Raw genomic sequence first — 143,729 nt, forward strand, 5'->3', positions numbered from 1 at the left:
CGTTGTAGTCTTATCTGTTATTAGTTGTAGTCCATCTGTTGTGGTTATTAGTTGTAGTCTTATCTGTTATTAGTTGTGGTCCATCTGTTGTTGTTATTAGTTGTAGTCTTATCTGTTATTAGTTGTGGTCCATCTGTTGTTGTTATTAGTTGTGGTCCATCTGTTGTGGTTATTCGTTGTAGTCTTATCTGTTATTAGTTGTAGTCCATCTGTTGTTGTTATTAGTTGTAGTCCATCTGTTGTTGTTATTAGTTGTAGTCCATCTGTTGTGGTTATTAGTTGTAGTCCATCTGTTGTGGTTATTAGTTGTAGTCCATCTGTTGTTGTTATTAGTTGTAGTCCATCTGTTGTTGTTATTAGTTGTAGTCCATCTGTTGTGGTTATTAGTTGTAGTCCATCTGTTGTGGTTATTAGTTGTAGTCCATCTATTGTTGTTATTAGTTGTGGTCCATCTGTTGTTATTAGTTGTAGTCCATCTGTTGTTGTTATTAGTTGTAGTCCATCTGTTGTGGTTATTAGTTGTAGTCTTATCTGTTATTAGTTGTAGTCCATCTGTTGTTATTAGTTGTAGTCCATCTGTTGTTGTTATTAGTTGTAGTCCATCTGTTGTTGTTATTAGTTGTAGTCTTATCTGTTATTAGTTGTAGTCTTATCTGTTATAAGTTGTGGTCCATCTGTTGTTATTAGTTGTAGTCCATCTGTTGTTGTTATTAGTTGTAGTCCATCTGTTGTGGTTATTAGTTGTAGTCCATCTGTTGTTGTTATTAGTTGTAGTCCATCTGTTGTTGTTATTAGTTGTAGTCCATCTGTTGTGGTTATTAGTTGTAGTCCATCTGTTGTGGTTATTAGTTGTAGTCCATCTATTGTTGTTATTAGTTGTGGTCCATCTGTTGTTGTTATTAGTTGTAGTCCATCTGTTGTTGTTATTAGTTGTAGTCCATCTGTTGTGGTTATTAGTTGTAGTCCATCTGTTGTGGTTATTAGTTGTATTCCATCTGTTGTGGTTATTAGTTGTAGTCCATCTATTGTTGTTATTAGTTGTGGTCCATCTGTTGTTATTAGTTGTAGTCCATCTGTTGTTGTTATTAGTTGTAGTCCATCTGTTGTTGTTATTAGTTGTAGTCCATCTGTTGTTGTTATTAGTTGTAGTCTTATCTGTTATTAGTTGTAGTCCATCTGTTGTTGTTATCAGTTGTAGTCCATCTGTTGTTGTTATTAGTTGTAGTCCATCTTTTGTTGTTATTAGTTGTAGTCTATCTGTTGTTGTTATTAGTTGTAGTCCATCTGTTGTTGTTATTAGTTGTGGTCCATCTGTTGTTATTAGTTGTAGTCCATCTGTTGTTGTTATTAGTTGTAGTCCATCTGTTGTTGTTATTAGTTGTAGTCCATCTGTTGTTGTTATTAGTTGTAGTCTTATCTGTTATTAGTTGTAGTCCATCTGTTGTTGTTATCAGTTGTAGTCCATCTGTTGTTGTTATTAGTTGTAGTCCATCTTTTGTTGTTATTAGTTGTAGTCTATCTGTTGTTGTTATTAGTTGTAGTCTTATCTGTTATTAGTTGTAGTCTTATCTGTTATTAGTTGTAGTCCATCTGTTGTTATTAGTTGTAGTCCATCTGTTGTTGTTATTAGTTGTAGTCCATCTGTTGTTGTTATTAGTTGTAGTCTTATCTGTTATTAGTTGTGGTCCATCTGTTGTTATTAGTTGTGGTCCATCTGTTGTTATTAGTTGTAGTCCATCTGTTGTTGTTATTAGTTGTAGTCCATCTGTTGTTGTTATCAGTTGTAGTCCATCTGTTGTTGTTATTAGTTGTAGTCCATCTGTTGTTGTTATTAGTTGTAGTCTTATCTGTTATTAGTTGTGGTCCATCTGTTGTTGTTATTAGTTGTAGTCTTATCTGTTATTAGTTGTAGTCCATCTGTTGTTATTAGTTGTAGTCCATCTTTTGTTGTTATTAGTTGTAGTCTATCTGTTGTTGTTATTAGTTGTGGTCCATCTGTTGTGGTTATTAGTTGTAGTCCATCTGTTGTTGTTATTAGTTGTAGTCTTATCTGTTATTAGTTGTAGTCCATCTGTTGTTGTTATTAGTTGTAGTCCATCTGTTGTTGTTATTATTTTTAGATACAAAACCGAACGTAAAGTTCAGCAGGGCTAAACAGCAACTATGCAAAAACAAGATCCCACAATCTGAAGTGGGAAAAAGGGCTGCCTAAGTATGATCCCTAATCAGAGACCACGACAGCTGCCTCTGATTGGAAACCATACCTGGCCAACAAAGAAACAGAAAAACTAGAATGCCCACACAAATCACACCCGACCTAACCAAATAGAGAAATAAAAGGGCTCTCTAAGGTCAGGGTACAACACCCTGGCCTTTTATTTATTAATATATATTATGAAAACTGGTGTCACTCTCTTCAATTCACTTTTGTGCTCTTCCTTTTTTCAAAATCACAAACAACATAACATTGAATCGTAGAATCACATCCCGTTGCATATTTACTTACGAGGTAATGCTTGTTTGTCTGCTGAGCTCATACACTCTCATTTCTAAAACCTACTTCATTTTTGTCTGGCTTTTCAAGAAAACATCATATGGAGAGGCAAGGAAGATCACATTTGGAGGGGAATTTAACAGGCATCTTTTATTTCAAATGAACGGATCGCAATAAACAATCAGATGGGAGGATAAATTATATAAGACAACCAAATAATATCTCTATCTGTCGATTTCTAAGGATGGTACATTTTCCACATCACTACTACCCAGTGATAAAGACAAATTAAATCAATCTCCCCACAACACATTTCCTCCTCAGACAGGCACCACATAGTGGCCGTGATCAAAATGCATCTGTCTGTCCTTGTTTTCTTGAGGTAATCACAGGTCTAACATTGATTTGATAGCTGTAAGCATGTTAACCACCCTATTACTTGGGTAGGAAGGACGGGTGTGTTTCTGGAGTATTGGAACAGTACCATTGTTTGAATCATAGCCTTCATCAGCTTGTGTATTACCAAGCCAGTTTGGGAGGAGACTGCATCATCATCAGCTGAGGGAAAACAACGATGGAGGAGGAGCTAAAGCAGGAATTGATGGAGAGGCAATTGAGCTTCCCCGTCAATCAAAAAGGGCCAGGAATGAGATTGTGTAAAATAGATAGGGGTGAAATCAATGGAGATTCGGGACTTGGAATCCAGGGCTTATATACGGAGGAGCACTAATTACCTCCAACCCCTCACTCTGTCAGCAAGTGTGTGTGGCGGAAGAATCAGAATTAGCTCGGTAACATAGATAATTAAGATATCTTATCTGCATAACATACTTGTGTGATTGAACTGTTGAACTCTTGTTATTAGAATGTATCCCTTCAGACTCTGGTGTTGGCAGTTGCACTTCCTCCCTCACATGGGCCCCACTGGGGCCCAGAGAGGGGAGAAGTCAGGCTTGTCCATCACATGTCCCTTTTGCTATGCAGAATATCAGAAAGAGAAGAGGACAGGAGGGAACAATTATCTTCATATGTGAATGTGTCTTTACCTATTCTAAACCACGTGAAGGGATGGCGTGACTAATGGGGAACCAATTACTTGTCTCCACAATGTCTGTGCTCCAGTCACTCCCTCCTTCCACCTTGGGGGAGATAAGGTCTGAGACAGGATGTGTGGGGTAGTGTCTGGAACCATTGTACATCATCTCTGATGTTGCACCTATCCTGGGATAGTGCATGGCCCAGAGGTTCACTCCCCTCATTGAGCTCTGTGAGAGGCAAATCATGTATTTACCTGATTTGTTTAATAATAATAGTTAACAATTATATATACATAACAAACAGTAAAACATTACTAAGGCTGTTTTTTTGCAAAGGGATGGGTTCTACTCCAGCTCCCTGCAGCTAGTCTAGGTGTGTGGTCAAGCATATGGATTTTGCTTAAGATAGGGTTATCTGGAGCTGACAATTGATTTATGCAATAGAATGAGTTAGTGTTTCTGTACTGTGAGGTACCAGGGATGAGATGAGAGCCTTGTTTTAGGGGCCAAACTCTGTACAATAAGAGCAGTCTTCATAGCAAATGCTATCTGGCTGGGGGATACTCCTTTCTTATATATCAAGTCTCACTTTGTGACCCATTCCATACATCGGTTGTTTGTCATGTAGACTAAGGGGGTGTATCTTTGCTGTAAAATATCTTTGTATTCTTTGTGTTGAGGCTCTCAACCCAACAGTCAAGAGTGTTGAGTTGACCAGACTTGTTATTGCAGAGCACTCACATCATTCACTTGTGTGTGTGTATTGTGACCTGCTTTCCTTATTAATAAGTGAATAAAGATTTAGTTTAAGTATAACTCTGACTTGTGTGATAAGTCTGTCTCTCGTCATTTGATAATAAAGAAATAACCACCATATTTGGCGACGAGGATGGGATATGAATCTTCACTTGGTGACCGCTCCTGATGACCTGGGTAAGTAGTACATGAGGGATCCCTCAAACTTGGGATCTCAGGGAGACCACACTCCATGAACGAAGCAGATTGGACCCACCTGAGATCTGAGAGGAAGTGAGCCGAGTGGATACCACATCCCGCACATTAAAAATATATACACTACCATTCAAAAGTTTGAGGTCACTTAGAAATGTCCTTGTTTTTGAAAGAAAAGCACATTTTTTTGTCCATTAAAATAACACCAAATTGATCAGTGCCTTGCAAAAGTATTCATTCCCCTTGGTGTTTTTCATATTTTGTTGGATTTCAACCTGTAATTTAAATGGATTTTATTTGGACGTCGTGTAATGGACATACACAAAATAGTCCAAATTGGTGAAGTGAAATGGAAAATATTACTTGTTTAAAAAAGTTATAACACATAAAAAACAGAAATGTGGTGCGTACATATGTATTCACCCCCTTTGCTGTGAAACCCCTGAATAAGATCTGGTGCGACCAATTACCTTCAGAAGTCACATAATTAGTTAGGTTGCACACAGGTGGACTTTATTTAAGTCTCACATGATCTCAGAATATACACACCTGTTCTGAAAGGCCCCAGAGTCTGCAACACCACCAAGCAAGCGGCACCATGAAGACCAAGGAGCTCTCCAAACAGGTCAGGGACAAAGTTGTGGAGAAGTAATGATCAGAGTTGGGTTAGCCTAGTGGTTAGAGCATTGGACTAGTAACCGGAACGGTTGCAAGTTCAAACCCCCGAGCTGACAAGGTACAAATCTGTCGTTCTGCCCCTGAACAGGCAGTTAACCCTTTGTTCCTAGGCTGTCATTGAAAATAAGAATTTGTTCTTAACTGACTTGCCTAGTTAAATAAAGATAAATAAAAACATATCCCAATATATCCATTATTTAAACATGGAAAGAATATGGCACCACAACAAACCTGCCAAGAGAGGGCCGCCCACAAAAACTCACGGACCAGGCAAGGAGGGCATTAATCAGAGAGGAAACAAAGAGACCAAGGATAAACCTGAAGGAGCTGCAAAGCTCCACAGCGGAGATTGGAGTATCTGTCCATTGGACCACTTTAAGCCGTACTCTCCACAGAGCTGGGCTTTATGGAAGACTGGCCAGAACAAAATAAGCAAACACATTTGGTGTTCCCCAAAAGGCATGTGGGAGACTCCCCAAACATATGGTGAAGGTACTCTGGTCAGATGAGACTAAAATTTAGCTTTTTTGTCACGACTTCTGCCGGCGGTCGTCGTCACCGTCCTACTAGCCACCACCGATCCCTTTTTTGTTTGTCTGTTTTGTCTTATTAGTTTCACCTGTGTTTTTGTTGTTTGGTTTAATGAGCTTCCCTATATTTAGTAGGTAGACCCACCCTTGTTTTGTGCGGGATTGTCTTTATGTTACGTGTGTGCATTTTAGGTAGAGGTGGATTTATTTTCTTAACTTGGCACACTGTGTTTTTGGGTTGTCACGTTGTATGTCTGCGCCCTGTATTGTTGGGCTTGTCATTTTGTGTGCCGAAGTAAAGAGCACTTTTCCCCAGTGGAACTCTCTGCGTCTGATTCCTTCACCCACCTAGTCTCGCGTGAGAGAATCCCGTACCCCGTATGGAATCGTCAGGAGCAGCCGCACCTCCTCTCCCATCGATGGAGGAAAGGGTCCTCCATCATACCAGTATTCTCCACAGGATTGGTTCTGCAATGGATCAAATGATGGAGAGGATGGATCGATGGGAGAGGAGTGGCCTTCCCAACTCATCTCCAGCACACCCTCCTCCAGCACCTCCTGTTCCTGCTACCGCATCCGGCTATGGGGCTCTTCGGCTGGCACTCCCACGGGAGTATGATGGAACGGCGGCAGGGTGTCAGGGTTTCCTCCTACAACTGGAACTTTACCTGGCGACCGTTCGTCCTACTCCCTCCGGAGAGGAGAGCGTGAGCACCCTCGTCTCCTGTCTGACTGGATGAGCCCTGGAGTGGGCCAACGCAGTGTGGAATAGTCCAGACTCGGCAAGGGATCATTACCCCGAGTTCACCCGCCGATTCCGAGCTGTGTTTGACCATCCACCAGAGGGTCGTGCGGTGGGTGAACGGCTGTTCCACCTGCATCAGGAGACGAGGAGCGCACAGGACTTTGCCCTGGAGTTCAGGACCTTGGCCGCAGGAGCAGGGTGGAACTACAGGGCCTTGATAGACCATTTCTGATGCAGCCTCAGGGAGGACGTCCGCAGGAAGCTAGCGTGTCGGGACACCACCCTCATGCTGGATGAGCTCATCGAGATGGCCATCTGTCTCAACAACCTGCTGGCTGCCCGCGGGCGTTCGGAACAGGTCCTGTCGTTTTCACCTCCCAGCCCTCCTGCTCCTATCCCTATGGAGTTAGGAGGGGCGGCTTCGAGGGGGGACCGGAGGAGGAGTGTCCTCTTGCACCAGTTGTGGTCGGACACACGGCCGACCGGTGCTGGAGGAACTCGTCTGGGAGTCGGTAGGGCTGGCAGAGCACTACTCGATCACCCCAGGTGAGTCAGCACCAGACTCACCCAGAGCTTCCTGTCGGTCATATGTATGTGTTAACCTCTTTCCCTGGGTTTTCTCCCTCTCTACAGCATAAGGCGCTAGTCGATTCAGGCGCAGCTGGGAATTTCATGGATCGGGGGCTCGAGTTAAGGCTTGGGATTCCCCTTGTGTCGTTAGACCTACCTTTCCCCGTGCACTCCTTAGATAGCAGAATATTAGGGTCAGGAGTGGTCAGGGAGGCCACGGTGCCGCTGGACATAAGGAGTCAGATTAGTCTGTTCCTTATCGAATCACCTGCGTTTCCAGTGGTTTTGAGAATTCCCTGGCTAGCTCAGCACAACCCGGTGATTTCCTGGCGACAGGGGGCTCTTAATGGGTGGTTAGAGGAGTGTTCAGGCAGGTGTATAGGAGTTGCCGTTGGTGCGACTACGGTGGAGAGTCCATACCAGGTTTCCACCGTGCACATTCCCTCTGAATATGCCGATTTGGCTATCTCCGTCAGTAAAAAGAGGGCGACCCAATTACCACCTCATCGTCGAGGGGACTGCGCGATAGACCTCCTGGAGAACACTGCACTTCCTAGGATTCATGGTAGTAGTAGTGTACATTGATGACATCTTGATCTATTCTCTGGTGTGTAAGGTACTTGGGCGACTGCTGGAGCATGACCTGTATTGCAAGGCGGAGAAATGTGTGTTCTTCAAACAGGCCGTTTCCTTCCTGGGTTATTGTATTTCCACCTCCGGGGTGGTGATGGAGGATGACCGTGTTACAGCCGTGCGTAATTGGCCGACTCCGACCACAGTGAAAGAGGTGCCGCGGTTTTTAGGGTTTGCCAATTACTACTCAAGGTTTAGCCGGGGTTTTGGTCAGGTGGCTGCTCCCATTACCTCACTGCTGAAGGGAGGACCGGTGTGCATGCGTTGGTCAGCAGAGGCGGGCAGAGCTTTCAGTCGTCTGAAGGAGCTGTTCACCAATGCGTCCGTGTTGGTGCATCCGGACCCCTCTTTAGCGTTCATAGTGGAGGTGGGCGCGTCCGAGGCGGGGGTCGGGGCCTTGCTGTCCCAGCGCTCTGGCGTGCCACCCAAGCTCCGCCCTTGTGCCTTCTTTTCGAGGAAGCTCGGTCCGGCGGAGCGGAACTATGACGTGGGGGACCGGGAGTTGTTAGCTGTAGTCAAGGCTCTGAAGGTGTGGAGACATTGGCTTGAGGGGGAGAAACACCCTTTTCTCATCTGGACTGACCATCGTAATCTTGGGTTTATCCGGGCAGCAAGGAGACTAAATCTGCGTCAAGCTAGATGGGCCATGTTTTTCACCCGGTTTCGGTTCACCATCTTGTACCGGCCAGGCTCCCAAAACACCAAAGCTGATGCGCTGTCCCGCCTCTATGATACCGAGGAGCTGTCCGTTGAGCCAACTCCCATCATTCCACCTTCATGTCTCGTGGCACCGGTAGTATGGGAGGTGGAGGCGGAGGCGGAGATAGAGAGGGCCTCACGGTTAGAGCCGGCCTCCCCTAACTGTCCAGCGGGGGCTCAGTACGTTCCGAGGGGGGTCCGGGATAAGCTAATCGGTTGGGCTCATACTCTCCCCTCCTCGCGTCATCTTGGCATCGAGAGGACAGTGCGGAGTCTTAGAGGGAGATACTGGTGGCCCACGTTGGTTAAGGACGTGAAATTTTATGTCTCCTCCTCCTCGGTGTGCGCTCAGAGCAAGGCTCCTCGGCACTTGCCTAGAGGGAAGTTTACAGCCCCTCCCCGTTCCACAACAGCCGTGGACACACTTATCGGTGGACTTTCTTACCGATCTTCCCCCGTCCCAGGGAAGTACCACGATCCTGGTCGTTGTGGATCGGTTTTCTAAGTCCTGCCGTCTCATCCCGTTGCCCGGTCTCCCTAAGGCCCTGCAGACTGCGGAGGCCTTGTTTACCCATGTCTTCCGGCACTATGGGGTGCCTGCGGACATCGTTTCTGATCTGAGTTTGGAGGGCGTTTATGGAGAGACTGGGGGTCTCGGTCAGCTTGACCTCGGGTTTTCACCCCGAGATTAATGGGCAGGTGGAGCGTGTAAACCAGGATGTGGGCAGGTTTCTGCGGTCATATTGCCGGGACCGGCCTGTTGAGTGGGCGAGGTATGTTCCTTGGGCTGAGCTCGCTCAGAACACACTCCTCAACGAACATGTCCCCTTTTGAGTGTGCGTTGGGTTACAAGCCGGTCCTGGCCCCATGGCATCAGAGCCAGACAGAGGCTACTGCGGTAGAGGAATGGGTACAGCGCTCCAAGGACACCTGGAAAGCTGTCCAGGAATTGCTAAAGTTAGCGGGAGAAAGGCAGAAGAGGAGCGCTGACCAGCACCGCAGTAAGGCCCCCGTGTTTGCACCGGGGGACAGGGTCTGGCTCTCGACCCGAAACCTGTCCCTCCGCCTGCCCTGTCGGAAGCTGGGGCCGCAGTGTGTGGGGCCGTTCAAAGTCCTGAGGAGAATAAACGAGGTGTGTTACAGGTTACAACTTCCTAGGTATTACCGTATTAACCCCTCGTTTCATGTGTCTCTCCTCAGGCCGGTGGTGGCTGGTCCCCTGCAGGAAGGTGAGGTGCCTGAGGTCCCTCCGCCCCCTCTGGACATCGAGGGGTCTCCGGCGTACACAGTACGTGGCATTCTGAACTCGAGACGCCGAGTGAGGGGCCTACAGTACCTCGTGGACTGGGAGAGGTACGGTCCGGAGGAGAGATGCTGGGTTCCGGTGGGGGACATTCTGGATCCTTCTCACCAGGTCGTCCACGAGGCCGGTGGCAGCGCGCTGCAGCAGCCGCGCGTCAGGGGGTACTGTCACGACTTCCGCCAAAGTTGGCTCCCCTGCCTGTTCGGGCGGTGCTCGGCGGTCGTCGTCACTGTCCTACTAGCTGCCACCGATCCCTTTTTCGTTTGTCTGTTTGTTTTGTCTTATTAATTCACCTGTGTTTCTGTTGTTTGGTTTAATGAGCTTCCCAATATTTAGTAGGGAGACCTGCCCTTGTTTTATGCGGGATTGTCTTTATGTTACATGTGTGCATTTTAGGTAGAGGTGGATTTATTTTCTTAACTTGGTACCCTGTGTTTTTTGGGTTGTCACGTTGTTGTCCGCACCCTGTATTGTTGGGCTTATCATTTTGTGTGCCGAAGTAAAGAGCACTTTTCCCCAGTGGAACCCACCTAGTCTCGCGTGACATTTTTGGCCATTTTGGCCAAACGCTATGTCTGGCGCAAACCCAACACCTCTCATTACCTCGAACACCATCCCCACAGTGAAGGATGGTGGTGGCAGCATCATGCTGTGGGGATGTTTTTCATTGGCATGGATTGGAAAACTGGTCAGAATTGAAGGAATGATGGATGGTGCTAGAGATTTGAGACTGGGAAGGAGGTTCACCTTCCAGCAGGACAATGACCCTAAGTATACTGCTAAAGCAACACTCGAGTGCTTTAAAGGGAAACATTTAATGTTTTGAAATGGCCTAGTCAAAGCCGAGACCTCAATCCAATTGAGAATCTGTGGTATGACTTAAAGATTGCTGTACACCAGCGGAACCCATCCAACTTGATGGAGCTGGAGCAGTTTTGCCTTAACGAATGGGCAAAAATCCCTGGGGATATATGTGCCAAGCTTATAGAGCATTACCCCAAGGGACTTGTAGCTGTAATTGCTGCAAATTGTGACTCTGCAAAGTTTTGACATTGGGAGGGGGTTGAATAGTTATGCACCCTCAAGTTTTCATTTTTTTTTGTATTATTTCTTGTTTGTTTCACAATAAAAAAATATTTTGCATCATCAAAGTGGTAGGCATGTTGTGTAAATCAAATGATACATCCCCCCCAATAAAATCTGTTTTAATTCCAAGTTGTAAGGCAACAAAATTGGAAAAATGCTTTCCAAAAACTGGTGAATACTTTCACAAGCCACTGTACAGAGTAGACATTATTAATGTTGTAAATGACTAATGTAGCTGGAAACAGCAGATTGTTTTATGGAATATCTACATAGGCCTACAGAGGCCCATTATCAGCAACCATCACTCTTGTGTTCCAATGGCACGTTGTGTTAGCTAATCCAAATGTATCATTTTAAAAGGCTAATTGATCATTAGAAAACCCTTTTGCAATTAGTGCAGCTGAAAAATGTTGTCTGATTAAAGAAGCAATAAAACTGGCCTTTAAAATACTTGAGTATCTGGGGCATCAGCATTTGTGGGTTCGATTACAGTCTCAAAATGGCCAGAAACAAAGAACTTTCTTCTGAAACTAATCAGTCTATTCTTGTCCTGACAAATAAAGGCTATCCCATGCGAGAAATTGGCAAGAAACTGAAGATCCCGTACAACACTGTATACTACTCCCTTCACAGAACCACGCAAACTGGCTCTAAACAGAATAGAAATAGTGGGAGGCCCCGGTGCACAACTGAGCAAGTTGACAAGTACATTAGAGTGTCTAGTTTGAGAAACAGACACCTCACAAGTCTTCAACTGGCAGCTTCATTAAATACTACCCCCCCCCTAGCAGCAGTCGGGGGACAAACTCCTCTCTGGACTGGCCATGCTCGTGTTGGGGATGACGTCAACTCTCAGACCACAGAGGAAGGGTGCGGCTGGAGGAGCCAGACAAGCGGACAGAAAGAGTCACCCCCTATAGGAAGGGGGAGAGGAGGGCCTGCGTGGACACCCTCTGCTCAACAACAGCCATGTTTGCAGCCAACCAACCAATGGCCAGGGCCACCCAAACAGGGGGCCCCTCAGCAACAGTGTGGTCGACAAGGGGGCCCTCGAGGCCTGGCAGTCGGGGCCGCCTGCACAGATGACCCTATACAATCCAGGACAGGAACAGCAGAATTGACATGATGAGGGGACAGGGAAAGAACAGGGAGAATCAGAACCAGTAGAACAACCAGAGCCATACCCTTCCTCAAATTGAGCCAACTGTGGAGGCTTACGTCAATGGTGAGTTAATAATATTTCTTGTTGACACTGGGGCTGCTATGTCTGCCATTAATTGAAAGGCTATGAAAAAGCCTCCCATGTCTAGTGAAACAGTCAAAGCTATGCCTCTGCCTGTATACTTTTGTGAGGAAAAATGTCAACGCCAATTTCACTACTCCAATCACTGCCTGGTCAATCTAATGGGCAGGGACCACCTGTGCAAATTAGGCATTAATGTAATGTGTGTCCCCTCACGGCTCACTGTTATACATGAGGAGGAGAGGGAGCAATTGATGTTGATGTCTGAGTTTTGTGACTGGTATTATTCATGGGTGGTTGATAATGAGGTGCCCAGTGTTGCTCGTGTTTTCTTAATGGCTTAAACCCATTGGGGCCAGTTTCATGTCTGAAGCAGACTTACATTGCACCTACCATTTTTCACCATTGACAAGAGACCTGAGATATGATAACAAATGGCTTTTAGAAAGTGTAGCATCAGAATCAGTACAGAGTGAGCGTCTGTATTGTAGCAGTGATTTCTGTGCTCTAGGGGTTAATTTAACCCCCGCATAGCAATAGCTGTACATGTTTGAGGATAGCGCACCACACGTGTCCCTGGCAAAATCAGACAGATGAGTGGGCGGATACTGGGGTTTGGATGAAGGGACTGGTGAATGCTTGTGGTTACTGCTACAGACACCAGGCACCCCTCCAGAGCACAGTATCCAGTCAGTAAAGAAGCTATTGCTGGTATTACTCCGGTACATGCTTCATTGCTAGAGTACGGCACGTTAGTCCTGTGTCCAGAGTCACCTTGATACCCCTTTCTTGTCAGTAAGGAAAGCCACAGGGGATTTCCGTTTAGTTCAAGATTAAGGCCAGTTTAAGAATGCTGTCTTTGCCACTGTGGTTCCCAATCCAACTACGTGATCTGCAGTCCCAGCCACAGCTAATTGGTTTTCTGCTATTGATTTGGCTAATGCATTTTTTTCCCCCCGTTGCACCAGAGTCACAGTTCTGGTTTGCGTTCACGTTCCTCGGAAAGAAGTACACTGAGACCCCTGCAATCTTTTCAGCTGCATTGGCACAACATTTGCAGGCTCTGGTTAAGAGCGTCTGCTAAATGACTTAAATGTAAATGTAAATGTTTCGTACACATTGATATAGTACGTTGATGACTTGTTACTGTACTCTTCAGGCATGTGAAACTGACACTCAAGCACCTTTTGATCTTTCTGGTAGGGACCACAAAGTATGAATAAAAACAATTTAAGTATTTTAGGACATGATACCACACCAATGGCAGACAGCTGGGGTCCAGGGAGAGTACAGGCTATTATCTCTGTCCCAAAGCCGGTTACCAAACCACACATGATGTCACTGACTGGTATGATAGTGTACTGTAGGGCGTGGTTGGTTGCCTGACTAGGCCAAGGTTGTCCAGCCTCTCTCAGATCTCATTTACGGTCACAAGATGGATATGAATCATGAAATCAAATGAATGACTGACTGCCCTGACGAAACTGAAACAACTCATGACTGCTTCTCCACATCTCGTCTCATTCTAAACCCTTTCCATCTGTTTGTGTGTGAGAAGAAAACTTTTATGTCTCCTGTGTTGACTCAGGCTCAATCCAGCGACACCTCACGACTGCACACCTCTGATCGACACGGTATCAAAACCAAGGTCAGATTTCACCCTGTGGAAACAGCGTGGGTTTGCTGATAACCTTTTGAAAGCTATTCTTCTCCCTTCTAAAAATCGCTGTATGTAAATGTTTGGCTCATACTAACTCTCTTGCACCTGTCTCCAAGGGCAACACAGTGGCTGATTTGGCAGCAAAGCAGCAGATGTGTTACAGATGGTTTCACTTCCTGTTAACTTTTTCTCAACTACTTATATATCTGACTTACAATCCTCTGTAGGTCCAGCTGAATCAAGGAAGTGGAGACGACTTCGTACATACGATCAGGTGTAGAAACTCTGGCTGGGCCCTTCTGGGTTACCAGTCCTAACACGTTGTCACATGATAGAGACAGGAGACCCTCCCACCTTGGGTGAAGACTAGAGAGAAGAGGGCGATGCGGCCCATCTACTATCCCCATGACTAGAGAAGGAACTTGTTCTTCCAGATGTTGAATCAGACTGCACAGATAATTCTACAATCTGTTATGTCTGTGGGCATGTTCAGAGAGATGACTGTCCTATCTGTGGTGATGAGGCCTGTGTTTAGACACTGATTCTCCTGTAACTTAGGGAGCATTTCTTATTTCTGTATTTTCCTCAACAATGTATTATTCTGTATGATTAAACGTGTGTAAGTATGTCTTGAGGAATAAGGGTTGTAAACTCAGTTTCCCAACGGAGAAATCTTACATGGAAAGAAGGTACTCGACATTGAAGGGATTTGATTCTCTATTTTATTTTTTTATAATTCATATACTCTGCAACAAATGCTAGTAAGATATCATGTTACTGTTCTGATGTCTCCGGAAGGGACTCCGTCCCTTGAGAGGGGAATGTGGTGGAAGAATCAGAATTAGCTTGGTGACATAGATAATTAAGATGTCTTAAGATGTCTTATCTGCATAACATGCTTACATGATTGAACTGTTGAACTCTTTGTTATTAGAATGTATCCCTTCAGACTCTGGTGTTTGCAGTTGCACTTCCTCCCTCACATGGGGAGAAGTCAAGCTTGTCCATCACATTTCCCTGTTGCTATGCAGAATATCAGAAAGATAAGAGGTCAGGAGAGAGAACTTTGTCTTCATATGTGAATATGTGTCTTTACCTACTGTAAACCATGTGAAGGGATGGCGTGATTAACCAATTACTTGTATCCACAATGTCTGTGCCCAGTCACTCCCTCCTTCTGCCATGGGAAAGATAGGGTCTGAGACAGGATGTGTGGGGTAGTGTCTGGAACCTTTGTACGTCATCTAGAGAAGCTTAACCAAATTAAATTCTCTCCCCTTCCTCTTTCCCTCTCCTTCTCTCACTTGCTGACCTTCAACATAGGGGGTCCCACGCTGGTACGTACTTAGCCCTTACTCCATGTTCACCCATGACTGCATGGCCACGTGTTCTTAATGTTTTGTACACTGTGTATATACTGTATTCTAGTCATGGCTCATCCTATAGCATTTACTATATGATTTTTACACAACCAATAAACTTTGATTTGATTTGCAGGTAAAGAACTGCACTTGAGTCTCAGCTCTAAATGGTCTTTCTCTCTCTCCTTCTCTCCTTCCCTATCACTCTCTCTCTCCTTCTCTCTCCCTCCCTCTCTCTCTCCCTCCCTCTCTCTCTCCTTCTCTCCTTCCTTATCACTCTCTCTCTCTCCCTCCCTCTCTCTCACCCTTGCAGGTAAATAAATGCCCTTGAGTCTCAGATCTAAATGTTCTCGATCTCTCTTTCTCCCGCCCCTCTCTCCCCCTCTCACTCCCCCTCTCTCTCCCGCTCTCCCCCTCTCTCTCTCCTCTCTCTCTCGCTCTCTCCCCCTCTCTGCTCTCTCTCCTCTCTCCCCCTCTCTCATAATAATAATATATGCCATTTAGCTGACGCTTTTATCCAAAGCGACTTACAGTCATGTGTGCATACATTCTACGTATGGGTGGTCCCGGGAATCGAACCAACTACCCTGGCGTTACAAGCGCCATGCTCTACCAACTGAGCCACAGAAGGACCCTCTCTCTCCCCCTCTCTCTCCCCCTCTCTCTCTCTCAACGTGGCAGCATGTCGTCAAAGCTATACCACTTTTTGGGCAAACTAGTGCTCTCAAATCGTATCCTGATGTCAACAGCCGATGGGAGTTGTACTCATAACACTGCTAACTTAGCTAGTTAACATACATTTTGTGAAAAAAAAATGTATTATGTTGCTAGCTAGTGTTAGCAACGTTTGGTGGTGAATGAGACAGAGCTAGCCAACCAGCTGAGTTTGAAAACAATGCAACAAATAGTATCTTTTCAGATTAGAAAAATACTCCATGAACAGGCTTTGCATTTCAGAATTCACAGTAGCAAGTGCTCCTGGTACACTGTTAAATTATTTAGCCATTTAAACATACATTCTTTGAAGGAAAACGTTCCGTTTTTTTGCCATAGCTTTCATGTGATTTCAACGTGAGGTGTCTGAGGTGTCTGAGGTGTCTGGACTCGACGACATTTGCAATCCATTGGAGGGCTGCAATTGGTTGCCCAACATTCTGGACCTTAACGTAAGGTCAATTAAGTGGTTCATTTGCATATTCAAATGTTAGGCGAGTTTTTTTCTTCTTATTTCTTTCTGATACCACAACGACTGAGACGAAGTTAAGGGATCGTTTGCTGAGGCTCTGGACACTAACACTTGAAGATAATATAATAATAATATAATATATAATAATATATATGCCATTTAGCGGACGCTTTTATCCAAAGCGACTTACAGTCATGTGTGCATACATTCTACGTATGGGTGGTCCCGGGAATCGAACCCACTACCCTGGCGTTACAAGCGCCATGCTCTACCAACTGAGCTACAGAAGGACCAGAGGCGTTGACACCTCAGCGGTGAACGATATCAGCAGAATACATTAGCAGCTTTTTCTTATGTAACTGTCAGCTCACTGCTCGGCCGCTACCTTGTGTCCCTGGCTGTTTCCTGACATCTAGGCATTTTAGCAGCTCTTCAATAAGGATCTGTCCTTTTATTTTTATTTTTTTAAACAAGGCTGTTTATTTTTGAAGATGTGATAGAATGAGATGAGTGGTGGTGAGACGTGTTGTGATTCAAATGATGAATTAATTCAAGGAACATGTAAAAGGCAGTGAAGCCGAACGGATCCAAAACCAAATCTAAGACCATCGGAGTACTTTCCCCAATATTTATTTATGACGATTTTCACTGATCTTGTACCTTTGATTAAATTCAGACTAAGACGGTCTAGCAGCGATTGGATACACCATGGAGAGAGAGTTGGTAGGCGGAGTAGTGCTTCAGATCAAAGAACAGCTATGTGTCTAGTTCTCGACACAATTCTAAATCTCCCTCGGGCAGGTTTGTAATGCATGCGAACATCATGAGACAGCATAACACAAGACAATTAAGTTGTGTTCTAGATAATGAATTACACAGGATGCTATTAGGCCTAGGGAGGATGTAACAATGAAATACAAAGATTTGATTTGGCTATGAGACAAGCCAAGGAGTGCTTCTCTCTCCTAGTTTCCTGATCTGCAGGTTGATTTTCATAAGCATTATCTCATACCATTATCTGGTTGGTCTTATAGAGGTTAGAAATCAATGATAACTATTGAAATAGCTATTCCTTCTATCAATGTAAAAAGGTAAATAATCTATTTCATATACAGATCTTTTTCATATACCGTCAAGAGTGTTTGGTATAGGTGTCATTTTATCAAGCTGTACCTTCTGTCTAATAAATGTGAGAGTCTACTACTTAAGATAGCTCTCTCAAGGGGCAGTATAAAGCCGTCACTCTGCCATCTCCCTTCCTCTTAACCCGAATCCTTCCTCAGGGACGTTCTGCTGTCTTCCTCTGAGCTCTTAAGCATTTATCTAGCACCACACACACACACACACAGACATACATACATAAACACACACCTTTATCTAACACCACACACACTGACAAGCGTAAGGGTTCGCACAGACAAACACAACCGCACGGATATATATATACATATATATATATACTGTATATATACTGTATATATATATATGTATTCTCTCTCTCTCTGTGAGCAATTTTCCTTTGCCAAAATAATCCATCCATTTGACAGGTGTGGCATATCAAGAACAGGATTAAACAGCATGATCATTACACAGGTGCACCTTGTGCTAAAGACAATAAAAGACCACTCTAAAATGTGCAATTTTGTCACCATACAATGCCACAGATGTATCAAGTTTTGAGGGAGGGTGCAATTGAAATGCTGACTGCAGGAATGTCCACCAGAGCTGTTGCCAGAGAATTTAATGTTCATTTCTCTACCATAAGCGTTGTTTTAGAAAATTTGGCAGTACGTCTACCAGTCTCACAACCGCAGACCACATGCAACCACGCCAGTCCTGAGACCAGCCACCCAGATAGCTGATGAAACTGAGGAGTATTTCTTTGGCTGTGCCCATGGCTGTGCCCCTGCTGAGTCATGTGAATCCATAGATTAGGGCCTTAGGAATTTATTTCAATTAACTTATTTTCCTTCCATGAACTGTAACTCAGTAAAATCTTAGAAATTGTTTCATGTTGCGTTTATATTTTTGTTCAGTATATTTAGGATATTATGGGATATCAAGCACAACAGGGGGCAGAACTACTTGAGAGCCTGGAGGTAGTTTATCATATTTAACATCACAATTTGACAACACTACTCACACCATAAGCATTCCAATCCATCATAGTCCCAGGGAGCTTCAAGAAACATGAACTCAGTGCTCTTAATTTGTTTCAATCTGTCTAATGCTTACATTGTTTGTTGGTAGTCTTTTATCTGCTAAACTAAAGGGTCACTTTGGTTGTGCAGCGCTATATCGTATTATTGTATATTGCTTGGATTATAGTACTCAGATTACTGTTTAACAAGTGGGAAAACAGTGGGTTAAGTACAATAAGTTCATATATGGTTCATGGGTTAGTATAAACATGACACCTCAATACCTCATGAGAATGTAGTTGTGACATCATTAAATCAAATCAAAGAGGCTCTGCAAACCGAAACAAACGGATAAATACATGCACGGTCATAAATAACTACATAGTTAAAATGATGGTGCCTCTACACTTGAAGTTTATTTCCATGTGTCGTTTCTTTTGCTATTGTTCATTTGAATGGCGTGTTTTGAATGTAAAAAGACGCGTGTCAATTCATTAATACTGTCTAAAATGATTTTTTTTTAAAAATCATTATAATTAATTAATAATATTTTGATTAATGTCCACCGACACTGTCAAATATATACATAAACTAAGACCGGGATTCAATGCAAAGCGAGTTTTGCACGGTGCCCTATACAGCCGACAAGGCACTTTTTAAATGCATTTTCCCTGACGTACCATCACCATCATAGGAAACACTGGGCATGCTGGCGTAATAGAAAAGTACAGTGTGCTGTGCTAAACGTGCCTTGCATTACATCCTGGCCTAAATATACTTAATAAAGGGGAATTGCACTCAAAACCTACAGCATCTTTTGGTATTGTTTTTATTCGTGCAATGTTGATACAGTCCCAAAATGTCTAGAGACAATTTTCTCCTTAAAATTCCAATATCTTGACAACTTGGCTACTGACATGCAAAACATTTTGGGACTGTATCAACAGTGGACTAATTACACAAAATACCACAAAAGATAGTTTGAGAGCAATTCCCCTTCATAAGCCAAGGAAGAAAAGATTTGCCCATATCAAGTTCAAAAAGCAACCCAATTTGTTTTCAAAGTGTGCATAGATAATGAGAGTAAACATTACAGAATTTATGACAGTCAATATTAAAGACAACAAACATTCAAAAGATGAGTATAATAACAATTCATGATTGACATATTATTCTACAAATTAATAAATAGACAGTACATATGGTAATATGGAGGATACGGCATACTGAGAACAGAGGTGGACTTTGCAGAGCGTTCCTAAACAGTTCAATTTCCTCCTCACCCCCCAAACGTGAAAACAAAGACCCCATGGGGTGTCTTTAAAACCCCTAAGTTCCTACATTGAGTATATCCTCTGGAAAGGCCACATTGTGAAAGAGAGAGATAGAGTTTAAGACATCCGTATCAGTTGAACAGCAGATACAGTATGGGGTGATACGTTCTGAAATTATACTGATCGCTAACCCCAGCACAGTATAGGCAGTATAGACAGGTTGTGTTATAGACAGTATAGGCAGGTTGTGTGTAAGTATGGATCAGAAAGGCGTCTCTGTCTTGGTGTGCTCCCCAAGACATGTGCTGCTTCCCAGACTCTCCCTGCTGCCACCAGCCTTAGGGACGTAGCCCAGGGGATCTGAACGGATGATATACCTGTAAGATAGGATAGAGAACTTCTTAATCAATCTATTGTTGATGTGAAATGATGAACTCTCCTCTGCGACTCTAAATGGTTTGATATTTTCAATTCCTAACAAAGATACTGTGTGCACAAACAGGGTATGAAGTCACAAAAGAATATGTGAATGTATGTATGGAGTAGTACTGTGGAGTAGTAATGTGGAGTAATATGGAGTAGTAATGTATAATAGAAATGTGGAGTAGTAATGTGGAGTAATATGGAGTAGTAATGTGGAGTAGTAATGTGGAGTAATATGGAGTAGTAATGTGGAGTAGTAATGTGGAATAGTACTGTGGAGTAGTAATGTGGAGTAGTAATGTGGAGTAATATGGAGTAGTAATGTGGAGTAGTAATGTGGAGTAATATGGAGTAGTAATGTGGAGTAGTAATGTGGAATAGAAATGTGGAGTAATATGGAGTAGTACTACGGAGTAGTAATACAGACTAGTAATATGGAGTAATACGGGGTAGTAATATGGAGTAGTAATATAGAGTAATATGGACTAGTAATATGGAGTAGTAATGTGGAATAGAAATGTGAAGTAATATGGATTAGTAATATGGAGTAGTAATATGGAGTAGTAATGTGGAATAGAAATGTGAAGTAATATGGAGTAGTAATATGGAGTAGTAATATGGAGAAATATGGAGTAATATGGAGTAGTAATATGGAGTAATATGGAGTAGTAATATGGAGTAATATGGAGTAATATGGAGGAGTAATATGGACTAGTAATATGGACGAGTAATATGGAGTAGTAATATGGAGTAGTAATATGGAGTAATATGGAGTAGTAATATGGAGTAATATGGAGTTATATGGAGTAGTAATATGGAGTAATATGGAGTAGTAATATGGAGTAATATGGAGTAGTAATATGGAGTAATATGGAGTAATATGGACTAGTAATATGGAGTAATATGGAGGAGTAATATGGAGTAATATGGAGTAGTAATATGGACTAGTAATATGGAGTAGTAATATGGAGTAGTAATATGGACTAGTAAAATGGAGTAGAAATATGGAGTAGAAATATGGAGTAGTAATATGGAGTAGTAATATGGAGTAGTAATATGGAGTAGAAATATGGAGTAATATGGAGTAATATGGAGTAGTAATATGGACTAGTAATCTGGACTAGTAATATGGAGTAATATGGAGGAGTAATATGGAGTAGTAATATGGAGTAGTAATATGGAGTAATATGGAGTAGTAATATGGACTAGTAATCTGGACTAGTAATATGGAGTAATATGGAGGAGTAATATGGAGTAGTAATATGGAGTAGTAATATGGAGTAATATGGAGGAGTAATATGGAGTATTATGGAGTAGTATGGACTAGTAATATAGAGTAGTAATATGGACTAGTAATATGGAGGAGTAATATGGAGGAGTAATATGGAGTAGTAATATGGAGTAATATGGAGTAATATGGAGTAGTAATATGGAGAAATATGGAGTAGTAATATGGAGTAGTATTATGGAGTAATATGGACTAGTAATATGGAGTAATATGGAGGAGTAATATGGACTAGTAATATGGAGTAATATGGAGGAGTAATATGGAGAAATATGGAGTAGTAATATGTAGTAATATGGAGTAGTAATATGGAGTAATATGGAGTAGTAATACGTAGTAATATGGAGTAGTAATATGGAGTAATATGGAGTAGTAATATGGAGTAATATGGAGGAGTAATATGGAGTAATATGGAGGAGTAATATGGACTAGTAATATGGACTAGTAATATGGAGTAGTAATATGGAGTAATATGGAGTAGTAATATGGAGTAATATGGAGTAGTAATATGGAGTAATATGGTGTAATATGGACTAGTAATATGGAGGAGTAATATGGAGTAATATGGAGTAATATGGAGTAGTAATATGGAGTAGTAATATGGAGGAGTAATATGGAGTAGTAATATGGACTAGTAAAATGAAGTAGAAATATGGAGTAGTAATATGGAGTAGTAATATGGAGTAGAAATATGGAGTAATATGGAGTAGTAATATGGACTAGTAATCTGGACTAGTAATATGGAGTAATATGGAGTAGTAATATGGAGTAGTAATATGGAGTAATATGGAGTATTATGGAGTAGTATGGACTAGTAATATAGAGTAGTAATATGGAGTAGTAATATGGAGGAGTAATATGGAGAAATATGGAGTAATATGGAGTAGTAATATGGAGTAATATGGAGTAATATGGAGTAGTAATATGGAGTAATATGGAGTAGTAATATGGAGTAATATGGAGTAATATGGAGTAGTAATATGGAGTAATATGGAGTAGTAATATGGAGTAATATGGAGGAGTAATATGGAGTAGTAATATGGACTAGAAATATGGAGGAGTAATATGGGGAAATATGGAGTAATATGGAGTAGTAATATGGAGTAATATGGAGTAGTAATATGGAGTAGTAATATGGACTAGTAATATGGAGTAATATGGAGAAGTAATATGGACTAGTAATATGGAGTAATATGGAGGAGTAATATGGAGAAATATGGAGTAGTAATATGGACTAGTAATATGAAGTAATATGGAGTAGTAATATGGACTAGTAATATGGAGGAGTAATATGGAGTAGTATTATGGAGAAGTAATATGGAGTAGTAATATGGAGGAGTAATATGGAGTAATATGGAGTAGTAATATGTAGTAATATGGAGTAGTAATATGGAGTAATATGGACTAGTAATATGGACTAGTAATATGGAGGAGTAATATGGAGTAATAATATGAAGTAATATGGAGTAGTAATATGGACTAGTAATATGGAGGAGTAATATGGAGTAGTACTGTGGAGTAGTAATGTGGAATAGAAATGTGGAGTAATATGGGGTAGTACTGTGGAGTAGTAATGTGGAGTAGTACTGTGGAGTAGTAATGTGGAATAGAAATGTGGAGTAATATGGAGTAGTACTATGGAGTAGTAATGTGAATTAGAAATGTGGAGTAATATGGAGTAGTACTATGGAGTAATATGGAGTAGTAATATGGAGTAATATGGAGAAATATGGAGTAATATGGAGTAGTAATATGGAGTAATATGGAGTAGTAATATGGAGTAATATGGAGTAGTAATATGGAGGGGTAATATGGACTAGTAATATGGACTAGTAATATGGAGTAGTAATATGGAGTAATATGGAGTTATATGGAGTAGTAATCTGGACTAGTAATATGGAGTAATGTGGAAGAGTAATATGGAGGAGTATTATGGAGTAGTAATATGGAGTATTATGGAGTAGTATGGACTAGTAATATAGAGTAATAATATGGAGTAATAATATGGAGTAATAATATTGAGTAGTAATATGGAGTAGTAATATGGAGTAGTATTATGGAGTAATATGGACTAGTAATATAGAGTAATAACATGGAGTAGTAATATGGAGTAATATGGAGTAGAAATATGGAGTAATATGGAGTAGTAACATGGAGGAGTTATATGGAGGAGTATTATGGAGTAATATGGAGTAGTATTATGGAGTAATATTGAGTAGTAATATGGAGTAATATTGAGTAATATGGAGTTTGCAACTTTTTTGATTGCATCTCATCAACCGTTTCTTCAGGCCCCTACTTTTCTATGCGCTGCCATACTTACACTATGTCATTGAGCTCCAGCCTGGTGTCAGGAGGTGGGTTGATCAACACGTATGTGTGGGAGTGAGTAGTTTCTCACTCATGTCATCTGGAATTGGAACAATACAATCATATTGAAACGTCCAATGATTTAGGCTACGGCAATATAAAAGATTGTGTCAGAAAATGTCTGATTGAGCAAATGGTTTTTCAATGGAAGTTGTCTGTTGACAGATGATGGACATTAGAGATGATTGTCCGACAAAAGACATACTGCCTATTTGTCTATGCAACTGATCGGAAAATAGTTGACAAGAGATTGACGGACATAAATGGACACTGATGAATGCGTAGCTTCAGGCTTTGGCCACATGAATACGGATAAAATTGTATACATTCACCATTGTCCGTTTTGGTCTGTCAAAAGGCTGACATAGTAAATTACATGACAATCATCTCCGTTGTTAGTCTGTCTGTCCATCCATCCATAAAGACTAAGTGTCATGTTTCAAACACATAACGTATTTTGTTCCAGGCCTTGGAAATACAACTTACAATCCCCCCAAAAACATCCCTCCCCATGTGTGGGGTCTCTCACCGCAAGCCGTGGCCCAGAGTCCAAGGCTTTTCATCCTGTTGCTGACCAGCTTGTCCAGCTCCTGTCTCTCCGAGCGTCTGGCCCTCAGACCCTGCTGCCCCCCTCTGAGCCCCCCGCTGGTTCCCTCGAGTCCCCCTCCGGCTCAGCTTCCGCGCCCACTGCACGCTCTTCCTCCTCAGCAGGGGAGCCTTCCCATCCGATGGGTCGCTGGAGGTGGAGCTGCGGTGGAGCCCTCCGGCCACAGGGGGGAGCTCTCGGTCTCTCTGCTCCTTGGGGTCGTCTAAGTCCTCTAAGTCCCGAGTACGGTCAAAACATAATGCCATATACATGAATGAAGTCTATGGTGTGTCTATAGTCAAATAGGGTCAAATGAAACGACCCAGAACAAAGCAAATGATCAAGAGTGAGGCCAGAGAATAAATAGTATAAGTTGATTTGACAATGATTTCTTCCTGATATAACCACCAGTGGCAAGTCTCGACGTGGTTTATCAAGCACGATTTAACCAAGACACATTACAGAGGAAGAAAACCTACCTCATCTGCACAAAAAGTTGATTCAGTCTGACCAAATAAATCTATTGTTTTTCGCGAATCGTGGAATCACACAAATAGATGTCATGGAATCACACAAATAGGAGTCATGGAATCACACAAATAGGAATCATGGAATCACACAAATAGGAATCATGGAATCACACAAATAGGAATCATGGAATCACACAAATAGGAGTCATGGAATCACACAAATAGGAGTCATGGAATCACACAAATAGGAGTCATGGAATCACACAAATAGGAATCATGGAATCACACAAATAGGAATCATGGAATCACACAAATAGGAGTCATGGAATCACACAAATAGGAGTCATGGAATCACACAAATAGGAGTCATGGAATCACACAAATAGGAATCATGGAATCACACAAATAGGAATCATGGAATCACACAAATAGGAGTCATGGAATCACACAAATAGGAATCATGGAATCACACAAATAGGAATCATGGAATCACACAAATAGGAGTCATGGAATCACACAAATAGGAGTCATGGAATCACACAAATAGGAATCATGGAATCACACAAATAGGAATCATGGCATCACAAATAGGGCTGAACTTATTTGGGAGGATGGCTCGCATTGCTTATGATGGAGAATGAAAAGAAAATGGATGAATGACATTAATGTTGCTTACTGTGTTGTAACATGCTTAAATAACCATGAAAGCATACAGACTAAACATTTATATGTAACAAATGAGAAAAAAAGAAAAAAAAACACACACAGCAGAATGACAGCATAATCAATGCCGCTGTAATATGTCATTAACACAATAAAAAAGAAACTGGGATTTCACAGCCAAACAAATTAATGTCAACAATGTTAAAACAGCCTTGCGGTCTAGAGGGCACCTCCTCAGAGGAATCTGCTGTCTGGGACTCGGTCCTGTAGATGCCGATGGGAATGTCTCCGACGGTGGAACACAGTTTCTGATAGAGCCTTCCATACGACACCATTCTGTATACTTCTGGCCCTTCTTTGGACACTGTGTTAACAACCCTCCAGGCAAGCTTCAATGCCATACAACTCTCCTTCCGTGGCCTGCAACTGCTCTTAAATACAATTAAAACTAAATGCATGCTCTTCAACCGATCGCTACCTGCACCTATCCGCCTGTCCAACATCACTATTCTGGACGGCTCTGACTTAGAATACGTGGACAACTACAAATACTTAGGTGTCTGGTTAGACTGTAAACTCTCCTTCCAGACCCATATCAAACATCTCCAATCCAAAGTTAAATCTAGAATTGGCTTTCTATTTCGCAACAAAGCATCCTTCACTCATGCTGCCAAACATACCCTTGTAAAACTGACCATCCTACCAATCCTCGACTTTGGTGATGTCATTTACAAAATGGCCTCCAATACCCTACTCAACAAATGTAATGCAGTCTATCACAGTGCAATCCGTTTTGTCACCAAAGCCCCATATACTACCCACCATTGCGACCTGTACGCTCTTGTTGGCTGGCCCTCGCTTCATACTCGTCGCCAAACCACTGGCTCCATGTCATCTACAAGACCCTGCTAGGTAAAGTCCCCCCTTATCTCAGCTCGCTGGTCACCATAGCATCTCCCACCTGTAGCACGCGCTCCAGCAGGTATATCTCTCTAGTCACCCCCAAAACCAATTATTTCTTTGGCCTCCTCTCCTTCCAGTTCTCTGCTGCCAATGACTGGAACGAACTACAAAAATCTCTGAAACTGGAAACACTTATCTCCCTCACTAGCTTTAAGCACCAACTGTCAGAGCAGCTCACAGATTACTGCACCTGTACATAGCCCACCTATAATTTAGCCCAAACAACTACCTCTTTCCCAACTGTTATTTATTTATTTATTTTGCTCCTTTGCACCCCATTATTTTTATTTCTACTTTGCACATTCTTCCACTGCAAATCTACCATTCCAGTGTTTTACTTGCTATATTGTATTTACTTCGCCACCATGGCCTTTTTTGCCTTTACCTCCCTTCTCACCTCATTTGCTCACATCGTATATAGACTTGTTTATACTGTATTATTGACTGTATGTTTGTTTTACTCCATGTGTAACTCTGTGTCGTTGTATCTGTCGAACTGCTTTGCTTTATCTTGGCCAGGTCGCAATTGTAAACGAGAACTTGTTCTCAACTTGCCTACCTGGTTAAATAAAGGTGAAATATATATATATTTTTTTAAATGTCTGGATCCACAGGTCATCCTCAGAGATGTGCATTTAAAAGGTCATTTCAAAGTCCATTTCTCTACAGGAGGAACAACTGTACAGTGATTTTAAATGACCGTGGAGTCACTTTTACCTGTCAGTGTAAGGATTTGGACAGGCAAGTAAAGGCTGCTGTGCTGTCACACATAGGACTACTGTACAGTACAACGGGTGAATCTCAGTAGTCTAAAGACGCCTCCTCTGTTTGTCTTCTCTCTCCTTCTGTCTGAGACGTGGCGAGGAAACCACTTTTGACCATTGAGATGCACCCAGAGAGTAACTCACAGAGCAGAGGAATCCAGAGACCGGGGTGGTGTCCAGGCCCAGCAGCAGCCTGGTGATGGAGATAATATAGTCTTTGACAAACGACTGGGATGGCAGACAGGACAGGACAGGACATAGAAGGGTCATTCCTGGTCATCCAGAAATCAACACATTCCAATTCGACCAGCATTATATTATATGGACATTGGGATGCATGTGAACACATTGTGACAGAAAAAAGAATGTTACACGTTATAACATACAATATCTGGGAGGTACAAAATTGTGTAATAAATAACTATAATTACTACAGTACATGCCCTTAAGCAAAGTCAGTCTGTGCCACAGAGATAACCTTGTTTAAATAAGCCTCGGTAGGCTAATTAAAGATATTAGCCTCTGTAGGCCAATTAAATAACCACTAGGATATTAAAGAGGTATCCTAGTGGTTAGAGTGTTTGACTGGTAACCGAAAGGTTGCAAGTTCAAATCCCCAAGCTGACAAGGTACAAATCTGTCGTTCTGCCCCTGAACAAGGCAGTTAACCCTTTGTTCCTCGGCTGTCATTTAAAATAAGAATTTGTTCTTAACTGACTTGCCTAGTTAAATAAAGTTTTTTTTAAAGGCTAATTAAAGAGATTAGCCTCAGTATGCTAATTAAATAGATTAGCCTCTGTAGGCTAATTAAAGAGATTATCCTCAGTATGCTAATTAAATAGATTAGCCTCGGTATGCTAATTAAACAGATTAGCCTCGGTAGGCTAATTAAACAGATTACCTTCTGTATACAGTACAGAACAACCTCTACTTAAAAAGGTATCTAGTTAAGCAGAAAGTAACATTCTTATCTTCTCTGCTGCTGTAAAGAACAGGTGGATCCTGCTGTATAGAACAGGTGGGTCCAGCTGTATAGAACAGGTGGGTCCAGCTGTATAGAACAGGTGGGTCCTGCTGTATAGAACAGGTGGGTCCAGCTGTATAGAACAGGTGGGTCCTGCTGTATAGAACAGGTGGGTCCTGCTGTATAGAACAGGTGGGTCCAGCTGTATAGAACAGGTGGGTCCAGCTGTATAGAACAGGTGGGTCCTGCTGTATAGAACAGGTGGGTCCTGCTGTATAGAACAGGTGGGTCCTGCTGTATAGAACAGGTGGATCATGCTGTATAGAACAGGTGGATCCAGCTGTATAGAACAGGTGGGTCCAGCTGTACAGAACAGGTGGGTCCTGCTGTACAGAACAGGTGGATCCTGCTGTATAGAACAGGTGGGTCCTGCTGTATAGAACAGGTGGGTCCTGCTGTACAGAACAGGTGGATCCTGCTGTATAGAACAGGTGGGTCCTGCTGTACAGAACAGGTGGATCCTGCTGTACAGAACAGGTGGGTCCTGCTGTACAGAACAGGTGGGTCCTGCTGTACAGAACTGGTGGGTCCTGCTGTATAGAACAGGTGGGTCCTGCTGTACAGAACAGGTGGGTCCTGCTGTACAGAACAGGTGGGTCCTGCTGTACATAACAGGTGAGTCCTGCTGTACAGAACAGGTGGGTCCTGCTGTACAGAACAGGTGGGTCCTGCTGTATAGAACAGGTGGGTCCTGCTGTACAGAACTGGTGGGTCCTGCTGTATAGAACAGGTGGGTCCTGCTGTATAGAACTGGTGGGTCCTGCTGTATAGAACAGGTGGGTCCTGCTGTATAGAATAGGTGGGTTCTGCTGTATAGAACAGGTGGGTCCTGCTGTATAGAACTGGTGGGTCCTGCTGTATAGAACAGGTGGGTCCTGCTGTACAGAACAGGTGGGTCCTGCTGTACAGAACAGGTGGGTCCTGCTGTATAGAACAGGTGGGTCCTGCTGTACAGAACAGGTGGGTCCTGCTGTATAGAACAGGTGGGTCCTGCTGTATAGAACTGGTGGGTCCTGCTGTACAAAGCAAGTGGATCCTGCTGTACAAAGCAAGTGGATCCTGCTGTACAGAACAGGTGGGTCCTGCTGTACAGAACAGGTGGGTCCAGCTGTACAGAACAGGTGCGTCCTGCCTGGTACCTGGTAGAGGAGAGTGTCCAGCTGTACAGAACAGGTGGGTCCTGCCTGGTTACCTGGTAGAGGAGAGTTTCCAGCTGTACAGAACAGGTGGGTCCTGCCTGGTTACCTGGTAGAGGAGAGTGTCCAGCTGTACAGAACAGGTGGGTCCTGCCTGGTTACCTGGTAGATGAGAGTGTCCAGCTGTACAGAACAGGTGGGTCCTACCTGGTTACCTGGTAGAGGAGAGTGTCCAGCTGTACAGAACAGGTGGGTCCTGCCTGGTTACCTGGTAGAGGAGAGTGTCCAGCTGTACAGAACAGGTGGGTCCTGCCTGGTTACCTGGTAGAGGAGAGTGTCCAGCTGTACAGAACAGGTGGGTCCTGCCTGGTTACCTCGTAGAGGAGAGTGTCCAGCTGTACAGAACAGGCGGGTCCTGCCTGGTTACCTGGTAGAGGAGAGTGTCCAGCTGTACAGAACAGGTGGGTCCTGCCTGGTTACCTGGTAGAGGAGAGTGTCCAGCTGTACAGAACAGGTGGGTCCTGCCTGGTTACCTGGTAGAGGAGAGTGCCCAGCTGTACAGAACAGGTGGGTCCTGCCTGGTTACCTGGTAGAGGAGAATGCCCAGCATGCCGATACTGAAGACCCTCCCTGCAGCAAACGGCACGCTCCAACCTGGCCTTCCTCCCGCTCTTTCTAATAAATAACAATACATTTTATTTGTAGAGCTCTTTTCAACACATGCAAGAATCACAAAGCTCTTTTATCTCCCATAGACATGTAACAGGGGGACAGAAACACAAACACACTAATCCCGCTCGGCACACAGTCAATTCAACATCTAGTTCTGATTTACTTTTGGTTGAGTTGTCGTCTAACGTGAATTCAACACAAAAAAATCACCGTCATTGAATTTAGGTTCAAAGTTGGGTAAAATCCAATCAGTATTCCACGTTGATTCAATGTCATCACATTGAATTATTTGGATGAGATAAAGTGGAATACATTTTATTCAACCAGTTTTTGCCCAGTGGGATGTTCGGGCAGCGTTCTGCAAACCTTTCCTTGAATAAACCAGTCTATTGCATTACAGTATAACCGGATTCAACTGGTCACCTAATCATCAAGTCCTTCGGGTGTTACAACTGGAACGGATCAAATAGGGGTGCTCAAGAAGAGGTTAGGATATTTGAAAGAGAGAGATCGCCTGGTGGTCGATACTGATACGAGGTGGAAGATGCACCGCAACAGGATATTTGAAAGAGAGAGGGGGGACAGAGCGACACAGAGGTCAGGATCAGATCAGCTCCTGCATTTTTCAGCATTTTCTTTAAAAAAAGATAGATTAAGAGTCAGATAAACTTTGATTTTTTGTCTGGAACACATACTGGATTTTACCCTCTACAACATAACCCCTACTTCAAATCAAAACTTAAAACCTACAACCTGATTTTGGACAGAATTACGGAATCACCTGGAAGGTTCATAACTACCAAGGATTTTTACTCTATACAGCAAATTCTCTGGAAAACAACAGAAACCTGAAAACACCATCCAACCTGGAACTGAGTGAGTAATGCTTAGTCTGAAACTATATCTTATTTCCAAAAGCCAAGAAGAAAAATACACAACATTACTTTATAAGGACTGAATTCTAACATAATTCTGCCAAGCTTGATACAGCTTCAACTAGCACTGACGTGTCAAGTGAGAGGTGTCAAAGCCCATTAGCCCAACAATGGCAGGAGAGTCACACAGTCTACCCCAACCAAATGGAGAGGCCTTAGAAGCTTAAAATACAGTACCCTTTGCAAGTAAAGAATGAGAAGTCAAGAAAAGATTACAAAATGAAGCTCCTTATGGAAAATCAAGAGACACTTTTTGCTGACTATTACAAAAATGGGAACATCAGCAACCTTATCTTCCACACAAACCATCCCCTGGCATGGCACAGTGCTATATTAGCACACTACCCCTCTGTTACGAGAGCGGGGATTAACGAGGGGTGGAAACTCAGAATACTTGATAACGAGGACTCTGAGTCAAGTAATATAAATATCTATAAGTCCGGAACAGTGATCGTACAAAGTAACCATAAACAGTTTCAGCTGGACTTTCACCTAATCAAAGAATTAGCCCAACAGGAGAAGCTCTCCCTTGATAAAGATACCCCCACCCCGAGCGGGTCAAACCAGACCTCTTCATTATGTAACACCACAGACGAGCAACCCCCAGCGGAGAGTCAACCTCCCAGCACGGACTACCACTCCCTCATTGAAATGAAGGACAAATTCACCCAGCTGGAGGTAAGACAGGTGGAGCTGGAACAGCAGGTGATTACACTTCAGTCAGCACAGACCCAGACAACAGTCCAGCACAACAACACCCCTTAACCAGACCCGGAGAGCTGGAGGTGGACAGAGACATATCTGCACTCTGGACTGTGGTGAGACAACTTCAACAGGAGAAAGAGCAGAATCAGGAGAAGAACAGAGCATTAGAGGAGAGGATCAGACTGCTGGTGGAGGAGAGGTTGAGGGGGATGGAGGAGAGGGTGAGGGGGACGGAGGAGAGGTTGAGGGGGACGGCGTGTGACAGAGAACAACCCACTAGAGAGGTGGCCACCCCCACAGAGAAGCCAGCAGAACAGCCCACCCCAGCACCTGACAAAAGTTTCGACACCACAGCAGAACAGTCCACACCAGACCCTGACCATAGAGTCGACACCACAGCAGAACAGACAAATGAAGAACCACAAGCCCAGCGGCTCTCACCCCCTCTGAGCACCCCCCCTGTCAGCCACCCTGATAGCCCTTCTGACAACCCCCTCACACCCACTGAGGACAAACACAAGACACAGATTGTACTACTTATGGACTCAAATGGGAAATATATAGAAGAAAAAAACTTTTTCCCAAACATAGTGTGTCTAAACTCTGGTGTCCAAACACCCAGCGTGCCCTCGACCTTCTGTCTGAGGACCAACTAGGTTCACCCAGCCACATAATAATACACACAGGCACAAACGACCTGAGAGCACAGCAGGAAAGGGTGGCAACAGCACTGAAGGGAGTGATTGAAAAGGCTTCTTCTACTTTCCCCTTCTATCTCCACCCTGCTACCACGAAAAGACTTCCACCCTGCCACAATACAGCGGGTAAACACAAGTATTTCCCGTGACTGTGCCTCAAAACCAAATGTTTTCCTGGCCCACCACTCCACCCTGGACTTGAACAGCCTCTATGACCAGGTCCACCTCTACAAGGCAGCAGTGCCCACCTTTGCCAGGACCCTAAAGGACATCGCTCTCAAACGTATCCCCAACACTTCACACAGGAGCAACAGATCAATAGACTCCCCACCCAGACCAGCGAGACACCCTCCCAGACCTGCAGGACCCCCCCCTGGACCTACACATAGAGGACCCACGCCAAGAGGAATTACATCCAGACCACAGTACACCCAGACACATCCACACCCCCACCCCAACCAATCAACACCCCCCCACGTCAACCATGCCCACACCCCATTTAGGCCCCCTCAGATCAGACCTATGCCACTCCTGCCCACCCCATGCACCCCACCCCCGCAAAGAGGGCCTCAACATGGAAGCCACACATACGCCCAGGTAGTGAGCGGGCAAACAGTCCCAACCCCCACTCTCACACTCGCCCAAGCCAATAGCATGTACCAGATGCTCAGCAGGCTCTGCTCACACTTACTGGCCTGAGGCCAAACCACACAACCAACAACATTGGACATTCTATGGAACAAAAAGCCTTCACTATATCATCCTGGAATATCCAAGGCCTGAGGTCATCTGCCTTTGGCCCAAAGAGCAGAAACCCGGACTTCACCAAAGAAATCGGTAATACAGACATTGTCATCCTGCAAGAAACCTGGTATAGAGGAGACGGACCCACTGGTTGCCCTCTAGGTTACAGAGAGCTGGTAGTCCCATCCACCAAACTACCAGGTGTGAAACAGGGAAGGGACTCAGGGGGTATGCTAATTTGGTATAGAGCAGACCTAACTCACTCCATTAAATTAATCAAAACAGGAACATTCTACATTTGGCTAGAAATTCAAAAGGAAATTATCCTAACAGAGAAAAATGTCCTCCTGTGTGCTACCTATATCCCCCCACTAGAATCCCCATATTTTAATGAAGACAGCTTCTCCATCCTGGAGGGCGAAATCAATCATTTCCAGGCCCAGGGACATGTACTAGTCTGTGGCGACCTAAATGCCAGAACCGGACAAGAACCTGACACCCTCAGCACACAGGGGGACAAACATCTGCCTGGAGGTGACAGCATCCCCTCCCACATATGCCCCCCTAGGCACAACTATGACAACATAACCAACAAAAACGGGTCACAACTCCTGCAGCTCTGTCGCACGCTGGGTATGTACATAGTCAACGGTAGGCTTCGAGGGGACTCCTATGGTAGGTACACCTATAGCTCATCTCTTGGCAGTAGTACTGTAGACTACTTTATCACTGACCTCAACCCAGAATCTCTCAGAGCGTTCATAGTCAGTCCACTAACACCCCTATCAGACCACAGCAAAATCACAGTCTACTTAAACAGAGCAATACTCAACCATGAGGCATCAAAGCCAAAGGAACTGAGTAACATTAAGAAATGCTATAGGTGGAAGGAATGCAGTTTGGAAACCTACCAAAAAACAATTAGGCAACAACAAATTCAATCCCTTTTAGACAATTTCCTGGGTAAAACGTTCCACTGTAATAGTGAAGGTGTAAACTTGGCAGTAGAAAATCTTAACAGTATATTTGACCTCTCAGCTTCCCTATCAAATCTAAAAATCTCAAATAGAAAACCAAAGAAAATTAACAATAATGACAAATGGTTTGATGAGGAATGCAAAAATCTAAGAAAGAAATTGAGAAACCTGTCCAACCAAAAACATAGAGACCCGGAAAACCTGAGTCTACGCCTTCACTATGGTGAATCACTAAAACAATACAGAAATACACTACGGAAAAAGAAGGAACAGCATGTCAGAAATCAGCTCAATGCAATTGAAGAATCCATAGACTCTAACCACTTCTGGGAAAATTGGAAAACACTAAACAAACAACAACACAAAGAATTATCTATCCAAAATGGAGATGTATGGGTAAACCACTTCTCCAATCTTTTTGGATCTATAGCAAAGAACAAAGAGCAAAAACATATACATGATCAAATACAGATCTTAGAATCAACTATTAAAGACTACCAGAACCCACTGGATTCTCCAATTACATTGAATGAGTTACAGGACAAAATAAAAACCCTCCAACCCAAAAAGGCCTGTGGTGTCGATGGTATCCTCAATGAAATGATCAAATATACAGACAACAAATTCCAATTGGCTATACTAAAACTCTTTAACATCATACTTAGCTCTGGCATCTTCCCCAATATTTGGAACCAAGGACTGATCACCCCAATCCACAAAAGTGGAGACAAATTTGACCCCAATAACTACCGTGGAATATGTGTCAACAGTAACCTTGGGAAAATCCTCTGCATTATTATTAACAGCAGACTCGTACATTTCCTCAATGAAAACAATGTACTGAGCAAATGTCAAATTGGCTTTTTACCAAATTACCGTACAACAGACCATGTATTCACCCTGCACACCTTAATTGACAACCAAACAAACCAAAACAAAGGCAAAGTCTTCTCATGCTTTGTTGATTTCAAAAAGCCTTCGACTCAATTTGGCATGAGGGTCTGCTATACAAACTGATGGAAAGTGGTGTTGGGGGTAAAACATATGACATTATAAAATCCATGTACACAAACAACAAGTGTGCGGTTAAAATTGGCAAAAACACACACATTTCTTCACACAGGGTCGTGGGGTTAGACAGGGATGCAGCTTAAGCCCCACCCTCTTCAACATATATATCAACGAACTGGCGCGGGCACTAGAAAAGTCTGCAGCACCCGGCCTCCCCTGCTAGAATCCGAAGTCAAATGTCTGCTGTTTGCTGATGATCTGGTGCTTCTGTCACCAACCAAGGAGGGCCTACAGCAGCACCTAGATCTTATGCACAGATTCTGTCAGACCTGGGCCCTGACAGTAAATCTCAGTAAGACCAAAATAATGGTGTTCCAAAAAGGTCCAGTCACCAGGACCACAAATACAAATTCCATCTAGACACTGTTGCCCTAGAGCACACAAAAAACTATACATACCTTGGCCTAAACATCAGCGCCACAGGTAACTTCCACAAAGGTGTGAACGATCTGAGAGACAAGGCAAGAAGGGCATTCTATGCCATCAAAAGAAACATAAATTTCAACATACCAATTAGGATTTGGCTAAAAATACTTGAATCAGTCATAGAGCCCATTGCCCTTTATGGTTGTGAGGTCTGGGGTCCGCTCACCAACCAAGACTTCACAAAATGGGACAAACACCAAATTGAGACTCTGCACGCAGAATTCTGCAAAAATATCCTCCGTGTACAACGTAAAACACCAAATAATGCATGCAGAGCAGAATTAGGCCGATACCCACTAATTATCAAAATCCAGAAAAGAGCCATTAAATTCTACAACCACCTAAAAGGAAGCGATTCACAAACCTTCCATAACAAAGCCATCACAAACAGAGAGATGAACCTGGAGAAGAGTCCCTAAGCAAGCTGGTCCTGGGGCTCTGTTCACAAACACAAACACACCCTACAGAGCCCCAGGACAACAGCACAATTAGACCCAACCAAATCATGAGAAAACAAAAAGATAATTACTTAACACATTGGAAAGAATTAACAAAAAAACAGAGCAAACTAGAATGCTATTTGGCCCTACACAGAGAGTACACAGCGGCAGAATACCTGACCACTGTGACTGACCCAAAATTAAGGAAAGCTTTGACTATGTACAGACTCAGTGAGCATAGCCTTGCTATTGAGAAAGGCCGCCGTAGGCAGACATGGCTCTCAAGAGAAGACAGGCTATGTGCTCACTGCCCACAAAATGAGGTGGAAACTGAGCTGCACTTCCTAACCTCCTGCCCAATGTATGACCATATTAGAGAGACATATTTCCCCCAGATCACACAGATCCACAAAGAATTCGAAACCATATCCGATTTTGAAAAACTCCCATATCTACTGGGTGAAATTCCACAGTGTGCCATCACAGCAGCAAGATTTGTGACCTGTTGCCACGAGAAAAGGGCAACCAGTGAAGAACAAACACCATTGTAAATACAACCCATATTTATGCTTATTTATTTTATCTTGTGTCCTTTAATTATTTGTACATTGTATATATATATATATATATATATATATATATATATATATGACATTTGTAATGTCTCTACTGTTTTGAAACTGTTGTATGTGTAACGTTTACTGTTAATTTTTGTTGTTTTTCACTTTATATATTCACTTTGTATGTTGTCTACCTCACTTGCTTTGGCAATGTTAACACATGTTTCCCATGCCAATAAAGCCCCTTGAATTGAATTGAATTGAGATCGCCACCTGGTGGTCGATACTGATACGAGGTGGAAGATGCACCGCAACAGGATATTTGAAAGAGAGAGATCGCCACCTGGTGGTCGATACTGATACGAGGTGGAAGATGCACCGCAACAGGATATTTGAAAGAGAGAGATCGCCACCTGGTGGTCGATACTGATACGAGGTGGAAGATGCACCGCAACGGGAAGGATATTGATATCTTATTAAGGAAAGGATGCCTACGCATAACATAATACCCGTCATATTACCCCTGAAAATGTTACATGTCACATGTGTCTATGAATGGGAATAATAATTTCTCTTTGAAAAAAAGATCCAACATCTGGTGTTGTTTGAGAGGCTGTGGAAAAATACTATGCTTGTACTGTATGTACTGTCCAGTCTTCACATAATGATTGTTTAACCTTCTCTTCCTTTGCTTTGAAGACGACTCAATGTATATTTAGTAGCCTTTGGAGACGACTCAATGTATATTTCGTACCAGGGTTGGGGTCAATTCCATTTCAATTCCAGTCAATTCAGAAAGTAACCCAAATTCCAATTATACATGTTTCTAATTGAAAAGCATTGAAGATCATTTGAGTTTCAGTCTACTTCCTCAATTGACTGGAATTGACTCCAACCCTGGTCCATGGCCTTTGCTACTGCAGACAAGAATAACTAGTTGTTAACATCTGCATAGTTTGGGCTTGGAAGGCGTATTAAAGAGCAGCATACTGAACAGTCGACAACACGCCTTTTAATTTACGCTTGAGTTGACATCTTCCGGGGACATTGCTTTTAAAATGCTAATTGTCAGCTGTCTTTCTCTATAACGCGCCTTGGACTCAAACTCGGCCTTGAAGTACAGATGGTGTACATTCAGTGATGGCTCACCTTCTCCAGTTTAGAGAGAGCCAGAGAGTACCAGTCCTGAGCTCTGAACTGCATAAACCTCATGTTGGCGGGGTGGGTTAGCTCGGTGATGATACTGAGACTGGAGAACAACCTGGATGAGAAGAAACACAATATAGCGGAGGTTAACTGAACAAAATAAAACAGAACATCACACTGGCAGAACAAAATGTCAACTTTGTAATCAAATGTGACATCCAAAATACACTGAGTAGACCAAACATTAGAAACACCTTCCTAATATATATACAACATGTCGAAAGCGTTCCACAGGGATTCTGGCCCAATGTTGACGCCAATGTTTCCCACAGATGTGTCAAGTAGGCTGGATGTCTTTTGGATGGTGGACCATTCTTGATACACATGGGAAACTGTTGAGGGTGAAAAAAACATGCATTCGGAAAGTATTCAGACCCCTTGACTTTTTCTACATTCTGTTACTTTCAGCCTTATTCTAAAATGGATTAAATAAAAAAAATGTCCTCATCAATCTACACACAATACAACATAATGACATCACAATACCCCATAATGACAAAGCGAAAACAGGTTTTTAGAATGTTTTTTCTAATTTATTAAAAAATAATAAACAGAAATACCTTATTTATATGTGTATTCAGACCCTTTGCTATGAGACTCGAAATTGAGCTCAGGTGCATCCTGTTTCCATTGATCTTCCTTGAGATGTTTCTACAACCTGATTGGAGGCCACCTGTGGTAAATTCAATTGATTGGACATGATTTGGAATGGCACACACCTGTCTATATAAGGTCCCATAGTTGAAAGTCGAAGGATTGTCCGTAGAGCTCCGAGACAGGATTGTGTTGAGGCACAGATATGGGGAAGGGTACCAAACAATTTCTCCAGCATTGAAGGTCCCCAAGAACACAGTGGCCTCCATCATTCTTAAATGGAAGATGTTTGGAACCATCAAGACTCTTCTTTGAGCTGGCCGCCTGGCCAAACTAAGCAATCGTGGGAGAAAGGCATTGGTCATAGAGGTGACCAAGAACCCGATGGTCACTCTGACAGAGCTCCAGAGTTCCTCTGTGGAGATGGGAGAACCTTCCAGATGGACAATCATCTGCAGCACAGAATGGACTGGGAGACTAGTCAGGATTGAGGGAAAGATGAACAGAGCAAAGTAGAGAGAGATCCTTGATGAAAACCTGCTCCAGAGTTCTCAAGACATCTGACTGGGGCGAAAGTTCACTTAAACAGGACAACAACCCTAAGCACACAGCCAGCACAATGCAGAGTTGCTTTGGGACAATGCTCTGAATGTCCTTGAGTGGCCCAGCCAGAGCCTATACATGAACCCAATCGAACATCTCTGGAGAGACCTGAAAATAGCTGTGCAGCAACACTCCCCATCCAACCTGACAGAGCTTGAGAGGATCTGCAGAGAAGAATGGGAGAAACTCCCCAAATACAGGTGTGCCAAGCTTGTAGCGTCATACCCAAGAAGACTTGAGGCTATAATTGCTGCCAAAGGTGCTTCAACAAAGTACTGAGTAAAGGGTCTGAAAACTTTTTATTTCTAAAAACCTGTTTTGCTTTGTCATTATGGGGTATTGTGGGTAGATTGATGAGGGGGAAAAACAATTTAATCAAATTTAGAACAAGTCTGTAACGTAACAAAATGTTGAAAAAGTCAACAGGCCTGAATACTTGCAGAATGCACAGTACTAACGTACTCCGTTCAAAGGAACTTCAATATTTTGTCTTGCCCGTTCACCCTCTGAATGGCACACAATCCATGTCTCAGTTGTCTCAATGATTATTATTATTTTGTTAACCTGTCTCTTCCCCTTCATCTACACTGATTGAAGTGGATTTAACAAGTGACATCAATAAGGGATCATAGCTTTCACCTGGATTCACCTGGTCAGTCTATGGAAGGAGCAGGTGTCCTTAATGTTTTGTATACTCACTTAAATTAATGACTGGATGAGATAAATAACTATGACTTAATAGCCTAGCTAATAAATGTGTACTGTACTAACACCAATCCAGGATTAGCACTATTTAGTGAACAACTGATACCGATACTACCATATATACTAGCTACCGTATATACTAGCTACCTAATTAAGCAATAAGGCACGAGGTGGTGTGGTATATAGCCAATTTACCACGGCTAAGGTTGGTATGCGGTCTGATATACCACGGCTGTCTGCCAATCAGCATTCAGGACTCGAACCACCCAGTTTAAAATACAGCTTATATAATAACAGTGGGAGCAATTCATGAAACATTAACCCCATATCAAAGTGTTTCAATGTTTGTGCAAGCTTCTACATTGTCTGGTGAAAATTAGAAAGTGAGTTGACATTTTTGATTAATTGTCTGACAACAAGAAAGCAATCAGAAAACAAATGGATTCCCTGATGCAGTGTGGCAAGGTTGCCAAGGAAACTAGCTCTGAAGTGTGTACTTTAATCTACACGGTTGAAAAAAATCACTGTCATATAATTAATCTTTGAAACCCACCTATAAAATGTTAATCTGTGTTTAAAGATTTAGTAAAATATTAGCCTGTATGACACTTTTGATATCATAGAAATGCCTGCATAAAAATGTGGTCCAGTATATTGGATTATACAATAGTTTGACTGAAGGTTAAAACCATGACAGTGACTTTGGTACCCGTGTCTGTACATTGATAGGGGTTGAGGTACCTGAACAGTGTCTGTACATTGATAGGGGTTGAGGTACCTGAACAGTGTCTGTACATTGATAGGGGTTGAGGTACCTGAACAGTGTCTGTACATTGATAGGGGTTGAGGTACCTGAACAGTGTCTGTACATTGATAGGTGTTGAGGTACCTGAACAGTGTCTGTACATTGATAGAGGTTGAGGTACCTGAACAGTGTCTGCACATTGATAGGGGTTGAGGTACCTGAACAGTGTCTGTACATTGATAGGGGTTGGGGTACCTGAACAGTGTCTGCACATTGATAGGGGTTGAGGTACCTGAACAGTGTCTGTACATTGATAGGGGTTGAGGTACCTGAACAGTGTCTGCACATTGATAGGGGTTGAGGTACCTGAACAGTGTCTGCACATTGATAGGGGTTGAGGTACCTGAACAGTGTCTGTACATTGATAGGGGTTGAGGTACCTGAACAGTGTCTGTACATTGATAGAGGTTGAGGTGTCTGCACATTGATAGGGGTTGAGGTACCTGAACAGTGTCTGTACATTGATAGGGGTTGAGGTACCTGAACAGTGTCTGTACATTGATAGAGGTTGAGGTACCTGAACAGTGTCTGTACATTGATAGGGGTTGAGGTACCTGAACAGTGTCTGTACATTGATAGAGGTTGAGGTACCTGAACAGTGTCTGCACATTGATAGGGGTTGAGGTACCTGAACAGTGTCTGTACATTGATAGGGGTTGAGGTACCTGAACAGTGTCTGCACATTGATAGGTGTTGAGGTACCTGAACAGTGTCTGTACATTGATAGGTGTTGAGGTACCTGAACAGTGTCTGCACATTGATAGGTGTTGAGGTACCTGAACAGTGTCTGCACATTGATAGGTGTTGAGGTACCTGAACAGTGTCTGTACATTGATAGGTGTTGAGGTACCTGAACAGTGTCTGCACATTGACGATGGTCTTGGCATCAGCCATGTAGTCCTCTTCTGCACTCATGGTGCTCTCCTTGTCCACCACCACCATGTTGGCTGCAAAGGACACACCGCAATGCAGGAGGTCATCCAGGCTATGAACACGCACGCACACACACACACACACACACACACACACACACACACACACACACACACACACACACACACACACACACACACACACACACACACACACACACACACACACTTGACATAAAGGACTAGACATTTCCCTGACCAGGAAAGTCTCTGGACCCTGCATATGGGCTAGCTATGACGGATTATCTGTGACGGATTCACTGTGGAGAGAGAATCGTAACTGATAGCATCTTGGAGGCTGTCAAGAAGGTGACTTTCTAAACAGGACTTATGAGAAATTGCTTTTTTGGTTCACTCAGTCCGTTTCCTTGAGATGTACTCTTGATAGGGAGACTAGAAGTGGAAGAGTGCCACATACACTTGCAGAACAGGCACTAAAGAAGATTATGTATAAGGTTATAAGGTGTGTGATGATGCTGTGTGTCACATACTTATCGATGGAGCCCACCGTGTAGTAAACCATGGGGAACCCACAGATAGCCTCCAGGAACTGTGTGTCAGGCCTGGTGAGACTACAGAACACTAATCAGAAGAGAACCATGGTTCTCTCCCAGAGGCTTGGCTGGTGTGTAAAACCCCACAATTCTGACAAACAAAGAGGTGTAAATGGGTTTGCACAAAACATCATGTCTCATAAAGCTTACTTCATTATTCAATGTTTTAAATGTTTTACTGCATCAGGCATTTACAGACGTTTTTGCTTTACAGCCTTCTTCAGTGTGTAAGGAACATTTTTATTTTATTCAAAACAGAGACACCAGAACACACCACAACAACATAGAATAGAACATAATAGAATTTAGTATAATTAAATGTAATAGATATTATGTACAGATATTGTTATTTTTGATGTCACAGTACCCAACCAGACATATCCGAAAGACACAGATACTTTTGTAAAACATACTAAATATGGTAGGAGGCGCTGCTTTGCTTGAGGTAAAATCACAGGGTTAATGTAAACCGGTACCGGCTGTATGCCAAAACATGAGCCTATCGCAATAATTAAAACTGTAGGCTATTACAATATTACAATATTACATTACCGCATGTCAGTCGCATGAAAAATGAGCGAATGGACTTGAAAACTACTGGAAAATACACTCCAAAATGAAGTGTCAAATTTGCTACGGCAGAGATGAGTGGCGGAGAACGAGACGGGAGTGGACACATCAATCATCATGCGCAGACGTATCAATTCAGGTTACAAGTGTAGGCTTCTTTGAAAATCACCGAATGTAATTCGTTACATTTTTAGGTGTTTCGTAACAGATGTCTCTTTCCGTTTATCAAAAAACATATTTAGATATATTCCCTAAAGGGAGAAAGAGCGAAATGTTTTCATTTCAACAGGACACCATTGAGGTCCGCATTATTCCAGTAACGTTCCCCAAATTCCCAGGTTTCCAGAAATCCTGGGAATAAGATTCTACTTATTCCCTAATTATTTCTGGAATATTCCAACCAAGATTTCTGGAAAACCTGGGATATTGGGAAAGGGCATCTTGCAAGGGAGACCAAGTCAAGAGGGCAGCTGAATAGAAAGGGATAACAGGATGTTTTGAAACGGTCTTCTTACTGATTATCCAGGAGCAGCACAATGGGGTTCAGCTCTTTCTTGAGCCTGCAGGAAGCTCTAAGCGGGACGATAAAGTTGTACAGTCCATTCCCCGCCGTCTCAGCCGATACAATAATCAGCTTGTTCTTAAAGCAGTAAGCTTTGCCATCCTCAAAGTTGTTATGCTCACAACCCTGTTGGGAAAATAAACATATATTTGTGTGTTGTTGCTTTTTAAAATTGTATATATATATACAGTATATTTAACATAGGCTGTACTTGTGGGCCGATTTCCTGGACACAGATAGCGATTCTCCATTGTGCATGCTTTTTTAGTCTAGGACTCGGATGAATCTTTGTCTGGAAACCAGCCTCAACAGTGCAAATGGTGAACATGCCTTAAAACTACCTACAGTATATTGATTTAACCAAATAAGTGACTTGCATAATTGACCTTTTCCAGTCTGAGGCAACAGTATGGTACTTTCTCCTTCAATAGATGGCACAGTGTTGGAGAACTACTGATGTAGGGCAGGTTGGGAGGATAGCCTTTCATATAGCTTGAAATAAACAGACACAGAATTCATATCGTACTGCAGGGGTGGACATCTCCCATTCAAGTGAATATGGCCAAACAAATGTCATGATTGTCTCACAATGCATCATCTACCGCAGGTGTCTCCAATTCCAGTCTCGGAAAGCTACTGGTTATGCAAGCTTTTGTTCTAGCCCAACACTAACCTACATGATTCAATCTATGCATGGTCTTCATTCTGGACCACAGGAGGCTGCTGAGAGGGGAACGGCTCATGTTAATAATGGCTGGAACAGAGCAAATGGAATGGCATCAAACACATTAACTTCTTGACGCTATCCATCCCTGTAGCGGGATAATTGTCATCAACAACCGCTGAATATCATAGCGCCACATTCAAATAATATTACTAAAAATATTTATATTCATGAAATCATAAGTGCAATATTGCAAAACACAGCTTAGCCTTTTGTTAATCCACCTGTCGTGTCAGATTTTGAAAATATGCTTTACAGCGAAAGCAATCCAAGCGTGTAAGTTTATCGATCGCTCCACAAAACATTATGTACACTTAGCATCAAGTAGCTTGGTCACGAAATCAGAAAAGCAATCAAATTAATCGTTTACCTTTGATGATCTTGGGATGTTTTCACTCACAAGACTCCCATTTACACAATAAATGTTCCATTTGTTCCATAAAGATTATTTTTAGATCCAAAAAACCTCAGTTTGTTTGACGCGTTATGTTCAGAAATCCACAGGAAAGAGCTGTCATGACAACGCAGACGAAAATTCCAAATAATATCCTTAATGTCCACAGAAACATGTCAAACGTTTTTTAAAATATATAATCGATAATATATCAACCGCAACTTGATGAATGTGAAATTCAGATTAGGAGCTTGGAATCACTGGGTGTAGTCAGAATCCTATGGAAGCCTACTATTCCCAATCTTACTGCAGATGATTCCAGAGGACGTAGCTCTTGACTATAGTCGTCAGAGGGGAGTAGATGATGAATGGAAAGTGTCTGAGATTATCAGTTTCCTACAGAAAGAGGTTCAGAGCAGGGAGAGAGCGCTACAAATGACAAGATCATACAACCAACAGAAAGAGAGCAAACCATGGAACAAGTCATGCTTCTCCAATGAAATGAAAACAAAGACCCAACATGCCCTCTGCTGCAGCACTGCATACAGCCAGCCAGAAGGAACAACAAACGTGTCTATTTTGTGACAGTGCAGACCACAAATCAGAAAACTGCCCTGACTACAATATTGCTACACGCAAAGAGAAACTAAAGAACATGGGAAGATGCTTTGTATGTTTAGGACAGAGACACACAGCAAAATTCTGTAAAGTCAAAGATGTGTCATGTGCAACATGTGGAAGCAGACATCACATTGCGGTGTGTACCAGTAAGAGGAGTGAGGTGCAACCCCCTACTGTTTCTGTAGATGCTGTTGTTTCCTCAATTATTCCCCATTCAGTGCAGATGAAACCAGATGGACAGAACACTGTGTTGCTACAAACGACAAAGGCATGGGTAGAAGGCCCATCGGGCAGGGAGATAGCTCGTTGCTTACTCGATGGAGGCAGTCAGAGAAACTTCATATATGAAAACCTTGTGAAGGGCTTGAAGCTACCAGTAATCAGACAAGAGGCACTCACTCTTCACATGTTTGGCTCCTCTGCCCCAGCAACGTCCCAACGCAACACAGTGAAAGTCATCTTGGAGAATGTCTGGGACAAACAGCAGAGAATAGAGATAGAGGCAATTGAAACCCCACAAGTGTGCACAGCTGTGATGAAGGTTCCTGGTGAACGGATTCAGCATGAGCTCAGTAAAAGGGGACTGCAGCTCGCAGACTTTCCAGGAGATGACAATGATCCTGAACTCTCTGTCCTGATAGGAGCAGACTACTACTGGCAGATAGTATCAGGCAGAGTGGAGCGACTGACGGAGACGCTAGTTGCTTTAGAGAGCACCGTTGGATGGTCGGTGCAGGGACCCGTGTCCATGTCAAGTGTCGCCGAGGCAACCTGCATGTTCATCCCACTTGATAAAGACACACTAGTCTCCAAGCAACTGCATGCATTCTGGGAGCTTGAGTCTCTGGGTATTCTAAGCGAGAAAACACAGAACTCAGAGGAAAACGAGGCTCTACAAAGGTTTGAGGAAACAACCACCTTCAAAGATGGGCGATACCATGTGGAGTTGCCATGGAAACGAGAAATGCCAGAACTCCAAAACAACTATAGAATCGCCAAGAAACGGTTTGAAGGTCTGAAGAAAAGACTGAAGAAGGATGTGACGTCATACAGCAGATACAATGAAGTAGTAGAGGACTACTTACAACAAGATATGGCAGAGGACGTGCCCAAGGACAACGCATCAAGTGCAGACAACGTAAAATACTACTTACCTCACCATGCAGTGCTCCGAGAAGATAAGGTGACAACAAAACTGAGAGTGGTGTTTTATGCCTCGTCCCATGAAGATGGCTGTCCATCTCTCAATGACTGTCTACTCACAGGACCAAACCTGAATCCGGATCTGCTCAGCGTTCTGATAAAGTTCAGACTACATGAGATCGCATTCATGGCAGACATCAAGAAAGCTTTCCTGCAGATATCCCTAGCAGAGAGAGACAGAGACGCCGTGAGATTTCTATGGCTCACTGGCCCACCAAGGGGAGAAAATGAAGAGGAGCTGCGTGTGCTGAGGATGAAAAGAGTGGTATTTGGAGCTTCCCCAAGTCCATTTTTGCTGGCAGCTACAATCAGGAAGCACCTGAAACAATATGAAACAGAACAACCAGAAGTTGTAGAGATACTGATAGAGTCACTCTTTACGTAGATGACTTCATTCACACGCAATGTTGAGGCTTACCTTGTGACAACAACTGCAAAGCAAATGCTGTCGATTGCAGGCATGGACCTCTGCAAATGGATGACCAATTCTCCTGAATTGAAAACAAAATGGGAGGAGAGTACGACAACAGACCACCCGTTGACGTTACAAACACAAGGATTAGTGCTGAAGGTTTTAGGTTTAGTATGGAGGCCGGAAACAGATGACTTTGTGTTTGACCTCAGGCCGTTACTGAGCATTCTAAGGCAAAAGGAAAACACAAAGAGAAGTGTTCTGCAGTCGTCTGCACGTATCTTCGACCCTCTTGGTTTCTTAACTCCCTTCACCATCAGGATCAAGTGCATGTTCCAGGAAATGTGGGAGAGGGGACTCAGCTGGGACGAAGAATTACCACCTGATCTGACACGAGAATGGCAACAGTGGTGTTCAGAACTACCCCAGTTACACCAGCTCACCATACCAAGGTGGTACAGAACAGACATGCGGCCACAGAATAACCACACCCTGAAACTACATGTGTTCTGTGATGCAAGTGAAAGGGCTTACAGTGCAGTAGCTTACTTGCAAGGTGAGTCACAAGACAGGGAAACAACAAGTCTAGTCGCATCCAAGTCCAGGGTAGCCCCACTTAAGAAAATGATGCTGCCACGCCTGGAGCTCATGGGAGCTGTGATTGGAGCGAGACTAGCAAACAACTTGATGACCACACTGAAAATGGAAGAAAAACAGATCAAAATGTGAACAGACTCGATGATCGTGCTGCATTGGATTTGCAGCTCAGCTCAGAAATGGAAACAGTTTGTTGCGAACAGAGTGACGGAGATCCAGTCCTTGACCAATCCAGAGTCATGGTCACATATTGAAGGGAAAACTAATCCAGCTGACCTCCCTACAAGAGGACAAACTGTTCGAAACTTGACACAGAGCGAGCTATGGTGGAATGGACCCAGAATTCTGACATCACCCAATCAGTCCGAAGAGACTGATGATAACAAGGTTCCGGATGAGGTGAATATAGAACTCAAGTCCAGTTGCCAGTTTACTGTACAACTTGCAGCAAGCAGCACAGACAGCACTGAACCTGTGTTGGAGCTTGAAAGGTACAGCAAACTGAAAAAAGTGTTCAGAGTCACCGCCTGGATAAAGAGATTCATAGCCAATGCTCGCACAACCGTAAAGATGCAAGGTGAACTGACTGCTGACGAACTGTTCGATGCAGAAAAGTACTAGATTAAGGCAACACAACAACAGAGTTTTGGACTGGAGATCAAACTACTGAAGGCAGGAAAAAGCCTAAACAATGACTGTAAAATCAGAGAACTGAAACCTTTCCTGGATGAACACAAACTACTCAGTGTAGGAGGAAGACTGCAACAGTCCAACTTCACATTCAGAGAGCAGCACCAATGGGTTCTACCCAATAAGTACAGATACTCAGAAATGCTGATACAGTACCACCATGAGAAGGTGATGCATTCTGGAGCAAGTGACACTCAGCACCCAACGTTAAACAAGCGGGAAATGAGACGCAGATTTTAGATTAACTAACTTCTTAGTAATGACTCGGGACGTCGGTTTTGATACGAAAAAAACGATACTTGTTTACATTACATTTAACAACAATTCGGAAAAGTCAGCCACAATCACCCCCACCTGCACATAATTGGCGCGTTATCACTCATTCCTCTCGCAAGTCATTCTGGGACTTTCAGTCAAAAAGCGTAATTCAACACAACCCAATACAATTACATATGCAGATAAATCTAAAGAAATATCTTTACAGATACAGCTCAAAGAATAAACTTAAACATTAACTCTAACACATTAAAGTTACAACACAACTGTCTTTATCAGTAGGAGAGGGAGAGGCAATGGCTGCCCAAACTCTGTTGCGTGAGCAAAACTCATGCGAACACCTAACGCAATGTTATCTTTCTCGCTCATTTTTCAAAATAAAAGCCTGAAACTATGTCTAAAGACTGTTGACACCTTGAGGAAGCAATAGGAAAATGAATCTGGTTGATATATCTCTTTAAATGGAGCGAAGGCAGGCTATGGAACATGGAGCCAAAATAGAAGCAGCTTTCTGGTTTGATTTTCCTCAGGTTTCGCCTGCAATATCAGTTCTGTTATACTCACAGACAATATTTTGACAGTTTTGGAAACTTTGGAGTGTTTTCTATCCTAATCTGTCAATTATATGCATATTCTAGCATATGGGCCTGAGAAATAGGCCATTTACATTGGGAACGTTATTTTTCCAAACATAAAAATAGTGCCCCCTAGCGTCAAGAGGTTAAGAACCATGTGTTCCATGTATTTGAAACCATCTCGCCTGTTCCGCTCCAGTCATTACCACGAGTGAATCCTCCCCAATTAAGGTGCCACCAACCTCCTGTGTTCTGGACCATGGCTAATTTAATCAAGCGTGTTAGTGCTGAGATAGAACAAAACCCTGCACATACTGCAGCACTCCAGGACCACATTTGGAAACACATAACTCTATCGAAATGACCATATAAGGCTTACATCCTCTAAGGCTTTCATCCTCTAAGGCTTACATCCTCTAAGGCTTTCATCCTCTAAGGTTTACATCCTCTAAGGCTTACATCCTCTCTTTCATCCTCCAAGGCTTACATCCTCCAAGGCTTACATCCTCTAAGGTTTACATCCTCTAAGGTTTACATCCTCTAAGGCTTACATCCTCTAAGGTTTACATCCTCTAAGGTTTACATCCTCTAAGGCTTACATCCTCTAAGGCTTACATCCTCTAAGGCTTACATCCTCTAAGGCTTACATCCTCTAAGGCTTACATCCTCTCTTTCATCCTCCAAGGCTTACATCCTCTAAGGTTTACATCCTCTAAGGCTTACATCCTCTAAGGCTTTCATCCTCTAAGGTTTACATCCTCTAAGGCTTTCATCCTCTAAGGTTTACATCCTCTAAGGCTTACATCCTCTAAGGCTTACATCCTCTAAGGCTTTCATCCTCTAAGGCTTACATCCTCTAAGGCTTTCATCCTCTAAGGCTTACATCCTCTAAGGCTTACAATCTATCTTTCATCCTCTAAGGCTTACATCCTCTAAGGCTTACATCCTCTCTTACATCCTCTAAGGCTTTCATCCTCTAAGGCTTTCATCCTCTAAGGCTTACATCCTCTAAGGCTTTCATCCTCTAAGGCTTACATCCTCTAAGGTTTACATCCTCTAAGGCTTACATCCTCTAAGGCTTACATCCTCTCTTACATCCTCTAAGGCTTACATCCTCCAAGGCTTACATCCTCTCTTTCATCCTCTAACGCTTAAATCCTCTAAGGTTTTCATCCTCTAAGGTTTACATCCTCTCTTACATCCTCTAAGGCTTACATCCTCCAAGGCTTACATCCTCTCTTTCATCCTCTAAGGCTTACATCCTCTAAGGCTTACATCCTCTAAGGTTTACATCCTCTCTTACATCCTCTAAGGCTTACATCCTCTATTACATCCTCTAAAGCTTACATCCTCTAAGGTGTACATCCTCTAAGGCTTACATCCTCTAAGGTTTACATCCTCGAAGGTTTACATCCTCTCTTACATCCTCTAAGGCTTACATCCTCTCTTACATCCTCTAAAGCTTACATCTTCTCTTACATCCTCTAAGGCTTTCATCCTCTAAGGTTTACATCCTCTAAGGCTTACATCCTCTAAGGTTTACATCCTCTAAGGTTTACATCCTCTAAGGTTTACATCCTCTCTTACATCCTCTAAAGCTTACATCCTCTCTTACATCCTCTAAGGCTTTCATCCTCTAAGGCTTACAACCTCTAAGGCTTACATCCTCTAAGGCTTACATCCTCTAAGTCTTACATCCTCTCTTACATCCTCTAAGGTTTACATCCTCTCTTACATCCTCTAAGGCTTACATCCTCTCTTACATCCTCTAAAGCTTACATCTTCTCTTACATCCTCTAAGGCTTTCATCCTCTAAGGCTTACATCCTCTAAGGCTTACATCCTCTAAGGCTTTCATCCTCTAAGGCTTACATCCTCTAAGGCTTACATCCTCTAAGGCTTACATCCTCTAAGGCTTACATCCTCTCTTTCATCCTCTAAGGCTTACATCCTCTAAGGCTTTCATCCTCTAAGGTTTACATCCTCTAAGGCTTTCATCCTCTAAGGCTTACATCCTCTAAGGCTTTCATCCTCTAAGCTTACATCCTCTAAGGCTTACATCCTCTAAGGCTTTCATCCTCTAAGGTTTACATCCTCTAAGGCTTTCATCCTCTAAGGCTTACATCCTCTAAGGCTTTCATCCTCTAAGGTTTACATCCTCTAAGGCTTTCATCCTCTAAGGCTTACATCCTCTAAGGCTTTCATCCTCTAAGGCTTTCATCCTCTAAGGTTTACATCCTCCCAAAAAAATCTACTTTAAGAATAAGAAGTAAGACATATTGCATTGTATCAGGGTTACCTCTTATATAAATAACAGTGGAGGCTGCTGAGGGGAGAACGACCCATAATAATGGCTGGAACAGCACTAATGGAAGAGCATCAAACCATGTGTTTCATGTATCTGGTACAATGCCGTTCCAGCCATTACCATAAGCCCACCCTTCCCAATTAAGGTGCCACCAAACTCTTGTGAAAAAATAAAACAAAACATACCCCTCAGTTGATAGGTCCTCGTTGGAGGGCATGGTCTCGTCCTCTGATTGGTCGCTATAGAGGTCACCTGTGTGCATAGAGGAAGTGTCTGGCACCTCTAGCACGGGGCGGATGCTGGGCCTCCTGCTGTTACCCTTGATTTCCTCCGGGGGGAGACAGAGAGAGGGCCCACAGCCTGTGTCCTGGAGGTCTATGGCCACAGTGCCTGAACAAGGAAGGATACAAATAACATAAAACATTTACAACATACTATATATTGTGGGCATATTTCTGTGTCTTACAAGACAATTCATTTATAATTTTTAAAAATACTTAAGTAATACTTCAAAGTATTTTTTCTGGAGTACTTTTACACCACTGCTTAATATACATGTCCAATACATCACTTCATACCGGGTAGTATTGGAACAGAACTCATATTACTTACTCCTCCTTAGTGATGTTGATGTAGAAGCAGCTGTCATTGGGGCTCATTCTGAACTGTGGCCTGGGATTCAGCAGGATGCTCTTACTGTCCTCCCGGCACACCCCGATCAGACACACACCATACCTGAGGACAGAGATAGAGATATAGGGTGTAGGGTTAGATCACATAGGCTGGAGTTTTAGAGGGAAATACGAAGAGGGAGAGTGATGTCTGTTCAAAGCCAGTGTCTGGGGCCCTGAGTTTCTGTGACCTCATGACCAGGAAAAAAACATTTCTAGCCTATACAGTAACTAGAGTTTTCTCTAAGACCCAAAGCCCTTCCTGGTAAGGTCATGTGGTCAGGGCCCTACTCTTGACCTTTGAAGACTCATAAATAGGACTGGTTTTAAATGTGTAGAATCAGTGAACCTTTCAATCTCATTTGTGTGTACTGGATACGTGGTCTGTTGGTGAAAATGTGTGTATTGAGTTTCTGAGCCGACATGTCTGTTCCCATCCATAGATACAACTGAAGTAGCACAGAAAATCCAACCATTGGAACCGGCATCAAAAGAAAACGTGGTCATTTGTCAGTAGTGAGGCTTAATAAGACCCTGGGACCCCGCTAAGAGGTATTGGTGTTAGCTACTTACTTCTGATGGGCGTGGAAGGAGGTGTAGGTAAAGCTTTTCCCCATGTATTCTGAGAAGAAGATGCTGTCTCTCATGGCGATGCTGTAAACCTCATTCCCGGAACACTTGCCATGAGTCCTGTGCCACTCCTCTGGAGACTGCTGCCCCTCCCTGAAGCACACAGAGAAATGTTTAGTAACACTTCATGGGAAAACACTGTTCATAATGCATTATAAGCATAATTCTAACATCTTGCGAGCTGCTATATAATGCTGTGTAAAGCACTACGAGGGTATTCATTTGAAGAGTTACTTTTAGTTGGGTTCAGTCTGGGCTTTCGCTGCAGACTTGGTTGGATGGTGGGTAGAGACAGTGGTTGGTGGGTAGAGACTTAGTGGTAGGTGGTAGAGAATTTGTGGGTTGGTGGGTAGAGACTTAGTGGTAGGTGGTAGAGAATTTGTGGGTTGGTGGGTAGAGACTTAGTGGTAGGGGGGTTGGTGGGTAGAGACTTAGTGGTAGGTGGGTTGGTGGGTAGAGACTTAGTGGTAGGTGGGTTGGTGGCTAGAGACTTAGCAGTAGGTGGGTTGGTGGGTAGAGACTTAGTGGTAGGTGGGTTGGTGGGTAGAGACTTAGTGGTAGGTGGGTTGGTGGGTAGAGACTTGGTGGTAGGTGGGTTGGTGGGTAGAGAATTTGTGGGTTGGTGGGTAGAGGCTTAGTGGTGGTGGGTTGGTGGGTAGAGCATTTGTGGGTTGATGGGTAGAGACTTGGTGGGTTGGTGGGTAGAGGCTTAGTGGTGGTGGGTTGGTGGGTAGAGAATTTGTGGGTTGATGGGTAGAGACTTGGTGGGTTGGTGGGTAGAGACTTGGTGGTAGGTGGGTTGGTGGGTAGAGACTTAGTGGTAGGTGGGTTGGTGGGTAGAGACTTAGTGGTAGGTGGGTTGGTGGGTAGAGACTTAGTGGTAGGTGGGTTGGTGGCTAGAGACTTAGTGGTAGGTGGGTTGGTGGGTAGAGACTTGGTGGTAGGTGGGTTGGTGGGTAGAGAATTTGTGGGTTGGTGGGTAGAGGCTTAGTGGTGGTGGGTTGGTGGGTAGAGCATTTGTGGGTTGATGGGTAGAGACTTGGTGGGTTGGTGGGTAGAGACTTGGTGGTAGGTGGGTTGGTGGGTAGAGACTTGGTGGGTTGGTGGGTAGAGGCTTAGTGGTGGTGGGTTGGTGGGTAGAGAATTTGTGGGTTGATGTGTAGAGACTTGGTGGGTTGGTGGGTAGAGACTTGGTGGTAGGTGGGTTGGTGGGTAGAGACTTGGTGGGTTGGTGGGTAGAGACTTGGTGGTAGGTGGGTTAGTGGGTAGAGACTTGGTGGTAGGGGGGTTGGTGTGTTGTTTGGTAGAGACTTAGTGGTAGGTGGGTTGGTGGGTAGAGACTTGGTGGTAGGGGTGGTTGGTGGGTAGAGACTTAGTGGCAGGGGGGGTTGATGGGTAGAGACTTAGTGGTAGGTGGGTAGAGACTTGGTGGTAGGGGTGGTTGGTGGGTAGAGACTTAGTGGCAGGGGGAGGAGGTTGATGGGTAGAGAATTGGTGGGTTGTTGGGTAGAGACTTAGTGGTAGGTGGGTTGCCTACTGTACTTTGCAGATCCTTTGGAGTGTAGACCATTGAAGAGTGGACTAGATATGAGGGTGCAGGGTGGTTGTGAAACTTACCGGCCCTGTGAAGTGTGGACCAATAGGAATGAGGGAGGAGGTTGCTGGACAGATGCAGTTCAGGGCCAACATGGCATACTTGAATTCCTCCTCACACACTACATGATCTGGGGAAACGGAGAAGAACAAGATTTGATGACGTTGTAAAAAGATTCTTACAGAGACGAGACATAACCACGTGTCCATCCAACCTTTCTTTGCAAGTAAAGTACATGTCGGATAAAAGAAATGTCACGACAGGCCTGACGGAAAGAGCACATTTGTCGGTAAAAATGGTGACAAAACAAAATACGCTAGACAAGGTGGGATCTTTTTGGTGTCGGTAAAATTCAATATGCAAGAAATGGTGGTGAAAACACTTTAATGAGAAAATATTGATATAATAACCATCCTGTTGAAGTAAACTTGGAGTCACACAATGATATGTTGTGTGGTCCTCCCACTACGACTCGAGATCCCGTTTATTAGGAGGTGAAAGTGCACACGGTGGTGGATGTTCCTTTCCAATAAATATTGAGGGTCTTATTCTGGAGACATGATGATCGATGCTGGGCTACCTTTTGACAAATAAAAATAACCTTTCGTCTTCAGCTCTTTCTTCCACATTAATCTCATAATGTAGGCTATCCTCCCTGCACTGTTTCTGCAAGCTGTTGACTAGATAGCACAAGCTAATACCACATTTTTAGGGGACAAAACCATCAGTAGAGTTGAAAATGCGAGAGAAACCCATTTAACTTGAATTCTTTATTTGGTTCATGGAAATTTAACAACAAAATACAGTTGAAGTGGGAAGTTTACTGACACCGTAGCCAAATACATTTAAACTCAGTTTTTCACAATTCCTGACATTTAATCAGAGTAAAAAGTGCCTGTCTTAGGTCAGTTAGGATCACCACTTTATTTTTTGAGAATGTGAAATGTCAGAATAATAGTGGAGAGAATGATTTATTTCAGCTTTTATTTCTTACATCACTTTCCCAGTGGGTTAGAAGTTTACATACACTCAATTATTATTTGGTAGCATTTCCTTTCAATTGTTTAACTTGGGTCAAAACCTTCAGGTAGCCTTCCACAAGCTTCCCATAATAATTTGGGTGAATTTTGGCCAATTCCTTCTGACAGAACTGGTGTAACTGAGTCAGGTTCTTAGGCCTCCTTGCTCGCACACACTTTTTCAGTTCTGCCCACACATTTTCTATGGGATTGAGGTCAGGGCTTTGTGATGGCCACTCCAATACCTTGACTTTGTTGTCCTTTAGCCATTTTTCCACAACGTTGGAAGGATGCTTGGGGTCATTGTCCACTTGGAAGACCTATTTGCTCCAAGCTTTAACTTCCTGACTGATGTCTTGAGATGTTGCTTCAATATATACCTCATGATGCCATCTATTTTGTGAAGTGCACCAGTCCCTCCTGCAGCAAAACAACCCCCACAACATGATGCTGCCACCCCCGTGCTTCATAGTTGGAATGGTGTTCTTCGGCTTGCAAGCCTCCCCCTTTTCCCTCCAAACATAACGATGGTCATTATGGCCAAACAGTTCTTTTTTGGTTTCATCAGACCAGAGGACATTTCTCCAAAAAGTACGATCTTTGTCCCCATGTGCAGTTGCAAATCGTAGTCGGGCTTTATTATGGCGATTTTGGAGCAGTGGCTTCTGCCTTGCTGAGCGGCCTTTCAGGTTATGACGATATAGGACTCGTTTTACTGTGGATATAGATACTTTTGTACCTGTTTTCTCCAGGATCTTCACAAGGTCCTTTGCTGTTGTTCTGGGATTGATTTGCACTTTTCGCACCAAAGTACGGTAATCTCTAGGAGACAGAACGTGTCTCCTTCCTGAACGGTATGACGGCTGCGTGATCCCATGGTGTTTATATGTGCGTACTATTGTTTGTACAGATGAATGTGGTACCTTCAGGCATTTGGAAATTGCTCCCACGTGTGAACCAGACTTGTGGAGGTCTATAATTAGTTTTCTGGAGGTCTTGGCTGATTTCTTTGGATTTTCCCATGATGTCAAGCAAAGAGGCACTGAATTTGAAGGTCGACCTTGAAATACATCCACAGGTACACCTCCAATTGACTCAAATGATGCCAATTAGCCTATCAGAAGCTTCTAAAGCCATGACATAATTTTCTGGAATTTTCCAAGCTGTTTAAAGGCACAGTCAACTTAGTGTATGTAAACGTCTGACCCACTGGAATTGTGATACAGTGAATTCTAAGTGAAATAATCTGTCTGTAAACAATTGTTGGAAAAATGACTTGTGCCATGCACAAAGTAGATGTCCTAACTGACTTGCCAAAACTATAGTTTGTTAACAAGACATTTGTGGAGTGGTTGAAAAACAAGTTTTAACGACTCCATCCTAAGTGTATGTAAACTTACGACTTCAACTGTATATTGTCATGTGCATTACGTCATCACGCACAGACTTTTATCTGCAACATGTTAATTTGATGGAAACATCTCTGGTGGGAAAATGAGCATATTGTTTATATGCAGATTTTAGAATATTCACATGAAACTATCACCAATTGGATGGAAACCCAGTTATTGAGACTAACCTAAATGCATAGAGGAGGGGTTACCCAGCTATTGAGACTAACCTAAATGCATAGAGGAGGGGTTACCTATGTATTGAGACTAACATAAATGCATAGAGGAGGGGTTACCCAGCTATTGAGACTAACATAAATGCATAGAGGAGGGGTTACCTAGGTATTGAGACTAACCTAAATGCATAGAGGAGGGGTTACCTAGATATTGAGACTAACCTAAATGCATAGAGGAGGGGTTACCCAGCTATTGAGACTAACCTAAATGCATAGAGGAGGGGTTACCCAGCTATTGAGACTAACCTAAATGCATAGAGGAGGGGTTACCCAGCTATTGAGACTAACCTAAATGCATTGAGGAGGGGTTACCTAGGTATTGAGACTAACCTAAATGCATAGAGGAGGGGTTACCTAGGTATTGAGACTAACCTAAATGCATAGAGGAGGGGTTACCCAGCTATTGAGACTAACCTAAATGCATAGAGGAGGGGTTACCTAGGTATTGAGACTAACCTAAATGCATAGAGGAGGGGTTACCCAGGTATTGGAGCCACAGTTCAGAAAGATGTATGCCAAGGTCCTGAAACATCTAAACAAATGTCTCTTAACAAGATATTCGTCTGTTTTTACCTGCAAATTTCATATGGAATTTATTCTCTGGCTTCAGAATCTGGACGTAAATGGGGCACTTTGGAGCGAAATCCTTCACAGCCCAAGCTCGCAGAATGGTCCTTAAAGGTAAACAAGACAAAAATAATACATTAGAGGTTCATTTTCATTTGTTTGAACTGTTTTAGGAGTGAATGTCTTATGCACTGGTTAAACTCTAATATAACTAATAACACTGGTTAAATAGAGCTAATAAAACTGGTTAAATAGAGCTAATAAAACTCTAATATAACTAATAACACTGGTTAAATAGAGCTAATACAACTGGTTAAATAGAGCTAATAAAACTCTAATATAACTAATAACACTGGTTAAATAGAACTAATAAAACTCTAATAGAACTAATAACACTGGTTAAATAGAGCTAATAAAACTCTAATAGAACTAATAACACTGGTTAAATAGAGCTAATAAAACTCTAATAGAACTAATAACACTGGTTAAATAGAGCTAATAAAACTCTAATAGAACTAATAACACTGGTTAAATAGAGCTAATAAAACTCTAATATAACTAATAACACTGGTTAAATGGAGCTAATAAAACTCTAATAGAACTAATAACACTGGTTAAATAGAACGAATAAAACTCTAATAGAACTAATAAAACTGGTTAAATAGAACGAATAAAACTCTAATAGAACTAATAACACTGGTTAAATAGAACTAATACAACTCTAATAGAACTAATACAACTCTAATAGAACTAATAAAACTCTAATAGAACTAATAACACTGGTTAAATAGAACTAATTAAACTCTAATAGAACTAACAACACTGGTTAAATAGAACTAAGACAACTCGAATAGAACTAATAACCCTGGTTAAATAGAACTAATACAACTCTAATATAACTAATAAAACTCTTATAGAACTAATACAACTCAAATAGAACTAATAACACTGGTTAAATAGAACTAAGACAACTCGAATAGAACTAATAACACTGGTTAAATAGAACTAAGACAACTCGAATAGAACTAATAACACTGGTTAAATAGAACTAATACAACTCAAATAGAACTAATAACACTGGTTAAATAGAACTAATACAACTCAAATAGAACTAATAACACTGGTTAAATAGAACTAAGACAACTCGAATAGAACTAATAACACTGGTTAAATAGAACTAATACAACTCAAATAGAACTAATAACACTGGTTAAATAGAACTAAGACAACTCGAATAGAACTAATAACACTGGTTAAATAGAACTAATACAACTCAAATAGAACTAATAACACTGGTTAAATAGAACTAATACAACTCAAATAGAACTAATAACACTGGTTAAATAGAACTAAGACAACTCGAATAGAACTAATAACACTGGTTAAATAGAACTAATACAACTCAAATAGAACTAATAACACTGGTTAAATAGAACTAAGACAACTCGAATAGAACTAATAACACTGGTTAAATAGAACTAATACAACTCTAATATAACTAATACAACTCTTATAGAACTAATACAACTCTAATAGAACTAATAAAACTCTAATAGAACTAATACAACTCTAATAGAACTAATAAAACTTTTATAGAACTAATACAACTCTAATAGAACTAATAAAACTCTAATATAACCAATACAACTCTAATATAACTAATACAACTCTAATATAACTAATAAAACTGGTTAAATAGAATGAATAAAACTCTAATAGAACTAATAACACTGGTTAAATAGAACTAATACAACTCTAATAGAACTAATACAACTCTAATAGAACTAATAAAACTATAATATAACTAATACAACTCTAATAGAACTAATAACACTGGTTAAATAGAACTAATAAAACTCTAATATAACTAATACAACTCTTATATAACTAATACAACTCTAATAGAACTAATACAACTCTAATATAACTAATACAACTCTAATAGAACTAATAACACTAGTTAAATAGAGCTAATACAACTCTAATAGAACTAATAACACTGGTTAAATAGAACTAATACAACTCAAATAGAACTAATAACACTGGTTAAATAGAACTAAGACAACTCGAATAGAACTAATAACACTGGTTAAATAGAACTAATACAACTCTAATATAACTAATACAACTCTTATAGAACTAATACAACTCTAATAGAACTAATAAAACTCTAATAGAACTAATACAACTCTAATAGAACTAATAAAACTTTTATAGAACTAATACAACTCTAATAGAACTAATAAAACTCTAATATAACCAATACAACTCTAATATAACTAATACAACTCTAATATAACTAATAAAACTGGTTAAATAGAATGAATAAAACTCTAATAGAACTAATAACACTGGTTAAATAGAACTAATACAACTCTAATAGAACTAATACAACTCTAATAGAACTAATAAAACTATAATATAACTAATACAACTCTAATAGAACTAATAACACTGGTTAAATAGAACTAATAAAACTCTAATATAACTAATACAACTCTTATATAACTAATACAACTCTAATAGAACTAATACAACTCTAATATAACTAATACAACTCTAATAGAACTAATAACACTAGTTAAATAGAGCTAATACAACTCTAATATAACTAATAACACTGGTTAAATAGAACTAATAAAACTCTAATAGAACTAATAACACTGGTTAAATAGAGCTAATAAAACTCTAATAGAACTAATAACACTGGTTAAATAGAGCTAATAAAACTCTAATAGAACTAATAACACTGGTTAAATAGAGCTAATAAAACTCTAATAGAACTAATAACACTGGTTAAATAGAGCTAATAAAACTCTAATATAACTAATAACACTGGTTAAATGGAGCTAATAAAACTCTAATAGAACTAATAACACTGGTTAAATAGAACGAATAAAACTCTAATAGAACTAATAAAACTGGTTAAATAGAACGAATAAAACTCTAATAGAACTAATAACACTGGTTAAATAGAACTAATACAACTCTAATAGAACTAATACAACTCTAATAGAACTAATAAAACTCTAATAGAACTAATAACACTGGTTAAATAGAACTAATTAAACTCTAATAGAACTAACAACACTGGTTAAATAGAACTAAGACAACTCGAATAGAACTAATAACCCTGGTTAAATAGAACTAATACAACTCTAATATAACTAATAAAACTCTTATAGAACTAATACAACTCAAATAGAACTAATAACACTGGTTAAATAGAACTAAGACAACTCGAATAGAACTAATAACACTGGTTAAATAGAACTAAGACAACTCGAATAGAACTAATAACACTGGTTAAATAGAACTAATACAACTCAAATAGAACTAATAACACTGGTTAAATAGAACTAATACAACTCAAATAGAACTAATAACACTGGTTAAATAGAACTAAGACAACTCGAATAGAACTAATAACACTGGTTAAATAGAACTAATACAACTCAAATAGAACTAATAACACTGGTTAAATAGAACTAAGACAACTCGAATAGAACTAATAACACTGGTTAAATAGAACTAATACAACTCAAATAGAACTAATAACACTGGTTAAATAGAACTAATACAACTCAAATAGAACTAATAACACTGGTTAAATAGAACTAAGACAACTCGAATAGAACTAATAACACTGGTTAAATAGAACTAATACAACTCAAATAGAACTAATAACACTGGTTAAATAGAACTAAGACAACTCGAATAGAACTAATAACACTGGTTAAATAGAACTAATACAACTCTAATATAACTAATACAACTCTTATAGAACTAATACAACTCTAATAGAACTAATAAAACTCTAATAGAACTAATACAACTCTAATAGAACTAATAAAACTTTTATAGAACTAATACAACTCTAATAGAACTAATAAAACTCTAATATAACCAATACAACTCTAATATAACTAATACAACTCTAATATAACTAATAAAACTGGTTAAATAGAATGAATAAAACTCTAATAGAACTAATAACACTGGTTAAATAGAACTAATACAACTCTAATAGAACTAATACAACTCTAATAGAACTAATAAAACTATAATATAACTAATACAACTCTAATAGAACTAATAACACTGGTTAAATAGAACTAATAAAACTCTAATATAACTAATACAACTCTTATATAACTAATACAACTCTAATAGAACTAATACAACTCTAATATAACTAATACAACTCTAATAGAACTAATAACACTAGTTAAATAGAGCTAATACAACTCTAATAGAACTAATAACACTGGTTAAATAGAACTAATACAACTCAAATAGAACTAATAACACTGGTTAAATAGAACTAAGACAACTCGAATAGAACTAATAACACTGGTTAAATAGAACTAATACAACTCTAATATAACTAATACAACTCTTATAGAACTAATACAACTCTAATAGAACTAATAAAACTCTAATAGAACTAATACAACTCTAATAGAACTAATAAAACTTTTATAGAACTAATACAACTCTAATAGAACTAATAAAACTCTAATATAACCAATACAACTCTAATATAACTAATACAACTCTAATATAACTAATAAAACTGGTTAAATAGAATGAATAAAACTCTAATAGAACTAATAACACTGGTTAAATAGAACTAATACAACTCTAATAGAACTAATACAACTCTAATAGAACTAATAAAACTATAATATAACTAATACAACTCTAATAGAACTAATAACACTGGTTAAATAGAACTAATAAAACTCTAATATAACTAATACAACTCTTATATAACTAATACAACTCTAATAGAACTAATACAACTCTAATATAACTAATACAACTCTAATAGAACTAATAACACTAGTTAAATAGAGCTAATACAACTCTAATAGAACTAATAACACTGGTTAAATAGAACTAATACAACTCTAATAGAACTAATAACACTGGTTAAATAGAGCTAATAAAACTATAATAGAACTAATACAACTCTTATAGAACTAATAAAACTCTAATATAACTAATACAACTCTAATAGAACTAATAACACTGGTTAAATAGAACTAATACAACTCTAATATAACTAATAAAACTCTTATAGAACTAATAAAACTCTAATATAACTAATACAACTCTTATAGAACGAATAAAACTCTAATAGAACTAATAAAACTGGTTAAATAGAACGAATAAAACTCTAATAGAACTAATAACACTGGTTAAATAGTACTAATACAACTCTAATAGAACTAATACAACTCTAATAGAACTAAGACAACTCGAATAGAACTAATAACACTGGTTAAATAGAACTAATAAAACTCTAATAGAACTAATAAGACTGGTTAAATAGAACGAATAAAACTCTAATAGAACTAATAACACTGGTTAAATAGAACTAATACAACTCTAATAGAACTAATACAACTCTAATAGAACTAAGACAACTCGAATAGAACTAATAACACTGGTTAAATAGAACTAATAAAACTCTAATAGAACTAATAAGACTGGTTAAACAGAACTAAGACAACTCGAATAGAACTAATAACACTGGTTAAATAGAACTAATACAACTCTAATATAACTAATACAACTCTTATAGAACTAATACAACTCAAATAGAACTAATAACACTGGTTAAATATAACTAAGACAACTCGAATAGAACTAATAACACTGGTTAAATAGAACTAATACAACTCTAATATAACTAATAAAACTCTTATAGAACTAATACAACTCTAATAGAACTAATAAAACTCTAATATAACTAATACAACTCTAATAGAACTAATAGAACTAATAAAACTGGTTAAATAGAACGAATAAAACTCTAATAGAACTAATAACACTGGTTAAATAGAACTAATACAAGTCTAATATAACTAATACAACTCTAATAGAACTAATAACACTGGTTAAATATAACTAATAAAACTCTAATAGAACTAATAACACTGGTTAAATAGAACTAAGACAACTCTAATAGAACTAATAACACTGGTTAAATAGAACTAATAAAACTCTAATAGAACTAATAACACTGGTTAAATAGAACTAAGACAACTCGAATATAACTAATAACACTGGTTAAATAGAACTAATACAACTCTAATATAACTAATAAAAGTCTTATAGAACTAATACAACTCTAATAGAACTAATAAAACTCTAATATAACTGATACAACTCTAATATAACTAATACAACTCTAATAGAACTTGTAAGTCGCTCTGGATAAGAGCGTCTGCTAAATGACTTAAATGTAAAATGTAAATGTAAATATAACTAATACAACTCTTATAGAACTAATACAACTCTAATAGAACTAATAAAACTCTAATATAACTAAGACAACTCGAATAGAACTAATAACACTGGTTAAATAGAACTAATACAACTCTAATATAACAAATAAAACTCTTATAGAACGAATAAAACTCTAATAGAACTAATAAAACTGGTTAAATAGAACGAATAAAACTCTAATAGAACTAATAACACTGGTTAAATAGAACTAATACAACTCTAATAGAACTAATACAACTCTAATAGAACTAAGACAACTCGAATAGAACTAATAACACTGGTTAAATAGAACTAATAAAACTCTAATAGAACTAATAACACTGGTTAAATAGAACTAAGACAACTCGAATAGAACTAATAACACTGGTTAAATAGAACTAATACAACTCTAATATAACTAATAAAACTCTTATAGAACTAATACAACTCAAATAGAACTAATAACACTGGTTAAATAGAACTAAGACAACTCGAATAGAACTAATAACACTGGTTAAATAGAACTAATACAACTCTAATATAACTAATAAAACTCTTATAGAACTAATACAACTCTAATAGAACTAATAAAACTCTAATAGAACTAATAACACTGGTTAAATAGAACTAAGACAACTCGAATAGAACTAATAACACTGGTTAAATAGAACTAATACAACTCTAATATAACTAATACAACTCTTATAGAACTAATACAACTCAAATAGAACTAATAACACTGGTTAAATAGAACTAAGACAACTCGAATATAACTAATAAAACTCTTATAGAACTAATACAACTCTAATAGAACTAATAACACTGGTTAAATAGAACTAAGACAACTCGAATAGAACTAATAACACTGGTTAAATAGAACTAATACAACTCTAATATAACTAATAAAACTCTTATAGAACTAATACAACTCTAATAGAACTAATAAAACTCTAATATAACTAATACAACTCTAATAGAACTAATACAACTCTAATAGAACTAATAAAACTGGTTAAATAGAACGAATAAAACTCTAATAGAACTAATAACACTGGTTAAATAGAACTAATACAACTCTAATATAACTAATACAACTCTAATAGAACTAATAACACTGGTTAAATATAACTAATAAAACTCTAATAGAACTAATAACACTGGTTAAATAGAACTAAGACAACTCTAATAGAACTAATAACACTGGTTAAATAGAACTAATACAACTCTAATAGAACTAATAACACTGGTTAAATAGAACTAAGACAACTCGAATATAACTAATAACACTGGTTAAATAGAACTAATACAACTCTAATATAACTAATAAAAGTCTTATAGAACTAATAAAACTCTAATAGAACTAATAAAACTCTAATATAACTAATACAACTCTAATAGAACTAATACAACTCTAATAGAACTAATACAACTCTAATATAACTAATAAAAGTCTTATAGAACTAATAAAACTCTAATAGAACTAATACAACTCTAATAGAACTAATACAACTCTAATAGAACTAATAAAACTCTAATATAACTAATACAACTCTAATATAACTAATACAACTCTAATAGAACTTGTAAGTCGCTCTGGATAAGAGCGTCTGCTAAATGACTTAAATGTAAAATGTAAATGTAAATATAACTAATACAACTCTAATATAACTAATAAAACTCTTATAGAACTAATACAACTCTAATAGAACTAATAACACTGGTTAAATAGAACTAAGACAACTCGAATAGAACTAATAACACTGGTTAAATAGAACTAATACAACTCTAATATAACTAATAAAACTTTTATAGAACTAATACAACTCTAATAGAACTAATAACACTGGTTAAATAGAACTAAGACAACTCGAATAGAACTAATAACACTGGTTAAATAGAACTAATACAACTCTAATATAACTAATAAAACTTTTATAGAACTAATACAACTCTAATAGAACTAATAAAACTCTAATATAACAAATACAACTCTAATATAACTAATACAACTCTAATATAACTAATAAAACTGGTTAAATAGAACGAATAAAACTCTAATAGAACTAATAACACTGGTTAAATAGAACTAATACAACTCTAATAGAACTAATACAACTCTAATAGAACTAATACAACTCTAATAGAACTAATACAACTCTAATAGAACCAATAAAACTCTAATATAACTAATACAACTCTAATAGAACTAATACAACTCTAATAGAACTAATACAACTCTAATAGAACTAATACAACTCTAATAGAACTCTGCCAGAGAGAACAACAGACAAACAGACAGGCAGATGGAGGTCTACTGGTGTGGGTGATTCAGTGGAGGCTGCTGAGGGGAGGACGGCTCATAATAATGGCCGGAACGGAGCAAATGGAATGGCATCAGACACCTTGACACCATGTGTTTGATATATTTGATACCATTCTACTGATTCCACTAAAGTCATTACCACGAGCCCATTCTCCCCAAATAAGGTTCCACTAACGTCCTGTGGGCTGAATAGAGGAGGAAAAAGCTGTACCTTTAATAATATGACTGGCTAAAATGCCTTTGGTATTAGCAAGTTAATGAATATTAATTTAGTCTCGATCAAACAAAGAAACGGACAGGCCATAGGTCAGTTCAGCCAAATGCCTGGTAGGCTGGACCCTCTTTAGGCCAGTGGGCTGGTTTCTTGGTCCCAGTCTGCCCCTGATTTAACTAACAAAACTGTAGTGGTAATAGTAACAAATGTACGTACTGAGGCGGTGCGGACCACCTCACAGCGACTGCTTAGGATGAAACAAGCCTCTGCATTGTCCATTCTGGAAAAGAAAGACAACCATTCAATACTGAGTGGGTACATCTCAATACTCTACAGTGGCTTCCTCTCCTTATCTCCTCTTCAACTGTATAACTATCCACATTGATCTGAAAACAGAAGAGGTTGATGCCTATTTCCTATCCAGTATTGGCTTTCACCAGTTCAGCTCTTCCACATAAGTGCAGTTGAAGGAAAGGTGACTAAAGACCAAAAGAGAGGAAACTGTTTCAGCGGATTGAGACGCAGCCCTTGGTGTTGGTGACTCACTTGGCTCGTATGAGGTCCTGGTCCTTGAGGGCCGATCCCTGGAGGTAGATGACCCGCTGGGACCAAAGGGGGATCTGGAGCACCCGGCGCACCTGGGCGTCCATCTCTGTTGGACACAGGATGAAGACATAGTAGTCCTGGATAGACAGGAAGGCAGAGGAACAGCCTGGGTCGTGTTCATTCGGCACCAAATGGAGCAGAAAGGACAGAAACAGCAAGGAACTACCTGGGCTTGTCCAATAACAAATGCAAAATGTGTTTTAAAACCTTTCTTGCGTTCCCCAAATTATCAAGACCCGAGGAAACACACACACACACACACACACACACACACACACACACACACACACACACACACACACACACACACACACACACACACACACACACACACACACACACACACACACACACCAACCCGGACCTGCAGCCCGGGGTGGGCGTAGACCTCGTTGAGGAAGTCCATCAGAAGGTCTATCTTGAGGGAGCTGACACACAGCACCACATGTTTCTCCGTCTGGGCACGGTGATGGCTGTAGTTCCCCCCCGACTTCTGTCTCTCCATCCACAGGTAGGCCAGCTGCTCAAACTGACCAATAACGCCCAGCAGAGGAACACATTACCAATATGTAATGAATGCGCAAAACCATTCTCAAATCAATCTGAGGCTTTAATATATGACCAAATGCATACAGTTCACCCAATCCAACACATTTATGACTATTGATCTTTTATCACTGCGTTCTTACATCCTGGTCCTATAGAGCTACAGTGTGTGCATTTCCCCCATCCCAGTATGGGCACACCTGATTCAGATAATCAACTAATCATCAAGCCCTGATTAGTTGAGTCAGGTGTGTTAGTACTGCTAGCTGGGACAGAGCTGTGGGTCTCCAGGACTGTACTAGCAAAAACGCTGCTTCAACAGAACATTGAAAATGTGTCCATACAAAAGGCCACGGTAAATGTCAGCTATTGTCTTCAGTAAGGCAATCTGTTTACAAGGAGAATAGCAAAACAGCAGCAGAATGGATACTGTTGGCCTACCAAGACCATGGGTCAGCAGAAGGGATACTGTTGGCCTACCAAGACCATGGGTCAGCAGAATGGATACTGTTGGCCTACCAAGACCATGGGTCAGCAGAATGGATACTGTTGGCCTACCAAGACCATGGGTCAGCAGAAGGGATACTGTTGGCCTACCAAGACCATGGGTCAGCAGAATGGATACTGTTGGCCTACCAAGACCATGGGTCAGCAGAAGGGATACTGTTGGCCTACCAAGACCATGGGTCAGCAGAAGGGATACTGTTGGCCTACCAAGACCATGGGTCAGCAGAATGGATACTGTTGGTCTACCAAGACCATGGGTCAGCAGAATGGATACTGTTGGTCTACCAAGACCATGGGTCAGCAGAATGGATACTGTTGGCCTACCAAGACCATGGGTCAGCAGAATGGATACTGTTGGCCTACCAAGACCATGGGTCAGCAGAAGGGATACTGTTGGCCTACCAAGACCATGGGTCAGCAGAAGGGATACTGTTGGCCTACCAAGACCATGGGTCAGCAGAATGGATACTGTTGGCCTACCAAGACCATGGGTCAGCAGAATGGATACTGTTGGTCTACCAAGACCATGGGTCAGCAGAATGGATACTGTTGGCCTTCCAAGACCATGGGTCAGCAGAAGGGATACTGTTGGCCTACCAAGACCATGGGTCAGCAGAAGGGATACTGTTGGCCTACCAAGACCATGGGTCAGCAGAATGGATACTGTTGGCCTACCAAGACCATGGGTCAGCAGAATGGATACTGTTGGTCTACCAAGACCATGGGTCAGCAGAATGGATACTGTTGGCCTTCCAAGACCATGGGTCAGCAGAAGGGATACTGTTGGCCTACCAAGACCATGGGTCAGCAGAAGGGATACTGTTGGCCTACCAAGACCATGGGTCAGCAGAATGGATACTGTTGGCCTACCAAGACCATGGGTCAGCAGAATGGATACTGTTGGTCTACCAAGACCATGGGTCAGCAGAATGGATACTGTTGGCCTTCCAAGACCATGGGTGAATGGTCTTGGAAGCAGAATGGATACTGTTTGTATGTGAGTGTGTGTGTGTGCTCTGTGTGTGTGTGTGTGTGTGTGGCCATCACTCTCACCTGTATGGGCAGCACCACCAGGGCTACAGAGATCATGATGATCACCAGCAGCTTGGAGGGCCACACGTTGGGCGTGACGTCGCCGTAGCCCACTATGGCGAAGGCGATGACGCAGAAGTACCAGGAGTCGAACACCGTCAGCTTCTTGCCTGCCCGCTCCAGGTGCTGGATGCCACAGATGCTACCAGGATACAGGAAGCATTAACACAGGGGCTAGGAAGGGAGTGGTGTCACTGGAAAATTTGGAGCCGGTTTCCCAGATACAGAATAAGCTAAGTCTTGGACTTAATTTTTCGTTGGACATTCCCCGAGACTAGACTTACTCTGTGTCCGGGAAATGGTCTACTAGTGTCTACATACTGTATGAAGTGGGTCAAGATAAACTCCCGTCGCTACACACAGGGTCGGTTTCCTGGAGAGAGATTAAGTGGACTAAAAAGCCCTTCCAATGGAAATTCTCCATTGAGATATGTATACCAGGACTAGGCTTAATCTGTGACCCGGGAAACCGGCCCATAAGGTTTTTTAATCGAGAAGAAACATGAATCTACAAGCCTTGCAACTGAGCACCCTATACAGTAAATAGTCACTGGTATCTTCTCAAAAGCCTCTGCAACATACATCATGGTTAATAACGGTATGCTGCATGGGATATATCTGAGGACGTACTTATTGACAAAAATCCTCTGCTGTGTTTTTCAGTTTGAATGTCAGTCATGTATTGACATAGGAAGTAGCAACACATGACCTTTGATCCCACTGGTCCGGGAAATGTATTAGTAAGACTTGGCCTCTCTACTGTGGACATGATGGATTTTTTGGGGGGAGGGAATGAAGCAATGTTGTCATTCCTGTAAACCTGTATTTACCAGCCAGAACAAACATACCTTTACAGGAATATTCTGTCCACACAGACAGAAGTGTCTCAACCTGACACACTTCAATGTTGCTACTTAATTGAACCTGTTTTTGTTTTGTTTGCATCATATACAGCACATCTTAACATATCTATAACAGATACGTTGTGTTGAGAAACTGATGGATTACCAGGTGTGTGTGTGTGGTGTGTGTGCGTGTGTGTGTGTGTGTGTGTGTGTGTGTGTGTGTGTGTGTGTGTGTGTGTGTGTGTGTGTGTGTGTGTGTGTGTGTGTGTGTGTGTGTGCGTGCGTGTGCGTGCGTGCGTGCGTGCGTGCGTGCGTGCGTGCGTGCGTGCGTGTGTGTGTGTGCGTGCGTGCGTGCGTGTGTGTGTGTGTGTGTGTGTCACCATAAGCATTGCTTTATTACCATACAGGGACAGAGACAAACATTACAATCACACACACACACACATTGTGTGCAGGGCAGCAAATGGCACCACTGAGATCACTTAGCGGTCATTATCCCCAGGGCAATCAGCTCAGATGAGATAGTCAGACCACAGCACACTCAGAAGAGCTTTTAGCATTGCTTTCACTATCAGCCACTGCGAACCAGCATCTCTTATACTGTACAAATACTAGCATGACTTTATAGGATGAATGTCCTTACCAGCCATGTCCTATGGATGGGTCGTCTTGTCATGTATAGGACACAGCTCAGGACCTTTATGGAGAAGTCGAACACTCGTCTTCTCACACCTGGGAGACAGAGAGACAGAGAGGTTATAATGTCGTACTTAGGGTCAGGAGTACTTCCTCACCATGTGACTTGACCAGGAGAACATCTGGGTCCCTTAGTTATAACAGGTTCAACAGTTATAACCAATGCTATTTGTTACTGATGCAAAAGGTGTATTTTCCCCTCTTAAAAAAAGTACAAATAAGATTTAGGCACAGAATATAGCGTAGTTCAACTGTGATTAACGTTACACATTTAAAAAAAGATTACTTACTTGATCTTTGGTTTTTGATGAAGAACAGTATAAGTCTCTCTTTGAAAGTACTTTCATTGGCGTAAAATTCTACTTGCACCCTTGGGGAAACAATATATATAAATCGATTCTGTAAATAAAATGAATAATGTCATATTTACAAAGTTTTGGAGCATGGCTAAGGCTGGGTGTTAACATTTTACTGCAGTATTAACATTTTACTGCATTAGGCTAAATCAGGGTCACACAGAGTGATTCTTGGTGGTCTTAAACAAATCTACCTTGGAAACAAAAGTATACACTTCACACACATGGTTGTGGGCTTACAAAAAAGAAGACACATGTACCATGTCAGATATAGAGTTTAAATGTATTCAGTTTTGAGTTTGCATCCCAATATTACACTTTATATAGATCCCAAAAGACTGAAATATAACAAAACTATTTGATATAGAAACACCATATTTTCAGCGGTTTAAAACAAATAATGTTTATTAATGATTCAATTATGAATAACATTCCACACATGAAAAGAAAGGGCTACACAAGTGCAAAGATTCCACAGGTACAAACTCTAAATAAACTTTGACCCTGGACTATCAACTACTGCTGTATGCCGATCATAGTCTCATTCCCTTCTTATGCCAGCACCATGACACTCTAGGTCCTTATACAAATGTAACCCCCACAGATACATTTGTTCTAAGGGGTGCACCATTAGCATAGTCATTCTCTTCCCCTCTCCAACTGCACTTTGAAAAACACAAAATCACAACACAAAATCTACTATTGTATTGAAAATGTAAAAATGTTTTTTTATTTTTTTATTCCACGAACCTTACATTTTCTACTAGCTACAACAATGTTTAACCATGTCACTTTTTAAAATAATTGTAGTTAACATGACGTCAAACAAACTGAACCTACCTGTCATCATTTTGTAAATTCTGGTCCCCGAGGAGTAAGTCTCTGAATCTATACTTCGGGGGAAGAGGGGGTACTTCGCTCTCCAAATCAACCATAGTTCTCCTCTGCTGTAGCTACATCAGCCAAAAGAAAAATCCAAATCTGAAATGTACACTTTTATGACTGTATTTTAGAACAATTGTTGTACTCCGAGTGCACAAAAGGTGTGTCTTCTCACTCCAAGTGCTCGAAAAGACTGCATACATCACACAAATGATGTTACATTATTTGGAAAACAAGGAAGCAGCTATAGGCTGAATATTCAAAATCGTCCCATTTGTGAGCATCCTTGGCTGTGCATGTGCGACTACGCCCAAAGTCCATCTGCATCATTCTGTAACCTCTTGAGACGCTTTGCGTGGGTATCAGTGTCCGTAACATCTGAAGCGTGGGTATCAGTGTCCTCAACATCTGAAGCGTGGGCATCGGTGTCCGTAACATCTGAAGCGTGGGTATCAGTGTCCGTAACATCTGAAGCCTGGGTATCAGTGTCCGTAACATCTGAAGCATGGGTATCAGTGTCCTCAACATCTGAAGTGTGGGTATCAGTGTCCTCAACATCTGAAGCGTGGGTATCAGTGTCCTCAACATCTGAAGCCTGGGTATCAGTGTCCTCAACATCTGAAGCCTGGGTATCAGTGTCCTCAACATCTGAAGCCTGGGTATCAGTGTCCTTAACATCTGAAGCCTGGGTATCAGTGTCCTCAACATCTGAAGCGTCCGTATCAGTGTCCTCAACATCTGAAGCCTGGGTATCAGTGTCCTCAACATCTGAAGCCTGGGTATCAGTGTCCTCAATATCTGAAGCGTGGGTATCAGTGTCCTCAACATCTGAAGCGTGGGTATCAGTGTCCGTAACATCTGAAGCATGGGTATCAGTGTCCTCAACATCTGAAGTGTGGGTATCAGTGTCCTCAACATCTGAAGCGTGGGTATCAGTGTCCTCAACATCTGAAGCCTGGGTATCAGTGTCCTCAACATCTGAAGCGTGGGTATCAGTGTCCTCAACATCTGAAGCCTGGGTATCAGTGTCCTCAACATCTGAAGCCTGGGTATCAGTGTCCTCAACATCTGAAGCATGGGTATCAGTGTCCCTAACATCTGAAGCCTGGGTATCAGTGTCCTCAACATCTGAAGCGTCCGTATCAGTGTCCTCAACATCTGAAGCCTGGGTATCAGTGTCCTCAACATCTGAAGCCTGGGTATCAGTGTCCTCAATATCTGAAGCGTGGGTATCAGTGTCCTCAACATCTGAAGCGTGGGTATCAGTGTCCTCAACATCTGAAGCGTGGGTATCAGTGTCCTCAACATCTGAAGCGTAGGTATCAGTGTCCTCAACATCTGAAGCCTGGGTATCAGTGTCCGTAACATCTGAAGCGTGGGTATCAGTGTCCTCAACATCTGAAGTGTGGGTATCAGTGTCCTCAACATCTGAAGCGTGGGTATCAGTGTCCTCAACATCTGAAGCGTGGGTATCAGTGTCCGTAACATCTGAAGCGTGGGTATCAGTGTCCTCAACATCTGAAGCCTGGGTATCAGTGTCCTCAACATCTGAATCGTGGGTATCAGTGTCCTCAACATCTGAAGCGTGGGTATCAGTGTCCTCAACATCTGAAGCGTGGGTATCAGTGTCCTCAACATCTGAAGCCTGGGTATCAGTGTCCGTAACATCTGAAGCGTGGGTATCAGTGTCCTCAACATCTGAAGTGTGGGTATCAGTGTCCTCAACATCTGAAGCGTGGGTATCAGTGTCCTCAACATCTGAAGCGTGGGTATCAGTGTCCGTAACATCTGAAGCGTGGGTATCAGTGTCCTCAACATCTGAAGCCTGGGTATCAGTGTCCGTAACATCTGAAGCGTGGGTATCAGTGTCCTCAACATCTGAAGCGTGGGTATCAGTGTCCTCAACATCTGAAGTGTGGGTATCAGTGTCCTCAACATCTGAAGCGTGGGTATCAGTGTCCGTAACATCTGAAGCGTGGGTATCAGTGTCCTCAACATCTGAATCGTGGGTATCAGTGTCCTCAACATCTGAAGCGTGGGTATCAGTGTCCTCAACATCTGAAGCCTGGGTATCAGTGTCCTCAACATCTGAAGCGTGGGTATCAGTGTCCTCAACATCTGAAGCGTGGGTATCAGTGTCCGTAACATCTGAAGCGTGGGTATCAGTGTCCTCAACATCTGAATCGTGGGTATCAGTGTCCTCAACATCTGAAGCGTAGGTATCAGTGTCCTCAACATCTGAAGCCTGGGTATCAGTGTCCTCAACATCTGAAGCGTGGGTATCAGTGTCCTCAACATCTGAAGCGTGGGTATCAGTGTCCTCAACATCTGAAGCGTGGGTATCAGTGTCCTCAACATCTGAATCGTGGGTATCAGTGTCCTCAACATCTGAAGCGTGGGTATCAGTGTCCTCAATATCTGAAGCGTGGGTATCAGTGTCCTCAACATCTGAAGCCTGGGTATCAGTGTCCTCAATATCTGAAGCGTGGGTATCAGTGTCCTCAACATCTGAAGCGTGGGTATCAGTGTCCTCAACATCTGAAGCGTGGGTATCAGTGTCCTCAACATCTGAATCGTGGGTATCGGTGTCCGTAACATCTGAAGCGTGGGTATCAGTGTCCTCAACATCCACACATTGTCCACGGTTTATTCACATCTCTGAGTTCTAAACAGTCATCTTCATTCACATCTCTGAGTTCTAAACAGTCATCTTCATTCACATCTCTGAGTTCTAAACAGTCATCTTCATTCACATCTCTGAGTTCTGAACAGTCATCTTTATTCACATCTCTGAGTTCTAAACAGTCATCTTTATTCACATCTCTGAGTTCTGAACAGTCATCTTTATTCACATCTCTGAGGTCTAAACAGTAATCTTTATTCACACATAATGAAGCATTATTCATAAGACAGTTCAATTGAAGTCAGTTACACCCCTTACTGTTCAAAACAAACACAGTCAGATGCACCAAAAAGTGCATAGCCTATTTGGAAACTCGAGAGTTTGGAACTGCCCTAGGCAATGATTAACTTGCACACAGCTGACCTAAACTATTTGTGAAATCCATTTGACTTTATTCGGCAGTAAGCATTTGTCAGAGTCGCATGGGTTTATCTATTTTGTAGGGAAATGGGTGAACCAAAATGTTTGTTTTTTGTTCTATTGATTTGGTGTCTCGGCACAGTACACGGTAAGAGCTTCTGTTACGTGGCATCGTTCACTTCTCATTTTACAAAAAGTTTATTTCATTTTGTTGGCAATTTTGATTAAAATAACCAAGTGGACCTTATGCTCCCACGTTGTCTATGGGCTTTTACAGATGTGAGCCTCACATTTCATACATTTCTAAGTGGATGGCATCTTTACTGCCATTCTGTTACATGTGATCATTACAGGGTAAAGGCCTTTCATTGGTGATGATGAATTTTCAGGGTCATTCACAAGCATTGGAATTGTTAAAGGGATGTGTTTCATTCAAAATGCAACTGAACATAAGCTTTTCTCGCACCTTGGTTGTGGTCGAATCCCCAAGACAGATTTTGGATTTGTGTTTTGCTTACTTGGGTATTTGATGTAGAATGTATGCACACATGACTGTAAGTCGCTTTGGATAAAAGCGTCTGCTAAATGGCATATATTTATTTTATTTATGTTGTGTTTGGTCACTATCACCATAGGGCACAGTTCACAGTTCTGAAATTATGTCTAAAACACCTTACAAACACTGAAATACAATTCACAATACAAAAGTGTCCCTTTCTGATGAACTCGTCTGCATTAGGTTTTTGAAAAGTCATACACTTTTGGATTGTGATGTATTTATGCATCACAACACCACAATTCAAACTGCGATAAAGTCATCTGAAATGGTTGTTATCTGCTTTACTGTTCCTGTGATAATTAGGCCAAGGTTACTCCATTTCAGCACAAGATTCCCGACAAAGCTGCCCAAAACCCCAACTGAAACAAGGTTATTTTGGCTCGGATGAAGAAATGTACCAACATGGCACGGAACTTTACTATGCCTGCGATAAAGGTTGGAAACCTGCGGTTGAGGGGTGGTGGGCGATGGTTGAGTGTGAGAACAGAAAATGGTCCCACACACCTCAGTGCATAGGTAAGTGATTTGAGCATTCTTTTAAAAAAAATGTATCATGAATGAATTATGAGAACATTTGGTGTTAGAGATTTAGGTATACTTTTAGAGTTCCTGCTGCCCTCACAGAGTACAGTGTGTACTGCTCACTATTAATACCTGCATGTTGTACTGGGAAGTCACCAACAATCTTGTATTGCTTATTAACACGTTTTCTGTTCAGGTGAAGATGGAAACACTGTTGGTGACTTTGTTTAAGCTTTCTTTTCATCATGTGTAGGGAACTTATTGTACAACAGCCTAATTGCACTAGGTCACTAGTACTATCAAGAACTCTCCTGAAAGGGACTCTCCCAACTACATCACATGCTATCACAATACGTATCCAAAACCTGCCCCAAGTCCCCAGTTGTCCTCTGACAGCCCTGATGTAGGGTATATGGCCTTCTGGGCCGCCCTTAGGCTTCAGCTTTGTAAACACTAAATCCGGATACTTTGGGTCAAGCAAATGGGTAAAACCTGACAGTGGAAAAGGTCTATACATCTTTATGGCACAGATAATAGACTAGTCCATCTACTTTGTCTACCTTAAGATAAATAGAGACATGCTGTTTGGTTCAAAACTCACTCTAGCTTTTCTCCCTCATTCAATAAGATGTTTATAGTTTTTTGTTTTTGTTATTCAGATGAGAACAACTGCATTGCTCCAGATAACCCTAATGCTAAAGTGACAACCCCTGGGGTGAATGGATGGTATCCCAATGGAAAACTAGTTAGGTTTGAATGTGATGAAACATATGAAATTAAGGGCCCTATCACAGCTACGTGTGAGAATGGGACTTGGACAACATTACCACTGTGTGAAGGTGAGTATGTTCTCAGAGTTGTCTCTGTATAAAACCCTTGTTTAGCTCTACCATGTGATAGGATAACGATGGCATAACGATGACTTTTTGATGACATTTAATTAAACATTACATTCTGTATTTTTCCACATCTTTCACCACAGAGGGTGGCATTTAGTCACTGTATTGTCCTGCATGTTGTTAAACATTCAGTGACTGTCAGTCAAAGCAGCACGTGTCAGTGTTCCGCATGGGAAAGACTCTGTACATAGCAGCATGTATTAGTGTTCCGCATGGGAAAGACTCTGCACATAGCAGCACGTGTCAGTGTTCCGCATGGGAAAGACTCTGTACATAGCAGCATGTATCAGTGTTCCGCATGGGAAAGACTCTGTACATAGCAGCATGTATCAGTGTTCCGCATGGGAAAGACTCTGTACATAGCAGCACGTGTCAGTGTTCCGCATAGGAAAGACTCTGTACATAGCAGCATGTATCAGTGTTCCGCATGGGAAAGACTCTGTACATAGCAGCATGTATTAGTGTTCCGCATGGGAAAGACTCTGTACATAGCAGCATGTATTAGTGTTCCGCATGGGAAAGACTCTGTACATAGCAGCATGTATTAGTGTTCCGCATGGGAAAGACTCTGCACATAGCAGCATGTATTAGTGTTCCGCATGGGAAAGACTCTGCACATAGCAGCATGTATTAGTGTTCCGCATGGGAAAGACTCTGTACATAGCAGCATGTATTAGTGTTCCGCATGGGAAAGACTCTGTACATAGCAGCATGTATTAGTGTTCCGCATGGGAAAGACTCTGCACATAGCAGCATGTATTAATTAGTGTTCCGCATGGGAAAGACTCTGTACATAGCAGCATGTATCAGTGTTCCGCATGGGAAAGACTCTGTACATAGCAGCATGTATCAGTGTTCCGCATGGGAAAGACTCTGTACATAGCAGCATGTATCAGTGTTCCGCATGGGAAAGACTCTGCACATAGCAGCATGTATTAGTGTTCCGCATGGGAAAGACTCTGCACATAGCAGCATGTATTAGTGTTACGCATGGGAAAGACTCTGTACATAGCAGCATGTATTAGTGTTCCGCATGGGAAAGACTCTGTACATAGCAGCATGTATTAGTGTTCCGCATGGGAAAGACTCTGCACATAGCAGCATGTATTAATTAGTGTTCCGCATGGGAAAGACTCTGTACATAGCAGCATGTATCAGTGTTCCGCATGGGAAAGACTCTGTACATAGCAGCATGTATCAGTGTTCCGCATGGGAAAGACTCTGTACATAGCAGCATGTATTAGTGTTCCGCATGGGAAAGACTCTGCACATAGCAGCATGTATTAGTGTTCCGCATGGGAAAGACTCTGTACATAGCAGCATGTATTAGTGTTCCGCATGGGAAAGACTCTGTACATAGCAGCATGTATCAGTGTTCCGCATGGGAAAGACTCTGTACATAGCAGCATGTATTAGTGTTCCGCATGGGAAAGACTCTGTACATAGCAGCATGTATTAGTGTTCCGCATGGGAAAGACTCTGTACATAGCAGCATGTATCAGTGTTCCTCATGGGAAAGACTCTGTACATAGCAGCATGTATTAGTGTTCCGCATGGGAAAGACTCTGTACATAGCAGCATGTATTAGTGTTCCGCATGGGAAAGACTCTGTACATAGCAGCATGTATTAGTGTTCCGCATGGGAAAGACTCTGTACATAGCAGCATGTATTAGTGTTCCGCATGGGAAAGACTCTGTACATAGCAGCATGTATTAGTGTTCCGCATGGGAAAGACTCTGTACATAGCAACACGTGTCAGTGTTCCGCATGGGAAAGACTCTGTACATAGCAGCATGTATTAGTGTTCCGCATGGGAAAGACTCTGTACATAGCAGCATGTATCAGTGTTTCGCATGGGAAAGACTCTGTACATAGCAGCATGTATTAGTGTTCCGCATGGGAAAGACTCTGTACATAGCAGCATGTATTAGTGTTCCGCATGGGAAAGACTCTGTACATAGCAGCGTGTATTAGTGTTCCGCATGGGAAAGACTCTGTACATAGCAGCGTGTATTAGTGTTCCGCATGGGAAAGACTCTGTACATAGCAGCATGTATTAGTGTTCCGCATGGGAAAGACTCTGTACATAGCAACACGTGTCAGTGTTCCGCATGGGAAAGACTCTGTACATAGCAGCATGTATTAGTGTTCCGCATGGGAAAGACTCTGTACATAGCAGCGTGTATTAGTGTTCCGCATGGGAAAGACTGTACATAGCAGCGTGTATTAGTGTTCCGCATGGGAAAGACTCTGTACATAGCAGCGTGTATTAGTGTTCCGCATGGGAAAGACTCTGTACATAGCAGCATGTATTAGTGTTCCGCATGGGAAAGACTCTGTACATAGCAGCGTGTATTAGTGTTCCGCATGGGAAAGACTCTGTACATAGCAGCGTGTATTAGTGTTCCGCATGGGAAAGACTCTGTACATAGCAGCGTGTATTAGTGTTCCGCATGGGAAAGACTCTGTACATAGCAGCGTGTATTAGTGTTCCGCATGGGAAAGACTCTGTACATAGCAGCGTGTATTAGTGTTCCGCATGGGAAAGACTGTACATAGCAGCGTGTATTAGTGTTCCGCATGGGAAAGACTCTGTACATAGCAGCGTGTATTAGTGTTCCGCATGGGAAAGACTCTGTACATAGCAGCGTGTATTAGTGTTCCGCATGGGAAAGACTCTGTACATAGCAGCATGTATTAGTGTTCCGCATGGGAAAGACTCTGTACATAGCAGCATGTATTAGTGTTCCGCATGGGAAAGACTCTGTACATAGCAGCATGTATTAGTGTTCCGCATGGGAAAGACTCTGTACATAGCATGTTCCGCATGGGAAAGACTCTGCACATAGCAGCATGTATTAGTGTTCCGCATGGGAAAGACTCTGCACATAGCAGCATGTATTAGTGTTCCGCATGGGAAAGACTCTGTAAATAGCAGCATGTATTAGTGTTCCGCATGGGAAAGACTCTGTAAATAGCAGCATGTATTAGTGTTCCGCATGGGAAAGACTCTGTACATAGCAGCATGTATTAGTGTTCCGCATGGGAAAGACTCTGCACATAGCAGCATGTATTAGTGTTCCGCATGGGAAAGACTCTGCACATAGCAGCATGTATTAGTGTTCCGCATGGGAAAGACTCTGTACATAGCAGCATGTATTAGTGTTCCGCATGGGAAAGACTCTGTACATAGCAGCATGTATTAGTGTTCCGCATGGGAAAGACTCTGTACATAGCAGCATGTATTAGTGTTCCGCATGGGAAAGACTCTGTACATAGCAGCATGTATTAGTGTTCCGCATGGGAAAGACTCTGTACATAGCAGCATGTATTAGTGTTCCGCATGGGAAAGACTCTGTACATAGCAGCATGTATTAGTGTTCCGCATGGGAAAGACTCTGTACATAGCAGCATGTATTAGTGTTCCGCATGGGAAAGACTCTGTACATAGCAGCATGTATTAGTGTTCCGCATGGGAAAGACTCTGTACATAGCAGCATGTATTAGTGTTCCGCATGGGAAAGACTCTGTACATAGCAGCATGTATTAGTGTTCCGCATGGGAAAGACTCTGTACATAGCAGCATGTATTAGTGTTCCGCATGGGAAAGACTCTGTACATAGCAGCATGTATTAGTGTTCCGCATGGGAAAGACTCTGTACATAGCAGCATGTATTAGTGTTCCGCATGGGAAAGACTCTGTACATAGCAGCATGTATTAGTGTTCCGCATGGGAAAGACTCTGTACATAGCAGCATGTATTAGTGTTCCGCATGGGAAAGACTCTGTACATAGCAGCATGTATTAGTGTTCCGCATGGGAAAGACTCTGTACATAGCAGCATGTATTAGTGTTCCGCATGGGAAAGACTCTGTACATAGCAGCATGTATTAGTGTTCCGCATGGGAAAGACTCTGTACATAGCAGCATGTATTAGTGTTCCGCATGGGAAAGACTCTGTACATAGCAGCATGTATTAGTGTTCCGCATGGGAAAGACTCTGTACATAGCAGCATGTATTAGTGTTCCGCATGGGAAAGACTCTGTACATAGCAGCATGTATTAGTGTTCCGCATGGGAAAGACTCTGTACATAGCAGCATGTATTAGTGTTCCGCATGGGAAAGACTCTGTACATAGCAGCATGTATTAGTGTTCCGCATGGGAAAGACTCTGTACATAGCAGCATGTATTAGTGTCTGTGTTTCCACTGTCTTGGTTCTTTACAGAAGAAAATGTCTTGTGTGGACAACCTCCTCCTGTGACCAATGCAGTTATCACTCGTGAATATCGGGAGAAGTTTCAAGAAGGCTCTAAGATAAATTATAAATGTCGGGATTCATATACTTATGAAGGAACTGACTCTAGCGTTTGCCAATCTGGAGATTGGACCACAAGTCCCAAATGCAGTAAGTGAAGTCCTGGCATTAGAGACATCATTTTATAGTGTGACTCCTGTTTCCTTGGTTGTTTTATCTTCTGAACTCTTCTGAATAAATCATTGATATTTGTTTCCTGCCTCCCTCTCAATAGTTCAAACTCCATTCTCCACAGAGAGGGCCAGCACAGGTAAAAGTGACCAGTCATTTTGTATCTTAGGCAAGAACAGCTTTGTTTACCCAAATGGCAATAAACTGGCAATAGCAATATTGAACAATGTAACTGGCCAAACGAGATAAAGAAACCTGCAGGTTTCTTGTTTTGTGAGTGACATTTCTATAAGATGTTTTACATTGCACAAATTGTGCCCCCTAATATTTCTAAAACATCCCAGACTGATGAATCTATGAACATTGGGTCATTGACATCAGTTGAGGCCAAAACTGTATAGTTTGTAGGAACAGCCTTCAAGCTAATGTTATTAATCATGTAATGTTATTGTTATTAATCATGTCATGTGTGGAACAGGTGAAGGAGGCAGCAGTACTTCGAGTGACAGAGGAAATGGTGGCACATCTAGCGGAGGGGACCACAGCACATCTAGCGGAGGGGGCCACAGCACATCTAGCGGAGGGGGCCACAGCAGATCTAGCGGAGGGGGCCACAGCACATCTAGTGCAGGGGGCCGCAGCACATCTAGCGCAGGGGGCCACAGCACATCTAGCGGTAATCTTATCCGAATTAGAAATTCCATAAAAAAATATCCTAATTCCTTCCTCAGTTTAGTTCAGCCAGTCATAAATATTGTAACAAACCTGGCATTTATTAGACCTTTTGCCGTAATGATCTGTTCGAGGCCAGCTGCAGCTTAACTAGGTTGCACGTTACAAATTTAAAGGTCATTCCGATTGAGTCGACAGGTGCAGAGTTTACCGCAGAGTTTACCGTGAATGTAGTCTTCGCTAAAGCAGGAACATTGCCTTTAAATTTCATCAGGCTGTAATGCTGCATTTCCACGATACAGATTGATCAGACTCCTAAGTTTCATGGCCTCACTCCAAAAACTAATGCAGAAAAAGTAAATGACAGAAAAAACAGCTATAGAATCAATATATTTATTATGTCTTGTGGTTTCCAATGTCTAATGTCTCATAGCAGCTTCATTTTTACAGATATCTGCTGTAACTGTCTCCAACAGGTGATGAGGCCTCAGCCAATGTCAGACCCTCTGCCAGACCACAACCTGGTGGTCCATTTTTACCTGGTAATTCAAGCTTTCTGTTTTCCGCTTTTCAGCATTCAACTTAATATTGTAAAAAAAGCAAAAATGGGCTTTTTATTTATCTGACTTTCCTTTATCTGCATGTCCAGCCCTTATATTTCACCTCACAATGAAGTGTTTTACCATTTTCTTTTTAGAACAACCAGGGTTGCAAGTAAAACACAAAATCCAGGGGGTCGAATATGCTAATGACACATCTTATAATGCATTATAGCTGCATCATTATGCATTATACATGGATGCTTAAAGTACATTTTTACCACAATTCCTTTCACCTGGAAGTGGGCTGGATTATGACCTGAAATGTCTCAGAACAATATGAGCATTATTTTTGTAATCCTGAAGAGCTGTATGTGTTGTTCAGTTGATAGGTGTGGAGAGAAGCCAACAGTTGATAATGGGGATTTTATCAGTGACTCTGACAGAAATCGTATGGCACTGACCTTCACATGCATTAACTATTATAAACTTGTGGGCCCAGAGCAAGTGATGTGTCATAATGATCAAACGTGGTCAGAGCTCCCCATTTGTAAAGGTAAGTCAATTAATCACTTGCTAAAATTAGCAAGATAACATCACACATCTAATTGTCTTGTCTCATAATATATCAACCTTCATTAACACTCTTATATCAACTCTTTATATACCAGCTCCCTGTACCATTGACAAAAGGACTTTTTACACGCTGGATCTTCCAAAAGACATGTTTGTGAAGGAAGGAGAGAGTCAGACATTTCTCTGTAAAAAAACTGATTCTTGGGGACGACCTTTTGTTGCTGATGTTCGATGTCAGAATGGACAAGGGGCAATTGGCAGATGTGCCTGTATGTATGATGAACTACACACAACACAAAGAAACAGATTATACAGTTCTTAATTAACACAATGTTTTCTTTGTTTATCAATTGTTTATAATTTAGTTTAGTTTATTATGTTTAAAGTCTACTGTAAATGAGTCCTTATAAAATATATTATCACGAACTCAATGTATAAACCTTCATTAATCACTTTTATATTCATTCTCTTTTTACAAAGTGGGCTGCAAACTGGACACATGGAATTACCATTGGCTGGATCTTACACAGGATATGTTTGTAAAGGAAGGACGTCAGACATGGAACTGTAAACAAACGGATTACAGGGGTCGTCGTCTTGTTGCAAATGTTGAATGTCATGAGGGATATTTAACCGTACGCAATTGTAAGTCTAATGCAACAGTAGGAAAGAGAATATAATAAACTGAAACACATTCTACACAGGTTTTTTGTCAAGTGTGAACACATATTGTCATTAAGTTACAATAGTTGTACATGTCAGTTACTGAATATGCTACTGTAAGCCTCATAAGAGACTAAATATTAACTACAATGTCATCCCATTTAGGTTCCCTTTAAAACTAATATTGGGTAAGTGTTTATGGATCTCTGCACAGGTATTAAACTCAAGCAAACTTCAATGGAGGTTTTGTCAGTGTCAGATATACATGAATAGAATCAAGAAATGGTGAGGCCAGTCCCATAAATACTGACATTAGTTGTGGTGAGTCTCTTTCCTCTTATGTAACTTCAACAAGGTTGTGTATTTTCTTCACAGGCCTGGTGAATCAATGCAACAAACCCAAAGCTGCAGCAAATCCCCTGGAAGAGAGGACTTCCCACGTTGGCCACCAATCAAGATCATGATGTGTTTGATAAAGTTGCTTTTACATTTGGTTCATGATATGGAATCTGTCTCATAACACAGGGGGTTAGTAGGGGAGCAGAGAGGAAAGGAGGCCCACCATCTTAGGATAGGAGGCTGTCTGACAAGATTCAGACAGTCATTCTGAATGATTCAAAAGAAATGGAAAATACATGTTGAACATAATAATGGGAAGGTTGATGAAACAGTTGATCAGCAAAACATTTGATATTCATTTAAAGCAGCAAACTACTGTTAGTCAATGGGAGTCAAATCAATAGAATGTACAGTATACAATGGACATGGATGCATGTCGAAAATGTCATGGCTTGGATCTATAAAAGATATATAATTAGACGTATGTGTGTGTGCTTTTATATGCCTTCATTGGTTTTACACCAATTCAATTCACTAACAAATGTGTCAAACACAACACACATCAACAGTTGACACTAACCAACAACTAACTATCCAGAAGCATATTCAGTAGAACAAAAGACAGAAATGACTATTAAACATGTTTTAATAGTTTGAATAGTATAATGAAGACAGTCTGACAATATGGAATCCATATAAGAAGGTTTTACGCTGCTGCTACTCTCTGTTTATCATGTATACACAGTCACGTTAACCACACCTACATGTACATAATACCTCAATTAGCCCCAATAACCGTTGCCTCTATATAGCCTCTCTACTGTATGTAGCCTCTCTACTGTATATAGCCTCTCTACTGTATGTAGCCTCTCTACTATATGTAGCCTCTCTACTGTATGTAGCCTCTCTACTATATATAGCCTCTCTACTGTATGTAGCCTCTCTACTATATGTAGCCTCTCTACTGTATATAGCCTCTCTACTGTATGTAGCCTCTCTACTGTATATAACCTCTCTACTGTATATAACCTCTCTACTGTATGTAGCCTCTCTACTGTATATAACCTCTCTACTGTATATAACCTCTCTACTGTATGTAGCCTCTATACTGTATATAGCCTTTCTACTGTCTATAGCCTCTCTACTGTATGGAGCATCTCTACTGTATATAACCTCTCTACTGTATATATCCTCTCTACTGTATGTAGCCTCTCTACTGTATATAGCCTCTCTACTGTATATAGCCTCTCTACTGTATATAGCCTCTTTACTGTACATAGCCTCACTACTGTATATAGCCTCTCTACTGTATATAGCCTCTCTACTGTATATAGCCTCACTACTGTATATAGCCTCTCTACTGTACATAGCCTCACTACTGTATATAGCCTCTCTACTGTATATAGCCTCGCTACTGTATATAGCCTCTCTACTTTATATAGCCTCGCTACTGTATATAGCCTCTCTACTGTACATAGCCTCACTACTGTATATAGCCTCTCTACTTTATGTAGCCTCTCTACTGTATATAGCCTCTCTACTGTATGTAGCCTCTCTACTTTATGTAGCCTCACTACTGTATGTAGCCTCTCTACTGTATATAGCCTCTCTACTATATATAACCTCTCTACTGTATATAGCCTCTGCTGTATAAAGCCTCTCTACTGTATAAAGCCTCTCTACTGTATATAGCCTCTGCTGTATAAAGCCTCTCTACTGTATATACGGACAAAACAGAGATGCTTGTTCTAGGTCCCAAGAAACAAAGAGATCTTCTGTTGAATCTGACAATTAATCTTAATGGTTGTACAGTCGTCTCAAATAAAACTGTGAAGGACCTCCGCGTTACTCTGGACCCTGATCTCTCTTTTGAAGAACATATCAAGACCATTTCGAGGACAGCTTTTTTCCATCTACGTAATATTGCAAAAATCAGAAACTTTCTGTCCAAAAATGATGCAGAAAAATTAATCCATGCTTTTGTCACTTCTAGGTTAGACTACTGCAATGCTCTACTTTCCGGCTACCCGGATAAAGCACTAAATAAACTTCAGTTAGTGCTAAATATGGCTGCTAGAATCCTGACGAGAACCAAAAAATGTGATCATATTACTCCAGTGCTAGCCTCTCTACACTGGCTTCCTGTCAAAGCAAGGGCTGATTTCAAGGTTTTACTGCTAACCTACAAAGCATTACATGGGCTTGCTCCTACCTATCTCTCTGATTTGGTCCTGCCGTACATACCTACACGTACGCTACGGTCACAAGACGCAGGCCTCCTAATTGTCCCTAGAATTTCTAAGCAAACAGCTGGAGGCAGGGTTTTCTCCTATAGAGCTCCATTTTTATGGAACGGTCTGCCTACCCATGTCAGAGACGCAAACTCGGTCTCAACCTTTAAGTCTTTACTGAAGACTCATCTCTTCAGTGGGTCATATGATTGAGTGTAGTCTGGCCCAGGAGCGGGAAGGTGAACGGAAAGGCTCTGGAGCAACGAACCGCCCTTGCTGTCTCTGCCTGGCCAGTTCCCCTCTTTCCACTGGGATTCTCTGCCATATTACAGGGGCTGAGTCACTGGCTTACTGGGGCTCTCTCATGCCGTCCCTGCAGGGGGTGCGTCACCTGAGTGGGTTGATTCACTGTTGTGGTCATCCTGTCTGGGTTGGCGCCCCCCTTGGGTTGTGCCGTGGCGGAGATCTTTGTGGGCTATACTCAGCCTTGTCTTAGGATGGTAAGTTGGTGGTTGAAGATATCCCTCTAGTGGTGTGGAGGCTGTGCTTTGGCAAAATGGGTGGGGTTATATCCTTCCTGTTTGGCCCTGTCCGGGGGTGTCCTCGGATGGGGCCACAGTGTCTCCTGACCCCTCCTGTCTCAGCCTCCAGTATTTATGCTGCAGTACATTTACATTTACATTTAAGTCATTTAGCAGACGCTCTTATCCAGAGCGACTTACAAATTGGTGCATTCACCTTATGACATCCAGTGGAACAGCCACTTTACAATAGTGCATCTGAATCTTTTAAGGGGGGGGGGGGTGAGAAGGATTACTTTATCCTATCCTAGGTATTCCTTAAAGAGGTGGGGTTTCAGGTGTCTCCGGAAGGTGGTGATTGACTCCGCTGTCCTGGCGTCGTGAGGGAGTTTGTTCCACCATTGGGGGGCCAGAGCAGCGAACAGTTTTGACTGGGCTGAGCGGGAACTGTACTTCCTCAGTGGTAGGGAGGCGAGCAGGCCAGAGGTGGATGAACGCAGTGCCCTTGTTTGGGTGTAGGGCCTGATCAGAGCCTGGAGGTACTGAGGTGCCGTTCCCCTCACAGCTCCGTAGGCAAGCACCATGGTCTTGTAGCGGATGCGAGCTTCAACTGGAAGCCAGTGGAGAGAGCGGAGGAGCGGGGTGACGTGAGAGAACTTGGGAAGGTTGAACACCAGACGGGCTGCGGCGTTCTGGATGAGTTGTAGGGGTTTAATGGCACAGGCAGGGAGCCCAGCCAACAGCGAGTTGCAGTAATCCAGACGGGAGATGACAAGTGCCTGGATTAGGACCTGCGCCGCTTCCTGTGTGAGGTGGGGTCGTACTCTGCGGATGTTGTAGAGCATGAACCTACAGGAACGGGCCACCGCCTTGATGTTAGTTGAGAACGACAGGGTGTTGTCCAGGATCACGCCAAGGTTCTTAGCGCTCTGGGAGGAGGACACAATGGAGTTGTCAACCGTGATGGCGAGATCATGGAACGGGCAGTCCTTCCCCGGGAGGAAGAGCAGCTCCGTCTTGCCGAGGTTCAGCTTGAGGTGGTGATCCGACATCCACACTGACATGTCTGCCAGACATGCAGAGATGCGATTCGCCACCTGGTCATCAGAAGGGGGAAAGGAGAAGATTAATTGTGTGTCGTCTGCATAGCAATGATAGGAGAGACCATGTGAGGTTATGACAGAGCCAAGTGACTTGGTGTATAGCGAGAATAGGAGAGGGCCTAGAACAGAGCCCTGGGGGACACCAGTGGTGAGAGCGCGTGGTGAGGAGACAGATTCTCGCCACGCCACCTGGTAGGAGCGACCTGTCAGGTAGGACGCAATCCAAGCGTGGGCCGCGCCGGAGATGCCCAACTCGGAGAGGGTGGAGAGGAGGATCTGATGGTTCACAGTATCGAAGGCAGCCGATAGGTCTAGAAGGATGAGAGCAGAGGAGAGAGAGTTAGCTTTAGCAGTGCGGAGCGCCTCCGTGATACAGAGAAGAGCAGTCTCAGTTGAATGACTAGTCTTGAAACCTGACTGATTTGGATCAAGAAGGTCATTCTGAGAGAGATAGTGGGAGAGCTGGCCAAGGACGGCACGTTCAAGAGTTTTGGAGAGAAAAGAAAGAAGGGATACTGGTCTGTAGTTGTTGACATCGGAGGGATCGAGTGTAGGTTTTTTCAGAAGGGGTGCAACTCTCGCTCTCTTGAAGACGGAAGGGACGTAGCCAGCAGTCAGGGATGAGTTGATGAGCGAGGTGAGGTAAGGGAGAAGGTCTCCGGAAATGGTCTGGAGAAGAGAGGAGGGGATAGGGTCAAGCGGGCAGGTTGTTGGGCGGCCGGCCGTCACAAGACGCGAGATTTCATCTGGAGAGAGAGGGGAGAAAGAGGTCAGAGCACAGGGTAGGGCAGTGTGAGCAGAACCAGCGGTGTCGTTTGACTTAGCAAACGAGGATCGGATGTCGTCGACCTTCTTTTCAAAATGGTTGACGAAGTCATCTGCAGAGAGGGAGGAGGGGGGGATGGGGAGGAGGATTCAGGAGGGAGGAGAAGGTGGCAAAGAGCTTCCTAGGGTTAGAGGCAGATGCTTGGAATTTAGAGTAGTAGAAAGTGGCTTTAGCAGCAGAGACAGAGGAGGAAAATGTAGAGAGGAGGGAGTGAAAGGATGCCAGGTCCGCAGGGAGGCGAGTTTTCCTCCATTTCCGCTCGGCTGCCCGGAGCCCTGTTCTGTGAGCTCGCAATGAGTCGTCGAGCCACGGAGCGGGAGGGGAGGACCGAGCCGGCCTGGAGGATAGGGGACATAGAGAGTCAAAGGATGCAGAAAGGGAGGAGAGGAGGGTTGAGGAGGCAGAATCAGGAGATAGGTTGGAGAAGGTTTGAGCAGAGGGAAGAGATGATAGGATGGAAGACGAGAGAGTAGCGGGGGAGAGAGAGCGAAGGTTGGGACGGCGCGATACCATCCGAGTAGGGGCAGTGTGGGAAGTGTTGGATGAGAGCGAGAGGGAAAAGGATACAAGGTAGTGGTCGGAGACTTGGAGGGGAGTTGCAATGAGGTTAGTGGAAGAACAGCATCTAGTAAAGATGAGGTCGAGCGTATTGCCTGCCTTGTGAGTAGGGGGAAGGTGAGAGGGTGAGGTCAAAAGAGGAGAGGAGTGGAAAGAAGGAGGCAGAGAGGAATGAGTCAAAGGTAGACGTGGGGAGGTTAAAGTCGCCCAGAACTGTGAGAGGTGAGCCGTCCTCAGGAAAGGAGCTTATCAAGGCATCAAGCTCATTGATGAACTCTCCGAGGGAACCTGGAGGGCGATAAATGATAAGGATGTTAAGCTTGAAAGGGTTGGTAACTGTGACAGCATGGAATTCAAAGGAGGCGATAGACAGATGGGTAAGGGGAGAAAGAGAGAATGACCACTTGGGAGAGATGAGGATCCCGGTGCCACCACCCCGCTGACCAGAAGCTCTCGGGGTGTGCGAGAACACGTGGGCGGACGAAGAGAGAGCAGTAGGAGTAGCAGTGTTATCTGTGGTGATCCATGTTTCCGTCAGTGCCAAGAAGCCGAGGGACTGGAGGGAGGCATAGGCTGAGATGAACTCTGCCTTGTTGGCCGCAGATCGGCAGTTCCAGAGGCTACCGGAGACCTGGAACTCCACGTGGGTCGTGCGCGCTGGGACCACCAGATTAGGGTGGCCGCGGCCACGCGGTGTGGAGCGTTTGTATGGTCTGTGCAGAGAAGAGAGAACAGGGATAGACAGACACATAGTTGACAGGCTACAGAAGAGGCTACGCTAATGCAAGGAGATTGGAATGACAAGTGGACTACACGTCTCGAATGTTCAGAAAGTTAAGCTTACGTAGCAAGAATCTTATTGACTAAAATGATTAAAATGATACAGTACTGCTGAAGTAGGCTAGCTGGCAGTGGCTGCGTTGTTGACTTTGTAGGCTAGTTGGCAGTGGCTGCATTGTTGACACTACACTAATCAAGTCGTTCCGTTGAGTGTAATAGTTTCTACAGTGCTGCTATTCGGGGGCTAGCTGGCTAGCTAGCAGTGTTGATTACGTTACGTTGTGTTAAAAGAACGACAATAGCTGGCTAGCTAACCTAGAAAATCGCTCTAGACTACACAATTATCTTTGATACAAAGACGGCTATGTAGCTAGCTATGTAGCTAGCTACGATCAAACAAATCAAACCGTTGTGCTGTAATGAAATGAAATGAAAATGTGATACTACCTGTGGAGCGAAGCAGAATGCGACCGGGTTGTTGAGTGCGGAAGTTCTATTCGGTAGACGTTGGCTAGCTGTTGTCTAGCTAGCAGTGTCTCCTATGTTAAGGACGACAAATAGCTGGCTAGCTAACCTCTGTAAATTAAGATAATCACTCTAAGACTACACACTCTAAACTACACAATTATCTTGGATACGAAGACAGCAAAGACAACTATGTAGCTAGCTAACACTACACTAATCAAGTCGTTCAGTTGAGTGTAATAGTTTCTACAGTGCTGCTATTCGGTAGACGGTGGACGTTTGCTAGCTGGCTAGCTGCTGGGCAGATAGCAGTGTAGACTACGTTAGGACGATGAAATACGATAATTACGCAATTATCTTTGATACAAAGACGGCTATGTAGCTAGCTAAGAAGAAATAGCTAAGATTAGACAAATCAAACTGTTGTACTATAATGACATTTAATGAAATGTAATGAAAAGTTATACTACCTGCGGAAACAGTAGTTTGTGTCGGGGGGCTAGGGTCAGTTTGTTATATCTTCTCCTGTCCTATTCGGTGTCCTGTGTGAATCTAAGTGTGCGTTCTCTAATTCTCTCCTTCTTTCTTTCTCTCTCTCGGAGGACCTGAGCCCTAGGACCATGCCCCAGGACTACCTGACATGATGACTCCTTGCTGTCCCCAGTCCACCTGGCCATGCTGCTGCTCCAGACCTGAGCCCAAGGACCGTGCCCCAGGACGACCTGACATGATGACTCCTTGCTGTCCCCAGTCCACCTGACTGTGCTGCTGCTCCAGTTTCAACTGTTCTGCCTTGTTATTATTCGACCATGCTGGTCATTTATGAACATTTGAACATCTTGGCCATGTTCTGTTATAATCTCCACCCGGCACAGCCAGAAGAGGACTGGCCACCCCACATAGCCTGGTTCCTCTCTAGGTTTCTTCCTAGGTTTTGGCCTTTCTAGGGAGTTTTTCCTAGCCACCGTGCTTCTACACCTGCATTGCTTGCTGTTTGGGGTTTTAGGCTGGGTTTCTGTACAGCACTTTGAGATATCAGCTGATGTACGAAGGGCTATATAAATAAAATTTGATTTGATTTGATTTATATAGCCTCTCTGCTGTATAAAGCCTCTCTACTGTATATAGCCTCTCTGAAGTATAAAGCCTCTCTACTGTATATAATCTCTCTACTGTATATAGCCTCTCTACTGTATATAGCCTCTCTACTGTATATAATCTCTCTACTGTATAAAGCCTCTCTACTGTATATAGCCTCTCTACTGTATAAAGCCTCTCTACTGTATAAAGCCTCTCTACTGTATGTAGCCTCTCTACTGTATATAGCCTCTCTACTGTATAAAGCTTCTCTACTGTATATAGCCTCTCTACTGTATATAGCCTCTCTACTATATATAGCCTCTCTACTGTATATAGCCTCTCTACTGTATATAGCCTCTCTACTGTATATAGCCTCTCTACTGTATAAAGCTTCTCTACTGTATATAGCCTCTCTACTGTATATAGCCTCTCTACTATATATAGCCTCTCTACTATATATAGCCTCTCTACTGTATAAAGCCTCTCTACTGTATAAAGCCTCTGTACTGTATATAGCCTCTCTACTGTATAAAGCTTCTCTACTGTATATAGCCTCTCTACTGTATAAAGCTTCTCTACTGTATATAGCCTATCTACTGTATATAGCCTCTCTACTATATATAGCCTCTCTACTATATATAGCCTCTCTACTGTATAAAGCCTCTCTACTGTATAAAGCCTCTGTACTGTATATAGCCTCTCTACTGTATATAGCCCCTCTACTGTATATAGCCTCTCTACTGTATGTAGCCCCTCTACTGTATATAATCTCTCTACTGTATATAGCCTCTCTACTGTATATAGCCTCTCTACTGTATATAATCTCTCTACTGTATAAAGCCTCTCTACTGTATATAGCTTCTCTACTGTATAAAGCCTCTCTACTGTATATAGCCTCTCTACTGTATAAAGCCTCTCTACTGTATATAGCCTCTCTGCTGTATAAAGCCTCTCTACTGTATATAATCTCTCTACTGTATATAGCCTCTCTACTGTATATAGCCTCTCTACTGTATATAATCTCTCTACTGTATAAAGCCTCTCTACTGTATATAACCTCTCTGCTGTATAAAGCCTCTCTACTGTATATAATCTCTCTACTGTATAAAGCCTCTCTACTGTATATAGCCTCTCTACTGTATATAGCCTCTCTACTGTATAAAGCCTCTCTACTGTATATAGCCTCTCTGCTGTATAAAGCCTCTCTACTGTATATAATCTCTCTACTGTATATAGCCTCTCTACTGTATATAGCCTCTCTACTGTATATAATCTCTCTAATGTATAAAGCCTCTCTAATGTATAAAGCCTCTCTACTGTATGTAGCCTCTCTACTGTATATAGCCTCTCTACTGTATATAGCCTCTCTACTGTATATAGCCTCTCTACTGTATAAAGCTTCTCTACTGTATATAGCCTCTCTACTGTATATAGCCTCTCTACTGTATATAGCCTCTCTACTGTATATAGCCTCTCTACTGTATATAGCCTCTCTACTGTATATAGCCTCTCTACTGTATAAAGCTTCTCTACTGTATATAGCCTCTCTACTGTATATAGCCTCTCTACTGTATATAGCCTCTCTACTGTATAAAGCTTCTCTACTGTATATAGCCTCTCTACTGTATATAGCCTCTCTACTGTATATAGCCTCTCTACTGTATAAAGCTTCTCTACTGTATAAAGCCTCTCTACTGTATATAGCCTCTCTACTGTATATAGCCTCTCTACTGTATAAAGCTTCTCTACTGTATATAGCCTCTCTACTGTATATAGCCTCTCTACTGTATAAAGCCTCTCTACTGTATAAAGCCTCTCTACTGTATGTAGCCTCTCTACTGTATATAGCCTCTCTACTGTATAAAGCTTCTCTACTGTATATAGCCTCTCTACTGTATATAGCCTCTCTACTATATATAGCCTCTCTACTGTATATAGCCTCTCTACTGTATATAGCCTCTCTACTGTATATAGCCTCTCTACTGTATATAGCCTCTCTACTGTATAAAGCTTCTCTACTGTATATAGCCTCTCTACTGTATATAGCCTCTCTACTATATATAGCCTCTCTACTATATATAGCCTCTCTACTGTATAAAGCCTCTCTACTGTATAAAGCCTCTGTACTGTATATAGCCTCTCTACTGTATAAAGCTTCTCTACTGTATATAGCCTCTCTACTGTATAAAGCTTCTCTACTGTATATAGCCTCTCTACTGTATATAGCCTCTCTACTATATATAGCCTCTCTACTATATATAGCCTCTCTACTGTATAAAGCCTCTCTACTGTATAAAGCCTCTGTACTGTATATAGCCTCTCTACTGTATATAGCCCCTCTACTGTATATAGCCTCTCTACTGTATGTAGCCCCTCTACTGTATATAATCTCTCTACTGTATATAGCCTCTCTACTGTATATAGCCTCTCTACTGTATATAATCTCTCTACTGTATAAAGCCTCTCTACTGTATATAGCTTCTCTACTGTATAAAGCCTCTCTACTGTATATAGCCTCTCTACTGTATATAGCCTCTCTACTGTATATAGCCTCTCTACTGTATATAGCCTCTCTACTGTATATAATCTCTCTACTGTATATAGCCTCTCTACTGTATATAATCTCTCTACTGTATAAAGCCTCTCTACTGTATATAGCCTCTCTACTGTATATAGCCTCGCTACAGTTATTTTTCAGTGTCTTTTTACTGTTGTTTTTATTTCTTTAGATATCCATTGTTCACCTAATACCTATTTTTTACTTTAAAATTGCGCTGTTCATTAGGGCCTGTCAGTAAGCATTTCACAGTAAGAACTACACCTGTTCTATTCAGCGCACGTGACAAATAAACTTTGATTTGATTTGACACAGACATGTCATATTTGGCAATTTGCACCATATCAATTCAATGCATCAGCATATTTTTGGTTTACACTTTTGGTCAAAAGCCAACAATCACGCTAGTCATGTCTCAGACTTTCCGTGGTTGAATTGGACAACAAAGTGTTAAGAAATTGGTGCAGTTCATAAAGAAACTGCAAATACTTGTTTGACCTTTGACATGTGTCTAAATAAATATGATTTGGTCTATGTATCCCTTAACATCTGCTTCTTGACTTCAATAGATCACAAAGCCGTCTGGAATTTTCAGTTTTTCACAACTGATTTGTCACATTGAAGGGAACAAAGGTCCATATGCTCTTCAAACACTTCATCCAGACATCGAAACATACTTCTAATTTTGCTACATGGCCCGTAGTCATTGCAAAATCCAATATTGCTTTCAATTTCAATATATCTCTTTAAATCAAATTTCTCCACAAAACTACACGTGTCAACCATTGATTAGTTCATATCTTAACACAACATTATTTGTGTGTGGATGCATAGTTTTTCACGGGACCTTAATCATGGACATTTCCTCAAAGAAATTGTTAATAAAATATCAATATGTCTCCTTGAATGATATCAGTCATTTACATTTCTCAACATGGATGCTTCTGAAACAGTCTCAAAATGATCAAATACTAATAACTTTGGTGAGACACTTACAGAACATAAGAAATATTTGGAACTAGTGGTTGGCCAATTTGACAGTTTCATGGGATTTCAAAAAAATAATTAAACACATAATTTCAGATTTAAACAATCATTATATTCATTATATGAACAATGACAATAATTAAATGTTAATTCATTCACTTTTTTTCCACTGTAATAAAAAGCCTTTGTTAATTGCGACATCTTGTATTTTTCCACAGTGCTGCCCAAAGGCACAAGTTTAAGATCCACCCCTGACAATAATTACCTTGGTTGAATTTAAAAAGCCCCAACTCAGACTCAGACTCCAGTTAATTCATTTCTCAGTGTACATGTAACACCAGAGGACAGAGAATGAAGGAAATACCACTGTCTGTCATTATTGTACTACACATCTGGTCCTACAGTGTTAAAGGTAAGACATTTTTATAAACACTAACTATTCATTCAATGAAGATTGCGTTTAGTATTCTTTACACATTCAAGGAATTGTGAGTACTGATGTTTTTTCTTAAGGCAGTGCCTATATGTGGTGTAACGTGTAAAATGGCCTAGTACAGGGCAGAAACACTCATCTATACATTCCTTATCCAAGATAAGTGGGTTAACTGCCTGTTCAGGGGCAGAACGACAAAGTACCTTGTCAGCTCGGGGGTTTGAACACGCAACCTTCCGGTTACTAGTCCAACGCTCTAACCACTAGGCTACGCTGCCGCCCCCAGATGATGCATAACAATAAATGTATTTTCTGTCAATTTCCAGCTCAAGAATCTGGAAAAGTCTGTGAAAGACCCCAACTGGACAATGGCTTTGTTGACCCGGAGCAGAACATGTACCAGGATGGCATGACTTTGACTTATGCCTGTGATAAAGGTCTGAAAACACCAATGGAAGGCTGGTGGGGGATGATTACATGTGAGAATGGTAGATGGTCTGATACTCCTCTGTGTACGGGTAAGTACTGTCTTCTCTAACCTAGATCTATAGCAAAGAGGCTTATGTAAGAGTGGTGTAAAAACTCAGGAAACTATCCCTTTCGGTACAGGAAAGAGAGGGATGTCAGTGTGACAGGACATATGATACACTTGTGTTGTGAACAGCGTTCAGTACTATCATCTCCTGTACTTCGTTGTCCTTCATTTCTTTACTAATCATTGTTTGTACTGTATCTTCACAGCCAGTCGTTCTTGTGATGCACCTCCTCAAGTGAACCATGCAACCGTTGTTCAACAATATCAAAACAACTTTAGTAATGGATCAAAAGTGGTTTATAAATGCAAAAGATCCTACATAATGGAAGGGAATGCAGATGTAGTCTGCCTTTTAGGAGAATGGACCTCCGCCCCCACATGCAGTGAGTACTGACTTAAAGGGATGTGCCAGATTTGGACAAATAAGCCCTTTTCCTACTTACCCTGAGTGAGATTAACTTGAGCATGCTATCCGTTCCAGTAGACTTCCAGTTATTGACTCGCACAACTACCCTTGTCTTCCTTCATTCTGGACGCAGGGATATACCATTTTTAACCATGACTTCATCTTGAGTTTGGGTAAATCGAAGCAGGGCTTAAAATCTCATACTATCCCTTTAAGATCCAACTGATTTCTGTATTCTGACATCTGTACTGCATGTTTTGTGTCACTGAAGACAGCAGTACAGCATTGACTTTGAGCTTCAGTCCAGAGTCCTCCAGAAGGCTTTCTCATAATATAACATAATCACGTGTTTAAAACTGACCATAAGCTTCCGTTTCGTTGAAAAGTCAAAAGTGAGCAAATAACATTTCATGTAATAATCACATCTATCTCTTAATCTGAAATCTAATCACATTATTGGTCAAGTACACATCTTTTTAGATGTTATCACATGTGCAGCAAAAATGCTTGTGTTTCTAGCTCCAACAGGGCAGTAATACATGGCATTAAAACCAATTGAAATAAATAACAATACACACATAATCCAGAAAAATTAAGAAATTAAGAAATATCAGAACAATATTTTTTTAATACGCTGCTATACTGTAAAGCTTAGCTTGGTCATTCATTAAAGACATAATAGGAATGTATTGGTACATTTTGAAAAGGTCATTTCGCAGCCTTCCTTGCTGAAATCTAACCTAATGCAGGTAAAGTCAATAACAACACATGCAACCTGTGGAAAACATTTATTTCTGCTTGCTGATTTCAATCTTTTACCAGATTCATTTTCACACCTACCATAACGCTCTCCAACAGGTCATGAGACCTTACGGAAGTGTAGGGACAAGGAGTTTCAGTGCAGTAACAGAAGGTGTATACCGACCATCTGGAGGTGCGACAAAGATGACGACTGTTCCGACAACAGCGACGAGGAAAACTGTGGTAAGTCAAAAACAAAAAACTTTTCTGAAATCTTCCAATTGCCTAGATATTAATATGCTAATTTAGCTAGAGGGGAAGGGAAGGTCTCGGTGGCTTTCATTCCTCTATGAACCTGTTTTATCTCAGTCATTCTCAGTAGGTGTATTTTGTCCCTTAGTTACAATAGTTGTACTTAAATAAATGTTACAGTAGGCCTATTTTTGTCTCTCAGAATATGAACTACCATGTCATCCCATTCAGGTTATGAAAAAGTAGATCCATAATGGGTATGTTTTTCGTGCATCCCTACACGGTGGATTACAAAACTTGTAAGAGTTTACAGTATTAAAAATATGATTTTTATTTCAGGTTGTTCATGATGAAGATGTGACTTACCGAAAGACCCGAGGATGGATAATACCTTGTCCAGTTGTGCACATATTACAACATATGTGTATTTTCTTAACAGGGCTAGGAACAGCAAATCACCCGAAGAGAGGAAAAGAAAAATAGATTGTTTAGGATAAAACTGATAAATGTAGCTTTTACATTTGGGTTATGATATAGAAAATGATTTATAGCACAAGGGCTTCAAAATTCAAGAGGCACTCGCACATCTAAACAGTCTTTTTTGCAGGTGCATGGTAACAGTTGAACAAGATGAAGGAAAAAGGAAACCGCACACTGCTCTTGATAGTATCACTGATCTTTAATGAGCTTACGTATCGGCCTCACGGCCTTCGTCAGGGCTTTTAGCACAAGGGGTTCAAATGGAGGGGAGCAGAGTAGGGTTCCATCATGACCGATCTCCATCATCTTAGGACTGGATAGAGCCTCCTGGGTGGTGCAGTGGTCTAAGGCTGTGCCAGTAGATATCCTGGTTCGAGTCCAGGCTTTGTCGCAGCCGCCCAGCCGGCAGGGATGTTCTTGTCCCGTTGCGCTCGAATGACTCCTGTGGTGGGATGAGTGCAATGCATGCTGACATGATCACTAGGTGTGCAATAGTAAAGAACTGCTCATGACTGGATTACATTTGGAAACAACAATATGAAACTGTCAATAAATTAATGTGTATGTGGGACACTGATCCTCCTGTATCTTACATATGGTTTTCTTTATTTAGAGGTTGAATTGGACAGAGAAGTCGAGTTTATTTAGAGGTTGTATTGGACAGAGAAGTCGAGTTTATTTAGAGGTTGTATTGGACAGACAGAAAGAAGTCAAGTTTATTTAGAGGTTGTATTGGACAGAGAAGTCGAGTTTATTTAGAGGTTGTATTGGACAGAGAAGTCGAGTTTATTTAGAGGTTGTATTGGACAGACAGAAAGAAGTCAAGTTTATTTAGAGGTTGTATTGGACAGAGAAGTCAAGTTTATTTAGAGGTTGTATTGGACAGACAGAAAGAAGTCAAGTTTATTTAGAGGTTGTATTGGACAGAGAAGTCGAGTTTATTTAGAGGTTGTATTGGACAGAGAAGTCGAGTTTATTTAGAGGTTGTATTGGACAGACAGAAAGAAGTCAAGTTTATTTAGAGGTTGTATTGGACAGAGAAGTCGAGTTTATTTAGAGGTTGTATTGGACAGACAGAAAGAAGTCAAGTTTATTTAGAGGTTGTATTGGACAGAGAAGTCGAGTTTATTTAGAGGTTGTATTGGACAGAGAAGTCGAGTTTATTTAGAGGTTGTATTGGACAGAGAAGTCGAGTTTATTTAGAGGTTGTATTGGACAGAGAAGTCAAGTTTATTTAGAGGTTGTATTGGACAGACAGAAAGAAGTCAAGTTTATTTAGAGGTTGTATTGGACAGAGAGAGAAGTAGAGTTGATTTAGAGGTTGTATTGGACAGAGAGAGAAGTCAAGTTTATTTAGAGGTTGTATTGGATAGACAGAGGAAAGTCAAGTTTATTAAGAGGTTGTATTGGATAGACAGAGAGAAGTCAAGTTTATTTAAGCAATAAGGCTTGAGGGGGTGTGGTATATGGCCAATATACCACGGCTAAGAGCTGTTCTTATGCACAATGCAACGCAGAGTGCCTGGATACTGGCCATATACCACATATCCCTGAGGTGCCTTATTGCTATTATAAACTGGTAACCAACATAATTAGACCAGTAAAAATAAATGTTTTGTCATAGCCATGATATACCATGGCTTTCAGCCAATCAGCATTCAGGGCTCGAACCACCCGGTTTATAATGCACATTAATGAACATGGTGATCAGGCAACATAAGGCAACATATACATCCCCATAAGGACAGTACATAAGGACAGTACATCCCCATAAGGACAGAAACCTATCATAAGTATCAAGCGTCTCAGAGTAGAAGTGCTGATTTAGAATCAGTTTTGCCTTTTAGATCATATTGAATAAGATTACATGGACGGAAGGATGGCCTGATCCTAGATCAGGGTGTTTTATACATACTACCTAGGCTGTTCCCTCCTGTCCATTGTGAACGAAACATGATATACATAATATACAGAATACTTTAAGATTGATTCAGACGTGGTTGACCTCATGATACACTGATTAAACAGCCCTTTCTAGTTTTGAGGAGCCTGCTGGGTGTCGGGACGTCACCCCTAGACGCATTGCATTTCCCCCACTGATGGTGTAATTGGTTATGGTTACTATTGGGGGAGGGGAAGCTGACAACACCATGATTGATCGTTACTCTAAAATTCTGTGGTAACTGGTAAGGAACGTGGAATATTATGGAACTTGATTTGCATGGGGAAAATGTGTTGTATAATACTTGTATAATAATTCAATTTAAATTGTGAATAAATAGCCAGATTACACCTGTAAGATTCAGACATACAGCCAGCTTTTTGGAAATTAGACATCCTGTTCTGGAATTACCTTTTGTAATCAATCAGGCTCCTGTCACAATATACATCACTCACTCACACTCATTTATGGAATGACAGAGATCTTAGGCTTTTGTGTGACAAGAGAAACTTTTAAAAAGTGTTCTTTGAACTAAAATATGATGAAAGACTTGGGGCTCAATCAAGGTGGTGCAACGTTTGGATGATCGAGATATAAATATATATAAAATTTAGCTGATGAGATTCCCTGTTCCACACGGCTGACAACTAGACCTGTTCGACACCATCTGTTTCTATCAGAGCGTTCGCCCCTGAATAAGCTGCAGAGGTTAAAAGAGCAGGACGATCGCATTTTATTTTAAGTATAGCTACATAAAAACTTCATAACCCATACATAACAGATTCATAACCCATTCATAACAGATTCATAACCCATACATAACCCATTCATAACAGATTCATAACCCATACATAACAGATTCATAACCCATACATAACCCATTCATAACAGATTCATAACCCATACATAACCCATTCATAACAGATTCATAACCCATACATAACCCATTCATAACAGATTCATAACCCATACATAACAGATTCATAACCCATACATAACAGATTCATAACCCATTCATAACAGATTCATAACCCATACATAACCCATTCATGACAGATTCATAACCCATACATAACCCATTCATAACAGATTCATAACCCATACATAACCCATACATAACCCATTCATAACCCATTCATAACAGATTCATAACCCATTCATAAACCATTCATAACAGATTCATAACCCATACATAAGATTCATAACCCATACATAACCCATTCATAACAGATTCATAACCCATTCATAACAGATTCATAACCCATACATAACCCATTCATATCCCATACATAACCCATTCATAACAGATTCATAACCCATTCATAACAGATTCATAACCCATACATAACCCATTCATATCCCATACATAACCCATTCATAACAGATTCATAAACCATTCATAACAGATTCATAACCCATACATAAGATTCATAACCCATACATAACCCATTCATAACCCATTCATAACAGATTCATAACCCATACATAAGATTCATAACCCATACATAACCCATTCATAACAGATTCATAACCCATTCATAACAGATTCATAACCCATACATAACCCATTCATATCCCATACATAACCCATTCATAACAGATTCATAACCCATTCATAACAGATTCATAACCCATACATAACCCATTCATATCCCATACATAACCCATTCATAACAGATTCATAACCCATTCATAACCCATACATAACCCATTCATATCCCATACATAACCCATTCATAACCCATTCATAACAGATTCATAACCCATACATAACCCATTCATATCCCATACATAACCCATTCATAACAGATTCATAACCCATTCATAACAGATTCATAACCCATACATAACCCATTCATATCCCATACATAACCCATTCATAACAGATTCATAACCCATTCATAACAGATTCATAACCCATACATAACCCATTCATATCCCATACATAACCCATTCATATCCCATACATAACCCATTCACAACAGATTCATAACACATTCATAAGATTCATAACCCATTCATAACAGATTCATAACAGATTCATAACCCATACATAACAGATTCATAACCCATTCATAACAGATTCATAACCCATACATAACAGATTCATAACCCATTCATAACAGATTCATAACACATTCATAACAGATTCATAACCCATTCATAACAGATTCATAACAGATTCATAACAGATTCATAACCCATTCATAACAGATTCATAACAGATTCATAACAGATTCATAACAGATTCATAACCCATTCATAACAGATTCATAACCCATACATAACCCATTCATAACATATTCATAACCCATTCATAACAGATTCATAACCCATTCATAACAGATTCATAACCCATTCATAACACATTCATAACCCATTCATAAACTATACATAAGCCATGCATAAGCAGGGCAAGAGCATTTTGTGAATGCTTATGTTAACAACCGCACCCTTCAAATAAACGTTACCTCTATGGGCTCATACAGTTTCGTATGGGTTATACATGTGTACTGTATGGGTTATAAATGTGTACTGTATGGGTTATAAATGTGTTATAATGTCCTTATGTCGGTACCCTTTAAATAAAATGTTGCCAAAAGAGAAGTATAGAGAGGCATTATCAATGGGCGACGTGGTCCGAGTTGGAGATGTTCTGGACGGGGGTGGCAGAGTCCAGGCCCAGCAGGGTGCCCAGGTACGACTGATCCCTGGGGTCCAACATCTGGTCAGGCTGCACCGGGTGAACAATGTTGGCCGGCTGGGGGGTAAGCGTGTACTTCTCCAGGAACGCCAGCTCTGTGGCAGTCTGGTACCCCCCAGCTGTCTGCTGCTGCCCCTGACCTTGGGGTGGGCAGGTTACGTGTCCCCTCAGGTCACCCTGTACCCCCGAGACCACCCTGGGCATCTGGACGGGCACCAGCGTGACAGGCACACACACATCGGAGGGGACATTCTGGAGAACTGTCTTGGGTTCAGCCCGGTACACTTTGGAGGGGCCGTGGGTATTATAAGGCAGAGTCACCATCTTATCCTCTGTCAGCACCACCGGAGGCTGCTGGCGGTGCTGCTGCTGGTGGTGCTGCTGCTGCTCAGTGGACTTAGCACCGTGTACATGGTCCATATGATACTTCAGCTTGTCTTTCCTCTTAAAGGTGGCACTGCAGTGCGGGCAGTTAAAGGGGCGGGCATCCGAGTGGATCACCATGTGCTTGGTGAGGGTCTTCTTAATGCGGAACGTCTGTTGGCACACGGGGCATCGGTAAGGTTTTTCACCTAGCAGAAGACATGACGGAAGTTAGTTGGGCAAACATAGTATTACAATTAGAGGGAAAAAAGGGGAGGGGGAGGTAGAGGGATTGGGAGGTAGAGGGATAGGGAGGTAGAGGGGAGGTAGGAGGTAGAGGAGATAGAGGGAAGGTAGAGGGAGGGTGGAGGTAGAGGAGATAGAGGGGAGGTAGAGAGAGGGTGGGTGTAGAGGAGATAGAGGGGGGTAGAGGGGAGGGTGGAGGTAGAAGAGATAGAGGGGAGGTAGAAAGAGGGTAGAGGTAGAGGAGATAGGGGGTGGTAGAGGGGGTGGAGTTAGAGGAGATAGAGGGGAGGTGGAGGGGAGGTAGAGGGGAGGGTGGAAGTTGAGGAGATAGAGGGGAGGTCGAGGGGAGGGTGGAGGTTGAGGAGATAGAGGGGAGGTAGAGGGCAGAGTGGAGGTAGAGGAGATACAGTGCCTTGCGAAAGTATTCGGCCCCCTTGAACTTTGCGACCTTTTGCCACATTTCAGGCTTCAAACATAAAGATATAAAACTGTATTTTTTTTGTGAAGAATCAACAACAAGTGGGACACAATCATGAAGTGGAACAACATTTATTGGATATTTCAAAGTTTTTTAACAAATCAAAAACTGAAAAATTGGGCGTGCAAAATTATTCAGCCCCTTTACTTTCAGTGCAGCAAACTCTCTCCAGAAGTTCAGTGAGGATCTCTGAATGATCCAATGTTGACCTAAATGACTAATGATGATAAATACAATCCACCTGTGTGTAACCAAGTCTCCGTATAAATGCACCTGCACTGTGATAGTCTCAGAGGTCCGTTAAAAGCGCTGAGAGCATCATGAAGAACAAGGAACACACCAGGCAGGTCCGAGATACTGTTGTGAAGAAGTTTAAAGCCGGATTTGGATACAAAAAGATTTCCCAAGCTTTAAACATCCCAAGGAGCACTGTGCAAGCGATAATATTGAAATGGAAGGAGTAACAGACTACTGCAAATCTACCAAGACCTGGCCGTCCCTCTAAACCTTCAGCTCATACAAGGAGAAGACTGATCAGAGATGCAGCCAAGAGGCCCATGATCACTCTTGATGAACTGCAGAGATCTACAGCTGAGGTGGGAGACTCTGTCCATAGGACAACAATCAGTCATATTGCACAAATCTGGCCTTTATGGAAGAGTGGCTAGAAGAAAGCCATTTCTTAAAGATATCCATAAAAAGTGTCGTTGAAAGTTTGTCACAAGTCACCTGGGAGACACACCAAACATGTGGAAGAAGGTGCTCTGGTTAGATGCAACCAAAATTGAACTTTTTGGCAACAATGCAAAACGTTATGTTTGGCGTAAAAGCAACACAGCTCATCACCCTGAACACAACATCCCCACTGTCAAACATGGTGGTGGCAGCATCATGGTTTGGGCCTGCTTTTCTTCAGCAGGGACAGGGAAGATGGTTAAAATTGATGGGAAGATGGATGGAGCCAAATACAAGACCATTCTGGAAGAAAACCTGATGGAGTCTGCAAAAGACCTGAGACTGGGACAGAGATTTGTCTTCCAACAAGACAATGATCCAAAACATAAAGCAAAATCTACAATGGAATGGTTCAAAAATAAACATATCCAGGTGTTAGAATGGCCAAGTCAAAGTCCAGACCCGAATCCAATCGAGAATCTGTGGAAAGAACTGAAAACTGCTGTTCACAAATGCTCTCCATCCAACCTCACTGAGCTCGAGCTGTTTTGCAAGGAGGAATGGGAAAAAATGTCAGTCTCTCGATGTGCAAAACTGATAGAGACATACCCCAAGCGACTTACAGCTGTAATCGTAGCAAAAGGTGGCGCTACAAAGTATTAACTTAAGGGGGCTGAATAATTTTGCACGCCCAATTTTTCAGTTTTTGATTTGTTAAAAAAGTTTGAAATATCCAATAAATGTCGTTCTACTTCATGATTGTGTCCCACTTGTTGTTGATTCTTCACAAAAAAATACAGTTTTATATCTTTATGTTTGAAGCCTGAAATGTGGCAAAAGGTCGCAAAGTTCAAGGGGGCCGAATACTTTCGCAAGGCACTGTAGAGGGGAGGCAGAGGGGAGGGTGGAGGTAGAGGAGATAGAGGGGAGGTAGAGGGCAGAGTGGAGGTAGAGGAGATAGAGGGGAGGTAGAGGGGAGGGTGGAGGTAGAGGAGATAGAGGGGAGGCAGAGGGGAGGGTGGAGATAGAGGGGAGGCAGAGGGGATAGAGGGGGGTAGAGGGGAGGGTGGAGGTAGAGGAGATAGAGGGGATGTAGAGAGAGGGTGGAGGTAGAGGAGATAGGGGGAGGTAGAGGGGGTGGAGGTAGAGGAGAGGGTGGAGGTTGAGGAGATAGAGGGGAGGGTGGAGGTTGAGGAGATAGAGGGGAGGTAGAGGGCAGAGTGGAGGTAGAGGAGAGGTGGAGGGGAGGTAGAGGGGAGGGTGGAGGTTGAGGAAATAGAGGGGAGGTAGAGGGGAGGGTGGAGGTTGAGGAGATAGAGGGGAGGTAGAGGGCAGAGTGGAGGTAGAGGAGATAGAGGGGAGGTAGAGGGGAGGGTGGAGGTAGAGGAGATAGAGGGGAGGCAGAGGGGAGGGTGGAGGTAGAGGAGATAGAGGGGAGGCAGAGGGGAGGGTGGAGGTAGAGGAGATAGAGGGGAGGCAGAGGGGAGGGTGGAGGTGGAGGAGATAGAGGGGAGGGTGGAGGTAGAGGAGATGGAGGTAGAGGGAGGGTGGAGGTAGAGGAGATAGAGGGGAGGCAGAGGGGAGGGTGGAGATAGAGGAGATAGAGGGGAGGGTGGAGGTAGAGGAGATGGTGGTACAAAGTATTAACTTAAGGGGGCTGAATAATTTTGCACTCCCAATTTTTCAGTTTTTGATTTGTTAAAAAAGTTTGAAATATCCAATAAATGTCGTTCCACTTCATGATTGTGTCCCACTGGTGTCCCACAGAGGGGAGGGTGGAGGTAGAGGAGATAGAGGGGAGGCAGAGGAGATAGAGGGGAGGCAGAGGAGATAGACGGGAGGCAGAGAAGATAGAGGGGAGGGTGGAGGTAGAGGAGATAGAGGGGAGGCAGAGGGGAGGCAGAGGAGATAGAGGGGAGGGTGGAGGTAGAGGAGATAGAGGGGAGGCAGAGGAGATAGAGGGGAGGGTGGAGGTAGAGAAGATAGAGGGGAGACAGAGGAGATAGAGGGGAGGGTGGAGGTAGAGGAGATAGAGGGGAGGGTGGAGGTAGAGGAGATAGAGGGGAGGGTGGAGGTAGAGGAGATAGAGGGGAGGCAGAGGAGATAGAGGGGAGGGTGGAGGTAGAGAAGATAGAGGGGAGACAGAGGAGATAGAGGGGAGGGTGGAGGTAGAGGAGATAGAGGGGAGGGTGGAGGTAGAGGAGATAGAGGGGAGGCAGAGGAGATAGAGGGGAGGGTGGAGGTAGAGAAGATAGAGGGGAGACAGAGGAGATAGAGGGGAGGGTGGAGGTAGAGAAGATAGAGGGGAGACAGAGGAGATAGAGGGGAGGGTGGAGGTAGAGGAGATAGAGGGGAGGGTGGAGGTAGAGGAGATAGAGGGGAGGCAGAGGGGAGACAGAGCGGGGTAAAGGTTTTGTTGTGGCCCTTTGTCTGTAAAATAGTAAAAAACCTTTTAAAAAACAGATGAAAAGCAGACATTCATTGAAGCGTGTGTATAGTGTGATGGCTGCTGGTCTAGGAAATGAAAGCAGGTCGGTATGTTGCCTGCCACACCTATCATCTATTCATTGCACATCTACGTCCACCAAATACATTTGTTCTGGATGAATATGTCAATAAACGCTCAATGTGAAAAGAAAGTTGTGCTGACCAGGCAAACAGACATTCACAGCTTATATTGTCATCTTACCTGAGTGTGTTCTGAAGTGCATCTCCAGACTGGACTTCCCTTTGAACTCCTTCTTACAGACCTCACACTGATGCACAGCTGTTTTATACCTATAGAATCCACACACATGTTCCCAATGCTTAGTCTTTTTCACAAATAGTCAACTAGACACCATAGAAGATTCTCTTCAACAGTAAAAAATATATATATTTTTTTTAATTTGACAAACACAGGGTTTGTTCCATCTGGGTTGTTGGGTTGATAAAATGTAGTATCAATAAAGTAATTATAATTATATAATTGTAATTATACCAGCGACAGCGAGTACAAGAAATTGAAACCAAAAAAGACATTTTCAACGTCTTTTCAACATCTTGTGCTCCTAGGGTAGCCGCATTAATACCAACAAACTATATGACTGTATGTGTTTGACTGTCCAGATATGGAAGTCATGTACTGTGAATTTACTTTGTTTTATTGAATATCGTGTGAAAATGTGTTTCACTATGCAATTGTTGTTTGTCCAATGCTGTTTATTCTGCCTATTTTCTTGATCCTTTAATAAAAACTCATATAAAAAAATCCCTTTGGCGCCCTGCTGTGTCTAAATCCAGACTGACACTTTAAATCTAGAACATATTGGTCACGTTCCAGCATGACCACATTGCAGATGTTACGTTTCATCAACCAACGGTTACATGCCACGTCATCAGATTGCTATATTATATGATGTAGTTAGCTGATATGTTAACACCTACTCAGTCGTTGTGAGATCTGTCATGCATCTGCAATGTAGTCAACCGAGTTGTGAGATCTGACATGCATCTGCAATGTAGTCAACCGCATTGTGAGATCTGACATGCACCTGCAATGTAGTCAACCGCATTGTGAGATCTGACATGCACCTGCAATGTAGTCAACCGCGTTGTGAGATCTGACATGCACCTGCAATGTAGTCAACCGCATTGTGAGATCTGACATGCACCTGCAATGTAGTCAACCGCATTGTGAGATCTGACATGCATCTGCAATGTAGTCAACCGCGTTGTGAGATCTGACATGCATCTGCAATGTAGTCAACCGCGTTGTGAGATCTGACATGCATCTGCAATGTAGTCAACCGCGTTGTGAGATCTGACATGCACCTGCAATGTAGTCAGCCTGGAACGCGCCCATTCCCTCCATCTCCATCCACCATCAGGACCACTTACTTCTGCCACACCTTCTCTCCCAGGTGGACACTTTTGTAATGGACGGTCAGGTGATCATGACGCCTGAAACACTTCCCACACTCCTCACACTGGTGGGCTTTCTCCCCTGATAACAACCAAAGGGAGAGTCAATTAAATTATTATCCCCGTAAGACAATTAGTGTGCAGCGTAAAAACATACAAACAGGTCCAGGACCATGTATGAAGAAATAACCCAGGGGAACATTTGACTCTCTTCTGCACGGCTACGGAACATAACACGGAAGGTGTGTGTACTGTACCCGAGTGTATCTTCTGGTGTTTGGTCAGATGGTCGTGGCGTATGAACGTCTTTCCGCATTCGTCACACTCGTAGCGCTTGTCGTCGTGGTGGACTCGAAGATGAAGCCTATCAGAATAAAGTTGGGGGTTCAAGTTTTTAACAAATGTTAATATGCAATTAAAACAGGCCAAGCGTTTGATTTATTTTGTATTAAATGATGACAAAATTATGATACAATTATTTTCTCTGGAGAAGACAAAAACTACCCAATAGAAACCTCATGAACATGGGAATCCACCCATAGGGTGATAGCCAATAAGAACTAGGTACGTCATGAAATGCCCAAGCATATTGACCTATAAGAGCTGCCGTGGCGGAAACTCTGTCCACAGATACTGCAGAGGTGAGGTTTCTCTCCGCTGTGAATCCGCAAATGTTCTCTCAACGTTGTCCTACGGACATAAAAAAGAACCACATTACAATCAATGGAGTTAGATTCGGGGCGGCAGCGTAGCCTAGTGGTTAGAGCGTTGGACTAGTAACCGGAAGGTTGCGAGTTCAAACCCCCGAGCTGACAAGGTACAAATCTGTCGTTCTGCCCCTGAACAGGCAGTTAACCCACTGTTCCCAGGCCGTCATTGAAAATAAGAATATGTTCTTAACTGACTTGCCTGGTTAAATAAAGGTAAAATGAAATGAAAAGATTGATAGTAGACCAGTCACTAAAGTTGAGACTGTTACCATGTGAGCAGTGATAGACACAATACCACTAAGGTTCTGCTTTTCTTTTCTTAGTCAACCTTGTGTTCTGTTTCTTTGTGTTCTTGAACGTAGCCCTGTTTCTTTGTGTTCTGGAAAGTAGCCCTGTCTTTCATTTTTGTTCATTAATTTCACCTGTGTTCGTGTCTCACCTGGTCTCATCAGCTCCCAATTTAGTTCAGTTCTTTATGTTTGTGTAGTTGTGAGGTATTGTTTGTTTTTGACTGCCTGCCTGTGTTTGACCTTTGCCTGCCTGTGTTTGACCTTTGCCTGCCTGTGACCACGGTTCCTGCCTTCTGCGATGTCTCAATAAACATTTGCCGCGCTCTGCACGTGAATATACACCTTTTTCTCCCTGGGTATTCATTACAACCACCACCAAAAATAATTGTTAAAAAGAAATTGGTTAAAAGTTTTGTTAAAAGTTATAACATTAGTAGTTGTTGTGTAAAACAACATAGAAATTCAATGTAATCACACTTACATGTGCAGTATTTTAAGCACTGCTGTTTATTTTAGTATTTTTTATTTATTTATCATTTTCCCACAACACAAAAAAAATAACATCAACCTGTTTATTGTAGCTGTGACAATCCTACCTCTCCCTCACTGACTTCCCACAGATTAAGCAGGTCCATTTTCTCTTGCCCCCATGTGTACATTCAATGTGCCTCTTCCTGTTACCCGTGTCGTTGAACTGGCGGCCACAGATGTCACATGGGAACGGACCTGTGGACAGAGTCAAAGGTCAATTCAATATCCCTGTGTCACAGCCTTACTTTGCAATCCAACATCAACATCTGATCATTGATTAACGTTAAGCTTCTACAAACTTGATAGCATTCTCTTCAGTGATTATACAACCTTTTCCTTGACTCCCAATGTTTTTGAGGACAATAAACCCGAACGTGGTATTTCTATTTATTTTGGATCCCAATAGTTCCTGCCAAGGCAGCAGCTACTCTTCTCGGGGTGCAGCAACATTAAGGCAGTTTATACCATTTTAAAAACATTACAATACATTCACAACAGATTTCACAACATATTAAGTGTGTGTCCTCAGGCCTGTACTCTACTACCACATATTTACATCACAAAATCCATGTGTGTATAGCGTGTGTGTTATCGTGTGTGTATGCAGGTGTCTGTGCCTGTGTGTCTCTTCACAGCCTCCACTGTTCCATAAGGTGTATTTTTATCTGTTTTTTTAATCTGATTCTACTGCTTGCATCAGTTACTTGATGTGGAATAGAGTTCCATGTATTCATAGCTCTACGTAGTACTAGTCTATTCTGTGCTGCCCTGTTTGGAGCCAATTGAAATTTTCCCAAGTCTCTCATTGTGGCACCTTACCACACGACTGAACAGTAGTAGTCCAGGTTTGGCAAAACTAGGGCCTGTGGAACCTGCCTTGTTGATAGTGCTGTTAAGAAGAAATATCGCCCAAAATGTAATTTAAGGTGCTCCAAAGCTTTTAACTGTCATTGTTTATATCATTTAATTTTTGTTTCATAGTATAGTTTCTTCTTTTTATTCAGTTTAGTCACATGATTTCTAAATTTTCAGTACGTAATGCCATACCTTTTGCCTCATCCCTCTCAACCATACAATTTTTTAAATTCCTCATCAATCCAATGGGATTCAACAGTAACACTTAGGGCATATAGTTATAACGTATTATTACTTGTTATAACCATGATAATGCTTTATACATTAACTTATAATATGTTACGCCTTTCAACTGGCTCAAAATGACAGATAATACGCGATTCATCCCTTCACTAACACATTATAAGCTGTTCATTCATACTTAATGACAAGGCTAATAAAGCATTACGACCCATTATCTGTACGGCCTAGAGTCAAGAGGTACAATACATTTATCTATTATCTAAATAGGTTGGATAAAAGCAATTAAATGACATTTCCCATTCATTACCTAAATGGTACTTTTCTTGATGCTTCAAGCGGGCAAACCTGGACTTGAAGTAGTCGTCGCAGAAGGCACATTTGAAGGGTCGGTCTTGCGTGTGTAGAATCATGTGCTCCTCCAGATGGGGTCTACGTGTGAAAGACTTGTGGCAGATCTGAACCAGGAAGAGCAGAGAGAGAAGATGATTCCAGAATACACTGACTGTACTTACAGAATACACTGACTGTACTTACAGACTACACTGACTGTACTTACAGAATACACTGACTGTACTTACAGACTACACTGACTGTACTTACAGACTACACTGACTGTACTTGCAGAATACACTGACTGTACTTACAGAATACACTGACTGTACTTACAGAATACACTGACTGTACTTACAGAATACACTGAGTGTACTTACAGAATACACTGACTGTACTTACAGAATACACTGAGTGTACTTACAGAATACACTGACTGTACTTACAGAATACCTTGACTGTACTTACAGAATACACTGAGTGTACTTACAGAATACACTGAGTGTACTTACAGAATACCTTGACTGTACTTACAGAATACACTGACTGTACTTACAGAATACACTGACTGTACTTACAGAATACACTGACTGTACTTACAGAATACACTGACTGTACTTGCAGAATACACTGACTGTACTTACAGAATACACTGAGTGTACTTACAGAATACACTGAGTGTACTTACAGAATACCTTGACTGTACTTACAGAATACACTGAGTGTACTTACAGAATACACTGAGTGTACTTACAGAATACACTGACTGTACTTGCAGAATACACTGACTGTACTTGCAGAATACACTGACTGTACTTACAGAATACACTGAGTGTACTTACAGAATACACTGAGTGTACTTACAGAATACACTGACTGTACTTACAGAATACCTTGACTGTACTTACAGAATACACTGACTGTACTTACAGAATACACTGACTGTACTTACAGAATACCTTGACTGTACTTACAGAATACACTGACTGTACTTACAGAATACACTGACTGTACTTACAGAATACACTGACTGTACTTACAGAATACACTGACTGTACTTGCAGAATAACTGACTGTACTTACAGAATACACTGACTGTACTTGCAGAATACACTGACTGTACTTACAGAATACACTGACTGTACTTGCAGTGAATCATTCTGTGGACTATGTGTATCACTCTGTGGACTATGTGTATCATTCTGTGGACTATGTGTATCATTCTGTGGACTATGTGTATCATTCTGTGGACTATGTGTATCATTCTATGGAATATGTGTATCATTCTGTGGACTATGTATATCACTCTGTGGACCATGTGTATCATTCTGTGGACTATGTGTATCATTCTATGGACTATGTGTATCATTCTGTGGACTATGTGTATCATTCTATGGAATATGTGTATCATTCTGTGGACTATGTATACCACTCTGTGGACTATGTGTATCATTCTGTGGACTATGTGTATCATTCTGTGGACTATGTGTATCATTCTGTGGACTATGTGTATCATTCTATGGACTATGTGTATCATTCTGTGGAATATGTATTATGTAATGTGTACAGATGTAGGATCTTAATATGAGCCAGTTCGCTACAGAAGGAAAGTAATCCTGCAGCAACAGGAAATGTGAATTATTATGTGGATTATAATTCATGGGACACACATTCTTGTAGGGGTTGATACATTTTGCTATACTATGGGAAAAATAAGTCTGACATTTCTATGTGGAAATTACAGACACCAGAAGTCCTTTTAAACCTCAAATACACTACAGGTTTTCAATTTCCTGCATTGCATCTATAGGTATATATTATAGAGTGGTCCTTGTGTGTAAATATTGCATCACTCATCTCATATGTATATACTGTATTCTATACTATGCCACTGTATCTTAGCCCTATGCCGCTCTGACATACATGTGTATATATTGTTAATCCATTCCTTACTTTGATTTACGTGTATTTTGGGTAAATGTTGTGAAACTGTTAAGATACTACTTGTTAAATATTACTGCATTGTCAGAGCTAGAAACACAAGCATTTCCCTACACCCGCATATAACATCTGCTTAACACGTGTATGTGACAAAATTGATTTGACTTGATTTGATTTTGACTCAACTTCTGAAAGACATCTCATTTCATATGGCTATGCAATGACGTCACTTGAACTTGATGAGCTAATGGTTGTGCACCTACCATGTGGCTCAGTTGATAAGAGCACGGCGCTTGCAACAACAGGGTTGTGGGTTCGATTTTCACGGGGGGGACAAGTATGAAAAATGTATGCAAGTGTATTTGGATAAGAGCGTCTGCTAAATATTAAAACCAAGCTTCTTAGGCTCAAAGTGTTGATATTGATCAGTGAGAGACAATCATATTATAAGGGCTCAATGTGAGTGATCCCTTCAAAATATGCTTGTAGTCTGAATCTTGGGTCTAGCGTTTTACTCCTTATCTCATTTTCTATACTGTGTCCGTTACAGGAAACATTTTCTTTTTTTTGGATTGTGTTTCATAAAATAAAACAAGTCAAAGCTTACATCACACTTCCATCCATCGTTCTTCTTCCTCCTCATGGCCAGGAACTCCTGAATGTGATCCGGGTGGAACCTGAAAGCACAGTGGTAACACATAGTTAGTACACCCTTGACTTCATTATTCATTCCTTTTCACTCCGTGGAGAGCAGAGGGCCTCCATATAAACACGCAGTACAACATGGACCTGTCTGGATCCCTTTGACACTGCACTACGCTGTGACACGTGTCCACAAGGTGGTAAAGCAAATGATTTGAACTTTAAGTACACTACATAGAACTAAGTGAGAAAAGACTGGTGGACTACAGTGTAATCCATTTATCTCAATAAACTCTATCCCTGAAGAGCAATGAAATAATCCCCATTATAGAACTGCTAATAACATCTAGATCAGGGCATATATTGATCAACTCAGATTACTACTAACCAGAAACCCCTTTAACCTGAAAGACTACAAACAAACTTTAAACTTGTCGAGCAATGGTTTCCTTGACCCAGATTAAGCCTAGTAATTGACTAAAACACACTTCCAATGGAGAATCTCCATTGATTGATTGTTAATCCAGGACTAGGCTTAATCTGGGTCTGGGAAACCAGCCCATAGTTTGGAAGGGCTGTTAATAAGGTTTAAATTCAACCACTAAATAAATATCCTCATCCTTTTTATTCATACGAACATGATTTTAATCATTTGAATTTAGAGTGATTATTTTCCTAAAAGATCAATTTTTAGGGATTTATAATCATCTAAATATATAACATGTATAAGAGTGTAATGTGAATATCAGGGTTGGGGGACAAGTCCATTTCAATTCAGTCAATTCGGGATGTAAACTGTAATTCCTATTCCAATTCAAATGTTCCTCAAAGCTTCTCTATTAGAAAAAATTTGGAATTGGAATTTCTGTTTACTTCCTGAATTGGCTGAATTGAAATGGAACTGACCCCAACCCTGGTGAACAGAGAATGATGATGGGACAGGAACGAAGGCTCGCCTTCTGACGTGTTTGGCGAGGGTCTTTTTGCTGGCGTGGAGCTTGTTGCAGAAGGAGCACTTGTGGTCCTTCTTCTGGAAGGGGGCGTCACTGGCGTGCTTCTTCTTGTGTACAGTGAGGTTCGACTTGGTGGAGTAACACTGCAGACACACGTCACACTGGAAGGGCTTCTCTCCCGTGTGTACCCTGGTGTGACTCTCATACTTCCCTACGCAAAATACAGAGAAAAACATCAGAATATTATGAGTTATAATAAAGTATTCGGTGCATGTTATGGCTAGGCTCAAAAGACAGATACAGTGGGGCACAACTGCAGCACAGATAGAACAATGACACAGATATTTCACTGGATGTTTAAATGTGAAGCATTGGCTTGGCATTTCCACTCATTACCAAATATGGTAGTGAGAGGAAGCCCAATGGCGGGCAGTGGGAAAAGATGGAGTTTGGCCGACATTCTGCAAATTTTCTCATCGATGAAACATTTGATCTCAATACAGTTTTCTGTTCCCAAAACTAGAATCGGTTATAGAGAGTGGACAATTTTTTAATTTTATTTAACGAGGCAAATCAGTTAAGATTACAGCCTAGAAACAGTGGATTAACTGCCTTGTTCAGGGGTAGAACCACAGATTTTTACCATGTCACCTTTCAGTTACTGGCCCACCGCTCTAACCACTAGGCTACCTGCCAGACTAAGAATAATTGACTTTACTCTTCGCAAAAGTAAAAATAATAACGACGTTTAGGACTGCAAGTGTGAATTGAGTTATTGCACAAGCGCACTTCACAGAGTAGGTGTTCCCTAACGGAAATATACAGATGATGCTAGAATGCGCCAATAGGATCTCGCTAGCTCGTGCTTTCCTCTGCCCACCTCCTTGCTTGTTCTGCCCACTATGGGGGCAGCAGGTAGCCTAGTGGTTAGAGTGGAGGTGAGGTAGGTAGCCTAGTGGTTAGAGTGGAGGTGAGGTAGGTAGCCTAGTGGTTAGAGTGGAGGTGAGGTAGGTAGCCTAGTGGTTAGAGTGGAGGTGAGGTAGGTAGCCTAGTGGTTAGAGTGGAGGTGAGGTAGGTAGCCTAGTGGTTAGAGTGGAGGTGAGGTAGGTAGCCTAGTGGTTAGAGCATTGGGCCAGTAACCGAAAGGTTTCTGGATCGAATCCCCAAGCTGTCGTTCTGCCCCTGAAAAAGGTTAACCAAGTGTCATCGTAAATAAGAAGTTGTTCTTAACTGACCTGCCTAGTTTAAAAAAAATGCTAATTTGTTCCCATTGGAAACGAAAGGCTGTCTGTCTTGGTTTAGTTCTAAAAAATATTTGACCGCAGTCCTTCAGGGCTTCCATGTCTGCTCTTGAAAACTCCACTGAGTCACTTGATTGGCAGTCAAACCAATTAAGCCTACTACTTACTTCGTTGCTAAGAGAAGAGGACAAAAAACAGTGGCTGTTTAAATGTTGGTTATGTATTAATTATTCAATATATTATTATTGTTTAATATCTTATTATTATGTTGAATGTTGGTTATTGTTTTATTATTATGTTGTCATGTATGTTCTTAATCTGTTGTTGTGTAATATCAGCTCAGAAACAACTGCCTACATAGATACTATGTAATCAGTGCAATGCATTTAAATAAACTCTTTAAGGAGAGTACCTACCTGTGCGGTCAAAGGTCTTGTCACACTTGGGGCACTTGAGCGTCTTCTTGCTTACGCTCTGGATGATGACAGGAGCCAGTCCCTCTGGGTACACTGCTCCATAGTTAGAACCATTGGCAGCCTGACTATATACCTCCACCTCATTGACTGTGTGGTGTTCTGTTGTCTCCACCTCTGAACTCTCACCGCTCTCTCTTGCTCTCCGTACTAACGCACTTTGACGTTCCTCCACCATCTCCTCCTCCTCCCTCTCCTCTTCTGCCTCCTCACCCTCGGTTGGGGTGAGTGCATCTCCTGTGTCGGATATGTGCTTTGGTTTTCTCCCATCTTCTTCTTCTTCCTCGTCGTCTTCCTCTGTGGTGGTTGGGTCTCGACTAGCAGGGTCTTGAAGTAGCGTCCCCTCTGTTGCGCCGGAGCTGTCCGCGTCCCCTCTCTCCAATTTAGCGGGAACTCTCCTCCTGCGGGCAGACCTCCGGGTCGTGGTTACCATGGTAGTAACCTCTTGATTGCCCACCTTTTCTCTGGCGTCTACTTCGGTGTTGCTACTGTGGTTCCTGTTTAAATGGTTCTCCAGAGACTTCTTGTAGCAAAACGTGCGGCTGCAGAACGAACAATGGTGGGCACCAGAATGGACTGGGCTTTGGACCCCGACACAGTCCGATGGAAGGTCAGAAGCTATAGAGGTCTTCTCTGAGCTTGGTTCCCCCACGGACTTAACCTCCACTCGGGCAAGCGCTGGCCGGCCATCCCCCTCTCCTGCCAGGAGCTTCACTACATCCAACATGTCCAGGAAGCCGGCCGCTTCAGTCAGGGCAGGGACCTCGCTCTCAGGAATGACGCACTCGGCCGTGTAAAGGAGGTGCAGTAAGTGTTGGAACACAGAATCCTCCACGTGGTCGAGAATCACGTGATCGGCGGTTGGGTTTTTGGTCAGCTCGGCGTGGAAGTAGCTGCTACCGTGTGCTAACATGGCTTTGTGGGCCCTGTAGCGCTTCCCGCCCACACTGACGGAGACGTCGCAGAACCTCTGCTTCGTTCGGTCCTCGTTTAGAAACTTGAGGAGGTTGTCGCCATGCTGCATCATGGTCAGGTGCCTCTTTTGTGATGGAGGAACTGTCTCTGAGTCAGTCATGGTATTGTTGTCCAGTGAGTCAATTTGCCCACTGGCACTAGCACGGACCTTTCCTCTTCTCTTTGGGGGTTGAGGTTGGTTGGGTTTTCTCGTCATCATTATGTTAAATGGGGAACCATTCAAAGAGTTCTGAAAAAAAGACATAATTTCAAGAAACAGCCTATGTCAGTAGAAAGTTATGTTGTACATGTTATTACACAGCCTGTAAGGCAAGGTGAGAGGTAAAGACAGATGTAGCTTATAGATGCAGTTGATTATACGTGTATACGTTACTGTTATAGCCAGCCTTTGATATTTTGGCTAATGTTTTGTGAAAGCCAATGTATGCAGTGACATGGGTGTATCAACAACTCAACCGCTGACAACGTTGTTATATTGCAAATTCGAGCCAACGTAGCATGCAGCCAACTCAATTCAGTTTTGATGTGCATCAGCAGTTGGCTTACAATGTTGCAGTCTCAAATTCGCTATCCACCTCAAGGACCCCTATGTTATGGTCTGTACAACAGCCCCCCCAACCCCACACCCCCCGAAGAGGAGAACGTTGACAAACGACCCTTACTGCCCCTTTGGGAAAGCATTCGTGCGAGTGAAATAATGTTCAAACCTACCTTAGAAGTGTAAGCACGCTAAGAAAAAAAACGAAATACATGTGTACATCTCTACTCGGAGATAAATAGAAAAATGACAATTTCCTGAATATCGCAAAACGCCCCACCTTCACATTCTTGGGGAAACGTCGCAAACAAACAACGCGCTCGTTCATTGGCTGTTTCAGCTTTTGTCCTCGAGCCCTTTGTGTAACAGTAATCAGAGAGAAATGTCACACAAAAAGCCGTCAGAAACCCTTTGATATTTCTCTCATATTTATGCAGGTACGTGTAAATTGTTTTAAACGGTAACAGCCGTTGTGTGCTTTGTGTTCCTTGATAAAAGGTGAAGAATGTGCTGAACTGTAACACATGATTCGCCTATGCGAATTTATAGTCTATGTGGCATTGTGGGTATTGTAGTGAAATACGACCTAGGGAACCTGTATAGAGAGTTGTAGGATGAAAGGACTGTGAACGCCTTCATCTATCAGTCTCACAGTCATAACCCACTTAAAAATGAATAGAGGAGAATAATAAAACATATTGATTAGGAAAATGAATGATTGGGAACCCATGATAATAATCAAACCGTTCCTCAAACTGGTCTTCAACAGTATAGACTTCTTTAGTGTTCTGCTCTTATTCACCCTTGTTTCAATGACCTACTTGCAATTTGGATTATGACATGTTATTTACATACATTAGACAACGTCATAATGTAATAATAATAAACATAATGTCATAATGTCAGCGTCAACACTGATCAATTAATCAGCATCAACAAGTATGGCATGTAAAATCAATACCTCTGTGAGATTTACTGACATCATGCAAATGAACTCCCCATGTACAGTATGCTATTGTGGAAAAATGACCCCAGCCATTATCACCTTAACTGCACTAGCTTCATTCACTTCCGTCAATCTACAGAAATAACATTACCTACTAGCTATACAATTGTAATGTTATAGCTGAAAAGGGGGAAATATGAGAAATGATTCACACTGACTCATAGAATCAGTGACGAAATGAACATTTAGAACTGTATTTGTACTGGCCTTGGTTAAAGCTAAACATAAGATAATTAATCCGTAGGTTATTTTCAATGTGTTGCCACATTTAATAACATAAATGCCAAGTAACAAACAACATGCGATTGTACACTAAATAGCCATGTTCCTAACTGCTGTCACGCTCTAACTAGCACATGCGCCAAAGGAGACAGTATAAATTAAACCATTCATCACATCACATTCCCCAAATATTTATCTACAGTATGTTTACATTCAAACCCTGTCTACTGTTATTAGATAATGTTGCGATCAAGATGACCATTTAAAATCACAGGTGAACCTTTCGAGTTTGAATAACCCATAAAGTACCTTCTGATCTTCTCAAAACAATTTTTATTATTGATTTTTTCATTTAACCTTTTTTTTAACTAAAGCAAGTTAGTTAAGAACAAATTCTTATTTACAATGACGACCTACCAAAATGCAAAAGGCCTCCTGCCGGGAAGGGGCTGGGATAAAAAAACATTTTTTGGGGGGACAAAATACACACCATGACCGACAAGAAAGACAGCACAACACTACATAAAGAGAGACCTAAGACAACAACATAGCATGGCAGTAACACATGACAACACAACATAACAACAACATGGTAACAACACATTTACATTACATTTACATTTAAGTCATTTAGCAGACGCTCTTATCCAGAGCGACTTACAAATTGGTGCATACACCTTATGACATCCAGTGGAACAGCCACTTACAATAGCAGCACAACATGGTAGCAGCAAAAACCATGGTACAAACATTATTGGGCACAGACAACAACACAAAGGGCAAGAAAGTAGAGTCAATAATACATCACACAAAGCAGCCACAACTGTCAGTAAGAGTGTCCATGATTGAGTCTTTGAATGAAGAGACAAAACTGTCCAGTTTGAGTGTTTGTTGCAGCTCGTTCCAGTCACTAGCTGCAGTGAACTGAAAAAAAGAGCGACCCAGGGATGTGTGTGCTTTGGGGACCTTTAACAGAATGTGACTGGCAGAACGGGTGTTGTATGTGGAGGATAAGGGCTGCAGTAGATATCTCATATAGGGGGGAGTGAGGCCTAAAAGGGTTTTATAAATAAGCATCAACCAGTGGGTATTGCGACGTGTATACAGAGATGACCAGTACCTGTAACGTAATCTTAAATGTAATAACTGCTCTGTGTATGGCTAATCAACAAGTAAGCCCATAAACAGAAAAAACAACATTCAATGTCTCTTCTAACCATCTCCTTTAATTTTTTTCTGAAAACACATGCACTACCGTTCAAAAGTTGGGGTCCCATAGAAATGTCCTTGTTTTTGAAAGAAAGGCACATTTTCTATCCATTAAAATAACATCAAATTTATCAAAAATACAGTGTAGACATTGTTAATGTTTAAAATTACTATTGTAACTGGACTGCCAGTCACTCTGATAAAAAAATAGAACATGTGTTTCCATAGCCACCGTCTCCTCCTGTGACAGAGGATACATGTGACTCCTGGGAATTGCTGCGTCTACCAGGAGATTTACCGAACAAGGAGAGGGAATTTGTAACATACACTACATGACCAAAAGTATTTGGAGACCTGCTCATCGAACATCTGATTTGAAAATCATGGGCATTAATATGGAGTTGGAACCCCTTTGCTGCTATAACAGCCTCCACTCTTCTGGGAAGGCTTCCCACTAGATGTTGGATCATTGCTACGGGGACTTGCTTCCATTCAGCCACAACAGCATTACTGAGATCGGGAACTGATGTTGGGTGATTAGGCCTGCCTCGCAGTCAGCGTTCCAATTCATCCCAAAGGTTTTCGATGGGGTTGAGGTCAGGGCTTTGTGCAGGCCAGTCAAGTTCTTCCACTCCGGTCTCGACAAACCATTTCTGTATGGACCTCGTTTTGTGCACAGGGGCATTGTCATGTTGAAATAGGAAAGGGCCTTCCCCAAACTGTTGCCGCAAAATTAGAAGCACAGAATTGTCTAGATTGTCATTGTATGCTGCATCATTAATATTCCACTTCACTGGAACTAAGGGGTGTAGACCAAACCATGAATAACAGCCCCAAACCATTATTCCTCCTCCACCAAACTTTACAGTTGGCACTATGCATTGTGGCAGGCAGCGTTTTCCTGGCGTCAGCAAAATCATATTCTTCCATCGGACTGCCAGATGGTGAGGCATGATTCTTCACTCCAGAGAACGCGTTTTCACTACTCCAGAGTCCAATTGCGGGCGAGCTTTACACCACTCCAGCCAACACTTGGCATTGTGCATGGTGATCTTAGGCTTGTGTGTGCGGCTGCTCGGCCATGGAAACCCATTTCATGAAGCTCCTGACGAACAGTTCTTGTGCAGACATTGCTTCCAGCGGCAGTTTGAAACACGGTAGTGAGTGTTGCAACCGAGGATTTTTACGTGTTACATGCTTCATCAATCGATGTTCCCATTCTGTGAGCTTGTGTGGCCTACCACTTTGTGGCTGAGCCGCTGTTGCTCCTAGATGTTTACACTTCACAATAACAGCACTTACAATTGACCGGGGCAGCTCTAGTAGGGCAGAAATTTGATGAACTGACTTGTTGGAAAGGTGGCATCATATGACGGTGAAAGACACGGAACGATTCAGTAAGGCCATTCTACTGCCAATGTAAATCTATGAAGTTTGTCTATGAAGTATTTCCTTCTAAAAGCATTTAAGCCAATCAGTTGTGTTGTGACAAGGTAGGGTATACAAGTCCATATTATGGCAAGAACAGTTCAAATAAGCCAAGAGAAAAGACAGTCCATTATTACTTTAAGTCTTTAAGTCAATGCGGAAAATTTCAAAAACCATGAAGCTATGATGAAACTGTCTCTTAAAAGGAGCGCCACAGGAAAGGAAGACCAAGAGTTACCTCTGATGCAGAGGATACTATAAGTTAATTAGAGTTAACTTCTGTAGCTCAGTTGGTAGAGCATGGCGCTTGTAACGCCAGGGTAGTGGGTTCGATTCCCGGGACCACCCATACGTAGAATGTATGCACACATGACTGTAAGTCGCTTTGGATAAAAGTGTCTGCTAAATGGCATATATTATTATTATTATTATTCACCTCAGATTGCAACCCAAATAAATGCTTCACAGAGTTCAAGTAACAGACACATGTCAACATCAACTGTTCAAAGGAGATTGCGTGAATCAGGTCGTCATGGTTGAATTGCTGCAAAGAAACCACAACTAAAGGACACTGATAATAAGAAGAGACTTGGGCCAAGAAACACAAGCAATGGACATTAGACCGGTGGAAATCTGTCCTTTGGTCTGATTAGTCGAAATTTGAGATTTTTGGTTCCAACCGCCGTGTCTTTGTGAGACGCAGAGTAGGTCAACCGATGATCTCCGCATGTGTGGTTCCCACCGTGAAGCATGGAGGAGGAGTTGTGATGGTGTGGGGGTGCTTTGCTGGTGACACTGTCAGTGATTTATTCAGAATTCAAGGCACACTTAACCAGCAAGGCTACCACAGCATTCTGCAGCGATACACCATCCCATCTGGTTTGCGCTTAGTGGGACTATCATTTGTTTTTCAACAGGACAATGACCCAAAACACACCTCCAGACTGTGTAAGGGCTATTTGACCAAGGTAGAGTGATGGAGTGCTGCATCAGATAACCTGGCCTCCACAATCACCCGACCTCAACCCAATTGAGATGGTTTGGGATGAGTTGGACCACAGAGTGAAGTAAAAACAGAGCGAGAGGAGAGAGAGAGAGAGAGCGATCAAGAGAGACAGGAAGAGAGTGATAGAGAGAGAGAGCGAGAGGAGTGAAAGAGAGCAAGAGTAGAGAGAGAGAGAGAGAGAGAGAGAGAGAGAGAGAGAGAGAAGAGAGAACGATGAGAGAGAGAGAGGAGCGAATACTGTATATATACATAATATTATATTTGTAATGTCTTTATTCTTTTGGAACTTCTGTATTGTTTACTGTTCATTTTTATTGTTTATTTCACTTTGTATATTATCTACCTCACTTGCTTTGACAATGTTAACATATGTTTCCCATGCCAATAAAGACCCTTGAATTGAATTGAGAGGAGAGGAGAGGAGAGAGAGAGAGAGAGAGAGAGAGAGAGAGAGAGAGAGAGAGAGAGAGAGAGAGAGAGAGAGAGAGAGAGAGAGGGAGAGAGAGAGAGAAAAGGAGAGAGTGACAGAGAAAGAGAGAGAGCGAGAGGAGAGAGAGAGAGAGACAGGGAGAGAGAGAGAGAAAGGGAGAGAGTGACAGAGAAAGAGAGAGAGGAGAGAGAGAGAGACAGGGAGAGAGAGAGACCAATGAACAAGTCACACAGAGAGTCAAAGTACCCTGATGTAGGCAAGTGTGTATTAGGTGGCTGTGTTTTTACCTTAACCAATATGCTAATAGAATACTGTAAAGGATTTTACTGAATGGTACTCTAACTTCCAACATGTGTGTGTGTGTGTGTGTTTTTGTGTGTCCATAACATCAGTTCACTAAATCTTTGAAACCAGTTGATAAAGGAATTTATATGTTTAAAGTAATGATTAAAGTATTCCACCCTGAAATCATATAATTGTATGAAATGTGTTAGAGTCATAATTTAATCATTTGTGTGACGAGACCATTGTGGTACTATTTCGCAATATGAGCTGGGTAGAATTGAGACATTCAAGGCCAACTGAACTGTCGATGTGTGATAACTCTGAAAACTGACAACAGGAAAGAGGGCCCTTTCAAGGCCCCTCAAATCTAGGGAGGAGAGTGTGTGTGTGTGTGTGTGTGTGTGTGTGTGTGTGTGTGTGTGTGTGTATGTGTAGGTGGGGGTGGGGGTGGGAGTTATAAAACGACTGTGTTTGCATGTTTGACTTCAGAGTACTCTCTGAATAAAGGATTGATCTATTGCAGACTGGGGGCTTTGTCTAATTGTTCATTAACCAGGGTCTTACAAACTTCTGGGAATTGGTCAAAGCTATAGTGATAGTTGAGTTCAACCATTGGGATAAAAATTCTTGTGACAGCAGTGTACTATCAAAGTACTAAAACATTTCGCCACACCCGCAATAACATCTGCTAAACATGTGTATGTGACAAATTTGATTTGATTTGAATTATAGGCTATATCAGTACTCCTCCTACTATAGGCTGTCTTATAGTTAAGATTGTTTTGTTTTGTTGTATTAATGGAGTTTTGGGGGGTCTTCAGATCACCATGAGACACTGATCTAAACTGGGTTCCGGTGAATCAAATTCAAGTTAATTTTAAAAACTCATAATCGGTGAGGTAGGTTCTAGTCTCTTATGTAAGCCTTCGTGTTACTAGACTAATGGAGATGTTTGCTGTTGCTCAAATTAGTCCTGTGAACTCCTCCTTGGCTAGCAATCCATTTGTACGACATTTTAAGTACATTAGCTTAATCCCAAATAGGCTATCTAGCGCGTAGTGATCCCGGCTTTAGACTGGACTGGGCAGCCATTCATCCATGGGGGAGAAACACAAGAAGCTGATATATGTTGTAATGGCTTCCAAACAACTTCTGTGAAATGCAATGGAGTCATTTACCGATATTCCCATTTCTACTGATTAGGAGGACTGGCCAAGGACCATGTTGAGAGTCAACGTGTATGTTTGGATTTCGTGGTTACTCTATACAGGTAATTTAGCTCTCTTGTTCGTAGTGAGTTTGTTGTTGTTCTCTGTGAGGTTTCCTGTGAAGATATACAGTGCACAGAACAGAAATGTGTTACAAAGAGAATATCAAATTGATTTATCAAGGTAATATTTTCATCAACCGTTTTATGTTCTTTATGACTTGCTTTCTATAGTGTTCAAACTAAACGTCACAAAATAAACTCCAAATATCTATTTCTATAATTAAAGTTATTATTTTATTGGTTGATACAGGAAAAAAGTATTACAAGTGAACATATCAACCAATCTGCAAAATTAGTGTTATACTTCCCTATATATAGATGTGCATTTAACTAGGTAAATATGGATATATCGAAAGGAAAATAAAGATTTAAAAAACAACAACTAGTAATCAATGGCATGACATGTGGCAAACTTTTGAATGAATGTTTTCAATCTCTTGGTATGGCCAAATTCACATGAAGGAAAAAGAAAAACGGATTCATATCAATAACATATTAATTCCACATAGATAAAAAAAAAAGAATTGCCAACTGATTTTAATGCAGGAAGCAAAGATATCTGATTGTTTACATATCTACACAGGTGCCACCTGTGAGGAGGACACTAACACATGTGAACTGCTACCGTGTCAGAATGGTGGCATCTGCGAGAGCCATCATGGAGGCTACAGGTGCCTCTGCTCTCGACAGAGCCAAGATGGCCATCTGTACGGAGGTGAGAACTGTACAGTCGCCCTCCTGGGCTGCGACGGCAACCGCTGCAAGAATGGCAGCATCTGCTCTCCCCTCTTCCTGAACGACCGCCACACCTACACCTGCACCTGCCGTGCGGGCTTCACCGGCTCCAAGTGCCAGACGTCCACCATCTTCTCCTTCGAGACCAGCGGCTACATGTACGTGGAGACCCAGCTATCGGACCCTGAAGTACCTCTGAACGTCACCCTAAGCTTCAGGACGGACCGGCACGCCGGCACCCTCCTCCAGCGCCAGGTCGAAGACTTGCTGCTCACCATCGAGCTGGTCGACAGCCACTTACGCCTCAGCATGCTAAGAGGTCAAGAGTCAAAAAGGGCAGTGGTTCTGGAGCTACCGCCGAGCGTGTCGGATGGCCAGTGGCACACAGTGGAGGCCTGGCTGGGCAGTGAGGCGGAGGGAAGCGGGATCAGATTGCGTCAGTCCTCCTGTGATGAGGTGGGATGCACCAAGGAGTTCCCAACCACCGAGACCCCCCTACTGGAGCAAGGCTCCGGCCTCTCCGAGTCCGGCTCAGTCCGTCACAGCCTCTTCCTAGGGGGTGTGGGACTGGGCTGGGGCTCCGGTGTGGTAGTAGGAAAGAGGATGCCTGAGGCTGCTGACCCTTCTGTCCCACTTGTCCCGCCTGCCCACTTCCTGGGCTGCTTTCGGGACGTGTTTGTGGAGTCGCGGCTGGTGGTGCCTGCCCCCGCCAACTCACCGGCTCAGATCAACGTCACAGCGGGGTGCAGCGACAAGGACAAGTGTGACGACAACCCGTGTCAGAACCGGGGGCATTGCACAAACCAGGGATGGAGGAGCTATGTGTGCGAGTGCTACAGACCATACAAGGGGACTACTGACTGTGCTGAGGGTAAGGCCTGGAGAGTGTTGTCTGAAAACACTGAAGATGTAGCAGTAAAACCAAAGTAAAGCAGAAACACTGTACAATATGAGAGCCACAGCTTCAATGCAATAATACCACATATTCTATTAGAGCAATGGTTATGTGCTTCTCCTAAAGCTTGGATAATGTAGCCAAGAACAATGGAAATGGTCATTTTTGCCTGATTTACAGGTCAACAGTTCAGCCTCAGGATCACTCCAAAATCTGAATGGCTGGATTTGTAATGTGGCACCGAACAGGTGGATAAAGTAGCCTGTGGTAGACTGCAAAGGAGCTTAGAGAACTAGTAAAAATAGCATATACAGTACACACACACACACACACACACACACACACACACACACACACACACACACACACACACACACACACACACACACACACACACACACACACACACACTCATAAACACACATGTATGCGCACACACAGGTACACACACACACACACACACACACACACACACACACACACACACACACACACACACACACACACACACACACACACACACACACACACACACACACACAGACACACATGAACGTACACACATAAACTCAAACACACAGAGGCAGGCAGAGAGAAGCAAATCAAATAACACCTGGCCTTAGGATTAAGGAAACGTTTAAGGAGCCGACTGGGAGAGGTTTACTTTCCAGAAAACAAGGACTCCCGCCACAACGCTTTAACGTGAGAGGTGGAAATAACTGGTCCGAGTTCTGAATACTGGTCCTCTTCACCTTGAATCAGGGATGGGCAACTCTAGTCCTCAGGGGCCGGATTGCCCCAGCTCACACCTGACAATATTCCATCCCTGCTGCTTGAATGAGTGGCATAAACATCTCAGTCTGGTAGCAAGTCAAAATTGGGGGCAATTCCATTTATTTTTTATGAGTATAATTCAATTCATGATTTGAAAACTTTTCATGTCAGGAAGAGAATTTCAATTCACTTCATGACTTGACTGAGTTTAAATGGAATTTACACCAATCCTGGTTCCCAGACTAGTAAACAAACAATAGCATAGTTTTGGAAAAAGAGAAGGCACTAACACACAGTGGAGATTGGTACACTCTTAGAAAAACTTGCATTCTAGAACCGGAAAAGGGTTCCCCATAGGAAAACCCTTTGATTAACTTTTTTTTGTTCCAGGTAGAACCATTTTGGGTTCCATGTAGGACCCTTTCCACAGAGGGTTCTACATGGTATCCAAAAGGGTTCCACGTGGAGCCTAAAAGGTTCCTATCTGGATCCAAAAAGTGTTCTCCTAATGGGACAGCTGAAGAACCGTTTTGGAACCCTTTTTTCTAAGAGTGTAGTGGAAACCATGCTATTGTCTTTGTGTTTTGACACCATCTCTCTCTGTTAGTTCTTCATCTATGCATTAAATAATTGGGAGGACATAGTTCGCAACTTTATTTATTTTTCTAAAACTCTCTCTCTCTCTCTCTCTGTATCAACGCAGAGTACATCCCCGCCAAGTTCGGGTACGAGAACGTAGCAAGCTATGCCGTCTTCTCCTTGGACGATCCCCTGGGTTCTGGCACCATCACCATATCCATGTTTGTGCGTACCCGGCGCCCCAGTGGCCTTCTCCTGGTCCTGGCTAACAGCACCAGCCAGTACCTCCGCCTGTGGCTGGATGACGGCCGGGTCAAAGTCCAGGTGAACAATTTTGAGAGCCTGGCGGGAAGCAAAGTGGTCAGTGACGGCCACTTTCACTTGGTGACGGTGCAGCTGGAGGGCGACTCTGTGACCCTGTTCCAGTCGGCCCAGAGCCATGGAACCATTCCCATCCGGCCCGTGGTGGCGCATCCAGGGGACCTGGTCTACGTTGGGGGCTTGTCTGATCAGAGAGCCTCGGCCTCCTTCGGGGGTTACCTGAAAGGCTGTGTCCAGGACCTGAGAATCAACAATAAACGGCTGCAGTTCTTTCCCATAGGAACTCCGGTGGCCTCATACGGTGTGGAGGAGCTGGTTAACGTCACACAGGGATGTATGAGTGACAACGTCTGCAGTGTGAGTAGCTGGACATACACTATACTATATACTACATACTATACTGACAAACCACAGTTGCCCCATGACAAACCACAGTATATACTACATACTATACTGATAAACCACAGTTGCCCCATGACTGAACACAGTTGCCCCATGATAAACCACAGTTGCACCATGACACCACCACAGTTGCCCCATGACAAAACCCCAGTTGCCCCATGACAATGCCAGTTGCCGCATGACTCACCACAGTTGCCCCATGACAACACCACAGTTGCCTCATGACAAAACCACTGAGTTTATAAACCCAAAGTTCATAGCAGCCAATACTTCCTGGGATGGCCGCGAAACAGACCAAACAGACAATACTGGGATTTGGGGTTTGGGAAGTCAATGAAGGAGTGAAAGATAACTTCCTTAGAGTGACAGACACATCTAGCCGCACTGCTAAATGTCCCTATCCTGTGCACTATAACATTCATTTGCAACAAACATTTAGCCTTGTTCCCGTTTTACCATTTTGGTTTTGTGCAGCTCTTTTCTGGTGGCTAGGTGTTCTTGGCACATTCTATTACCCTTAATCTGGAGGGGTTTTGGATGATATCACCTCTGTCCAGCATGTAGGCGAAATGGATTTCCCTAACTCTAAATATTATGGTCAAATGTACTATGCACATATGAGTATCTTTACAGCCTACCTGCCTTGTATATTTGGAACTGGCCATTCCCTTCGGAGTGCCATGCTTTTGGCTTTAGTTAACCCTTGATATGAGTTGCTGTCATGTTCTGACCTTAGTTCCTTTGTTGTGTCTTTGTTTAAGCTGGGTCAGGGCGGGTCGGTTGGGGTGGGTAGTCTATGTTCTTTTTTCTATGTTGTGTTTATGTAGTTTGGCCTGGTTTGGTTCTCAATCAGAGGCAGGTGTCGTTCGTTGTCTCTGATTGAGAATCATACTTAGGTAGCCTTTTCCCACATGTGTTTTGTGGGTGCTTGTTTTCTGTTTTGTGTCTTCACCAGACAGGACTGTTTCGTTGTCGTTTCGGTCTTTCACTTTGTTGTTTTGTTATTCAGTGTTCAGTTGATTTATTAAATATTAACATGGACACATACCACGCTGCACATTGGTCCAATCTTGACTACTCCTCGTCAGAGGAGGACGAATTACGTTACAGAATCATCTACCAACCAAGGACCCAGCAGCGCGGTATCGGGCAGCAGCGATCTCTGGACTCATGTACATGGGAGGAGATTTTGGACGGAAAAGGGCCCTGGGCACAGGCTGGGGAATATCGCCGCCCCAAGGCAGAGCTGGAGGCAGTGAAAGCTGAGCGATATGAGGAGGCAGCACAGCAGCTCGACAGGCACGAGAGGCAGCCCCAAAAACAGGGGGGACACGGGGAGTGTAGCAGAGTCAGGTTGGAGACCTGAGCCCACTCCTCATGCTTACCGGAAGAAGCGCAGTACTGGTCAGGCACCGTGTTATGCGGTCAAGCGCACGGTGTCGCCAGTACACGCTCATAGCCCAGTGGGCTATAGGCCAGCCCCCCGCAAGTGCCAAGCGAGAGTGGGCATCCAGCCAGGGTATCCTGCACCGGCGCTGCGTGCTGTGTCTCCGGGGCGCTGGGAGGGTGAAGTGCGTCCTATGCCTGCGCTCCGCCCGTGCCGGGCGAATGTGGGTATTGAGCCTAAGGGAGAGGTGCGAGTGGTATGCAGAGGATCTCCAGTGCTCACCCACAGCCTGGTTTAACCTGTGCCTGCACTCTGGATGGTCCCGGGCTGAAATGGTGATCCAGCCGGGAGGAGTGGTGCCAAGGCTGCACACCAAGGCTCCAGTGCTCCCCCCACAGCCCGGTCCATCCGGTGCCTCCTCCAAGCAGCAGGCCTCCTGTAGGTCTCCTCAGTCTGGTGGGTCCTGTGGCAGGCCCACGTACCAGGCTGTCTCTCTGTCTCCTCCCTCCAGGTTCGTCCGTCTGTCCTGATCGGCCAGAGCCGCTCATCTGTCCTGAGCTGCCAGAGCCGCCCGTCTGTCCTGAGCTGCCAGAGCCGCCCGTCAGTCAGGAGCTGCTGGAATCGCCCTTCACTCCGGCGCTGCCGGAATCGCCCTTCACTCCCGCCTGTCTCATTCCAACGACGATCGTTACAGTTGCTCCTCCTCTGCTATGTAGACGTCAGTTATACTTTATGTTGAGGCTTTAGAAAAGTTTACTTTTATTAATTTACAGACCTTATAATATTTTATGCAACTTTATGGCTTGAATCCTCTTACATTGTTAACAACTTAAAGTTTGGGGAAATAAAAACCCTACTACAGTGTTTGCACCCTACATTGTTGTCTCATTGCCTGCTTGGTCCTTAACCTTTACAGAGTTGTTCGTTTTCTCTCATTTCCGCGCATGATCGAAGCTAGTTAACAATGCCATGACATTGCCTACAAGTGTGATGGGGGTTCTATTTGAGAATCAGTTTCTGGAGCTCTGCAAGTACATTCTCTTTGACAACATACAGTTGAAATCAGAAGTTTACATACACTTAGGTTGGAGTCATTAAAAATCGTTTTTCAACCACTCCACAAATTTCTTGTTAATAATTCTGGCAAGTCGGTTAGTGTCACGTCCTGACCTTAGTTCCTTTTTTCATGTCTCTATTTTAGGCTGGTCAGGGCGTGAGTTGGGGTGGGCATTCTATGTTTTGTTCTATGTTTGTATTTCTAGGTGTTTGGCCTGGTATGGTTCCCAATCAGAGGCAGCTGTCAATCGTTGTCTCTGATTGAGAACCATACTTAGGTAGCCTGTTTTCGCCCTTGAGTTGTGGGTAGTTGTTGTCTGTCTCTGTCTCTGTACCAGACAGGACTGTTTCGTTTGTTCCATTTTAAAAGATCATGAACACGTACCGCGCTGCACCTTGGTCCTCTCCTTCTTCCACCAATGACAACCGTTACAGTTAGGACATCTACTTTGTGCATGACACAAGTCATTTTTCCAACAATTGTTTACAGACAGATTATTTAACTTATAATTCAAGGTGTCACAATTCCAGTGGGTCAGAAGTTTACATACACTAAGTTGACTGTGCCTTTAAACAGCTTGGAGAATTACAGAAAGTTATGTCATGGCTTTAGACGCTTCTGATAGGCTAATTGACATAATTTTTGTCAATTGGAGGTTTACCTGTGGATGCATTTCAAGGCCTAACTTCAAACTCAGTGCCTCTTCGCTTGACATCATGGGGAAATCAAAAGAAATCAGCCAAAACCTCCGAAAAAAATGTGTAGTCTTCCACTTGTCTGGTTCATCCTTGGGAGCAATTTCCAAACACCTGAAGATACCACGTTCATCTGTACAAACAATAGTACGCAAGTATAAACACCATGGGACCACGCAGACGTCATACTGCTCAGAAAGAAGTTGCGTTCTGTCTCCTATAGATGAACGTGCTTTGGTGCGAAAAGTGCAAATCAATCCCAGAACAACAGCAAAGGACCTTGTGAAGGTGCTGGAGGAAACATATTAACATGTACAAAAGTATCTATATCCACAGTAAAACAAGTCCTATATCGACATAACCTGAAAGGCCGCTCAGCAAGGAAGAAGCCACTGCTCCAAAACCACCGTAAAAAAGCCAGACTACGATTTGCAACTGCACATGGAGACAAAGATCGTACTTTTTGGAAAAATGTGGTCTGGTGAAACAAAAATAGAGCTGCTTGGCTGTAATGACCATCGTTATGTTAGGAGGTAAAAGGGGAGGCTTGCAAGCCGAAGAACACGATCCCAACTATGAAACACGTGGTGGGGGTGTTGTGGGGGTGCTTTGCTGCAGGAGGGACTGGTGCAGTTCACAAAATAGATGGCATCATGGGGTAGGAAAATTATGTGTATATATTGAAGCAACATCTCAAGACATCAGTTAAAGCTTGGTCGCAAATGGGTCTTCCAAATAGACAGTGACCCAATCATACATCCAAAGTTGTGGCAAAATGGCTTGAGGACAACAAAGTCAAGGTATTGGAGTGGCCATCACAAAGCCCTGACCTCAATCCTATAGAACATTTGTGGGCAGAACTGAAAAAGAGTGTGCGAGCAAGGAGGCCTACAAACTTGACTCCATTACACCAGCTCTGTCAGGAGGAATGGGCCAAAATTCACCCAACTTATTGTGGGAAGCTTATGGAAGGCTACCTGCAACGTTTGACCCAAGTTAAACCATTTAAAGGCAATGCTACCAAATACTAATTAAGTGTTGGTAAAATTCATACCCACTGGGAATGTGCTAAAAAAAATAAAAGCTGAAATGAATTATTCTCTCTACTATTATTCTGACATTTCACATTCTTAAAAAAAAGTGGTGATCCTAACTGACCTAAGACATGGATTTTTTACTAGGATTAAATGTCAGGAATTGTGAAAAAATGAGTTTAAATGTATTTGGCTAAGGTGTATGCAAACTTCCGACTTCAACTGTAGTTGCCCAATGACTCTGCACAACCTCCCCCTCCCCATGACAACACAGTTGCCCCATGACATTTTCCATGACAAAGTCTAACTGCTTGACAGAGTTATTATTTGTCTCCTCCAGAACATCCCATGTCTGAACGGCGGAGTGTGCTACTCCATGTGGGACGACTTTATCTGCAATTGCCCACCCAACATTGCAGGGCGGCGCTGTGAGGTGGTCAAGTGGTGTGAGCTGTCTCCGTGCCCCTCGACCGCAGCCTGCCAGACCCTCTCACAGGGCTTTGAGTGTGAGTTCCTAGTTCGGGAACCCCTTTCTGAAGAGATCAAGCAATGTAATCCATTCTGCAGAAATCAAATGTCAAATTTCACTATTACTCATATCAATGTTTCTCAAACCGCCTTAATACCTTTAATACCGCCTGCAAGGTCCAGTTACACTATATTTACAAAAGTATGTGGACACCCCTTTAAATTTGTGGATTTGGCTGTTTCAGCCACACCCGTTGCTGACAGATGTATAAAATTGAGCACACAGCCATGCAATCTCCATAAACAAACATTGGCAGTAGAATGGACTTTACTGAAGAGCTCAGTGATTTTCAATGTGGCACTGTCATAGGGTGCCACCTTTCCAACAAGTCAGTTCATCAAATTTCTGCCCTGACTTTGGCTGCTCCGGTCAACTGTAAGTGCTGTTATTGTGAAGTGGAAACATCTAGCAGCAACAACAGCTCAACCACAAATTGCTAGGCCACACAAACGGGATCGCCGGGTGTTGAAGGAAATATCGTCTGTCTTCGGTTGCAACACTCACTACAGAGTTCCAAACTGCCTCTGGAAGCAACGTCAGCACAAAAACTGTTCGTCGGGAGCTTCATGAAATGGGTTTCCATGGCCGAGCAGCCGCACACAAGCCTAAATGTCGGCTGGAGAGGTGTAAAGCTCACAGCCATTGGACTCTCGTTCTCTGGAGTGATGAATCACACTTCACCATCTGGCAGTCCGATGGACGAATCTGGGTTTGGAGGATGCCAGGAGGACACTACCTGCCCCAATGCATAGTGCCAACTGTAAAGTTTGGTGGAGGAGGAATAATGGTCTGGGGCTGTTTTTCATGGTTTGGCTAGGCCCCTTAGCTCCAGTGAAGGGAAATCTTAACACAACAGCATACAATGATTCTGTGCTTCCGACTTTGTGGCAACAGTTTGGGGAAGGCCCTTTCCTGTTTTAGCATGAAAATGTCCCTGTGCACAAAGTGAGGTCCATTCAGAAATGGTTTGTTGAGATCAGTGTGGAAGAACTTGACTGGCCTGCACAAAGCCCTGACCTCAACCCCATCGAAAACCTTTGGGATGAATTGGAACGCTGACTGCGAGGCAGGCCTAATCACCCAACATCAGTTCCCGATCTCAGTAATGCTGTTGTGGCTGAATGGAAGCAAGTCCCCGCAGCAATGTTCCAACATCTAGTGGGAAGCCTTCCCAGAAGAGTGGAGGCTGTTATAGCAGCAAAGGGAGGATCAACTCCATATTAATGCCCAGGATTTTGGAATGAGATGTTTGACGAGCACGTGTCCACATACTTTTGGTCATGTAGTGTATTTGACCTAATCCAGTATCAGTGCACCTGATTCAATTACCGGTAGTTCACTAATCATCAAGCCCTTCATTAGCTGAATCCACTCTGCTTAATTAGTTGAATTAAGTTCGCTGTACTTAAATAGATACATGGAACTGGCTGGGGGTTCCTGAAGAGAGGCCAGGGAAACATAGACATGTAGCAATTTCTTCTCTGTATTTGGCGTATTCTATATAGAGCAGACTAGTATGTCAGCCTATTCAGTGTGTATCCACTGAATGGACTGTTGATTATCCTCCCTGCGTTTCCTTATCTGAGGGCTTAACTAGAGTAAAGGTAAATACAGGAGTAGAGACTTAGGGCAGAAGGAGAAGCCCAACACAGAATTCCCATGAGCCAATGAGCCAAGTTTATCTCCCCAGATTAACCATACCACCACATGATTCAAGAGGTTAAGGCACCAGAACATTTTCAAGTAATGCTCCTGTTTGTTCAATAGGCAATTAAAAGATAAGGTGGATATGGTTCCTTACCCTGAAAGTAGTCTATGGGCTAGGAGAGACTGTAATCCATGGTGTGGATTTCTTTAAACAGCCACCTTTAACTTCAGTAAGTTTACCCAAGGCTAACCACAAATCAATGGGAGAGATGGGGGCAACGGTTAATGACTCAGTTACTTGAAAGGGGTTTTACCCAAAATGTTGAACATTGCACTTGCCCCATCTCTCTCGTTGATTTTTGGTTGCTTCTAGTGCCACTGAGGATATTTCAGTTACAGATTTCGTTGTTTTAAGCCTCTTCTGTTTTGCATCCCAGGTGTGTCCAACGTGACCCTCCGGAATGACAGCATACTGTCCTACAGAGGCAACGGGAAGATCAGGCACCACCTCAGCAGCGTCCTCCTAAGTGTGCGAACCAGACAAACGAACGCCACCCTCCTACACACCAAGAAAGGCTCTGAGTTCATCACCATCTCCCTCCAGGACTCTCACCTCCTGCTAGAACTACAGGCCGGTGGTGGCAAGGCCTCCCCCAAGCTCACTGCCCAGAGCCGGGGCCTGGTCAGCGACGGCAAGTGGCACATGGTGGAGCTCTCCATGGAAGCCCCGGATCTACAGACCTCCAGGTGGATCATGGTCCTGGATGGGGGAAGAGATGGAGTAGAGGAGGAGCATGTTGTGTCCAAGGTCGCCTCTGGGAGCCTGGCCTTCCTCAGGGAGGGAGTGGACATCCTCCTGGGAGGTCTGGGGCCAGAGGCTGGGGGGAATTTGAATGGATGTCTGGGCCCTGTCCAGATTGGGGGGCTCCCGCTGCCCTACTATGAAGATACTGACCTGAACATTCCCAGGCCCCAAGAGGGGCAGTTTGTGAGGACCCCCAGTGCCGTCACCCCCCTATATGGCTGCCGGGGGGCTAGTGTGTGCACGCCAAACCCTTGTCAAAACCAGGGGGTGTGTGAGGAACTCTTTGACCTCTCCCTCTGCAGATGCCCTCCTGAGTGGATGGGGTCACAATGCCAGAATGACGTGGACACCTGCGCCGTCAAGCCCTGTGTCCATGGTAACTGCAGTGTGTTGGGGGAGGGATATCTATGTGCGTGTGAGCCGGGGTATGGGGGGACCAGGTGTGAGAAGGACGTGGACACGTGTGAGAACAACAAGTGCGGCCCGGAGGCCACCTGTCTCAGAGGCCTCCTGAACTATGCCTGCCACTGCCCCAGGAACATGACCGGGCCCTTCTGCGAGTAAGTCTCAAACGCTTCCCATACCTTAACCCATTTATCTTAAAGAACATAGAAAAAAATCCAAAAACAAATCTGCAAGAACTAAACAAAACAAAAACTCAATTGTGTATGAGTTATTGCATATGTCATATGTCAAGGGTAATATGAACACATTTTTTTTACCTTTAACTAGGCAAGTCAGTTAAGAACAAATTCTTATTTTAAATGACAGCCTAGGAACAGCCTGTTCAGGGGCAGAACGACAGATTTGTACCTTGTCAGCTCGGGGGTTTGAACTTGCAACCTACTAGTCACACGCTCTAACCACTAGGCTACCCTGCCGCCCCAAATGGATGCCTGATTAATCATTCTCTTTTAGTGAAAAGGTGCCAGAAGTCCCATGGTACATTGAAAAGATACCGTAAGTTATTTCAAGTTCTTTCAAGTAATTTTAAATGATATCCTCTCAAGCCAATACTAGCTCACATCTGTGGTGATTAGGCACATCAACTTAATCAACTAACAATTCTGTTTGAGCCATTTCGCCAGCTATCAAACTCTTAACTGTCAGGTAACTGATGCTTGTATGTTTGTGTCGCTGAACTCTAGATACCCCAACCTGCCCACGTCCGTGTGTCCTGGAGACAGATGGAATTACAGCTGTTTCAACGGGGGGAACTGCTCTAAGCAAGACTACACCTGTGACTGTCTGCCCGGTTTTATAGGGCAATGGTAAGCCATGAATATAAACAGTAGTAAATCTGTAGTAAACACTTTTGTCAATGAATCTCAATGAAACCTAAGTGTAATTACTATGTAATTCAGGCATTCTTTAAAATCTGGACAATCCTTGTCCTAAGCAAAGGATTCCAATTTGAACCTCGGAAACTCAAAATGTTAGAAACTTGGATCTGAAAACGGATCTCATGTAGTTTAATGGAATAAACCTTTGTGACTTCGAAGAATATGTATCTTAAAACTGTGACTCCTTAAAGATGTGTCCCAAGGTTTGGTAAAGTCCATCAGATTTGTCAAGCATCCTAAATGAATGAGGAATGAGCCAACTTCCTTAATGTCATGTTTACATGTAGTGTAACAAGACAACTCAGGGTCCGGAAAGTTCTCTCTTTTTGATAGATTTAAACAAAATATATTGATATCACCATGGTAAACAAAAAACATTACCTGTCAATTCCCTCTCCCTTGAAGATTTAGATAGAATATTAATGATCAAATATGTTAATTTTAATTAGGTTTTAGAGTCATAAAGCAACTGGGGAAAAAAGCAAAATTGCTACTCAGTATACCACATGAATGAAGAAGAAAAATGATTGTACCAATTTTTATTATATAGGGGCGTGGTTAAGTATTAGCATAGATAGACAGAACACTACCTAATCCCTAGGTGGCAGCAGCAACCGACTGCAGATGCTGTGCCTAGCCTTGATAAGTGCACAGGTGTGGGTAATTAAAAATGATCGGCAAACAGTAAGAGAGAAGTGTCCAGAAGCCTCTTGGGCTGCCAGTGTTTGTTTTGGGGTTATCTTTTTGGAGCCTGAATTTTTTAAGTTTAGTTTTTTGTACATATTTATTTTGTTAACAATTCAATAGCTTGCTTGGGCTGGCCGACCCAGAAGTCAGAATGGAGGAGGCCCAGGACCTAGGTAAGGTTGCTGTCTCCTGGAGGCAAATGCATACAACACAGTCCGACGTCTCTCATAAATCTACACACAAGAAAATGGCGCCCGGAGCAGAAGGCAGAGGTTTTACATGCCACCAACCGATTGTTTTTTTTGTTAATTTTTAACTTATTTTTTACTCATTCTGTACATAATGTTGCCGCTACCGTCTCTTATGACCGAAAATAACTTCTAGACATCAGGACTGCGATTACTCATTACGGACTAGCAGAATCCTTTTTCTTCTTTCACGACTCTGACAAACCCGAGGCGGAGGATGTACGGCCCCCTCGGGAACAGGCCCAAAACCCCATGATCTGTGTGAAGAGGAGGTGGAGAAAAAGAGGCCAGAAAGCGGGGTGCCTGCTGAGAATTCGAAAGTGATCGATTAAACCCCACTATCCCTCAATTCTGCACATAAACGTGCAATCTTTGGACAAAAAAATTGACGGGTTACGGAGAAGGTTAAACTACCAACGGGACATTAAAAACTGTAACATCTTATGCTTCATGGAGTCGTGGCTGAATGACGACAATATCAACATACAGCTGGCTGGTTATACGATGTACTGGCAGGATAGAACAGTGTCTGGTAAGACAAGGGGCAGCGGACTATGTATTTTTGAAAATAACAGCTGGTGCACAATATCTAAGAAAGTCTTGAGCTATTGCTCACCTGAGGTTGAGTATATCATGATAAGCTGTAGACCACACTACCTACCGAGAGAGATCTCATCTGTATTCTTAGTAGCTGTTTTACATACCACCTCAGTCAGAGGTTGGCACTAAAATAGCATGAATGAGCTGTATTCCGCCATAAGCAAACAAGAAAACACTCACCCAGAGGTGGCGGTCCTAGTCGGGGACTTTAATGCAGGGAAACTTAAATCAGTTTTACCAAATTTTTATCAGCATGTTAAATGTGCAACTAGAGTGAAAAGAACTCTGGACCACCTATACTTCACACACAGAGACGCATACAAAGTTCGCCCTCCATTTGGCAAATCTCACCATAATTCCATCCTCCTGATTCCTGCTTACAAGCAAAAAATGTAAGCAGGAAGCACCGGTTACTAGAAAAATAAAAGTGGTCAGATGAAGCAGATGCTAAGCTACAGGACTGTTTTGCTAGCACAGACTGGAATATGTTCTGGGATTCCTCCAATGGCATTGAGGAGGACACCACATCTGTCATTGGCTTCATCAATAAGTGCATCGATGACGTCATCCCCACAGTGATCGTACGTACATACCCCAACCAGAAGCCATGGATTACACGCAGCATCCACACTGAGCTAAAGGCTAGAGCTACCGCTTACAAGGAGCGGGACTCTAACCCGGAAGCTTATAAGAAATTCCTCTACGCCCTCTGACGAACCATCAAACAGGCAAAGTGTCAATACAGGACTAAGATTGAGTCATACTATACCGACTCTGATCCTCGTCGGATGTGGCAGGGCTTGCAAACAATTACAGACTACAAAGGGAAGCACAGACGAGAGCTGCCCAGTGACATGGGCCTACCAGACGAACTAAACTACTTCTATGCTCGCTTCAAGGCAAATAACCCTGAAACATGCATGAGAGCACCAGCTGTACTGGGAGACTGTGTGATCACGCTCTCTGCAGCCAATGTGAGTAACACCTTTAGACAGGTCAACATTCACAAGGCCACAGGGCCAGACAGATTACCAGGACATGTACTGCGAGCATGCGCTGACCAACTAGCAAGTGTCTTCACTGACATTTTCAACCTCTCCCTCAGATGACACAACATTGGTAGGCCTGATCTCAGACAACAATGAGACAGCCTATAGGGAGGAGATCAGAGACCTGGCCGTCTGGTGCCAGAACAACAACCTCTCCCTCAACGTGATCAAGACAAAAGAGATGATTGTGGACTACAGGAAAAAGAGGACAGAGCACAACCCCATTCTCATCGACGGGGGCTGTAGTGGAGCAGGTTGAGAGATTCAAGTTCCTTGGTGTCCACATCACCAACAAACTAACATGGTCCAAGCACACCAAAACAGTCGTGAAGCGGGCATGACAAAACTTATTTTCCCCTTTTCAGTCTCCCTCAGGAGCCTGAAAAGATTTGGCATGGGTCCTCAGATCCTCAATAGGTTCTACAGCTGCACCATCGAGAGCATGGTGGTTGCATCACTGCCTGGTATGGAAACTGCTCGGCACTACAGGGGGTAATGCGAACGGCCCAGTACATCACTGGGGCCAAGGTTCCTGCCATCCAGGACCTCTACACCAGGTGGTGTCAGAGGAAGGCCCTAAAAATTGTCAAGACTCCAGCTACCCTAGTCATAGACTGTTCTCTCACGGTAAGTGGTACTGGAGCGCCATGTCTAGGTTCAAGAGGCTTCTAAACAGCTTCTAGCCCCAAGCCACAAGACTCCTGAGCATCCAGTCAAATGGCTACCCAGACTATATGTATTGCCCCCCTACACCACTGCCACTCTGTTGTCATCTATGCATAGTCACTTTAATAACTCTACCTACATCCACATACCACCTCAACTAACTGGTGCCCCACACATTGACTCTGTACTGGCACCCTCCTGTAAATATTGTATTTTTTTACTGCTGCTCTTTAATTGCTTGTTACTTTTATCTCTTATTCTTATCCATATTTTTCTTAAACGGCGCTGTTGGTTAGGGGCTCGTAAGAAAACATTTCACTGTAAGCTCTACACCTGTTGTATTCAGAGCATGTGACTAATAAAGTCGGATTTGATTTGATTTGAAATGAACACATTAAATCAGGTTACAGACCATTTAGCTAGGCCTAGGACTACTAGACTTAGAAAGTGTACCAAACTCAGTTGGCTAGCTAGTTGGTTTTGTAACACAATGTATCTGTATATAATAATGTAATTAATATTATTAAAATATGCAACTATTGTTAAATATATAACTAATATATAAGTATATTTCATTAAATCCCCCGTGTGTAACAGGTGTGAGATAGACTTTGATGAGTGTGCGTCGGGCCCCTGTGAATACGGAGGCTACTGCCACAACCTTGTCAACCACTTCCACTGTATATGTGAGATGAACTTCTCAGGTGACCAGTGCCAGATCGATGTCAGCGACTTCTACTTGTACCTGGCCTTGTTGCAATTCCAATACATGTTCCAGCTCATGTCCTACCTTATCTTGCACCTCGACGATGGCCCAGAGATCGACTGGGGACAACTGCAAATAGATGACGACTAGCGATCCATTGGAGCCAACATGGACAACTTGGAGCACATGAGAGCCAACATGGACAACTAGGAGCGCATGAGAGCCAACATGGACAACTAGGAGCACATGAGAGCCAACATGGACAACTAGGAGCACATGAGAGCCAACATGGACAACTAGGAGCACATGAGAGCCAACATGGACAACTAGGAGCACATGAGAGCCAACATGGACAACTAGGAGCACATGAGAGCCAACATGGACAACTGGGAGCACATGAGAGCCAACATGGATAACAAAGGGCCATCGGGAACCAACATGCAGCCCCCGTCGATGACAAAGTGTTGATTGAATGTTCTGGGTAGCTGTTACTCCCACTTCCTATGCACAGGTTTAGGATCCATTTACCCTCCCAAAAACCTTACCTTAACTATTTACATATGTTATTGGACCATGAACAGACATGGCTCATTAATCCATACAGTCCAAATAATGATAATCCACACCTACAAGCAATACAAGACTGTATTATTATGGTGGGAGATTATAATACAGTTTTAAATACCGCAATGGACCGTTAAGGAAATCACACTACAAACTAATACCCTCGTTCACTTAAGGAAATATCGAAATCATGGATATATTGGAACTAGTGGATATATGGAGACTTAAATATATCCTGACCTAGTGACATATACATGGCGGAGGCTCAATCAAGCTAGTCATCTTGACTACTTTCTTATGTCGTTCTCGCTAGCACTAAAAGTTTTTTGTAAATTGATAGGGGACAGAATACATTTTTAAATTGATAGGGGACAGAATGCGGTCGGACCATCAAATAATTGGCCTATAACATTACACTTACAGAATTTCCATGTGGGCAAGGATATTGGAAATTTAATCAAAGCCTATTGGATGATAACTTGCTTTTAACTAGGACAGAATAATTTATAACTGATGTTTTCCGACATAACATACAGTTGAAGTCAGAAGTTTACATACACCTTAGCCAAATCCATTTAAACTCAGTTTTTCCACAATTCCTGACATTTAATCCTAGTAAAAATGTCCCTGTTTTGTGTCAGTTAGGTTCACCACTTTATTATAAGAATGTGAAATGTCAGAATAATAGTAGAGAGAATGATTCATTTCAGCTTTTATTTCATTCATCACATTCCCAGTGGATCAGAATATTACATACACTGAATTAGTATTTGGTAGCATTACCTTGCATTGCCATTTGCGACCAAGCTTTAACTTCCTGACGGATGTCTTGAGTTGCTTCAATATATCCACATAATTGTCCCCCCTCATGATGCCATCTATTTTGTGAAGTGCACCAGTCCCTTCTGCAGCCAAGCAACCCAACAACATGATGCTGCCACCCTCGTGCTTTACGGTTGGGGTGGTGTTCTTCGGCTTGCAAGCTTCCCCCTCTTTCCTCCAAACATAATGATGGTCATAATGGCCAAACAGTTCTATTTCTGTTTCATCAGACCAGAGGACATTTCTCCATAAATTAAGATCTTTGTCCCCATGTGCAGTTGCAAACCGTAGTCTGACTTTTACATTGCGGATTTGGAGCAGTGGCTTCTTCCTTGCTGAGTGTCCTTTCAGGTTATGTTGATATAGGACTCGTTTTACTGTGGAAATGATACTTTTGTACCTGTTTCCTCCAGCATCATCACAAGGTCCTTTGCTGTTGTTCTGGGATTGATTTGCGCTTTTCGCACCAAAGTACGTTCTTCTCTAGGAGACAGAATGCGACTCCTTCCTGAGCGGTATGACGGCTGCGTGGTCCCATGGTGTTTATACTTGCGTACTATTGTTTGTACAGATGAACGTGGTACCTTCAGGCATTTGGAAATTGTTCCCAAGGATAAACTAGACTAGTGGAGGTCTACAAATTGTTTTCTGAGGTCTTGGCTGATTTCTTTTAATTTTCCCATGATGTCAAGCAAAGTGGCACTGAGTTTGTAGGTAGGCCTTGAAATACATCCACAGGTACACCTCCTATTGACTGAAATTATGTCACTTAGCTTATCAAAAGCTTCTAAAGCCATGACCCTCATTTTCTGGAATTTTCCAAGCTGTTTAAAGGCACAGTCAACTTAGTGTATGTAAACTTCTGACCCACTGGAATTGTGATACAGTGAATTATAAGTGAAATAATCTGTCTGTCAACAATTGTTGGGAAAATGATTTATGTCATGCACAAAGTAGATGTCCTAACCAACTTGCCAAAACTATAGTTTGTTAACAATACATTTGTGGAGTGGTTGAAAACCAAGTGTTAATGACTCCAACCTAAGTGTATGTAAACTTCCGACTTCAGATGTAGGTACAGCACATCCTCTTATTGTATGGGACACTTTTAAATGTGCCTTTAAGTACTCATCTTTAAAACAAAGGCAATTTAGGTCAAAAGAGTCAATTTTTTCAAAGGAAATGGAAGGACTAACAGTAAAGATAGATACCAATAAAAACCATACCAAAGAGACAGAATAAGTTAGAGGAAAAACAACAAATAAATGGAGGAACTTATTCAAGAAAGATCAAGTGTAATATATTATAACATTTAAAGAGAACATGATGAAATATGGGTAAAAATGAACCAAATTATTTTTAAAATCTTCAACATAATAATGCTACCAAAATTACCCCGATAATTCACCAAAGTATATTTTGAAAGAGGAAGCAAAGCACTTTAGGCATATGTTTTCATTTCAGTCTCCTCCATATCCACTAACCGAAGTTAATTGTATGTATTTTTTATTTGATTAATAATGTAAAATTAACATCTGTACAGAAAGACTCATGTGAAGGCCAAATTACAGAGGAGGAACTTCTTGATGCAATGAAAGCCTTTAAGAATGGGAAAACTCCAGGGTTGGATGGCATACCAGTTGAGGTGTACCAATCCTTTTGTGATGTACTCAGAGGACTGTTATTATCATGTTTTATACACTCCTATAAAAATTGTCGATTATCAGATACTCAACAAGAAGGTCGGATTTCATTATTACTGAAACAGGATCCAAATGGTAAATACAAAGATCCAGTTCATAAAAAAATAGGAA

At 42.1% G+C, this 143,729-nt stretch overlaps 4 protein-coding genes and 1 pseudogene across 7 annotated transcripts; 3 read left to right on the plus strand and 2 right to left on the minus strand.

The window, feature by feature from the left end:
* Nucleotides 1-19,395: 19,395 nt before the first annotated feature.
* On the minus strand, nucleotides 19,396-68,655 carry LOC118377684 (potassium channel subfamily T member 2-like; annotated as a pseudogene).
* A 5,651-nt stretch (nucleotides 68,656-74,306) lies between these two features.
* On the plus strand, nucleotides 74,307-84,006 carry LOC118377685 (complement factor H-like). 3 transcript variants are annotated; one of them, XM_035764630.2, is made up of 12 exons: nucleotides 74,307-74,475; nucleotides 75,190-75,402; nucleotides 76,068-76,247; nucleotides 80,537-80,716; nucleotides 80,841-80,876; nucleotides 81,216-81,413; nucleotides 81,886-81,951; nucleotides 82,334-82,504; nucleotides 82,620-82,793; nucleotides 83,005-83,169; nucleotides 83,353-83,375; nucleotides 83,563-84,006. In XM_035764630.2, the coding sequence occupies exons 1-11, from the start codon at nucleotides 74,415-74,417 to the stop codon at nucleotides 83,361-83,363; spliced, it is 1,455 nt and encodes a 484-aa protein (XP_035620523.1). In that variant the 5' UTR covers nucleotides 74,307-74,414; the 3' UTR covers nucleotides 83,364-83,375; nucleotides 83,563-84,006. The 3 variants fall into 3 exon arrangements, with proteins under 3 accessions (XP_035620523.1, XP_052319372.1, XP_035620524.1); XM_035764631.2 differs by having other exon boundaries at nucleotides 74,312-74,475; nucleotides 75,211-75,402; XM_052463412.1 differs by lacking the exon at nucleotides 83,005-83,169.
* A 10,897-nt stretch (nucleotides 84,007-94,903) lies between these two features.
* Nucleotides 94,904-98,073, plus strand: LOC118394423 (complement factor H-like). 2 transcript variants are annotated; one of them, XM_035787609.2, is made up of 6 exons: nucleotides 94,904-95,046; nucleotides 95,394-95,585; nucleotides 95,809-95,985; nucleotides 96,867-96,992; nucleotides 97,204-97,258; nucleotides 97,341-98,073. In XM_035787609.2, the coding sequence occupies exons 1-5, from the start codon at nucleotides 94,986-94,988 to the stop codon at nucleotides 97,245-97,247; spliced, it is 600 nt and encodes a 199-aa protein (XP_035643502.1). In that variant the 5' UTR covers nucleotides 94,904-94,985; the 3' UTR covers nucleotides 97,248-97,258; nucleotides 97,341-98,073. The 2 variants fall into 2 exon arrangements, with proteins under 2 accessions (XP_035643502.1, XP_035643503.1); XM_035787610.2 differs by having other exon boundaries at nucleotides 94,962-95,046; nucleotides 97,233-97,258.
* zbtb41 (zinc finger and BTB domain containing 41) lies at nucleotides 98,067-117,855 on the minus strand. Its single transcript, XM_035787607.2, has 11 exons — nucleotides 117,688-117,855; nucleotides 115,945-117,205; nucleotides 114,291-114,498; nucleotides 113,300-113,369; nucleotides 110,729-110,876; nucleotides 109,389-109,518; nucleotides 108,387-108,482; nucleotides 108,050-108,156; nucleotides 107,769-107,874; nucleotides 106,579-106,667; nucleotides 98,067-102,699 (listed from the first exon to the last, which is right to left on the minus strand). The coding sequence occupies exons 2-11, from the start codon at nucleotides 117,173-117,175 to the stop codon at nucleotides 102,047-102,049; spliced, it is 2,838 nt and encodes a 945-aa protein (XP_035643500.1). The 5' UTR covers nucleotides 117,176-117,205; nucleotides 117,688-117,855; the 3' UTR covers nucleotides 98,067-102,046.
* A 6,931-nt stretch (nucleotides 117,856-124,786) lies between these two features.
* Nucleotides 124,787-141,437, plus strand: LOC118395177 (protein crumbs homolog 1-like). Its single transcript, XM_052464284.1, has 7 exons — nucleotides 124,787-125,976; nucleotides 127,478-128,031; nucleotides 132,590-132,755; nucleotides 134,863-135,790; nucleotides 136,149-136,190; nucleotides 136,379-136,501; nucleotides 140,421-141,437. Exons 1-7 carry the CDS (start codon nucleotides 124,911-124,913, stop codon nucleotides 140,677-140,679), a joined length of 3,138 nt encoding a protein of 1,045 aa, XP_052320244.1. The 5' UTR covers nucleotides 124,787-124,910; the 3' UTR covers nucleotides 140,680-141,437.
* The last annotated feature ends 2,292 nt before the right edge of the window (nucleotides 141,438-143,729 follow it).

Source organism: Oncorhynchus keta, chromosome 15 (genome assembly GCF_023373465.1).
Source record: "Oncorhynchus keta strain PuntledgeMale-10-30-2019 chromosome 15, Oket_V2, whole genome shotgun sequence".
Lineage (NCBI taxonomy): Eukaryota > Metazoa > Chordata > Actinopteri > Salmoniformes > Salmonidae > Oncorhynchus > Oncorhynchus keta.

What these genes read in the sequence shown, in the direction of transcription:
- LOC118395177 (XM_052464284.1), top strand. Translation starts at nt 124,911, where the DNA reads ATGCAGGAAGCAAAGATATCTGATTGTTTACATATCTACACAGGTGCC. An exon ending in CCTCTCACAGGGCTTTGAGT is followed by an intron (nt 132,756 to 134,862) that starts GTGAGTTCCTAG and finishes TTTGCATCCCAG; the next exon opens with GTGTGTCCAACGTGACCCTC. An exon ending in CCCGGTTTTATAGGGCAATG is followed by an intron (nt 136,502 to 140,420) that starts GTAAGCCATGAA and finishes CGTGTGTAACAG; the next exon opens with GTGTGAGATAGACTTTGATG.
- LOC118377685 (XM_035764630.2), top strand. Translation starts at nt 74,415, where the DNA reads ATGGGTGAACCAAAATGTTTGTTTTTTGTTCTATTGATTTGGTGTCTC. An exon ending in AACATTACCACTGTGTGAAG is followed by an intron (nt 76,248 to 80,536) that starts GTGAGTATGTTC and finishes GGTTCTTTACAG; the next exon opens with AAGAAAATGTCTTGTGTGGA. An exon ending in GGGCCACAGCACATCTAGCG is followed by an intron (nt 81,414 to 81,885) that starts GTAATCTTATCC and finishes TGTCTCCAACAG; the next exon opens with GTGATGAGGCCTCAGCCAAT.
- zbtb41 (XM_035787607.2), bottom strand. Translation starts at nt 117,175, where the DNA reads ATGATGACGAGAAAACCCAACCAACCTCAACCCCCAAAGAGAAGAGGA. An exon ending in GGGAAGTCAGTGAGGGAGAG is followed by an intron (nt 108,483 to 109,388) that starts GTAGGATTGTCA and finishes TTATGTCCGTAG; the next exon opens with GACAACGTTGAGAGAACATT. An exon ending in GCACTTCAGAACACACTCAG is followed by an intron (nt 102,700 to 106,578) that starts GTAAGATGACAA and finishes GTCTTCTGCTAG; the next exon opens with GTGAAAAACCTTACCGATGC.
- LOC118394423 (XM_035787609.2), top strand. Translation starts at nt 94,986, where the DNA reads ATGAAGGAAATACCACTGTCTGTCATTATTGTACTACACATCTGGTCC. An exon ending in CTGGTCCTACAGTGTTAAAG is followed by an intron (nt 95,047 to 95,393) that starts GTAAGACATTTT and finishes GTCAATTTCCAG; the next exon opens with CTCAAGAATCTGGAAAAGTC. An exon ending in TGATACTCCTCTGTGTACGG is followed by an intron (nt 95,586 to 95,808) that starts GTAAGTACTGTC and finishes GTATCTTCACAG; the next exon opens with CCAGTCGTTCTTGTGATGCA.